Source organism: Myiozetetes cayanensis, unplaced genomic scaffold, assembly GCF_022539395.1.
Source record: "Myiozetetes cayanensis isolate MyiCay16 unplaced genomic scaffold, myiCay2020 scf2-11, whole genome shotgun sequence".
NCBI classification, from domain to species: domain Eukaryota; kingdom Metazoa; phylum Chordata; class Aves; order Passeriformes; family Tyrannidae; genus Myiozetetes; species Myiozetetes cayanensis.
This window is the reverse complement of record NW_026087411.1, coordinates 6,305,366-6,449,544: the sequence shown is the minus strand read 5'-3', so window position 1 is coordinate 6,449,544 and position 144,179 is coordinate 6,305,366.

Here is a 144,179-nt window from a genome sequence, read left to right as displayed (position 1 = left end):
AAATAGTCTTTTTCCTCTTGTTGGGAAGACAGCAGAGGAAAACAGGGAGCATTACACTGACATATAGAAGGAGATGGTTAAGGAGTGGAGGGAAATATCAGCTCCTTGCTCCATCATCTGAGTATTTACCTTTCTGATCAAACTACTGAGACACTGGTAATTGCATCTTTATGACAAGGATGGGTTTCTGCTGTAGCATTTGTATATCAGTGAGGAGTGATTATCTTGTGACACACTTTCTTGGTGTAACTGAAGCCCTTCAATTGTTTTTCTTTCTCATGCCTCAGTACAGCAGAATGACTGTGGGAATAACTTGAGAATGAAGAGTCCTATCTATCTAAATGAGTTCTCCCGTGCCTTCTTGCACCTAGGCTGTGTTTTTTAATTTAGCTTGATTGATAAATATACAAACAAGTGAGAATTTTTTTCATTTGCCAACAATTAAAGGAGTTGGTTACAAATAGAACATGTCTTCATTTGACACCCATTCATGCATAAACTCCTTAGAAGTGAATGTATTTGCAGAACTGAAGGGCAAATTCCTTTCCACTGAGGAGTCTCCCCAAACCTTGGCAATCACAGCTGAAATAAGGCACAGACATAGGTGAAGATCTTGCTTTACCTGAGGGTAAATCCCAAACCACTCTCACTGCAAAGCTGAAGGAAAAACTTGGCAGTTCTTTCCTGGAATATGAGACCTCTCCCACAGAAATGATGGCACAATCCCTGTCTGCTACAGTGAGCAGCTCAGCATCAAGCCCTTGGTGATGTTTATCACACAAGAAGCAAGTTATATTCACTGTCAGCTTCAATGGCCAGGCTGACTGAAATCTGATATTGCCATCACCCAATTTGAGGTGTCAGAGACAGGAATGACAAGAGCAAGTCCAAAACAAATGCTTCCAGAAGGTCAGCTGGTCAGAAACCAGGAAAAAAGCCAACTGGAATGACAATGGCTTGGTGCTCAGCTGGGGACCCATCAACCCAAAGAGCAGGGTCCCTCTCCACAGTAAAGCAGACCACCACACTCCTTGTCATGGCCACAATCCTGAGCACATCCGAGGGCTCTTCTGACAAGGATATTTAAGTCACTGAGCACCAGCAGGTGTGGAGCCCTCAGTGCTGGAGAAGTGATGAAATTCAGCAGCTCACAGAGGAATGCTGGGATGCTGAAGTGCACACTGAGCAGCATCACTCTGCTCCTGCCTTAGGTCTCCTCCAGCACACCAAAGGCACTGCCTGACTTCCAACCGGGACTTCACTTTTGGATCAGAGAGAAAACCACAAAACAAGATGGTGGCAATAATGGCTCACACAGTCACAGACACGTGCAGGACAATCCTCTAGCCAGGTTTCAAAAACAGATGTCCTTCCTCTAGTTCATTCACGGGAAGGTGCTTTGTTCATCAGTGACACCGACGGTCGTTAAGAGCATTAGAGACTTTTGCCAGCTGTCACCACCACTGTTCGAGTGTTAAGTGTAGGTAGAGGCTCTAGTTCTGGAATTAAATGCAGCTGCTCGGTGCTCTTCAGATCACCAGTATGGGTGTCAGGTCCTTCTCATCCTAACACTGCTCTCCTCCCAGCCCTTGCAGGCTTTAACCTCCATGAACGTCTTGGGGCAAAGTTGGCAGCTCTGAAATTGCTAATACATTCCCAGAAAAAACAGGAGAGCCCCAAATTCCTTTCCCAGCATAATCCCAATCATTTCACAAGCCAAAGAAAAACAAAAAACAAATCCATTAAAAAAAAACAAAAACACACACACAAAAAGAAACACCCACAGGAAAACTTTCTCCAAATCTGAAACCTGCTCATCAGTGTGAGCCTACACCTACACGAATAGTTTATCCATCCATCCAGCTTGCCAGATAGAACATGAAACAACAACAGGGCATCTGAATGTGGGAAAAACCATCTGAAAATAGAAAAGGCTAACAGAGGAATCCGTGACTCCATGGAGCTGACACAGGCACAGCCTGCCACCACCCCCTGAATGTGTCAGAGTGCCTACGGTTATTCTGCCCTCAACAATGTTCATTTACCCAGGACTAAATATGAGATTTCTAAGCTGGATTTGTGAATTCCTGCAGAGGCTTTGATTTAGCTCCTGACATGCTGCAGGGGAGGCATAACAGGAGTCAAGAGTTACATGCCATGCTCGCTTAATCTCCTCTGTAAAATGCTACAAAAAGGAGATCCCCTGAAAAAAAAAAACAAAAACAAACAAACAAAAAAAACCCACCAAACCATGTGCAAAAAAGAAAGAGCAACAGCAAAAGCACCTTCTCATGTTTGTGGGAGACCTGCCTGTGTAAGAGGTGGGGTTGGTGGAAGACACTGTTTTTGCCACACAGTTAATTACCTCGGGTCCTCTTATCAAACAAATGGACTGGGATGATACGCCAATAACAGGAGGAAGGATCCAATTGAAGGATACCAGGGGGTAACACAGATCATCTTGTTAAGCTAAATTTGTTAATCTAGTGTATATGAGAAAAGGGCAAATGGGAGGGAGAATTCGTCCTTGTTAAACATTTACCAAATGTTGGGTTATTTGAGCCCTGGGGAGAAGAAAATGTATTCACTACTTAAAGGCTGGAGCATTTGGTCTTCTCAGTTGGAATTTATCCCTGATTTGAAAGGAACATTTTTTCCCACTTGGAAAGGTTAGCAGCCTTTGTCTGTGCGAGTGATTTAATATAATGGACCATGATTATTGTTGGATTATTATAATGGCACATTGGCACAGTTATAGTTAAAGTTTTGGCAGAATTTGTCCCATAAACTGCTATTTTACAACTCGGCTGTAAAAGTTTACTTCGGTCTGAAACCTGAGATACAAGATCTCAGTCCAGGAGGAGTATTTTTTTACTTTTTTTAAGCCAAATTAAAGGAAAAAAAATGCTTAAAAATTCTCTTGGTTAATGTTTAAGTTATGCAAGTATTAAATAGAAATTGAAATCTACTGGCTGAAGACATTTGACAGCATTTGCTTGCTCCTGAATGCCTTTGAGTTAAATCAAAAATAGTTTCAACCCCTTTTATGTAGAAACATTGTTTTCTCACTTTCAGTATCTTGAAGAAAAATGTGGACCAGTAAAACAGCTGGGGTATTAAACAGAAAAATGAAGAGAAAGTGTGCCATAAGCACTTCCTTCAACAGAACTACTGGTATATATTTGTTCTTAAGAATGCAATTCATTTTTTTATTATTATTTTGCATACGCAAATACACAATCACTTATTTTGAAACCAATGTTTGCAAAGGTTTTTTTAATGTACTGGTATACTGAGGAAAAATCCATCTTGTTTTAAGAGCCCCTGTGGCCTTTGTAGAGTAAGACTACAAGACAAAAAAAGAAATAAAAAAAAAAGTTCAACACTTTATCATCTGCACAAAGCCTCCAAATTTCTCAATTCTTAAAGGCACGGTAGCCAAGTGACCACATCAGTTCTCATTTCTGCTTCCCCAAAGAACTCTAAAGGAAACCAAATACCAGACTATGAAAACACCACTTACTGGTACTATAACTCTACCATTTATATCCACCTGGTGCCAGAGACACTGCAGTTGGCAAATGTACCATCAATTCCAGAAAAAAAAAGAAATTTGCAGGAAATATAGAGAAGTAAGGAATTTCTGGAAGAGCAGAATTATTCAAGATAAGGTTAAACATGCCAAGCTGCAGAAGAACCAACATAACCTGTTCTAGGGGAGTGTCGCACCTTGGATTTAGGGATGCAAAGAAGGACCAAAGACACCTCCAACACAAAACCCTGGTTGGTTCCAGGTGCCTTCAGCCTGCAGACTTATGGTCTCAAGCAGTACCACCAAAAAACATTACTGTTTTGGCGTGAGTGCAAGTTTCCAAACTCGTAACATGTAAGCTGTTTCTGCCCAATATTTTGAGGTTGATAGAGCTTCCCTGAAGCCTCTCTTTCACTGTTGAGACATTTATATGCAGAGGGTTGATGTAAACAGCCAGAGTCATGAATCTTTGGGCACCTTTGAGGAGAGGTAGGGTTGCTTCCCTTCCTGCTATATGGTAGGTCTTGCAAAAAGGTGGCCACCTCCCAGTGAAGACTTATCCATCCAAACGAAAACCATTTTCCAAAAAAAACTTCATTCCAGAGAAGTTTTAGCACCTGATCACTGTGTTTTGTGCTCTTGCTGCACTGAGCACAAACAGATAACTCGAAGTTGTCTTCCCCTGTTTGAGCACGGCCCATCAACACACACAATTCCAAGAGAACTGAGGGTCAAAACCTCAAAATTAAAGCTAACCTGCTATCTGCTTGATGACACTTAACATGTTTCACAGAGCAAAAAGCATTAAAGGCAGCCTACAGCTTCCACTATTGAGTCAAATAATTTTTTTACTTCTAATTCCCACTTGTAACACAGTTTGCAACATTCCAAGTCATATTTATCTTTTGCATATTAAAATATGATGCCATTCTATAAATAGCTACAGGTTTCTTGGCAGCGTTGGTGTGACAGAGGATTAATTAAACTGGAAAGCAGGGAGTGTGGGGACTAGATTTATATAATGAAAACAATATATCTGCTAACACCAGAGAAATGCTGACACTGTAATAATGCTGATATTAATATTTGGTACAGAACATTGTAGAGCACATTAGTAAGGTGGTTAAATCTTGTGGGATGAGAAATGATAGAAGAAAATAAAGCTGTTACTTTAGTACTAGTACTGTGAGTCTCACTCCCATTCAGAAAGATTCACTGATATCTTATATTTTAATACCCAATGCCTACCTATGTGAGTTCCATAGTAGTTGTGAGAATATTTGGAAATTTGATGGATTTTATCCCTGGACAACATCATACCAATCTGGAGTCAAATGTGGACTACAGAAATCAATAATGAAAAAGAATTAAAATCTATCCTCTCTCTCAGTCTACCAGCTAGCTAATGCAGCCAATTTGTTATGTGGTTTTATGTTAACATAGCCTTACTTACTTCAAAAACAATGGGAGAATGAACATCCAAACACCACATCAAACCAGCTCATTTGACCTTATGGACATTTTCCAGGATTTCATAGAAAGTCACAAGCAAAAAAATTACCTTTGAAGTTTATACAAAACAGGGAAAAAACCCCAGAAAATACACAAAGAAACCAATAAAAAAAATTTCCTCCTAAATACAAGATGCCCCAGGGCATTTAAATATTCAAGAATATTAAAACACATTCAAACTTTACTTCACTGTACTTGGAAAATAAAAGGCACCTACTAATTTCTGCTTGATTCCTTCTGCATTCCAGCTTCCACCTCATTCCAGGACATTGTACAAGATGGAAACAAGTACTAAAACTAAGTTATTTATTAAAATTACAGAATAAAAAGTCAGAGTAAAGATATATACTCATGTCAGTGGTTCAAATAAATTAGGGTCATTTTCATCAGTAGATTATGACAATTTTTACATTTATTATAATATTTTCCACATAACTATTCTGTCTGGTGACATTTTTGCACATACATTAAATATATGTGGCAGTATATAATGTATAGCTAGATATTTGACCACTGCTAAATGCTGCAGTAGTTTGAATACATTTACAGACTGTCAAATATTTTAGACTTTCAAGTGATGCATTTTAAAACACAGTAAAATGGAGATAATTTACAGAGGAAGAGACAAATTCTGCTCTTGGCTACTAATAAGTAACCTCAGACTCCCAGCAGGTCTGAGAGTACCAGACCACATCTTTATTACCTTTAAATGCGTGAGCCATGTTAGGAAATAACAGAGGTGGGGAGATGCTCATAGGGCCAGGCTATCTATATAAATCACTATGGAGCTATTGATAAAGTTATACTGGGTCTCACCTGCTGAGAACCCGGCCAAATAACTTACATCCCCATTCCTGAAGACTGTGTGCTGACACAGGAAAGGGAACATGACCCTGGCACTTGTTATTTTTACTTAACACATTTACCCTGGAATGAGCACAGATTAATTTTTACAGTGAGAGAATAACAGAAGCCTCACCTACTTCAGCCCAGCTCTTACCTCTGTTCACCTCCACAGCTCGCTCTCACCCCCTCAAACCAGTGTCCCTTAATTCACAGTCCTGCCTCTCCATGCTCCAGCCTCATCTCCTGACCTCATTCCCTATCCTTCTGGCCAGAGTCCAATGCCTTGGCCCTTTATCAAGTCCTCACCAGGGCTCATTGTCTCTCCACTCCTCCTCTCCCACCTTCCCAGTCCTTCACCTTTCCAACCAAACGCCAGGCTTCTGCTCTCAGGTTGCCTTCCCTGCCACTCCCCTCAGCTACGGTCAAATCAGAGAGCCCTCAAGACTGCTTTGGTGAAAATAAACTATCACAGAGGTGTAGGCTTCCCAGCACAAGGGTTTGCCATCCTCCAAAAGCCCTGAGGAAACGGGTAGCATGTGGAATGTGTCTCTCCACCTTCCACCCTGCAGTGCTTCCCCATCCTGGGCACGGGGCAGGCTCTCTTTTGGGCAGAGACTGTTATGCACCGCTGAAATCCAACTCCTTGCTGATGAATATACATGAACCGAGTTCGTTAAAAGCCTGACAGCCTTGCCAATTTTGTGTGGATTTTGACAAAAACTGGAAAAGGCATATTCTTGAAACAAAAGCCGGTTGGTTGCCAGCTTTCATGCCTCTGCTCCAAAGCATGGGTGTGCCATGCAGTTTTAAAGAACAGATCACCAGAATTAGGGGATTGCCTTTTTTTTTTTTTTCCCATCTACTATTGTAATATACTGTTGTTCCAGCCTCCTCCCTGCACTGCTCCACCCTACCAACCCTATTTTTTGGGATTGCTTCAGCTGAAATTTTGCAGTCTAAAGTCGATAGTTGGAGTGAAAAGCCCGTTACCCAAATGATTAAACTTGGCAAAGATGCAAAAACCCAGGATCTCCTAAAGGTCCCTTGGTTGTGAAATGCTCTTCTAGCCCTACTTTCTCAAAGCTTAGATCACCCACAGTGTACTTCATCTTTTCCTACAGTTAGATCCACAGACCACTGCAAGGTAACTTCCAGCAACCTTGGGACGGAACACTTTCAGGGAGCTGCAGGTTTCTGCTGATGTGCCAAGGTGTTTGACTTTTTGCAGGAAAAAGACTTTTAATTGAAAACCAGTTCCAGGAAAAACAGATGAACCAAAATACAAAAGAAGTGCATACAGTATTTGTTAATAGCTTGTTTCAAAAATTTGTGAGGCACTTAAAAAATTCAGGATAGGTTCCAGACACACTGAATAAAGAACTGCAGTATTTCCCCTCTGCCATGACTGGGATATAAGCAACAACTGACAAGCCTAAGGAAGGAAACAGATGTAGAAACTTTTATAGGTAGTTCCTCAGATTCACTAGGAACTCTGCTTAAGCACTAAAAAAAAAAAAAAAAAAAAACAACCAAAAGAGTCAAACATGAAGAGTCATTTACATGTCTAACACTGTTTTGAGCCAAAAGCCAAGGCAGCCTCCAAGCTATTGGAGATACCATCCTGGTCTTCAGTTTCTCCAGGGGAACAGTAGCCAGGCAGCACCTGTCAAAGGGCTGTGCTGAGTCCCAAAAGGCAGCACAGCAGTCTGTGCTTCTCATCTATTTATTATAAGTGTTGGAAGCTCCAGCTTCTGTCAGTTGTAGCCACCGGTGGATTTGACAAAACTTTATTCTTCTGCTTCTTGCAGCTGACAGGGAATCCAGGAGCTGATGAGCTGATGCCACCCTTTCCTTTCCCCTTCCTCCATGCAGTACAAGATGCATTATTGTGGCAGACAATCATTAAAATCCAACTGGCTCTCAGTTGCACTGATAAATTTACCCAGAGGAGACCTAAAAAAAGCCCCCAGTTTGGCTTCCTACTTTTGAACTGAGACTTCAAACTATTCCAGGTAAAGTTTCCTCAGCCAAAACCATGATGTGTTGCATGGTTCAGGAGGAGGGAAACGTGGCATTACCAAGTAGTTCAAATGATGGAACATTACTTTAAAAGTAGTGTACATGTAAAGGAACACTGCTGTTCCTTTTACAGTATATTGCAGAAAACTCTGCATGCTGGTATTGTATTTGGCCAGGATTATGTCCATTAAAAACAACACATAAGAGATGTGGAATCCACTGAAACACTTAGCTCCAATTTTGGAGGTTCTGGGCAATATCCCACATTCTCCAGTAAGTGCCTGTCCCCATAAGTCTGAAAAAACCCACTCATGTTCCTGTAAAGCTGGAAGATTTGTTCCAGTCCCAAACCTCTGTATAGAGACGGGCTGGTTTAGATGAGACTCAGGCAGGGATGGGATGCACATCTATTCCAGTATCCCACCAAAATCCTTCACCTGAAGGGTCAATGTAGCATCAGGCCAGGCAGGCAGTTACTCTGCCAGAACTTTCCTACCCCTTATTTTCCTCTGCCAAAGCCCCTGCAAGGTACACACATTAATTAAATCCCTTCTCTTGAGAAATGGTTTAGTTTAGGACACCCAAAATCAAGGTGTTTACTATAGGCTCAGCCCTGATAGGTGCTAAACACCTCTTCCTTTCTCGATGACCACCAGCCAATAGCCATGAAAGCCAAAATCCCATCATTACCTTGTGGCAAGAGGAAAACAAACAGGAAGCCCAGATTCACCAACACTCTTGCGTTGACAAACCCTTACAGGTCAGTCTAGTTTTACTTGTAGGAAAACTGTATCAAAAGCAGAACTTCCCATCAATAGGGCACCACCCTGTTAGTCAAGAATCAATAGATCAGCATCTCCTCCTTGTTAGGATACTGACTGGGTGTTACTGAACAAAAGACTTCCGTTAAACTCATCAATTTGAATTCCTCTGCTGACAAACATAAGCGTGCACACACACACCACCAGTAAGAGGAATACTAATTATTTCCTAGAGAACAATAATTTTGCTATAAATTTCAGAGGCAGCTAATTTAACAAATTAAGCTGAAAGCCAAGGACACTAAATGGAGTTAACCTCTTTGAAGCTATTGGTATCAAAAATTATTTCCCATATGCCTTTAAATGCTTTCACTTCTGAAGGGATGAACACAAGGTTCTTGACAAAACTCCTGGTTTGTGTTTTTAAAGGAGTAGGAATCTAAAACTGACTCCAGAGAAACATATTTCCAACTAATAAGCCACAGGTGCATTTCTCTTCCTGGCACTTTTCAGAACTTCCTCCATGAATTAATTAATAGAACTAGAATAGCAAATATCAATAGAAGAATCCCATTCAAAGCATTAGCATTTTACTTTTATTATTCAAACTTGGGGGAGCTCTACATATTGAATTACTTTTCTCACTTCTTCCTATTATTAGGATTGGTATTTTATCATTACTTTATGAAAGACAGCAAACTGCTGAAAAAGTGCTAATAGTATTGCTTTCCTTAAGAAAAATAGCAGCAGTGCCCTGCTGTCATACAGCCTGGACATTACAACTGTTAAAGGACTTTTGTGTAGCTGGGGGTTTCTGCTCAGATGCCTTTTTTTTTTTTCCAATGACATAGGGAAGAACATAAAGATCCTTCCCTCTGTAAATTGTTCCTTCTCCCTTTGCTATGATAAATGCCATCTCAGAGATGGTGACACACATAAACTTTGAGGATTTATAGCACATTTCCAACACCAATATTAAACACATCCTTTAAACTTCTTTTTGGAAAGCTTTCGATTCCCCCCCCTCCCTTCAGTATCATTTAATGGCTGTTAAGTCACCTTCAAAGAACTTGCAAATCCTTTGAAGTACAACACCAAAAAAATAGACTTCAACATCTTCCCAACAGTCATAGGTAATGGGTAATAATTTTTTAAGGCACACAGAGATAGAGCTGTCTAATGCCAAGATACCACCTCCTACCCTGCAAACCTCCTCCTGCCAAAGTCAATTTTACAAACATGCTTTTGTTAAGCTCCCTTATGCTACAGTGGTTTGGGGGATGAAAGACACAGATTTTTTTTTTCCCCGTTTGGATAACTTACATATATTTCATTTTTAGAGGGAAGATTCTTCTACAACTCCTTTGCAACAGAGCTTGGGTTTGCAGCATCTTGCTTTCCCTTCATGGGGACAAGGGATAACTTTGCTGCCTAATTTCTTACTTAGAGATCTGATTCGGTAAGTAAGAGGGAGGCTTACTGCCTACCTGTCATAGATTTTTCCATTTTGTGACAATATAGTCATGGATTGTCAATAACAAGCCTTTAGGAAAGGCTTAGGAAACTTTTAGGAGTAAATATTTTCAATTTTAACTTACTCTAAACTCCATTAACATGCACGTGACCAAGTGATGCTATTGCCCAACCACATGAAAACAGATTTCTAGCATACTAAAAAATAATTCTACCCTTTAAAAGTTCAGAGTGCAGAAGTTTTGCACAATTAAAACATTTTCTGAACCTTGCTAGTGGTCCAAAGGTTAAATACTTTTCTTTGCTAGCACAGACCACATAATTGAGAGGAAGCAAGTGAATTTGTTCTTTGAAAGGCCATGAAAAAAAAACAAAACAAAAAACCACCAGAAGTTTATTTGTGCTTGCAAATCCTTTCAGGTCTAAAGAAACAGCGAGATAATAAATTGGTTTTGCTGAAAACAGGAAGTTTGGCAGAGATGCAAAAGGACAGCTAAACTTTGGCTAGACAACCCAAAACTCCGCGTTCCACTTTGAGAGTATTTCCAACAACAAAACAAAACCAAGAAAAAAAAAAAAAAAAGAAAACCAAAGTGCCTCAAATCCATAGAAAGCTAAAGGAACAGCAAAGGCATCTGGCAGCAGTAATTTGTTGCCAAACTTGGGGTTGTGTTGTGCTGGCTTCCAGGCTGGTGCACCAGTTTGCAGTGACTTCCATCAAGCGCAGCTGAAGCCCACATTTATAAAGCCTCAAATGCTCTCAAAGCTAGGAAATTCTCAAGAACTCCTTTTTTTGTTTTTCCTCTTTTCAGCTTGACCAAGACCAAAGGAATAAATAAATAAGCACTGTTCATAACATTCTGGTGTATAAAGAGAGACAACAGAATTTTGAGTTTCAGGACTAAGTCCCTACCAGGTTTGTCCACATAGCACCCAACAGGGCAATGCAACACCCCTGGCTCATGCCACCTCCTTGCCACTGCTACCCCATCATCAGGCCACCAGTGGGACCTTCTGGCAGGAAAAGACATCCTTCAGCACACAATGCAACTTGAATGAAAAAGTTCATAAGACATCTGTGTGAAATGATTAATCTTTAAAAAGAATGTATGCTCACAATCCATCCATCCTGGACACAACTAGAAACTAGGACAGAGTCCAGCCTTTCAGAGGGATTTCAGATAGGTTATAGGACATGACCACCAGCTACAGTCTGTGAGTGAAGCCAGTGGTTAGGTTTATGGTAGGCTCCAGCACTGCCCTTTTTTTGTTGGCATTGTGGTACTTTCTGGCACAGTTCTAGCTTGGGTGGATTGGCTCCCTCCTTGCCAAGGGCCAGGTGGGGTTCTGGGGTGCCAGAGGCCAGGGTTTTCTCCTAGGAAGACACTCGAACATTGCTGACTTCTTTTGAGAAAGAAAGATTTCAAAACGCACGGGTACCAGCTGTATCATGATATTTGCCCAAAGAAACAGAGAACAAATCCCCAACACAAATCTAGCAAATTATGCAAAAGGTGCCTCCTAGGACTGTACTCATATGAATGCATTCTTTAAAGTAAGGCAATATTAAATACTTAACTTTGTTTTTTCGTGATTGAACTCATCATGATTAATCTGAGACCTTTGCCTTCCATAATGTTGTCTGGGGTTTTTTCCCCACTCTCTTTTTTTCCTTCTTTATCCCCTCCCTCCCCACTCCTATTTATTATAAAAATTCAGATCCTCACAACATTTAATCACAAAGAACCACTGGACCCTTTGGGCCAATCAAAATATAAATATTATCAACAGCATAAATATTACCTTTTGAAACACACAACTCTAAAATGCACTGATCACAGACTGACCTCTTTTCATAAGATCCATTACTATTGTTATGCAGTCTTAACACCCAATTTACCAACAGAGATTATCTCCCCTATATCTGGTTTTTTTTAATCCTAAATCATGACCTCATAAAAAAAGTCCTAAAGTAGACAGTGAGTTCCAATCTTCAAATCTGTTTCCTCAGTACAATTACTTGCTGAATTTAATTGCAGGACCCCTTATTAACACCTACAGGAGCACAGGCAAGAGAAAAGCAACACATTGGTATACTATAAAGATGGAATATGCAGAAAGCTGGAATGTAAAGGTCCTGAGAAGTTTTAATTATTATCAAGCAGAAAAAAACCCAAACCAAAACAAAAAAAACCACTTTACTTTTGTTTTGGTGTTCATCCTGGGACACTTAAAAATCAAGCTTTTAGAGAGACTTCAGCTCCTCTGAAAACCTAAACCAAGTTTTTCATATTGAGCACCCTCAGCATCTGCTCTTTAATTGTTGCAGTGATGATGATAACAACAACACCCACACTTTATAACATAGCACTTTTCATCTGCTGGAAACAAAACATTTCCCAAAGGAGGCAAAACATTACCATTCCATTCTGTTTGGAAACAGAGACATTCAAGTACAGAGAAATGAATTCACTTACCCAAGACCATTCAGCTGGAGCAGTAGCAGAGCCAGGAGAAGAAGCCAGAGTCCCTGTCCAGATCTCCAATGTGAGTCTTTAACACTCAGCACCACACCTTCAACTTCAGCAGAGCAGGTAATAATATGCTCTCCTCTCTCACAGATCCAGGCTGAGTTTCAGTTATAATCTGGAAGCACTTCAAAAGCTGTGGATTAAAAAGCACTATATAAATGCAAAGCATGATTATAATTCAACAGATATTGGAAAAATTACTGCAGTTTGTATTTGTTTTTCTGTATTTGTGGAATTTATGTTGTTTCAACACTTGAACAGCTTTTGATAATGACACCATCTGTTAATTCTCACCCCTCACTAAATTAGAACAAGTGGTGGAATTGTTAGACTGCAGTTTTACAGATCCCAGCTTAGCAAACAAATCTGAACCCAGGGTCAGCAAGAGGCATTGCCAGCAACAGGAGGCAGCAACCAGTCAGGCACAAATTTCCAGCCCAAGCAGAAGAAAAAGAGTAGGACAATCAGGAACAACACACCTCTCAGCAAGTCCTCTGGAACAATTCTTTGTTGTGCTCCCTCTCCCAGCCCTACCAGGTGAACAGCATTAACTCTGAGGCTGCTCAGATTGGTGGGGCACCAGTGGGTGGGGTATTTCTGTTCTCATCTGAGAGCCCTGCCAGGTGGAATGGTCACCTGGGCACAAGTTAAACACTCTACAGTTGCAACAAGCTTCAGGTGGGCAGAGCTCTTGAATGGCTCTGTTAAATTAACGTTGCTAGGTTAGAGTCCAAGCTGGTGTAAATTACTATAATTTCGCATGTAGAACACGTGCGTTACCTGTAAAAATACCAGCTGGGGAGCAGGACCACAGACATATTGGTAATACATTTGAAAGTAAAATTAAAGTTTATAATCAACCTTTTGGTTTCACACACACACCATTTTCCTTAAATAATGATATCCTTCTCTCTGCTCTAAGAAACGCTCTTCCTCTGTTATCAGTTTCTATGAGAGTTTCTTTAATACATTTGTACCAGGGTCAGATTATGCTACATGCAGATTAAACGGTGAACATACACACCTCCTGGTCTCTAGACTACTTTTTGCATATGCTGTTAAACACCCCTTAGCTCTTCTACAAACCTTTTAACTCTCTCTCTTTCTGAATTTGTCTCAATAATTTCAGTGTTTTCTCAGGCAGTGAACTAAATCCCAAACAGCTGTAATTTTCTGTTTCACAAAGAGTTTTTAGTAAAAGAACTGACTTTTACTACAGACACAAGCCATGATACATCCCTGCACAAGGCAACAGGGAGTTTGCTCATTTTATTTATGAGTGTTCAGGACATATCTACGGAAACCTCAGCCCTTTATGTTCCTGATTATGCAGGGGTCAGGAACAATACTGCAGTTACACTTGTCTAGCAACAGCCTTGGTGGAGTTCTTCAAATTAAGCTCATTTGGTATTCGGCATCACTGCAATGCCTAATTACCTCACATGCCCTGGAGTGAAATGGGTTTCTCACCTGCCATTAACACAAGTCCCCATTGCCTTTGGTGGGCTTCTAAGAAAGTTTCCCAGGGAAGTTGTGGATGCCCCATTCCTGAAAGTGTTCAAGGCCAGGTTGGATGGAGCTCTGAGAACCCTGGTGTAGGAAAAGATGTCCCTGCTCATAGCAGTTGGGTTGGAACTAGATGTTCTTTAAGGTCCCTTCCAGCTCAGGCCATTCTGTGATTCCATGAAAGCAAGGAATTAGGTTCTTCTTCCCTTTATAGACAGGGACCTGAAGATATGCTCACGGAACAGCAGCATGACATAATGCTATGAAAACCCTACATGTGGTAATAGAAAGATCACGGTCATCTTAGCACAGTGCTTTGCCTGATCTAACACAGAGTAAGCACTTCAGGTTACATTTACATCACGTATATCACATACTGAGGCACAGAGTGAATGTGCCTGTCCTAAAATTGCACAGAGCATCAGCAGCAAGTTTAGGCAGAAGTCAAGATTCTCCAAGCCCTACTTCTGTGTCCGAACCAAAAGGCAACACAGCATGAGGTCTCCTCTCCAACCTCCCAGCTGGGCTAATATTGCAAGAATGAGCTTCACAAACAAAATCTACTCTCTCAACTGGTTGTACTGGGTGTCACCATGGTGAGCCATGGCCTTTTTCCACGAACCCATGTTTGAGAGGAGACACAGAACTGGCAGATTCTAGAGAACAGGCTGTTGCATACGGCATCTGGAGTTACCTAGAAAGAATCAGTTGTGATCTAAGAACAAGGGAGCCACTTGTCCTGCTGCCAAAATGCTATGACCTCATTAACCAGCAATATATGAGAACACGTTGGAAAACAAACCTTCTGGTAGCCCCAGGAAAGGCAGATGTAGGACTTCAACCAAAAAGGTGCACGTGCTGCTATGATGGGGTAAGGAAGGTGTCCAAGGTGCAAAATCTACCTGACAAAAACGCTTTGCTCCTCAGTTCTGTTTGTTGTCACTACACATAATAGCTCACAGCACACCCCAAGCGACCTAAATTCACTTGTTGCTGCTATTAAGAGGTAATTATTCCTAAAAGGGAAGAAGAATGAGACACTGACTGGGCATTCTAGGCACATGGTTGACATCACTAGGAGCCAATCCAGACCCCTCAGTTCGGGCCAGCTTTCTAAAGCCCTTTATGTCACTGTTTTACAAAAGGTATTTGATACTATTGCTGCCTTCTCAGATGTGATCTCATCCTTGACCCTGAGTGACACTTTTAGGAATAGCTCCCTCAGGTTTACTTTTATCAGATCATAAAGTACATCATACTCCCTTCCTATGAGATGTGTTAAGACTTGTATCGTTTGTAACTGGAAATCCTATAAAGCTGCCTGACATTTTTTTCCATGAAAAATTGAAGTCAAAGTTGGAAAGGATGAGAAAGAAGCTTTCAAGATTAAAAGAGTATGTGTTTGGTGGAGGAAACTGTAATCTGGTAAACTTTTCTCTGAATATAGTAAGACCTAAATTTTTTTGGTAATAACAGCAGGGCTGTATCCCTTTTTGAAGGGATAAACACATGGTCCCTGACTGACTTGTCTCACTAGCATTACAAATATGTTATATGCTGTATTAAATACATTCAGCTCTTCTACAGAGAGAGTGGAGTGGTGCACAAACATTCCAGCATCACTCCTGGCAGGACTGTTGGAGTCATCCTTTTACTTTGCAGATCTGCAAACCAAGGATGAGGAATGAAATGACTTGCCCAAGGTCTGCGAGCAAGCCTGCTGCCCAGTCAAATTTTCAAGGCAGAAGGAAGACAAGTCCCACATTATCAAACAGTGTGAATCTAAACAAACAGACAGGTTGGAAGATGTCAGCAAGAGGGGCCAGGAAGACTTGAGTCACAGCTGGCACGGGTCAGCATGTAAGTTGAGGGGGGCAGAGAATAAGCTGAAGCTAAATATACTCCAACTCCTTGTAGACTCCGTGCTGGCAGTAGGCCAGGCTGCAGCAGTAATGGCTGGGGTAGGTTTAAAGTGCTCTCCCCTGCCAGCTAGTCAGCCCTGTCTTAAATTAACCCAGCTGACTTTAGGCTGAAACAGATGATGGTTCCTCATAAACTCAATTACACCAGTTCAGCCATGAGTGGGGAAGGCTCCAGATGAAGTGTGGAGCTTTACCAATATCTCGAATTTCCACTGTCTTCCCTGCAGTGACTGTTGACAGTGACCTAAATTTTTAAATCCATCTGAAAGACAAAACTTCAGGCTAACCTAAGCAACATCACTTTCAGGGGCCTCCGGCTAAGATTGCTGTATAGACGATGAAAGGAGGCTTTTCTGAGACCATTTCTCCACTGGATGTCAACATGTAGCAATGAATTCACTCAAGATGTTCCTGTGGATCTTTTTCCTGGTAGGGTCATCCATTTCTCTGGACTCTTTTTATTACACTCTCTGAGGTTTCCAACTGCAAGAAACCACAGTGCTGCTTTACTGGAGACTGGTGTAAGTCCTGATGTAAAATGATGATATACACCGTTAACAATTCCACTACAATACAATCGTTTACTATGATAACAGTTTAAATAAAATAAAAACTCTGGGTCTGTAAAAACATGTATATGTGCACAGATATAAATATAGTTTGACTGCTAAATTTACATGCTGAGCCTACATTTTCTGTAATAAAATATTTAAGTAGTTCCAACTCCACAGTGAGACTTTTAAAAAAAATCTAGGATAGAAAAAGAGATCAGCACAGAACAGTATCCAGTGGACACAATCAATCACTGGGATGAGTAATAAGATGCATATCTTCATTGTGGACTGACAAGGGCCAATACAGATTTTTCCAGAGAGAAATAACCTCAATACTGCCATCTCATGCAACCATAAACTAAGCCCAAGCTTTTATTTTCATTTTAAGCTGCATTTCTAATGCCTAGCACTTAAACATCAAAAAAATCTGATAAAGAATTGTCCAAGGCTGAGACAAAGCAGAGTAAATGGCAAGGCTGCAGTCTGCCACACAGCTGAAACTTGTGGAGGCTTTGGAGAGCAGATAGTCACTTCCACAAAATCTAGTAAGAGCTAAATTTTTGTTATTTCCACCTCATTTTTTTCCCTGTGCTTCTTCAGAAATTAGGCTTTCCTGGAAAGTCACCTTTGAGGCTGGTCTGTCATAGCTGGGGCTGGATTGGTGGCAGGACTTGCTTGAGCTCAGTCCTGGTAGTTCAAGTAGAAGCTCTCCCACTTGTCATCACAGAATATATGACCTTATTACTCCTCCCTCGGTTCTGGCACTGACTGCTAATGCTGTTTGCAGCCAGTGAAGTTTCCTCAGTGCTCTCTGCTGCTGTGTCTCCCAGCCCCTTCTGCTTTTGTTTTCCAATTGCAGCAAAATATATGTGAATCCAATTTTCTGCCAACACCTAGATGAACAAACTGCAGAAAATAACGTGAAAGATAGCAAAGCAGGAAGATTTGTGTTAGGGTTATACTTCTTGCTAAGAACATATTGAAAATTGCAGGAATTTGTCTGTGTATCAATGAGATGATGCCGCTTGCTACTGTAGGACCTGAACAAATTAGCTACCGAACTCTGGCCCTCAACAGCTCAGATTTATCTCAGATTTTACTGGCAGGGAAAATGGAGAGTCAGAGAAGTGACAGGATGAGCCCACGACTGTGAAGAAGGCCAGCAGTAGACCTAGATCTGCTGGCACACTGCCCTCAGCGTTTGGCTTTCCACAAGCTTCCTGTTCGCCAGCAGTGTCGTGGCGAGCCGGAGAACCCTCTTGTCTTTTCGGCAGAGTTTTTTCACTGGCAGTGAGGAGGTCACCAGGCAGGACTGGAAAGATGTCAGGGCTGCAGCAGGCTCCTCTCTGCCTGGGAGCAGTCCCTCTGTCAGAGTGTGAGCTCCCCTTGCTCTCTCACAGCCCTATCCAAAAGGCATTGTCTGGAAGCAATTAGAGATTTTTTTTTTTTTAATTTCTTTTTTTTCTTTTTTTTTCCATCGTTGCCTGACAACTTCAGCAGACGCACATGTAGCGGTCCCCCTACGCTTCTAAAGGACTTTGCTTACTGTTAACTATTTAAATGTAGAAAGTATTAAAGCTAGTTGAACTCACTGCTGAGAGAACTGAGATCAACTGTCATGTACGGTAACACTATTTGGGTAAAAAAAGAATTTGGGGTAGCTTAAAAATCTTTAGAAAAGTGCTCATGCCTGTCCACATACTTGTCAGTCCTATTTGTCATTACTGATGGGGGTGGGGGAATTTTAGATTGGACAAATAGATAGAGCTGTTTGGAGGAGCTCCTGAAGGAACAACTGGAGTTAGTGCTGAAAGGGGTGACATGAGATGCTACTCAGCTGGCCAAATTTTAAGCACCTTGCTTCAGGTGCTTAACCTGGCACAGTCCTTACGGTCCAGGGAGGCATAAGGGGGGAAAGAGATGGTGGTGGAGTGGGAGAATAAAAGATAGCCTCTTCCACTGAACACTACAGATTCGTATTTGAATGTTATAATTGTCTTCCAGAGCAACTGACTGTCTCCTTGTCAACTTTATTGGAAACTTTAAGAAATTCCCCAGTAAATGTAGATATTGTGAAAATCTTCTCCGTATCACACTGAAAAATTCTCAAATGGAAAATGAGAAAAGTTGTCTTGACTTCAAAGGTGTTATTGTTTACTTATATCCTGCTGAGGACTCAGCCCAGTATTTTTAAAATACTAATGCTCCTTGGCCCATGCGAGAATAAATGCATTCTGATTGACATATTCTTTTTTTTTTTCTTTGAGAAAAAAGGAAAGGAAGAAGTAGTTGATGGCTAATAATGGTGCAGTAGCAGCAGAGCACTTGTCCCTAATGTGTGATCCTTTCCTGCTGTAAATCCAAGGCAAGTGACGGGATCAGACCAGTAAAGCAAAGATGTTCACAATGCTGTGAGGATATCTTCTCCATGCACAAATAGACTGTCTTCTATAACAACAAACTGATGACTTTGAGGGTGCAACCTGCTGGAAATAAACAGCATGTACTGCTGATTTTATAGAAGGGTGAATTGTCTTTAAGGAGTGCTGAGGAACATGAGCATCCCACACATCCTGACACTCTTTGTAGTCAAAGACTGAAAAGAAGGAAAAAAAGAGAGGTCCAGTTCTTTCTCATCTGCCAGGCCTAAGGCCAGTAGATAGGTATTTCAATTTTGTAGGAGAAAAGGAAGTCTGCTGGAAGCATGATTTGGAAGGCTATAAGGAGACACGCCGCTGTCAGAGAGGTTATCATGGGACCAGTGTCAGCCAAGCTCTAAAGCACAACTGCAGTTATGATTTGTCCACATTGTCTTGTCATTAATCCTCTAGCCAGTCTTTTGGGGGATAACAGTAAATCTCCAGATGGCAAAATTGATGCCCTAGACACATTCATATCCTTTGACATCTGTGACTATGGCCTTGTGCAGGCTTTGCAAAGAACAACATTTGAGATTCTACCACACTTTGAACTCCGGGCAAGAGGCTTAGATCCCCAGCAGCACAGGGAACAGTCATGAATGACTCGGTCTTACTTACTGGGTCATCAGTCAAACTCTGTAATCTGTACAAAACAATGAATTACTATCAAAAGAATATGAACAACCTTAAGCAGCTGCAGGGCTCTTCTGGGGGAAAGCAAGGGTCTCCCACTTATATCAGAATGGGAACAACTTGGTGACCTAAGAAGTGGAGTCATTTTTAATACCTGCTCTTTTCTCCCAGTACCTGGAGGGGTAGAGTCCTGCATGCCTCATCTCACTGGTTATCATTATTATGTCATCCAGATCAATCATTTCAAGCTCATTGGGTTGTAAATGCAGCTTTGATCATTCGTTACACTTTGTTAGTATTTATCAGAGCCAGGGCTCTGTTAATCCAAAACAGCAGCACTGAAAGAGCAAGGGAACCTGGGCTCCAAGAGCACTTACTGCAAGTTGGAGGGGCGGTGTTTGGTTTTGTTTGTTTTCTGAATTATTCACCTCTACAGATTTCCCAACTGCTGCAGCGAACAGCTCCGAAGGGCAAGAGGAAACCCTCCCTCTCTCAAGACGGGTACAGCAAGAGTGAAACACAGAGCACTTGCCAGTTTGCTCTAAGCCCAGTGGATCGGAAACAGGCACAGGAGAGGGAGGGAGTCCTCTGAGGGCAAAGCCTCTTTGATGTCAAAGTACGGGTGAGGCTCCTGGGGCTGACCCACAGCGCACTGAAGCCATCGAAACCAACAGGCCTAACTCACAAAGTGCTCCTGAGCAGGTCTTTCCCTGGTTTTGACTCCTTGCATGCACCAGCAGCAGCTTACACTGCATTTAGGACAAAACAAAAGCGCTGCTTTGTGATTCCGAGCCCAGGAGCCGAAAGGAGGATTGCACTCCAAATGGTCTCCTCAGCGATGACAAGCAAAAATTCTTTAGCACCATCTAGCTAACAGCGAAGGTAACCCACACCGACACTCCTGCCTACAGATCTGCTCGTCCACCGAGGCTCCCGGCTGGAGTGCACAGACTTCCAAAGCCGGAGAGACGGGCGCTGAATGCTGATGAGAAGAAGGCGAGGACGGATTTAGCAAAGCACCAAAGAGCGGAGCGAGCGTTTCACGTGGAGCCGGATGGAGCGCGGAACGATTTCTTTCTGATAAAAAGAAAAATTATGTAAATGGCCATGGGAAGAACAAGTGCAAGTTTTATTAAACAGTTGACATAGTGCCTTGTTCAACAATCTGAGAAAACACAGGAGCAGGACATGGGAAGGGATGAGAATACCTTTATTTTGCTGAAATGTCAGAAGGAAAACAGAGATCAAAATGCTGTAGAAGCAAAACTGAATGCAGAGAGCTGAATAAAGGGCTCAGAAATAATGGGAGGTGCCTAGAAAACTTTGAGAGAATAGTCAGAAACAGTCAATCAAAATCCTTTTCAAGTACATGCAATATTTGCTGGAATGTTTCTGTAGAAACAAAAAGAGAAATACAGTAGGATGAACAGTTCAAAACACTACAGTATTTTGAAGTGAATGATTTGGAATTTTCCTTTTTGAAAGTAATTTCTTTCTTAAGATTTTATGATGTTGTATTATTATATTATATAAAATGTGAAACAAATCCCAAAACCTGAGTTAGTGATCTATATTGAAATTTTTCTGAAAGGAACATTTCAGAGTCCCCTTTAAAAACCCAATTGCTGGAAAAATTTGAAATTGATAGACAAAGCATTTCAGAATGAAGTCAGTGTTACAAACCTTGAAAAAAAGGACTTTTCTCCCTAGAAGTTTCATTAAAAATTATAAATCCTTTTTTCTCCCTTACAGTTCTGATGAGAAACCAGTTATGCTGATATTGGAACTCCCTGCAGGATGAGGCACAACCTTAAAAGAACTATTTGACTTGGGGACTTCCCTTTTCTAAAGAATTACTAGTTAAGTATGAATTTAACTGAATTATTGTTCCATGTTGGACTGAATAATTTTCAAAAAAAGAGTACATCTTCACCTTACATGGATTTGTCAAGGAAAACTAATCAAAATACGCAAGAATAGGAAGCATTTTGATTTAGCAATGGCCCAATTATCTATTTACATTTAGGCCTTCAGAAAAATCCAACTGATTTTTATTTTCACAACCAACTAAACCAATGTTTTAATTTTTGATCTTTATCTTTTGACCCAAGTTATTTAACAACACTTACTAGACCTTCTTAAGCTTCCTCCCACCAAGTGTTTGTCTTCTTTTGATGGGTTGTTATCTTTCTTTTAAGAAATGACCCAAAACACTCACACACCACGTTTCCACAAGGAAAGACCATGGGCAAATTGATGCCTTTTTATTTAAGCACTTGTATCATAATTTATAGACTAGAAAGACCCAAATTGAAGCCTAGGCTAACCTGTGAGCTGGACAGACCATGCTCTGCAGCAAGGAGAGGCTCAAAGAAGGTCCAAGTTTTGAGAATGGAGCTTGGGTGGGGACAGGAGGAGACAACAACAGCAGTGGAGCACAACCTCTTCCATAGCAATAGAGCAAACTTCTGCCAAGCCATGTTACACTCAGAAACTCACCATGTAATGTGGTCAAATACTACAGGAAAAGAAAACTACTACAAGTCTGACAAGATCAATACCTACATTGCTGAGTGGTGGAGATGCTGGTGCCAATGAGATGGGAGCCAACATTCCCATGGGTCTTTCTGGCCACCCAGCACGGGGCCACTTCTATCTAGTGTGACAATACTCTCATGGCTTTGGAAACAGCCCGTGCTTGGATCTGCTTACCTAAAGAGAGAACGGAGAGATGAGCTTTTGTTTGCTTTCCTTTTTTCATTTACCTGTTTGAGGTGGTCCTCTTATAATTGGGCTTGTGCAAAAAATACTCTGTCAAAATGCACGTAATAGTGTTGCCTCTGAGACTCTGAGCATAGCCTGGTCCCACGCCCTCTCACACCCTATAATAAGCTTTTTATTCTACTATAATTAAGAGCCAGTCCCTCTTTCCTTAAAATCACAAACAGCCCCACACTGAGTATTTTGTGCTGCTTTTGCTTTACCAACTAATAACCCTTTCCCCTCCCTGGATTGCTTTCATATCTCACTGTCTGCCCAGCCACCACATGATGAATTTGAATTCCCTGATTGCTTAATTAAGTTATTTTTACCTAAATATATTTTATACCTATTTATACATATTACCTAAATACTGTACATTTCACACCAGAATGAAATCAAGGCATACTTTCTGCAAACCAGACATACATCTTTTGGGGAGAGGGACCGCTGGGGTAAACTTTAATTCATGTCCATGGGATATTTACTGAATGTATTACAGGTCCTCTTATTAAATATTTCCAAATTTCAGAGTAATGCTTTGACATGCAATGCCAGCATATACAGCTTTATTCCTGCAGACAGGTGATTTACAATGGCCCTAAATAAGCAAGGGCACTTATATCTCCCCTTAGAGAACTCCTATAGGCAATCAGGAGTCTCAGCCTCATTGAAAAACTAAACAAGCCAAAATTAGGAATTTTCACTTAAGTAATGTAGATCATTTACAATATTTTATGGGGTTTATCTTCAAATATAGGTTACACATAGGACACCTCTGCTTGAATTTTTATCAACTTAAATTCCCCCCACCAAAAAAAAAAAAGTGTTGAGCAGCAGTGGTTCAGTTTACTGATCACTACTGGTAATTTTAAAGAGTAAAAAAATGTAGCATTCACAGAGGAATAGGATCCAAATCCCCCCACAGTCAGTGGGCTTCCCATTTAATGACAGGCATTAGATCAGGCTGATTATATCGACTGACAGGGGCACAGAAACTGACTCTTTTGGCTTCATAAAAGCAAATGCCTTTTTATCTGAATAATTATTATTATCGCTAAAACAAAATGTATATTTTCTCAGCTTTTTATTTACAATGTAAAGTGCTTTCCACAGTAAATCAACAAATATGAGTATTCATGTCACCAAAAGCTGATGATTAAAAATAATTACTTTAATGGTAGCTGGCCTGATGCCAAACATGATTAGCTTTCGCATTTCAAGCATGATAGTAGATAATTTACATCTCCTTTCACACCAATACCAAACTACTCCTAATGGATTCTATTTTAGTTTTTATGAATTAATAGAAATTTAGTGTCCAATTCACGATATTATAGCCCCCATTTGCTTTCAAAACCAAAGAATTGTTTCAAAAAGGGGCAGAAAGTATCCAAATCACAGGATCTGAAGCCAATAAACTCAGCTTCTCTGCTAACAGTGTCCTTGCCTGTGCCCTTAGAGCTGTTAGAGGCAGAATAAGAAGAAAACTTTCTCCAACAGGCCAGAAAATCCTGCCAAGGGGGAAAAACCTGTGGAAGTACCCAGAGTGTCTCTACCAGAACACATGCAGGTTGAAGTCCCTCTCTCCTAAAGTCCAAGGAAAATTTCCCATATGCTCCAGTGGACAGGATTTCATTCTGGGGACAGTGAAGGAAATAAGACATTTGCCTTTTAAAAACATCACAAACTTTTCAAGGACCTAGTGGGTGAAAACAGAAAACATATTTACATTCTTTTAAAGGAGTTTTAAAACCAGTTGCCTTTTACCTACCCATTAGATCTGAGAACAGAGCATATCCTGTGGGGATAAACACTGATGTGCACACACGGGATTGCCCTCACCCACCTCAGTTCAGTCTCAGGGTGTCAAAAGCACCCAAAAGCTCTTTGTGGGAGGAAAAGGAAGAGCAAAGAAATTCTCCTACATCTGTTTTGGAAGGTTGTGCCCATAGAGAGTGTGGAAGTTCTAAAGACAGCGAGAAAACACAGATAGTGGACTTATGGCCAAGTGGGAAAGTCAGAAGGACAGCCTTAGCTTTTAAACATGGAATTATTCCTTCTCGGCTGGAAGGGAGCATACAGGACCACTGAGGCAAAAAACACCAGGGATGTTACCGTGGTGAAGGACTCACTAGGTATGTGAAGCAAAAATTAAAGGTAAGACAACACCTTCCCTATAGAAGATAATACCCTTTCATGAAAATAATAACCTTCAGCAGGCTGGAAGAAGAAAAGAGGAGTTTAAGCTCCCACAAGAGCAAACTTTGGTTTCCCTTCATCCCCAGATCTCCATCTCCAACAGGCCCAGCAAAGCTCCAAGCGTTGTTTGACTTGCACCAGGACCAGGGCATGGGTCTGGAAAGTTCAGCTACTTTTGGTGGCTACAGGAATTTGGAACCTGTGCTTTCAAAGAACAAATTCGAGAAGAGTATCCAAAAAAAGCATAACTAAAGAGAAGCAAAAAGAAGCACTCTCCCTCACTAGCCTACCTGACATTCCTTAGTGCTACAGGAGACAATTTCTGACACCCATGATTCCCTAAAGACTTTGAGACTTGCTTTAGGACCGCAATAATGTACCCAGCCCAAGCTAATGGGTTTCACAGAACCTGTAAACACGTATTTTCTTTTGCTGATCACTGATTAAAAGAAAATATATTTGTCAAGTTTAAGCCTTCACCTTTCAGCCTACTGCTGATACAACATATAAACGCTTCTTGTGAAACCCTTCCAATTTACATTTCAATGCCCCACAACCCTCATCTACACTGACATTAAAACTTCCAGCACTGGCTGCCTCAGGAGTACAGAGTGGATGTGGTGGCAGCATCCCCATGCTTCTCCCAGGTTTTATTCCTGACCTTCCCTAGGCTCCTATAGGGGCTGACAGGAAACCAGACCTTCACATCATGTCAGTGCTTGGCTTGAGTGGAGAGTCTCAACCCCAGCAGCAATTAATGCTGGTGGTGATGCTGGTTTTTGCTGGGTGGACAGCCAGTGCAGTTTTCCTACAAAGGTCTCTCACATCAGTTCCCAGGGGCTGTAGAGCAAGTATTTGGATGGGGGAAGGTGCAGGGAAGACCACACAAAACTGGTGGGCTCTACCAGTTGGAGCAAGTTTGGAATTGCTTACTTAGAGAGAAAATCTAGTATCACAACAGGAAATCCCGAGGCCTGTTCCTGTCCCTTGTAATTGCTGTTGGTCTGGCAGTACACCCCTGTTGCTGAGCCATCCCTTCTCACTGGAAAGAGCTCCCAATACCTCCCCCCTCATTTCACTTTGGCAGAAATCCGAGCGTATCCTCCGCGCTCCGATCTAAAGTAAACCGCCATGTCATCACCCGAGCACAAAAACACACAAATACCTTCCCACCTTCAGAAAGCAGCAAAGCATCAAGCTTTATGGGTACAACAACTAATATTAAAAAAAAAAAAAAAAAGAAAAAAAAAAAAGCCTGACTATTTAATGCAATGTTGTGGCTGAGAATTTAACCACACCAAAGGCAGAAAATTCAAATGTACAATTCCCACAGAAACCATAACTTGGCCACGTTTCATATACACACGTCAAGGCTGAGACTTTAACAGCGCGCTCCCCCATCTGAATTATTGCATTTGCAGGAGAGGTACAGCTCTCCTCCTCCTCCCTTTGCTTTTTTCACCTCATTTTTTTCCTCATATACGAATCACCAGTGGCAACATTTATGAAAAGTTAGGGAGGGGATGCCAGGGGACAGGGGAGGATGACTTTGGGTAAACACACATGCACTGGAGAGGCTTCAAAAGCACAGCTTCACCTCCAAACTGCTTCCAACTATGGCTGACTTGTGTTCCAGCCCCCAGGTTTAAGTCCTTCTCTGGGGCAATCCCTGAAGTCTGCACCATAACTTAGCCTGATCACTCAGCACCCAACCCTAGACACACCCCTACCAAGACTTAACCCTGCAGGGTACTGCCCAACAGACAACCTGCCAAGTCTCAGCTCCTTTACTAGTTCTTCAGCACAAATTTCGATTTTGCCAAAGATCCACCCAAATCTACTTTGGCCAACACATTCCTGTTTTGTGGATCAATGCTACACAAGGAAATGAGGTGTTCTGCATCCTGCTGAACTCACCCCTTAGTGGGAACAAGCCATTACCCTATTTACAGAGCAGGCTGAGAGTGCCTTTGTACCAGCCTGGAGTGAGGACACATGTCATGGCTCTGGACCTACAGTAGGTTACCTTCACCCCTGCACCACTACAGGTGAAACAATGCAGAAAATAAAAATTTCCAAGCTTCTCTGCTCAGCTTTTAGAGCAGTAACTGCTGGTGTTGTATATGCAGGCAGCTAAACCCTCCTCCACCTGCCAGCCCTGCTGCTTAATCCTTTTTCACGTGTTCCAGAGAAGGAGGTACAGCAAGCAACAAGCTTTTATCTTCCTCAACTTCCAACCCCAAGGTTGGAGTCAACTTTGCTTGAGTACCTTTACTCATATAAGCAAATAGGCCTTTGTACCCAGAGGGAAGATGTGGTTCCAGCCATTGATCTGGGCTGCAAGCTTACTTGGCCCCAGGCAGTCACAGGGACCAGTATGGAATATGTTATACTTAATGTGCTGAGCTGTGTCTGCTCTGGCTCTGAGGAGCCTGTCCTGAGTGGCCTGAGCAGTTGGAAATCTGAATTTCTTGGCACTAGTGAATTTCAGCTTGTAGAGGGGAGAAAAACGAGGTAGCTTCTCCATTCATTTTACAGCAATTAAGAACGTAAAAATAGATGAGCCATTCTGAGTCACTGATGGCCCATCCAACCCAGTATCTCATCTCCCTCAGCGGTGAGCGCTGGGTGCTTCAGAAGCAAATATAAGCAGCGTGGCAATTACAGTGATCCCTCCTCTGGTATAACCTCTCAGATTCCAGCAATCAGCAGTCTAGGGACTTCCTGAGCCAGAGGTTGCATCTGGCCCATCGTGTTTAATAGCTCCCAGTAGAATTCTCCTCCATGAATCTGTCTAATCCCTTCTTGAACCCATTTATACTGCTGGCTTCTACAACATCCTGTGACAAGGAGTTTCACACTACAGTCATGCACTATGGGTGTTGGGGAAGCTGGGGGCAGGGAGGAAAACTTCCTTTTTGCTGATTTAAACTTGCTGCCTAATTATTTCAGGGAGTGCCCTCCAGTTCCAGTAGTACCAACAGCAGGAAAAAGTCTTTGCTTGGGAACTTGCTCCCCACCATTCAGACCATTATCAGGTTCATCCAAGCTTCAGTTTTACGGGCTAATCAGTATCTCATACAGTCTGTTTACTGTTTCTCAACAATACATTTCCATATATTCACCACCTTTCTTAGTGCTTTTCTGTTTTCACTGTAACCCTTCCAGTACAAGCAGTTTTTCTTTGGTAGTGGCCGGTCCTGATAACTAACCTGAGTGTATTTACCAGAAAAGTTTTGAAACCAAATTATTTACCCTGAAAATCCAGGCATAGTTATAGGACAAAAAAAAGAAAAAAGAAAAAAAAAGTTTGTTTTGCTCTTTGGTGGCTTCATTGACTTAAAGTGAGCAACTAAGCTTTAATTAGATTTATGTCCCATCTTCTCTCAGCCATCCAAGATGTCCTGAGTTCCTACATATCCCTATATATAATAAAACATTCATGTTATAGCACAATGATATATTACTTTTCAATAATTATTACAATTGAGTTATGTAAGAATTCATAATTACATGGTAAAATGCTGTGGTGATATAAGCATAACACACACACACATATATATAACCTTTTTATACATATACATGCATGCATGTTATAAAAACACAGAAACAATACATGTTATAACTACACATAACTTCTTTTGACTACTTAAATTAATTAATTACCTAATTTAAGGGAATATGTCCCAGTTAGGTCATAGCTCCATCTTTTGCATGGCTTCTGTGACCACAAGCAAAACAAAGAGTAAGACACAACATCTTAAATTATCCAGCAGGGCTGAGTTTGTCTGGTCTCAGGGCAGCTGATAGGAGTGTAGCAGTCAGCAAGTGAAAGAAAACAGCTTCTGTCTCTGGTGCTGACTATTCCCTCATCTTTTCTTTCCCCCTTCACGTGCTTTTGCTTTGTAAGGAAAGAAGCAGGCTTGAATTTCAGCTGCAAGAACAGACATACAACTCCAACCTATCTCAACTAACTCTTTTTGGTCTCCCCCAAAGAACATTCATCCTATTTATTTGAAGTCATTTTAAGAGACTTGAAAGCTAAAAGGGAGTTTATAAAAATTTCCTGCAGTGAAAAAGAAAGAAAATTGAAAGCAGTACTTTATATATTTCCCACATCTAATGCTTTAACTAATTTCCCTCCCTTCCTCTACCCATATATTTAAAAAATCAGATACCTCTTCTTTTGGTAAAAAGACAAGGAGTAATATTTCAATCTTGGCCAACAGAAGTTTTGAGAACCAGTTACTACCTGCCAGCAATTAAAGATACACTTAACCAAATCCGACATCAAATGACAACAACATACACCCATGTTACCATGGAGGTACCTACATTCAAGTGTGGAAAATAAACATTTAAGAGTAATTAAATCTTAGTCAGATGCCTAGAAATGAAGAAATGTGATTTGCTTTGTTGGTCTTATGGACAACATCTGAGCAAAAGTTATAGAGCCTGACGCCAACCTTTGGAGCTTCACTTCAACCTTTCATTGCCTTGATTTGTTCCCTCTTTCTTTGGGACAGATACATACACATAGACATCTCTAAATATATTGATGTGTGCGTGTTAAATACAAACATCCATTCTCCTTGTAAGGATTTTATGAGGGCTAGTTAATGTCTGCATGTCATAAAGAAGACTGAAAGGCACTCTGCACATGCACTTAATCACCCTTATTGCACCTAAGAGTCACTCACACAACATCAAGCAAGGGAGACGTGAAAATGGGAAGACTCCCCACCTGGTGAAAGACAAAGAACAGAGAAACAACCTGGGCCAGGTAGCAAAGGACCTCTTTGCTGGCACCTGGCCCCTCATAGGTGAAGCAAAGCAGTGCTAAGTACATTATTAATGTGTGTCAAACGCAAAATCAACTTGTGCTCCTGCATGGGGCTGTAGGATCTGGTGGTCCATGGGCAGAAATTACACCCACTTTTCCAGCTAGACCAGGAACACCTGCATGTTTTAGAATCATAGAATCATTAAGTTTGGAAAAGACCTTTAAGATCATCAAGTCCAACCATCAGCCTAGCACCACTACCATGTTCACCACTGAGCCATGTCTTCAAGTGCCATATCCACGCATTTTTGAACACTTCCAAGGATGGTAACTCCACCAGTTCCCTGAGCAGTCTGTTCCAATGTTTTACAACCCTTTCCACGCTTTAAATATTTGGCTTATGGGCATTTTGACTTGCAGGAAAGCATCCAACTGAAAGACCATAGAAGACAGCCACTATATCCTGTGCCTGGGAGGGACTTCCAATAACCACCCCACACATCCTGGTCCTTTGAGGCAGGACTAGCCACACTTAGGTCCTCCCTGACACAGGTTTGTCTATCTTGTTCTTAAGGATGTCCAGTCACAGGCACTTACTGGACTCATCAGGCAATCTAGTCCACGGTTTCACCAAACTGCATCATTAAGGAGTGTCTAACACCATCTTTTTTCTCAGGGCTGGGGGATGGGGAAGAAAAATGAAGAGCAAACAGTCTATCAGGCCTTCATTAGCAGATATGTTCTTTGGTGTCTTCGTGGTTGACCTTGTCTACTAAGGCATACTGAGAGATAATAATAATAATAATAATTAGCACTTACATAGCACTTAATCCTCAAAGCACTTTACAAACATTAGCTAATTAACTAAAAGGCAGATTATATATGTGTCTGTGCATATAAATAAATAAATAAATATAAAGGATCTGGGAAGCCTGCCACATTCATTCTTGCAGAAGTGAGGTCTTGCAAACTGCCTGCACTACACAAATCTTACTGCTTTCAGTAACATGTCATGCCAGCTTGGTGCAAAGCCCACAGTTTAGCTTATGAGGGTGTACTCTGCCATCCATGTAGACCTGCAGAGTAGGGAAATTTCTTTAGGACAGCCCTGAGATGGTATTAATTAAGCAGTCTGACTAATTTAGTACTCAATAGGCTTATTTTCCAACATGAGGAGTTGCTAATTACTGTAAATACTTGGCTTTTATGGTTGCTAGCCACTTTAAATAATTGCCAGATACCAATTAAACTCACAGAAAAAGAAACAAGGTCAGAGAAATGGCAGCATTTTTAATCTCCCACCATCTTTAAAAAAAACCCATATATTTCATTTTCTTTTCTTTCAACTCAAATTCCACACAATCTTATGGACTAGCTCATTTTAGGAAAGGTTTTTCCCTAAAATGAGTTGCTTCATGTGACAAGCCAGGGGCTAGTTTTGTCACATCCTTGAAAACTGTGGTGATGGTCCCAGAGGTTGTGTCAGAGGGGAGGTCAAGCCTGCACCCCGTGGGCTGATGTGGCGACAGGGAGGCTGGAATCAGCCCTGAAGGGCATATTGTATGAAACACCACATTCAGCTTCTCCTCATGTTATGACCTACTTATCCTTGTCTCTACACTTTGACAGCTGTGGGCTGTCCCAGAGACTTGAAGCCCAGCAGCAGTGGGCAATGCTCTCCTTGCTGGCAGCTCTGGCTGCTCTCATCCACCTCATGGAGCTGGCAATGGCCTTTCGTACTTTCCTCCACCTCTCCCTTCACCTCCCCCTCTTTTGCATAGCCTAACATTTTGACTGAGCTTGAGATTCAGATCCATTCCAGAGTAGTAACCTATGGCAGGTGATGAAACTCCAGCAAGACAAACAAAAAATTCAGCAAATTAAAGAATGAAACTGAATGCAATGTAAATGGAAGGTCACCTTGCTGACTTTTGGGCAAGGTGGTTGTGATGCAGTGAGACCAAATTCCTGCTTCACGTGCTTCCCTCAGAGAAAAAAAAAAAAAAATCAAATTTAAAATGCTGTTCTCCCTTGCACTTTGAAATTTGACTTGGCTGCAAATGTTGGCTGTGAAATCCCTCCTTTTCAGCTTCTCCTTTCCCCTGGCACATGTACACGTGTGTACGTGCAGCGGACACAAGGTGCCACACATAGCAACACCCATGTCAATCCAAGAAGATTTAAACCTCTGTGAGAGGAAAAAAGCACAGACATCCACCTCCATAATCCTCTTGGGCAGTGTCAAGGGCCGGGTCCAGTTTTCCTACAGAGTCAGTGCAACATTTATTTCAACACTCTGGATCCCTTCCTCAGACAAGATCTCTGCCTTACAAACCAGTTCTTATTCTGCATTTTCCAAAAAGGTGTAAAAAAAAAAAAAAAAAAAGGCATGTAAAAGAAGTGACAGACAAAAGCTGAACATGTACCTATTTTCAAGCTCCTTCTGCAACAGGGCAAGTATAAAACAAGGTTACAACCGCTGCAAATTCATACTGTCACCCCCAGATTCATATCATGACACCTGACAGCAGTAATAGGACTTGTTAAATTGAAAGGGGGAACAGGAACCTGCTTCCAATTGCACAGGTCCACAGAAGGCAATGGGAATCATACCAGGCAGCTGAGAAGAGAACTTAAAGCTTTATATTGTAATTTATTCTCTTTCAAGAAAGGAATCAGACTTGAAAATGAGCCTGAGATGTGCTTGCTGAACACCTTTAATATTCCCACCACCAAAACAAAAGCAGCACTTGTGCCATTTTTTATTCTATTGTATTTATTTTTCCTAGCTGCGGTGGAATCCCTTCCTCTCTGGATACAGCTGGACCATCTCTGCCAGAGGACACCCCTGGGGCTCAGGAAACCACTTCTAAAGAGCTTTCTTTTTTTTTTCTTTCTTTCTTTTTTTTTTTTTTTTTACATTTGGAATACAGTAGATTATATCAAGTGTCAGATATTTTCAAAACATTTCCCAAGGGACAGTACTCCTATAAATTCTTCACACATACACTGCTTCACTTTCCCACTCCAAGTGTTGTGTTGTCCACTGGCTGCAAATTGGACCTGTGGTTCCCAGTGCCTTTCAAGACTATGCACAAGAGAAAGTAAGCTGTATTTAAATACACAAATCCACAGGATAGCAACTTTTTAATTTCTATGAATGCGTAAGTTAAAGGAATTTTATAGTTGTTGAAATTACTAATTTAGAGGCTGACAGATCTTTCCAAAAAAAAACCCAAGAAAAACTATTACTTTCCTTCTGGCTTGGTGATCACATAATATAATTTTGATATCTGCACATTTTCTCAGAATTAACACACTCAACAGATGTCCAGACAGAAAAGAAATAATTTTGTTCACAAAGAAGCACACTGTACAAATGGTGAACCAACATTAGAAAACTAAATCCACCTACATGTACTCAAACTTATTATGGTCTATGCTCATATTTGAAAACATCTGTGTAAAAGTTTAAGTGTATTACAGAAAACCCAGCAGAAGTTGTCTGGTACATCCCTAAGGTCTTCAGATGCGTTTTTTTGCCATTCAGAGAGCCCATGAAATGAAACTTGCAGATCCACTGGCCTCGCTAAGCAGCATTTCCAACCTCTGAAGTGCCTCCATGAAGCTAAAGCAAACATGGGACTTTAGCAGGCTGAGCAGAGCTGGAAATGGAAGTGCTTGGAACACACTTGCTTTATCTTGTTTGGGGTTTTTTTCAATTCAATAAGAGAACACGTTTTCATTTTTTGGGGTGCTCAGAGTCACCACAGCCTCCATTTACCTGGAACTGAGGTGGAGAGATAGTTGATAAGAAAAGGAGAAGCCAAAATATTTGAAGACCCTGCACTGATATGCCAACATCATATCCCTTACTTGTTTCATGGCTTGTTGGAGGAAGGGCTCAGCCATCGAAGGGAGCCGGGAGGAGCCCTCCCTCACTCTGGGCCAGCGAAGGAACAGGAATGGATGCGGACACGGTCCCCTCCCCGTGTGCCTTCAAACCCGGGGGAGGGAGGGCACACAATAGAGGGAGTTGCTTCTGCAGCCAGGGGCAGGAAGGAGAGCTGAGGAGGACTCAGCATCACCTCAAACTCCTGCTCTGCATGTTCCCACAAGCCACAGAAACACCCCACCTGCCCCTGGCAGGGAGATGATGTGTTCGGAGATAAGTACTCACCCTGCCCACAGGCCTTCCAACACCCACGGGCTCCTGGGCTCTGCCCACACCTAATCCTCCCTTTCTGTAATTCCCTTGAAATCAGGCATTAGCTAACTTTCTTTCCACCTGTCACAATCCACAGGGAAATCCCAGTCTGGATTCACCCCACCCAGCCAGCCATGGCATGAAAAGGTTGCAAGTACACGGCAGCCTCATCAGAGCCAAGCTTCATAGAACACTTGAAAACAGAATACACAGAAGAGCTTCTCCCAAAAGATGCAAGTCCTCCCTTTACTATGTGAACTACTCCATGAAACCAATGTGCTATTTATGTCTGAAAATGAAAGGCAATAAAAAAAAAAAAAAAAGGACTGTTTTATGTTGCTCAGCAAGCATCAGCACTGCTACATAACCCAACTCTTTAGAGTAAGGGTCTTTGCACACCAGTCTAACATTCCTTTGACTCCGACAAAGTGGAATAAAATCTATTTCAAATATATTATTTGATGAAAGCAGATGTCAGCAGATACTGCCTATGTAATTGATATTTGATTTATTCAAGATTTATGCATGCTGTGCCTTAGATTTATTAATGATAATCCCCTGCTCTTGTGTTTAATATAGTGGAACCAAAACATAATTTGCTGGGATCAGTCAGAAATGCATCAAAGTGATTAACTCTACATGCAAACCATTATCCAGTGACATCCCTACTGTGCATAGTGCAAAAGGAGGCAATAATACAGTAATTGGCTTCACTTAAGCAAGTCAGATATTTGCTGTGATTGCTGGTAAAATTTGGTCCCTTTAATCTCAATGGTGCCACTTCTTCACAACCTTCATCTTCCCTTGATGCATTTCTGTTCACAAGAGAGTCAGAAATGTAAAATAATAATAATAATACCAAAAAAAAAAATTTAAAAGCAACACAACTAAAATCCCTCCAACAACCTGGCAATTTAACATGAGGAAATCATCAGAATCACAGTCAGCACAGCAATGAAACACAGATCTGCTCCTGAAAGCAACTAAGAGGGCTTCTCCCACCTCCAGGAACATGGTATTTGCAGGTTGTTCATGGCATCCCTGTCATTGCAGGGGTGGGATGAGGCAGAGGGACTCTATAACCAGCAGAACACTTTGTGTGCTCAAGGAGCGAGGAGGAGATTTAAACCTGACACAGGCCCCAGTGCCCTGTATCAAGAGGGGAAGCACACCCTGAGGAAAGGCTGGTGGGGAGCTTTGTGGAGAGCAGCACAGCAAGAATAGTTTCAAAAGAGCTCAAAGGAGGGATTAAGTTCAATGGGGAAGAGAGACTGTGACTCTACAAGTATTGGTTGGAAAGGTATCTCTTCTTTGCCTTCTCCTCACTGCTGCATGCTAAGTCCTTTATCCAGGGAAGGAGCAGGAGTCCCTTAGCTCTGGGGCTGGGCACAGAGGCTCAAATGAAGAGGCAGAGAGCAAAAAAAAACACAGAAAGACATAGTACACATGGGCAGGAGGAGGGAAGCTGTTAGAAAAAGGCAGCCCGTCTCCTGTGAATTTTCTCACCGGAGTCATGACAGCCAAAGACTCCATTTAGTCTAATTAATTTGTTCCACTCCTGAACAATACAATTTTGGTTACATGTCTTACGAGTTGTTACATTTCCAGGCAGATTCATTGCCACTGCAAGAGCAACCATGTGTTTCTATGTTGTGGAACTAAATTTTTATCTCCTGGACCAGCACAGTTATTCTGCTCCTGATTACTGACCTACAGGACTGGTTAGATTCCTCTTTGGAAAACCCAGAAACCACCTTTCCCCTGAGTCCCTTAGCTAATGCAGCAACAAACACTACCTGAGAACAGCTTATAGAGCTCTGTCTTATTATTTAAAGTGCTAATCCTGGGAGCAAGTCAAATAAAGAGATACTGAGTGAAGTTCAATGTTTTATGCACAAAGCAACTCCACGAAGAGTCAAATCAGTTTCCAGTTTGTGGATTCTCCTCATCCATGCTCGGATCCGCAATGACTGCAGCATTCTTGAGAAGCTGCACCCAAATTAAAACTTGGACTGATCAGGATGGCCAGGTCTTCTAGATTCATAGTGATCCAGATTTTGAAAAAGACCTCTGACATGATAAAAGTCAAACAAACAAAACCCCATTCTGATCCAGAATCTGATTCTAACCACCAGTCCTGAAGCTGTCCCGGGGGCAGTGCTGCCCTAACAAACAGTAAATGGGGTGTTCTGATATTCGGTCTAATTAGAAAGTAGGTGTCTTGAGAGAGAAGTTTTTAAATGGGGTGTTTAAATCTGCAAATATTATCACTTACAGAAGAAACACATGCTTAGCGTGATTTTCTCTTTCTTTCCACCTGGAATGACAAAATGTAACAAAAAAAAAAAAGTCTCCACTCGTTTCTCCTACAAGGGTGATGTGCTATGATACAGACTTTCCTCACTAAAATAAGTTCATCCTGCATTGAGGGTGTTGGCTGGAGAATGTGGTGTGTGCAAGCCACAACAAATTCAATAGAAAATAGAGTTGCAGCAGTGAGAACTGGACACTGGATCTGCCTTGCCTCAAAGAAGCTTTATGACCTGCAAGATAGAAAAGAAGCCTCCCCTTTTCTTATTCTCTCACTTTTTTTGTCTTCCAGGAAGAACACAGAGCCAGGAGGCACCAAGTCAAGCATGTCCCAGGACAAGGAAAATAAAAAAAAAAAAAAAGAGAAGAGGAGAAGGAAGAGATGGTCTACTTTATTCACACAGGAAAGAAATTCTAGATTTAAAATAATTATTTTTGTTCTTTTTTCCTCTCCTCCAACTAAAACAAGCCATTCTCCCTCCTGTAGCTTCCTTTCCATTGATACCAGGTTAGAGGAGACTCTCTCCTTATCCAGCTTATGCCTCAATGTATTCATTGTTTGCACTTTCCTGCAACCAATTCTATACAGTACAAAAGAGTCCTCTTCTCATGGGCTGTGTAATTCTCCCAGTATAGGGTTTATGATCTAACCAAGTTCAGCAAGTCTTTCTCTTTTCTACCTGGTTATTTAAAGAAATAAAGTTGTCCTGCACTTCAAAAGATGTAGCTGACAAGGTGAGAAGATGACATCGATCCTCCCTGGTAGGAAGGGTCTACAATTCCCTGCTGAATTTATCTTTGAACGAAATGAAGAAAAATTTATAGCTTCAATTACAGAGAGAATTCATATCACATGCAATTTAAAAACCCCAAATCTTCATTAATATACTTTTTCCAGATTGAGAATGATCACAGCCATCTGGAGATGAGAATTATGCAATAAGAAGGAACCTTGTCACTCAAACTTTGTACAATTTCATCCTTTAAAAAAATTGCTATCACTGATTTTGTAATGCTCTGCTTCATCCTTCTTCTGGGCTGCTTTATCCTTAAAGTTCCAGAACACACCTGGTACGCCCACGGAACAACCAGGACACTAGTAGCTCCTGATCATGTCATTTCAGCCCTGGGATACAGTGCCAGGATACTAATGGAAGAAAGGGAGAGAATTACCAGAAGCAGCATAGATATGATATAGGAAATGTGCTTTAGGAGGAAAGGAAATATTGAGACCCAGACAAGCCATTGGCCTGATCTTCCCCATGGATTCAGAAAAGTGACAGAGACAGGCAGCTGTAGGCACTGCCAAGAGAGAGGTTTCTGGACACACAGAAACATCCTCCAAATGTTCCTTTCCTTCTCCAAAGCTGCTCAACCTATCTTTACCTGCAGCCTATTTTTACCTCCACTTTATGCCTTCCTCTCTTCTGCCCTCTTCTCTATTTCTTTTTCTCTTTTAGGAAAACTGATCTCTTTTTCACAAAATCTAGCTCATGCCACCACACTGAAGAATTAGGAGAGCCTCACACTGTTCCACAAAGGCATCTTCTACCCACCCAGACTCTACCCCCTTTCCCATTTCCAGTGGAATATCTCTGAGACAAGAGACACCTACAGCTCCATGTTCGTGCAGCAACAGAGGTTCGTGTTGACCTCAAATGCCCTACAGTAATAAACGCAATCCACGACAACTCCCACTTCCAAAGCTCGGTGAAGCAATCCTTTGCATTTTAATGACACTGATTAAGCTTCCTTAGAACACAAACCCAGAAAATTTCAAACCACTTTGTGCTTGAACCCATTCAAGATGATCAGTGCTGTAACTTCACTGTCCATTGCCCTGCGCACACACACACACACAAGAAACCAAACTTGGAGTCTCTTGCATCTCAGAATCATAGGACAGCCACACAGAAATCATAAGAGAAGCTGAAAATGAGGGATATTTCCATATAAAACTCATTTTATATGCCTTCATGGATGTGATACTCTCTAACAGCCACATCTTCACACTGTTTTCCATAAACCAAGAGGACTACCTCTTTAAGGGAAAACTGAGGATTTTCTTTGAATGCATGCCTTCAGGAATTGTGAGATCAAGGAAAATATGAAAGCAAATGCAGAACATCAAGTATCAGAAGAGTCATGGTTAAAAAAGGATGAGCTGACAATGAAGACAGAATTCTGATTCATTAGAAAAATTCTGATATAAAACATAGGAAATTTTCCTCAAGAAAATCAGGAAAATAACAGCTTGAATTAATGTATGTATTATTTTGGAGTTTGAAAAGAGATGCCCTTATTTATGAAGGACTTAAGTACATAATGGTTAATCACACAAGCAGCATTATTCCCCACCACCACTTCTGCTCCATGACTAATATTGTTATTGGGGCAAATATCACCCTAGTAAAAACCCTTTCCATCACTACATACCACAAGAGTACAGAAGTACTTTTCAACTCTTCAGGACACAGACCTTTTGAAAAACTCAGTATAGACCCAAGGCAAATGAGCTAGCAGTGAGCCAGCTTTGAATTCATCAGCCAAAATTTCTGTGTCCTTCAAGGCATTTAGATGAGCTGATGCAGGACACTCGGCCAGTGGGAAGGAATGACAAGTCGATAAGTACTAACCTGTTTAAATTTACTGCTGAGCTATACTTATAGTGCCTGGAAAGTTGTCCCACATTCAAAACACAGCAGCAGAAAATACGAAATATCATTTTCAGCACTGAACTAGTCCAGTTTTGACAATCCTCTCCATAGGGTTTCCCTGAGAAAACCATCCCTCTGGTTCCTTTCACTCTTGAGCCGTGTCTCTGTTGATGTCATGAAGGAAAATGGTGCTAATGAGCAGGACTAGTCCCTGCAGAAAAACCATATCTAAAGACTGCATCTCTGAAAAAAGGACATTTTCGGGATATGAGGATGTTAAGAGGATGTGATGTTGATGATTTAATGCAGTGAGTGTCTCCTTTGAGCTAAGTGTCCCTGCCTCGGCCGAGAGACGATGGTGTGCTAGAAATATTAAACTAGCAGCCTCCATGGAGATACATAGCTACGAGTAAGAACAGAATTTGAAACCCTGTCTTCAGGATAAGTCATCAAACAGATCCTCCTAAACAGCAGCCAAATATATACATGCATCTACTGCTGTAGGTGTTAATGGAACAGCTCCCAAATATGAATGCTGAAATAACATCCTGATCTCCTGTAACCAGAGCTAAGAGGATTTGCCATTGATATACCAGCTCTGAGCTGGATTTACTTCAAAATTGTCAAAAGCCCCTGCACTGGCATAAAGCACGTTTTTGTGTCTAAGGAATCCAGATGAGTGCTTCACATGGGGCACTGGGCAACACGTAATGAATTCCACATTCTGATTTTGTCCCCAGAGAAGGCTTCCACGGATTCCACAATGGAACAAGAGGTTTATTGAACAGGACAATGAGAGAGGAAATCTATTTTACAACTTGAAGCAAGCTTCTGTCCACAGAGGATGAGCATAATTTGTTGCTGAAAAGGAAACTAATATCAAGAAAAACAGCCTAAACAGAAAAAGAACAAAACTTCCCCTCCTGTAGTTCTTCACCCCCATGTTTTTTGTATGTATGCACTCAGCCCCACACACGTGTAGCATGTGCACACAGATACTATGTAGAAGCACTTTCCAAACACAAAGGAGATAAAAACGACATAATCCTGTCTTCTGGAAGTTCTCGGTATGGAAACAGTAATTAGATAATTCTACATTTGAATGTAGTACAGTTAATCAGAGCTTTCCCAGGGGCATTTTAGAATTAGGAGGAATGCTATTAAGGAATACAAATCTTTTATTTCCTAAACCGCCAATAAACGGAGACGATCAGCTTAAAAAAAAAAAAAAAAAGGCAATGGAAATAGGTTGCTCCTAAAAAAAAAAAAATAGATAAATTCAGACCAATTCACTCCAATGTCACAAACCTAAATAGGATGTCTTGCCAGGGAATTAATTGGATTGTAAATAAAAGTGAAACCGATCAGTAACTTTTTATTGCTTGTGATGAGTGAGATGCAAAGAGTGTACAGAAATCATAAATGATGAAAGTTGAATTTGTTCTGAAAAAACTCTTTCAGTTTGAATAATCTGCAGGGTATTAACGGCACTGGTAAGAATTTTTATTATAAACATATGAGGACAGTGTGAATCAGGAATAATTCTGTTTAAACCAATGGGATTGTACTGAGGGAACATTTTTGAGGGCTGCAGAATGGAAACTAACTGAGTTCTGCATACTCTTTTGATGAGAGCAGAATCGGGACCGCGGTCCTCTTTTTGCTTTTCCTCCTGGCTCCATAGTCGCTTCTGTACTCTTATAGAAAACTCTCTTTTCTCAAGCAGAGCAGCAGGTCCTCCAGACGAGTACCTCATCTGGGTGCTCCTGACCAACTGTGGTGACAACATCCCTTCCAACTAAAAAAAAGACAGCTCCCAGGGAAGCCAGCCAGCTGGAAAGCAGGACCTGCTGTACTGAAGTATGTCAAAGAAATGCAAAATAAATCAAGCCCAAACTTTTCAAAGAGGTGACCTGAGCAAAACAGAGGCATTATGAGATGGCGAGGAACTGAGGGCAATGCCTCCAAGAGCAAGCCACCTGAAGTCAAGGATCACAAAACAGAAGAATCAGAGTGACAAGATATATCCTCATTCTGTATTTTGATCAGGATCTTGTGTCTCCTTTTTCAAGGAGCAGAAAAGAGCAGGCACCCAGTAATTTTGTTTGAATGGCCAGCATGTTGGAGATCATACCTGATGAATGGGGTTGAAGGCCAAGGACTCACACTTTTCCTTAGCAGTCCACACTAACCATGAGAAGGAGAAAGTCCTGTCAGCTTTAGATGCTAAAGAACACAGGGAGAAGCCTTTGGGGAGGAGTGTCCTATCTCAGCCACACTAGTTATAAGATATAAATACACATTCTTCTTTCATCTTGCATCTCCCCATTATCTAGAGATTTAAAAGGATCCATGCAATCTGCATGCAGTGTTATGAGTACCCCAAGGCAGACCAATTTCACTTGAGCAGAGCTACATAACAACATCACAACAACAAAAGTGTGGTTGCTATCTGAAACATGCTGGGGTGAAAACCCAAGGAAAGAGAGCACCTTCTTATGTTAATGGATAACAATGTTAACAAAGCTATGATTTTATTTAGGCCTGGAACAAGCACCAAACCTGAAACTGGCAGAGCACTTATATTTTGGGATGATCCTCTAAGAGGAGCCACAGAAGTGCCTTACTGCCCAGGTCTCCTGAGGACTTCCTTGATGGAAAACAGCATTACTTGACTCTCTTGCTGCAGACCAGGGTTTCTACATACCATGAAACAGTTGCACATGGTAGCTTATAAGGCCTTCCTATGCAGACAAAAAGGGTTTAAAGAGATCTGTAATGAGTGTTTCAGTAACCAAACCTCAAGTTGTTTATCCTACCTCTTAGAGAGTGAAATAGCTCAAGGAAAAGCAAAACAGGGACAGAGAAAGAGCGCATGAGCAAAAGAGATGGACTCTCACAGAACAACATAGCATACTAATTCATTCTGATCTTACTATTTAGTACCTGCAAAGTCTACCATTATGCATTATTAAATTCATGTATTATTGAATCACAATCCTTGTTGCCTGGTAAGAAATGTGGATGATTTCTTAGCTTAAATTAAAGCACTGCTTCCCTTATTTGAATAAAACTGCATTACTGGCTGCCTCTCATGGTAATCAGAAAACTGCATTAGGCAGGTAGTACTGTATGAATTAAAAAATAATGAAACAAGACTTTTCAGTCAGACATTGTTCCCTCGCCTGCTTTTCATGACAGCAGATTCCCTACTCTGAGTTGATAAGACAACAGCAAATGAAGATAACAACATGAGAGCAAAATCATTCACTCTAATAGGCTCCACCTGTGCAGGCTCCAGCTCATTTACATGACTGCAGAAAAATTAGAAATCATGCAGCAATTAGTCTCTTCTAGATTATGCACTGTGTCAACTGATACCACTCTAGAGAGCACTAGTGCTAAAATGGTTTCAAAAGATAAATCTACTAGCCTGTGCAAACATTTTTAATTACCTGGAAAACTGGATTGCCTGTTTAGAAAACTCTGCTGTAAATGAGGCTGCCCACACAGCCCTGGAATCAAATGTCACCAGCTTCAAATGTTTGTATAACTGACTTTTATAGTGTTTGATGGCTTGCTGGAACAGAACCACGTATCTGCTTTTGCTGCTGTGCAGCTGAAGGAACATCTCTTTAGAGGGAGGTAATGGAATTGAGGTAAAAGGAATTTTTCTTTCTGCTTTTTGTGTTAGCAGGTATTGATTCCTTTAGTCTCAGATCTCATCATCCACTCTGGTCATCCATTGCAAAACGATGATCATTCACAGCACTGAGCAAACCCAGCAGCTATTTACAGGATAAAAATTAAGGGCTGCATTGCGAACCCTGTACTCTCCCCAGCAAGGAGCTCTTCACCTAAGAGGCCCAGTGAAGTCAATTTAACTGCTTAAGAGTAGCTGTTCATCCTTGTGAGGAAGCAGTTCACAATCTGGGCTCCAGTTCTCTGCCAGGGCAAGCATATGTGCTGGTGGAAAGGCAAGTCTGCACTCCCAGCTGGTGCAAATCTGCAGTGCTCCCAAACCCACAGAAGCTCTGCAGATTTGCACTGAGCGGAGATCTGGGCCCCTTGCACAAAGCATGTGCTCTCCACACCTTGGCTGTTGTTAAAGAGGCTTTAAAATCATCTCTTGGAATTTGAAAATTATGCTTCTTTGGTATATTTAAATCTTTCTCAAAGAAAGGGAAAAAAAAATAAATAAAAACCACCAAAACCCAAAGCCTTAGGATAACTGGAAAGGAAGAGAGTAATTAAAGCACCGTAAAGACTTGGAGAGCTACAGAGTGTAATTCAGAGCCAGGTCCTTTCTGTTTATCTGACTCATTCTCTAAAGAACTCCAGAGCAAGGAAATACCTAACTGTGAAGCTTGCAACCTCGAGGACTGCTCTTGGGTTCCTATTCTGTATAGAATATTTCCACAGAGTGTAATAACGTAGCTTTATAATTTGAACTGGATGAACTCATGAAGGGCCACTTTAACACCACAGTCATAGCTTTGGTTACTTAAACTGTTCCTGCAGGCTGAGTTTAGATTTAGCACCCAACCCTTGAAGTTTTTCTCTTTCCCTGCTCAAAATACTGTCCATGTCTTTTCATGTCACACAGAATCCATTCTATGGTTCATAGAAGTGGATTCAGTGAGGGTCACCCCCATCTCCACAAGGTATTTACATGGCTCAGCTCTGATGAGGCACCAGGCTTGCATCAGTCTTAATTCAGGACCCCTGAATTATCCCTCTTTAATTATCAAGACTTCTTGTTAAGCTTTTTAGTTTTGAAACCCTTCTCTGAACATCTTCAGCATTTCCAGTTACAACTCAAAGAGCTTAACTTGGTTCTCAGAGCTAGGTCCTCATGAGTTGGACTATGTCCCTCGGTCACACCTGGGCAGTGTGGGTGCCACGGAGTCACAGTCCTCCCAAAACCCCAGAGATCCTTCAGAGCTATCGAGTGCATCTGGGAGCTGCAGCACTGTGATGAGGCTTAGCTGGACTGTGGAACATCTTGCCAGAAGATGACTTGAATATTAAAAAAGTTAGTGTGGAACCAAAAAAACCAGACTGGAAAGGATGAGGTGCCCAAGGGCATCTATTCTGATATATATCTCAAAAGATACCCCATTCTTCCCCTAAGCAGCCCACCAGCTCAGTGAGCTGATACCTGTAAGGGGGACACCACTCCCCTACCCTTATATTTCTGTTTCCTTCTTGCTCCACATTATAAACTTTGTTTCTGTGCAACTCATGAGCAATTGAGAGGGGAAAGGCAGGTTGGTTGGTTGGCCTTGTACCCAACACACAGCTCATACAGAGAAGGACCCACTGTCCAGGTAAATGTCCCGCAGGCACAGGGCAGTTCTGCTCCATTCATCCCTTATGCAGGATTACGTGTACTCTTCCCTACACAGGTCTGTGATTACAACCTTCACAGAGGAAATAGCCCGGGAAACTCCGGCACAAACCACACGGACAGCGCTTTCATCACTGCAGCCTTTACCCTGGGCTCTGCACTGGCCACTCTTACGTTCTAGTTTTAGGTGGCTACTGGGGCCACAACGTTGCTCATCTGCAAAAAGTCATCATGCACAGCTTTGTTGCAGCTTTTTTAAATTTCAACTCAAATCTAGTACAATTTAACCAGTTTTGGGCTAATGTATGTATGCTTTGGATTGCAGTATAATCAGCCACACAGTAGCACTGCACGGGAAAGTGATGGGAGGATAGGGCCCTTTGGATGTGTGGGGAAAGCTGGACTGACAGGATGCAACAGCCCTCCTTGAAATGTGGCCAGAATGCAAAAGAGCAACTCTGGAGATGCTGCATGGAGACGTGCATACAGGCACCTACCCTACTGCAAGCCAGTTCATTTGAGCTTTAATAGGAAGGACTGGCAAGGAGAGCCTCCTAACAGCCTTAATTTATTCCTTGATGATGCCACAGTTGGTGGTACTGCCTAGGATTCAAATATAAAATGGAATTTATGGAGAAATTTATGAGTTTAATGGAGAAATCTGTTAAGAGCCTTGAAAGCCCTTATATAGCTAACGAGGTGTTTTAAGTCCCCTAGCAAATTCTGTGCTTGCCTGATGAGGTTCAAATTTCATAGTTTAACCAGACAGCAAGGGGAAAGAATGACAGTATATGTGGCAGAGCTGTAACACTGACTATGGGCTGCTCATTTGGAGGCATCTTGGAAGATGAGGCATGAGGTTATGAGGCATGTTCGTCTGTCATTATTAATGACTGAAGTCAAAGAATTAACTGGGTAAGCCTGATCTGAGGCTTGTAGTGCCTGATCTAAGACTTACGGACTCGATAACGTGCACAGAAACTGCAAAATAGTGCATTGGATTTGGAACTATAAGTACCTTAAAACCATGAAGGACAAACAGTGAGGGAGAGGGGGGTTCATGCCTGCCTCACTTACTGGGATTGCCTTAAGGATACATGGGCACACTGAACACTGTAGAATGCAGGAGTTGCCACAAGATGGGACATTCAGCTCACAAATATGAAAGTTGCTGGCAGAATGCTGAACTTTACATCTAATGAGTAAAGGTGGCTTGATAAATGGTCACTTGAAGGAGATAATCCTTTGCTCCCTTTGTGAAACACCTGCCAACAGGCTCCTGATAAAAACCTTCTCATTCAAGCCAGGGGGAATTTTGACAGTGGTGGCAGACTTTCTGTTCAATTCTGGCTTTTTTGTAACCAACTGGTGAAAACTGAGAATCAGAAACATCATCTTCCAGAAGGTGTCCAAAATGTCTGTTGTTTGTTTTCCTTCAATGACATTAATGGAGACACATCTCTGGCTGTAAAGTCAACTGGCCAAGTGATGCCTCCAGAGGGGAAACCTCTGCAGCTTCCTCCTTCAGAGGAATCCTCTCTTCTTCTCCAAATTAACATGTATTTTCAAATGCTGCTGTGGCCAAGCTTCCAGAACTATGACTCAGGCCACACAGTGAGCAAACAAGCAAGCAAGCAGGCTGAACAAAATAACTCCCTGCTGCAGACAGCACACATGTAGACACAGTGGCAGCAGGACAGCAAAAGTGAGTAATTCCCTGAGTAAGGAAAGTAAACTTGGTTTCTGAAGTCAACATAATAACATTCAAAGAAGTGTTTTCCTCTCTGCTCTTTGGCCAGGTTTGGTTTGGTTTTGGTTTTATTTTTTAGTGGTAGTTGGAATTCAAGTCCTAAAGGGCGTGAAAACTTCTGGATAAAAGGTGATGCAAGGAAACGTAGCTCCTGTGATGTATGTCACAATGAAGGGAAGGAAATTAGTTCAATAACTTGCCTAATGCACCATATGGAGATAGAAGCGAGGAAAGCGCGGCTGAAAGAAGTTAATGTAAAAAACACTAACCACAAATCCAGCGCAGGGCCAGGCTCCAAAACGTAAGTGGAAGTGGCCTAGAAAACCCACACAAAGCCAGTAATTTACAAGCAAAGGTTCTGTGCTTCTGGAAAATAAGGGCAAGAATAAAAACTGCCTGTGTTAGTAATCTAGGATCTGGAGCAGAGTAGCTAAATCTATTGGGCTTAGACTGCCTGAAGGCATAACATTAAACTGGGGAGAGACATTCAGTTTAATCTCCAGCATGACAGATGTCCTTAAGGGGATTCTATGTAAATATGCAGTGTATTGTTTTTGCCTTCTTAAAAAAAGCTGGAGGAGTTGAACCACCACTCTCCTATCAGATGGTATGGATATTTTGCTCTGCCTTGAAGGAGATGTGGTTAAGTTTAAGAGCCTCCTCATGATTCCAGTTCACCCCCTCCCCTGGGCCAATGTAAATCAGCTGCATTACAGAGATGTTGTAAGTAACCCTCATCATGATGTGCTGACTAGATTCTGTCTATAGATATGCCTGCACCCCAGGAACACATGATGCGGTCTTAACAGCAGCATCTCTGCCTTCACAGCTGCATGCAGGAAAAAAAAATAGTGGGGTATGAAAGGCAAAGAGAGAGCAGAGAGAGGAGAAAATATTACTTTAAAATCACAGAATACAGGAGCCCATATTACATTCCCAGTACCAGATAATAAATCAATTTTTGGGAAGCTAATCTGGGGAAGAAATATTACCTTTTGGCAGAATTTAAGCTGCACCTTAATCAGCATCACCATCCGAGGTCTCACAATATTCATATTCCTGCTTGATATCACAGGATGGGACTGAATGAGTTAAACGCGAGGACAGGGTATGGGGCCAAATGGGTCTGCTAAGAATTCATTTTAAAACCTGCTTTCAAAATAAATAATGCAGAAAAACACTTAGGGAGAAGTCTGAGAATATTCCAAAACAACCTCTGAAACAGATGATCATACAAATTCACCTGAAAGATGGGAAAGAAGTTTGTGTGTGCCAGCCTGCAACTGCAAAAACATGTGGTGCATGCAACCTCCAGAGTGACTGAAATGCTGAAAGCTTCCCTAATCCAAAACTAAGCTGATTTTACACTACAACCACAATTATTTTCTTTTTAAAATCGAGCATGCCACTGCCAGCTCCGTAGCAGGTGCAAATCAGCACAGGCTTCAAGGGAGTAGTCTGATCTACAGCAGCTGAGGATCTTGTGTAAAATGAGATCATCTGCTGAAAAATTAAGAGAAAGGCATTTCTATTTGTCATCTGCCACCTCTTATAATTGCTTAGCAATTTCTATCTTGCCCCTCTAGAAATCCAAGTGATTGACTTGCTTAGTGCTCTGGCTGTTCCCCACTCTCAGCAAGCTCCGAGGACTAATGCCTCCTGGCCAGGGGTACTCACTTATTCCCAAAGGATTTTGGCTGGTTTTTCTTCCAGATAGAAGCCAAAAGGCCATATCCCAGTCTTACTTATGCTCAAAAAACCAATGCATAGCCTGGACATATCCCAGACTAAACCATCTAAGAAAGATAGACTTCATTTCCCTAGCAAGGATTACATCCTAAAAAAAACAGCCAGAGCGGCGGATCTGAGAGAAGCCCTTCCACCACAACGGGATGTTTCCCACAGCAAAAACTGCATTTCCAACCTAAAACTGCCACAGCAATCTCTGCTACGCTGATCACCATCTACCCGTGTTCCAATAAAGCCTTGGAGTTAGCACAGGGAGGAAATGGAGCACCAAGGCAACAACATCAACAGCAGCATTTAAGACACCATGGAGGTTTAAACCACTCTAACTGGGTGGATGCCCAGCATGAGGGAGCTTTATGGATTAGTTAATGCTGGCATCTTTCTCCTGCAGAAAAAAAGACTGGCAGGAACCATCTGTGTCACGGTGTATGGCCGACTGCCATGTGACACAGGGCCCAGAGGGTTTACAGAGAATCTATTCTGAGCAACTCTGTAAACCCAAACCAAGACGATCCCAAGAGCACAGAACAAACTAAATAGCATTAGTTTTCTCTGCATCTAATGCATCCAAGTGTGCCAAAGGAAGAAAGCAAAAAAAAAAAAACAAAAAAGAACAAGGGAATCACCAAGCTAAGGGAAAACATCTAGATGGACCTTGACAGTCCCCACTGCAAAGCACAAGAGGATACAGAGAGCATAAGAACACAGTTGCCGCTTTTCTTAACGCCTTAATTTTGAGCTCATAAATAAGACATCTCAACCACCATTCTCAGCTCAGTATCTGCATCAGAACTACTTGTTTCGACCTTTGGTAAATCTCAGCTCTTTTAGAGGAGAAGAAATCCCTCCCAGAGGTCAAATTATAATTACAGGAGAGACAAAAGAAAGCATTTCCTAGTCAGTTCATTGCACGCAGTGCAAAATCCCAACCCCAGCAGCAGTGATTACCCCTTTTAATCTCCATTCATCAAAATTGCCTTTCACAACCTGTCAGTTGTAACTCCTACCTTGCTTACAAAAAATATATGACAGTCAGAAGATCATCAGTTTCTACCACCAGTAGAAAAATCCTTCCCAAACCATCTAAACCCCCCCACAGTCCCACATCTCCAGGACTCACCAGGGCTGCATTTGACCTACAATTTTGCAACTGGACTTTATTCACAGTTGCAAATGGCAGCTCATGGCACATTTAAAATCTGGTTTTATGACCAACTTGTTAAATACCATGCAACTACTCCAGATTCTTAAAAGTGAATGCAATATTTGGGAAACAAGTCCAGTTGGCAAAGATGCTGCCTCTTCATTTGCATAATTATAGGCTGTGCTTTAATATTACTTATGGTTAAGGGTGCCTGACACTTTCCATTAAGAAATTCGGCTTCCATTTACTAAGGACATTGCCAAACTCTCTATGCTTGGTATTATATTTTCCTAGCCAATTTCTGTCTGACTTGGGCTGAATTATTTGGGAAAGTTTCAGTTAAAACAGTTCAGCTGTCTCCCAGAATGAAGTGAAAGAGAAAAAACAATTTGTCTGCAAAGAAAAAAAAAACCAATAACCATTTAATGGAGAGGTTCTCACAACCACATACTCTGGAGCAGGAACTTATAGCATTGGGGAAGGATTGCCTGTATCAAACCTGTTGCTGCCTCACCCCGCCCTTTTGGCCCGTTTCTCCTTTTGGCAAACTTCTAACCCTGTAGGGGACCCTCACCTCAGGCATGTTCTCTGGGCACTTATTCCAGCTAAGTTCTCTCAAGATAAGTTTGCTCTGAATATGCTCCAAATTCACAGAGCTGTAACAGGCAGGTAACTTTTCAGGAGCATCCCTGACAGGCCCATCGCAGGCATAAGAATCATTTTCCAGAGGTCCAGTTTATTTCCTTTCTTCATCTCCCCAAACTGTGCTAAAACCAAGGAGATCAGAAGAGAGGTAAAGACATGAGGAGTCCTTCCCTTTTCTTCCAGCTAGTTCTTCCCATCTGTTCCTTGCCACTTCAGAGAGAGAGAAGGCCCAGTAATATGAGTGTTCTGTTTTGGGGTGGCAAGGTTCTAAACCTCCCATGGAGGGTAAAAACTCCTCTGCTCTTCTGCACAAGGAGGCCCTAACCCAGGCTGGGCAGTTACACTCTCCAGTTCAGAAAGCTCAATGTCATCCATTAACTCAGTGAAAGGAGCCACACTAGGGAGTTCTTTTCCAAAGGGCATTAACCAAGAAAGGGATGAACTGAGAAAATAAAACACTCCTTCAACAGCCAACAAAAAAACCCACCCCAATGCAAGAAACCCAAAGACCACATATTCTGATTCACCACTAAAAATCCCTCTGTAAGCATCATGTTTGTTCTGAATAAGCACGGGATACAGTGTACTGAGAGGAAGAAATGCTGCCTAGGAGTTAAACCACAAAGTCAAGAGATTCCAATTCTATTCCTGGCAAATACCCAACACCAGCATTTGCAAACCCAACTGCCTGAAGCAAGGCACCAACATCCATATTCAGGCACTTAAACACGGACTCTTGTATCCAACAGCCTTGCAAGGCCAGTATCAGTTACCCAGTGCTTCAAAAATCTCTGCCTTAACTGTTCGGTGTCTTGGTGTCTTCAAGTCACCAAACCTCAAGTTAATAGCGTTCAACCTGTGGAAATACTTGGGGTGGAAAAAAATTGGATAAAATCCCAATGAATAAAATCCTTGCCACAGGTTTCCCCTGCCTCTGTTAACACTTGGCAGTGGAAGAAGCCAATTCCCTATTTAGCATCTCTGGTGGGGCAGAAACCTGCCAGTGTGCAGCACATACCTGGGTTCTGAGTTCTATAACACCTATCCCCACCTTCATGGCATAGCCAGTGATTGCTGGAGGAGGATACAGATATTTCAGGTGTTGCAATACTCAGGTAGCAGTAGCTCCACACAGGTGGAAAAGTGCCTCACACTGTGGGAATCCCACAATCACAGTGGAATTTCAAGCAAGAGAAATTGCTGTCTGTTCATGAGCTGGGAATCACTGGCTGGTCTCTCCCACTAAATCATCAGAACAAAACATCTTGTAGTTTTAGGTTCCCAAATGAAAGATTTTGTTAAAACAATCTGCAATTAAACTCCTGTCCTAAATATTCAGAACAACTTCTGTCTTTTCAAGGATCACAGAATCATTAAGGTTGGAAAAGACCACCAAGATCATCGAGTCCAACCTTTGATCATCTCATCAACTAGTCTGTAGCACTAGGAGCCACGCCCAGTCTTTTCTTGAACACTTCCAGTGATGGTGACTCCACCACCTCTCTGGGCAGCCCATTCCAATGCTTGACAACCCTTTTCAGTGGAGAAATTCTTCCTGATGCCCAAGCTGAAGCTTTCCTGTCACAGCCTGAGGCTGTGTTCTCTTGTCCTGCCTCTATCTGCTTGATGTGCTATCACCCCAGTCACAACAGGAACCCAGCCCAGCCAACAGCACCACACTCACACTCGTACAGCAGGTAATGACGACTGAAGGAGTTCAACCACCGTATCCAGGGTCACTTTTTTAGGGGAGCTTGAAGGCAGATGGCAAAAGAAAAGCCCTGCTCCTCATGAGTTATGCCTGCATGTCAGTACAGCTTTAAATTTTGACTTCTTTCACAAATGCTTGATCATATTTGCTAACCGGTCATTAGATGCGGCTACATTCCTTCGCATCTTATTAGAAAGCATTCCTTTTTTCCCGAAGAAATAAATAAAGTGAATGCATAGTAAATGCCTAACAGATGAAGCCATAACAAGCTGTTGCAAAGCACATAACTTGGAGATATTGTTAAAACAATGTGTGTGCCTGTTAAATGCAGAAACATTTAATGTTATTATTAGGTATGTTATAAAATCCACCATAATTTATTAAATAATATTAAAGTATTTATAGATGGACCCTTCTATACTACGTAACTGGTTACTACTGCAGCAAACACGCAATGCCAAATCTATCATTTAGGTTTTTTAACTTTCCTGAAGCGTATTTTTTCCCCTCCTATGAAAAAGCAGATGTTCTAAAGCAACAGGAACCGTAAACTCCCAGTATGTGCTCAAAGGCTGAAATCTAATATTTAAAACGAGCTGTTCTAGTACAAAATGTCTCCATGGTGACCCCTGGTAGCTGAGTGGGAACTAGATTTGGCAGCAAGTCCAAGCGGATGCAGCTCCTGTTGGTGGCATGCACTGACCAAGGATTCATCGCAATCTGGGCTCCAAACCAGGCCAAGGTGTCAAGTATTGCTCCACGCACTCACCAAAAGAAACCAAAGAGGTTTTCCAGCAAACTGTTTCCCCTGAGCAAATAGATAAGATGCCCAGTTTGTTGTGAATTAGTAATTTATGTAATGAGGTCAGGCTTTATAACGGGGTTTAACCCTAACAGTAAATCTTATTGCGACCTGCAACCAGTAATTAACAAAGGCCGTTTTTCCTAGTGAAATGCCCACAGAGTTAAGGATATGAAATTCCACCTTCTTTAGTAGCTCAAATATCCATATGCCCGTAAAATAAAATTAAGGGTTTGCTTTGATTTTTAAGTTAGGGAGTTCAGATAACTCAAGCCACAAAAAAAAGTGTGTGACAGCTCAACAACTAAACACGGTGCCAATAATTTTAACAAAACGTTTAATCGTCAGAGACTATGTTAGAATTGGAAGAAAATAATTTCTCTACTTCATACACAAAAATCAAACCCTGGAGTTCTTCCAAGTTGTCCTGTTTTTTAGTTTTAACTGTAGAGGAACAAAAGCACCAGGAGAGAAATTCAGTTCTCCTTCTCAATCCAGAATTCCCCTTCTGATGAAAGCTGGACTGATGCCAGCGGAGCTGACAGCGGTCCTTGCTCTGATGGAGAACGCCAGAAAATTATTGTTACTGAAAATTCAAACCGCTACATAATCCGGTTAGGATTTAAGAATAAGTAATGTTTTCTCTAATAACAGTTTTCATAATGGAGAGCCTTTCTCACATGCTGTATTTTTCATGCAAGCCGGATGACATTAGCCAGGGACTGGGGATGGTTGCCAGTCAACCTGAAGTGCTCAACACCTTCCAGGAGACGGTGCAGCGCACATGGCTGGTCCCTGTATTGTGTATAAGCCAGAGAGAAACCTGGAGCTGAAATGAAATTCAGCTGAGAGGCTGGTCTCTAAAGCTGTAGGAGCTTATTAAAGCCCACCCGGGAGGGGAAGCAGGTTTTATAAAACACATTCTCAACCTTCTGAAGGTCCATAAGCCCAGGCAGTTTGAAGGAAGTCAACACATTTTTAAAAGTAAGTATTTTCTTCTGCTTCCTTTATAGACCCTAGCAAACCTCCCCAGGGTGAGAAGGCCTAGAGAATACTGTATTTGGCCAAATGGGACAGGGATAACCTTTCCTGGGACTGTCTGCAACAGTATTTTGATTTCAGATAGAAGGCAATGATCTCCACTAAGCCTGTTGATTTCAGATGCAGGGTGTGACAGATTTACCCCTAAGGATCAGACCCATCAATGAGAAATTGCTGAAGTTTTATTTCCCCCCAGTACTTTCTGTCTTATTCCCTTGAAGCACAAACATGCACTGATTAAAAAAAAAATTGTTTCAAGCAAGACACACCATAGTGACCTCATCATGAGGTTTCATTTCAGCAGAAATGTTTGATTTCATACTTTTGAGTAAAGCTGAGCACCTCTTTGTGAGGTAGCCAGGGAACTCGACACCGTTGCTGGTCAAGATGTGCACATCTCACACTGCAGTTTGGATAGCAATGAACTTGGCTTGAGCAGACAAGCAGGCAGGTCCAAGAAAACAATCTGCCAACCAAAACAGATATCCTAGGTTCAAATTCCCATCCCTTCCATGCACAAGTTTCTCTGTCCTAGCTCCCATCCCTATCATCACCTTGAAAAAAGATGGCTCAGATCCACAAACTATTTCAGGACCAAGGAGCAAGTTGCAGCTGGAGCTGAAACTCTTGCTTGGAAAGTCCCAAAGGACAAATGAGGCAGCATCTTTCAAAGCAAGAGGCAAACCCTGTTCCATTTATGGCTAAGATTACGACTGAGAGAGAAAACAAAATAATTAAAACAAAAAAAAAATAAAAAATAAACTCTGTCCTGAAGCCAGAGATCAGCCAGCACAGGAGCTTTGGCTGCAAGCACTCGAGGAAGAGACCATGTCTAATAACAAGCAAGCTGCCACATTCTGGACCAGACCCAGTTCCCAAATGGATTTTAAGACATAGCCCTATATTTATTTTTGCAAAGATCAAGTGTATGCTTATTTATATTGACTGGATAAAGAAGGTTGACCAGAAATAAGCAAGCAAAAACTGCCTTCCTGTTCCCTGCCTCTGGCTGAAGTGGTCCCATTCACAACACGATCTCTTACCTGAAACTGCGCATAGAGGGTGCCAGGAGTTTGTCTGATCCCATAAAGGAAGTTGCTCAGTCTTGCCTGGGAAAAGCCTTAGTTATCCCAGAGCAGAGCTAACTAATTGATCTCAGCCTATTCTTGCCTCTTTTTGCTATAGAACAGTAACTATGAAACATGTACAGTGAAGGAATACCACGCAGGACAGGCACAAGCTCAGCACTACAGTCTGCACAGGCCTCCTGAGGTGGGCTTTCTCCAGGCAACCCAAAATGCCTGCCTGCATTCTCAGTCCATATCAGGAAACACAGAGCCATATGCAGAGATGGCCAGCATGATGCCTCCTGGTAAAGTCGTGACACACAGAGAAGAGTGAGCTGCAAAAACAAAGTTCTGGGACAAAACCAATCTGTTTTAGTAGACCAATAAGTACATTTGGGCAAGTACTCTGTCAGGTACACACACGTTTCTGTAGGTTACAGAAAACACCTCTGGGTGGTGGTGGCTTAGGGGTAAGTCTGTGCACCTGAATGCTGAGAAGCTGATAAAAACATTATTGCTACCTACAAACTTCTGTTATGGATGCAACATTTCCACTTCACTGGACATTTCCACTTCACTGTACAGAAGAGGGCTCTGGGCAGCATTTCAGTATAAAGCTGAAGAGCTGCTTGAATTTGCTCTTCCACTCCAGCTAACTCTTGGTTGACTTTATTCCTTGGCTCTGCCCTTCCACCCTCTCAGTGTGGAAGTTATCCTGCCTTGCTGCTCCATAACTTATCCCAGCGCATGTCACCTCTCAGCCTAGCCAGTTCAGCTTGCTGCATCTTAGATTTCAAACTTTCCATGATTTGAGACTTCAAAAGGTCCCCAGGTTGCCAGAGAGGCAAGTCAGGACACAGTACTTTTAGTGTAAAAGAAGACACAGATCTATATTTTTACTTTTCATAAAAAAATTTCCAAGAATAGATTCAATTTCAAGAATTAATTCAATGCCAGAACACACTCACCTCCCTGGGTCATTCCTTTCTTCCTTTAAGCACTGTTGGTTAATTGCTATCATATTTGGATATGTTAAACCAGACCCTTGGTAATGAGCATGAAAAAGAAATGGCTTCATCCAATTCAGAAAGGGCACAAAGCAGGTAGATGGTGAGGGTCAGACACAGTTCTGTTAGAGCAGCTTAAAAACTTAGCCAATCTCCTTCACGCACACGCACAACTGGGATGTTTTACTCCAAGCTCTCGCGAAAAATGAGGCTTCACTACCAAAATCTGCAGCAGGCAATCCAGCAGAGAAAAGTGCCCAGTCACACCCAAGTGACGGAGCTTGGGCTGCTCAGTTGCATGGCCTTGGAAATGAGGCAAGGACAGAAAGAGCAATTAGTGCAGGTTAAGGCAGGACAGGTCCCTTGCCAAAGCAACTGCACATCTGGGCACACTGACTCCCTCAAGGACCTCGACTCCTAAGTGCCTGTCACCTCTGAAGAGGAGATGTGGACTCCCAAATTACTAGAGGCTTTCGGAAATGTTACCCTACCACATCCCACCCCTTCCATCACCCACAGAGCAGCCGAGCTAGGAATTGTGCCAGAAAAGGCTTGAAGAGCAAGAGTGCCATTCTCAAGTAGTAGATTCAAATTTGCAGACCCCAGGTCTTCCTTCTAAGGGAAGTCTGTGAAGGCAAATAAATGAAAGCTGTAGGAGCAAAGGCAGCTGCCCTGGAACTGCTGATGTGGCTGCAAGTGCACCAGCCCTGCAAGGAATGAATAGGCCTTCCAAAAATGCTAAAAATTAGAAATTATTGCCTCTCTTCAGTCACTTCCCCCCCCCCCTTTTTTTTTTTTAAGGCTAAAAAATACAAGTAGAGGAAAAAACAAGTGTTTAGTAGTTAAGGTTAGAGTAGTTCAGGGTAGGTCACAAAACATTTGGTGTATACAGGAAAGTGATTAGAGTACAATAGAGTACATTCTTCACTTCTGAATAACAATATCTGGAAAAAGCTACAAAGATGTGCTACACATTAACTTTTAGGGTGGTTTGGGGTTTTGCCCCTGGTATACATATTCAAATTAGAGAGGACAAAAAAAGAGAAAAGACAATACTGACATGTAATTTAAGATAAAAGCTACAGTACAAAATTTAGTTTACGAGAAAGTAGTGAGTATCTGAGATACAAAAGAAAGTGGCATTTCAGAAGAAAATTTAACTTGCTATTCCTAATTATAACTTCACTAATACAATATTAAGGACTAAAAATAAAGCTTGGCTTATAACAGATAGGAATCATAATTGCCAAATGCAGTAATTTTGACAAAATAACTTCATTCGAAATGTATTTGTTAGCTCACACAGAAAGTCTGAAGTGTGGCAGTAATAAAATCACCTTATATAGTATTCTAAATTTTTTTTACTGGCCCCAAAGAACAAAAACAGTTCATGTAAAAGTTTTCCTTCCATATTTTTTCCATTTCTTTTCTTTTTTATTTATTTTTGTTTTAAAATTTTAGGCTTCAGGAGAAAAAACAGTACTATAAAGTTAAAAGAAAAGAAGTCACTGTTTTTGTGTTTCCCCACAAACTGCGTTTGACTCATTGTTGCCCAATGCAATATCAGACTCAGAGCAACTTCTTGTGAGTATGGAGTCATCCAGACAACCAAGGGCTCGATTTTTGGAGCTGCTATTCTGCTTCAGTTGAAGTTACTGAAGCTAAATGAAAGGGCATGATTGGGAGGCATGAAAGGAGTCAATTTTGCTGCCTTATTCACATTTAAGGAACTGCTGAGACTTTCATGTTAAACTGGATCCTCATAAGGGCAGGCTTTGGCCTAAAAATGCATTTCAAAACAATCCAAACAGATGGTAGCACTTAATATATCCACGAGAAGTGTTTCTCACTCCCTTGCAAGCTTTCTGAGCTCTCAGCTGGGCAGGATAGGGAAAGCTCTCTTTCAAGTCATGTTTGTTTTCTATATGAGCATATAGAGTTCTATAATGGGGGGGAAATTGGTGAAAACTATCCAATATCAGTCTGCAACAGGTCAAACTGAAGAGAGAAAAGGAGTCCTTGAAGACTCTGAGTGCATGTCCATGCCAAGGACTTAAAGACAATCTTAACTGTGCAGTTCCCATTAAGTTAAATCCCATATTTTGCAGCAGCTATTTATTACACCGTGAAACAAATGTGCTTTGCTCAGGAAATCTAATTCCTAATGATGAATATGAAATAGTTTTGTCAAGTGACTCTTTTCTCAAATAACAGTTTGTTACTGAATGTTAAAATTCCAGCCTTGGCCTTATTCTCACACAGGCTACACGTGTGATGAACTTCAAAGAGAGCATTCCTTTAATCAACAATTCTGCAGGAGGATTTTCAAAGGGGGGTTGTTTGTTTGAGGCCTCAAGTGAGCTGCTATCCTTTTTAAGGCACAAAATCCTGGATTCGTGCAGATTATGAGATTAACAGCAGTTATTATTTAATCTGCAAGCCACTTTTTAGCTCAAATGGTCATGAAGAAAAATTAGGAAAATAGGATTTGAAGGTAGCGTGCACAACAAGAACTGAAACAATCCCTCCTCTTCTGATGCTCACTAGTAGCATGATTTCTAGGGCCTGTCTCTAAAGTCATAGCTATTTGGAATTTTACCTATAAACTATACAAATAAACCAATTTCTAGTACTTAGAAAAGTACCGAAGTTTTTCTTTTTTGTGTGTGTAAAACACACTCTCAGCCTAAAACTTCTTTCCCTAGTAAAAATTTTCCACTGAAGCAAGACACAGATAACAGACCCTTTAAAGCTTTAAGGAGATCCTTGCCATTAAAAGACAACCAAAATGAAGTTCAAAGCAAAGAACAAGTTAACTCTTTCTTAAACAGTGCAAAGATTTCATGTGTGTGGAATCTGAAGAGGAAAGTGCATTGATATCCTTCATAGTTATTATATTTATGGGTGCTCTGCCTTCCTTTATAGCATGAAAATATCACAAGATACTGTGCCTGATTTCAGAAGATAGGGGGTTCATCATTTTTATTTCAGATCAGTCATCAGATTATTTTATCTGAATAAATAAGAGAAAGGTCACCTCCTGCTCTGACACATTTCTAACTTCCTGATTCTCCCCTTTTTCACTTCCAAAGTTATTTTAAAGCTTCCAGAGTTATTTTAACCACTATAATTTTTTTAACCAAAACATTGCTTCCCAGGCTGAAATCTCAGTTCCCTGAAGTTTTACCCTAAACTTAATAGTGGCAAGGTTTTACCAACTGCCACTCTTTTCCAGACTTTATACAAACTGAGAAATGGTTAGAACCTCCAATCTAATTTCGACATCAGTAGCAGAAAATAGAATTGTTAAAATTAATACAAAGCTACCTGAATTTCTGTATTTATAACATTTACCAATTATATATAATCTTGACTTTGTATATACCCCTTTCCACTTTCTGCTCAACAAGATCTTCCTTTAAGTCACAGGGTTGAAAGGTACCTTTCTCTGAACCAAGATTATGAGTCTTTACTGTAAGAACAGAAAGAAAAAGAAAGAAAGAAAAAAAAAAACTTAAGAAGCCTCATCTGAAGTTAATCTCTTGTCCTTGAGACAGCTCCTATCCAGCTTTTTTAAAAGCAAGAGTGAACCCGCAGTCCCTCAAGGGTATAAGGATCACACACCATGTTCTCACTGCCCGATGGGTTTGGGTCGGCTATTTTAATGTTTCCAGTCCTTCATCTGCATATGCCACTAGACATCATGCCCCGAGCAGCCTGGGAACATGGCCATTTGTTAAATCTTGCTGGCGTCAGCTCCAAATTGTGCCAGCTCGAGCCTTAATTTTTATTCGAGTGTAACTATCAGCTCTACTGCTAATAAAAAGTCTTTGAAGAACCTCATCCTTTATTTGTATTCTCCGCTAAATTGAACGCCAACAGCAACGTGCACCCAACCTCACACCTGGTGGAGGCAGTCAACAAACCTGACTGTTGTGACACTTCTATTTAAGAGTTTGAACCATTTTTCCTGAATTTTACCGTTGTAGAGACAACTAAGTATTAAAAAAACAAACAAACAAAATAAGCAGCTAAAATCACCTGACTGGATTATACGAAGTTCATTAACTTTCTTGTTGTCTAAATCAGATTTCGTACTGGATTACAAACCAATCTGAAAAGAGTGCTTTGATCCAAGTTTAATCAGTTACTTTGTGTCATTCATTTACACATTCTATGTAGGAGGAAATGTCCTTCCAACTAGTTGCAGTCCCGAGAAAAAATAAACTGCTATTTTCACCTGTCCCCCTAGCACCTCCTTTTGGTTATTTTGAGGCTTTGGATCTGCTTCAGTGTTCAGAGAGCTGCAATTGTAAGATTATTTGGCTGATGGTGAGAGGCTGGCTCGTTCTCCCCAGTAAGATCAGAGCACTGTGCCCAGGGCTCCAGGCGCAGACCTGCACACAGACAGATTTTCTAAACACAGAGTTAATGTAACCATGTCATCTCATAACCACTCAAGTGGTTATTTACCCCTTCAAGTGTTTCTCGCTCAGCTGCTAAGAATGAGCTCAAAAGGGAGGAAAAGTCCAAACTGAATATGAAAATTTTACCTACCTATTTTTGGGGCATAGTCTAAACCACATTGGTTTAATGGAAAGGCTCCAGCTGGCTGTGAATCAAATCTAGTATGGAGGTCTTTAAGTGTTACTGAGTTCTTGTACCATTCACTGTGTAACAATTATTATAATTTTCACATCAGTCCCTCAAAATATGAGAGGGCCTTTTGTGCTATTTATGTCTCGTGCTAGGAGTTGATAAAGTTTATTGTGGCAAGGATATTAGTCAGTGATTGTAATCTTTGCCAGTTGTGACAGTGCTTAGGGTTTCTTTGTGTGTGTTGAAAGAACAATATGGTGAATAAATAAAAACACAGAAGTGAAGGGAGAAACAACAGAGTTCCCCTCCTTGCCCAGACATATAGGAGGCCAAATGAGCCCTCTACCCTGCCAAAACATGCATGGGAATAAAAGCAAAATGTGTATGTTCGGGGTAGTTATCATCCGTGTATTTTGGACAAGCTGCATTTGTTTCTTGAGTGCTCCATCAGACAAGAGAGGAAACCAATGCCAACATTGCAAAGACACACACAAAAGCCTGGGGTAAGCCAACTCCACTGTGCACTTTTGGTGCTAAATTAGGGATAAAATGTTGGAAACCAGCCCTAACTTAGCAAAAAATAAACAAACTATCCAGTGATGGAGGAACTGCAAACAGCTTAGTTCAGAGACAGGGTCTCAACTTCTTCCCTGTTCAGACCCCATAAGTTCCTCTCAATAAATAATTCTGGAAATTCTGAAAACAGAATAAGGAGAGTAAGGGTGCAAAAAGAGATTAATTTCCCTTTTCTAACAGAGAAATGCCTCTTCAACAATTCAGTAAAAATATAAATACCTTCTCTAATGATGTGCTTATCAGCACTAAACATTGTTTTTCTAAACAAGGAATTAATTAGCTGATAGGAAGTACTACTAATAAATAAATAGAGATGAAGCCAGTGAGCATGAATATTTTACTATGGAATAATGACAAACATACCAAGACATGGAGAGAGAAACATGCTGCAATGCACAAGGTCTTTTTCTTGCCAGCTGACACCTTTCTAAAATAGGAGGGGAAAACAATGAAAAGAGAAAGCATCAAGTATCATTGATTTGTAAGGGGAAAAAAACCCCAAAGTTTTATGTTTAGAAATCCTATGTAAACAGAGACATAGTGGTATGCAAATGCAGAAGAAACTCATTCTAAAGAAAATGCTTGGAAAAAAAACAACCTGACATGCCTATATCTTTTCAATACCATGTAGTTAATAGAGAAGAACATGAGGATCAATCTGCCCTTGGCAAGTGGTACATGGGAAGTGTCATTGCAGAATCCTCTAAGTTTGGGAATAAAACAAATTCAGTGGAATACCTATCAGCTGGAGAAAGCAATGTGAAGGCCTGAAGGGCAGCAGTAACGCTCTTAGTTATAACACTGTTCTGAAAACTATTTCACTGCTCAACACCAAAATATTTCACACCATTTTTTTCTTCTTCCTCCCAGATGTACCCCTCTACTGTGCTGTTGTTGAAGGTCATCACAGTGTTCTAGACTGTTAATTTCTTTATCCAGACCCTCAAAGCCTTTTTTTAGAGGGACAAGTTAAGAGTGACCTACTACCATTCTCCAGGTAGTGGATTATTCCCTTCCCTAGATTTAGCCATCAGGCTTCCTCATTACACTTATTCAACTAAATTCAACCTCCACTGCATAGATCAGTACGTGTTCTCAGGACCAAAGTGTGTTTTGATTTGGAAAATGGGCTTGGATGCATTTTAGAATATCCCATATGTTAATTTTGTAATTCTACCCAAAATACTACAGCTAAATAGATGGGGAATAGATGGGAGCAGCAGAGTAATTGCATCAAAAGCCATGAGGAAAGAAGGAACTATATGTTTTCAACTGACATTTCTACTGGGAAAGGACATAAAGGACAGAGACTGAGACATGAAAACTGTTTCAGATGGCAGAATAATAGAGAAAAGTGCTTCTGTGTCAAGACAATAATTGGTGTGAGAAGATAGAGTTTAGGCCAATATTGAAAATAAGGAAGAATCTTATATCTGTTGTTTGGATATAAATTTACATTAAATTATTCAGTCTTACTTCAAATTTAAATCTATAAGCTAAGATCAGAACATAGCCCAGTATGTTTAAGACTGTAAGCAAATTTTTCCATACAGGAAATTTTCAGCCACAATAGGACATTACTGGCTAGAACTTGGTGTCCCAATTGAAAATATTCATATCTACATATAAGTAGCCAAGTAGGACAAATACATTACACTCTCTGTAACTTGCATCTGATACAGAGCAGAAATACTGAAAATAAGAACTGCACAGAGACAAAAATTGCAGGGATGTAAATCCCACCTCTTCAAAACAAAACTGCTCTTGGTTTTTCTATCAGGAAAACTAAGATCCAAACACCTTGGTCCTTGTAGATGCAGGTGAGTAAAAAAAAGGATTGCTTGAAACAGCTGGTTTTGAGTGAGGAAATTAGGAATTACCTACAGCCCGAGCCAGAGGAATGTTATCTGACATACAGACAGACAGCTCCGCTTGGAGTTCAGATGCTCACACTCTCACTTCCTCTTTTCCACCCTTCTCAGACTGTCACTGAGTAAATATTACATGGCATGTTAACCTCAACAGTCCTGCCATGCAAAAAAGTGAAATATTATGCCTTTGCTATAAAATATGTTCCTGGGATAGAAAGGACTTACAGGTAAAAGACTAAAGGAGGGGAGGACAGACAGGTAAAGGTGTGGCCCCAACTGGCTAGAAAGATCTGATGAGCCAATAGCTGGAGGAGGATGGGAGGGAAGTCTGTTGTCCTAAAATAGAAATCTTCACTATTACTATATAATCAGACTGAATCTGCCTATTTCAAACTTTACTAAGACTTGGCATACAAACTGTTTCATTTATTTTGATCATATCAAAACTCTCTGTTCATTGTAAATCCTGGTTTAATTCCAGCACTAGATCCCACAGCTTTTTTCTCACATTAAATTTCAACTTAGGTTGACTGACTCTTTAATGCAAATAATTTCCAAAACTACTTCTATCAGCTCTGAGAAGAAATACCTTCACCTATCCCTTCACACAAAGCAGGACAGGTGATAAATGGAGACACGGACCCATCCATCTATGGCAGGAGGATGTGCTAAGTAGCTGCAGACATGTTGTTTTACACATTTGGTAAGTCTTATGAATTCTTGGATCTCTTCCAAGGTCCAGACCCTAACTACCACTTCATCTATCCCTAAAAGGCAGAGAACCACAAACCCATATGACGTCACCAGGTACAAATCAACTGACTTCAGCTATTCTCTGTGCTCAGTTCTGGTGAAATGTTCTGGACTTCCACCTGAACTCCAAATAGGTACTGAAGATTTCATTAAAACAGAGTGAATTCGAGAATTTTGTTTGCTGCCCATTGCGGAGCAGAGGAAATTGATTGTTTTTTATACCTTTAATAATCTCCCAGGTTTCTATGATTCGTTATTCTTTCTCCTTAAATAACTTGTTTAAAACAGCTATCTTATTTTATCAAAGTTTTGAATGAACATCTGTATGAAATGGATTGATCCCTACTAAATTCTCTGGTGTTTTTGATGAAGGGACAGGAAACAATTCATGCCACTTCTAGTTTGTTATCCCCTCACTCCATTTTGAACTAGAGTCGATGCCTTCCTGCTGTCTACATAACCCTGGCAATATCTTCTAAATCTGTTGTCCAGCTTCAGCCAGATCTGCTAGAAGGCTACAAACTTCAAGGATTAGGGAGTTCCTACAGATTTCAGGAAAATCAGTTGGATTTATGAGAAAGGTCTGGACTAGCCTCCTGACAGAAGAGCAGGCTCAGCTGTTACAAACGCTGCTTGGGAGCAGTCACCCAACCAGCAGCACCACCTCCCCTGCCAGTTTGCATGCACAGAGCTCCAGATAGACCACACACCCAACAGCAACCAGAGGTGAAGCCACAGAGGCTGGTGTCATTGCACAGTAACAGCATGGGAGGCGTGGGTAACAAGAAAATCCAGTTTTGTTAGTTCTGCCACTCACAGCACAAAGCATCCCCTCCTGAAGGCCAAGCCCAAGCTGAGCAGGTAATCCAAACTAAGAACATCAGACCAAACTTCGTGTTTGCTTTAGCAGAATTTACTAATGAGTAGATGGGAACAGAGATACAAATTCTTTTTGGAAAACAGCGACTGGACATCTCCTTTAGCAAACAAGAACCATGAGCTTCTCATGCACTGAAGATGAAAACCTTTGCTTCATTTAAGCCAGGCACTCCACTCCCACTGATTTCAAACAGACCAGGAATTCACTCCAAACCTTTAGAGTTTTTCAATTTGTGCTGACAGTTCAGGAGAATTACAGCTCCACAATTCAGAATAAAGGGACATTTGAAATGCCTTACCCTTCACTAAGAAATAACCAAGATCAGGTGGCCATGTGATTCCATTATTTATGTAATGCCTCAGAACGTCATTTGTCTTTTAATACGGGATGACAGTTTTCACATGTACATGTTTTCTATCAGAGTAACGGGCTTGTCTTGATCCACTCAATACACACATTGCTAATTTCAGATAAAAGATTTATCACACAGATCCTGTAGTTAATTGTCTGCACTTGCCCCTTTTTTCTCTTCACTATGTAGATTTATTTGGAATTTCTTTATAGATGTGCCAGTTTTCAAAAATGATATATATTCAGGCCACGGGTTTCTTTTGGGAAAGATTTTATTTTCACTTTCTATCTCCTGGTACTTCACAGTATGTATTCCTAATGCCTACTTGAGGCTTCTATGTGTTCCTGCATGCTCACACAAGCAGAATAAAAGAGCTTTTAATACTAACTTCATTGCTCTCTTTAAGCATCAATAAGAAAATTATTCTTTTTAGTTATCAAATCTCACATAACATACGCAAAACTGTGTTTGTGACTTCAGTGAATTACACTCTTATACTGAAACTAAGATTTAACTGATTTTGAAATTAACAAAACACGAGTCTTTCCCCTCAGTGATGCCTTTCTTCTACCAACTCAAGGAAGCAGCATCCATCATTATTTGCCCTTAGTGTTCCAAGTGTTTGACAGCAATTCACCTGCTCAAAGAAAGGGCAGCTACAGCAGATTATCCAAGATTCTGTCCAGCTGCATTTTGAAAATCTCCAAGGACAGAGGCTTCACAACCTCTCCATGCAACTTGTTCCAGTGTTCAAACATCCCCACAGTCATTTATAAGAATATGGAGAATATTTCATTATTCTGCAAGACAAACTGATCAGCTTGGTCCAACAACCTACGCTCACAGCCTGGCAGGAGTCCCTCATGGTTACATTCTGGGAATGGGGAAGACACACTGGCTCTAGAGAATGTGAAGTACTATGAGATAAAGGCAACTAGTGTAGTCTGGTTTGGTTAAACTGGTATTAAAATCATAGTTGAAACACAAAGTAGCTGTAAAAACTGCAAGCTCCATTCCCCCATTCCTGCCACCTCTTCTCCTGAGAGAAAAGTCCATGTTGAGCTTCACAGGATGTTCATTTTTCCACTCTGCAGAATACATGTGTGTTTGGAAGTACTCTCCCTTTACAAGTTTAGGAAGCAGTGTTTTTTGTTATGGTGGATTCCTCTTCTGTCCATGATTTATAGAAGACCTGATTTCTGTCCCTCCTCAGACATCAAAACCTGTCCTGTCTGCAAAGGTGTTGGATAGAAGGTCAAGGATATCACCTGAATGAAGTTTGTAAAAAGAGAAAGAGAAAATACAAGTGCAACTCATGAAGTGTAAGACACATGGTCCAATTAAGCTGACCATTTTAATTCCTTCACCTCAGAAGTAAAAGAAATCAGGCACAGAGACACCACATAATTACGGTGCTGAACTGTTAGAACTGTGTAGAAAGAAATGTTGTTTAGGCACAACTACAGAAATTCCAAAAACAACAACCATATTTTTGCTTAACTAAAATAAACAGTTGTATGAGAGGACATGAAGCAGCGTTGCCCTGCATTTGCCCTCTCTCTCACAAATATGAAGCAAAGCCATATCATCATTTCAGGCGGGGAGTCCCATCCCCCTCCCCCAGACTGAGGCTCAAGGGGGGTGGCCGACACTTCATCCATTGGACTCCTTTGATCACCTGTGTTGTTTTTGAGGAAACTCTATTTGGGTTGAACAAGAACCTCTCCTTTAAGGTTTAGAGAGCTCGATTTGGGCTACTTTTGCTGAAGGTATTCCGGCACAGGCTATGCTTAATGGGACAATATTCCAATCTCTGTTGCAGAATGGGTAAATCTGTACAGAAGAGAAGGAAAACTCAATGCTGGCATGAACAGAACCTCAGTAGTGATCCTATACAGGATCACTTTTCTAAGACCTGACACAAGTTTTCAAAATTTGGCAACTAGAGAGAAGTGAATATGACCTTTCCCCAGAGGGGCAGAGACAAGAAAGAAAATTGAGTCTTGGAAAAGACACAGTCTCTTTTAACATTATGATAAAAAGATGCCACCCTTCCTGGAAAAGAAACACTAAGGGGCCTGAAGCCAGCATTTGATCTGTACTAAGAAACATTTGGATATTTTTATGAGCAGCAAGTTCATCATGAACCTTGCTTGAGGTTAAACCTCACAGAAAAGACAAAATAAGGTTAGTAAGGACTCTCCATGTGAGCAAAGATGTGTAGGAAGAGGCCAATGTGTTGATCTTGCATTATGGAAATCAATTAAGCATTAATTATAAATGTTCCTGAAGGTTAAGTGAAGTGTGCCTTGCTACAGAGCCAGCAGCCTGACGGACCCACAGGGCTTCCTGACACACACAGCTATGGGTTCCTTGGGCAGAGGGGAATGCTGAGCCCCACTGCCTCTCTGCAGCAGGGCACCCCACCCTGCAGGAGTTCATCATGTGCAACAGAGGGGTCTCTGAGACCTGCACCAAGCATTAGACATCCTTGGGAGACCAAGAGCGATCAACAGTCCTCCTGTTTCCTAAATAGCCTCACTCCTAGTCTTACTAGACTAAAACAGCAAACCCCTCCGAGTTACTCCCATTGGTGAAAGTTTTGCCTCAGCAAAAGCAGAGTGGAGAGATCAAGCTTTGAAACATTCCCTCCCTTGGCACCATTCCCAGGAGGCAGGTTGCAAGAAAAGGCCCCAGTGGAGCTTCTGTTTGCTGCGGATGCAATGTTGATCAAGCAGTTTCTGCCTTCTCTCCCATCCCTGTCGTGCAGTTTCTGGAACAGGGCTTCTCCTGCTCTGCTCTATCTGTGGACTGAGGTGGTTTGTCTGCAGTACTCTGATTATGTACAGCTTAATTAGCTACTGACTAATTGCACTTGCCTTCTTGAATGTCTCCAGGTAACAGGAGTACTGCTTTATTTTTGCTCATCGGGCCGTGAAGGCAACCAGTTTGCCTCATCCTTTCTGGTACTTCCAGACAAAGGGCCTTTCAAAACAAAAAAGTCCTGAGCAGATAATCTAAGTAATCCCTCTTTCCCCACCCCAAATAAGACAAATATATGTGTGTGCACAAGTCCATCCTGGAGTCAGCTCTTCAATGCAGTAACTCGACGGTACCACCCTGAGAGATTTACCTGTACCCAAGAGGAGGAGGAGCCTGCCCACATTTACCTTCCAAGTGATTTATTAAAGGGAATTTTCAGGAATGCAGGGTTAATCCTGACAGCCATACCTGCTACCAGGTTGAAGCAGCAGCACAAATAAGGGTGTTGCCACTCACCACGTGGGGGTCAGTGTTACTGTTTTTCACACGGGAATTGCCAGCTCCCACCCGGAGGAAGCGTTTTGCCTATTCCCCATCACAAGCCAAGTACAGCAAAGTGAATTACACTTAAAATACAGACAGAAATTTGTGCTGCAGCAAAACAAGGAGCACACAGCCAGTTTTCTGCATCTCTGAGAAGAAGCAGCAGTGTGGGATAGATCAATAACCAGCTCACTCCCATGCCTGTGTGATCAGCCCTTGCACAAGGGTCAGCACATATCCCTTGGGACATTCTCTTTTCAACACTTATCTAAAATTGGAAACAGTCAAGAAATTGAGCATTTCCCAGCAGGTGTCCTTGAGCCAACAGAAGTGCAGGTGATGCAATGCAGCAGCCTCAGCCCATCTCCATTTGGGAATACTTGGCATGCTGATGCACTTCTAACTGCATCTGTTCTCAGCAAACTCCAATACCTTCATAGATTACTCTTCCTGAGCCAACCACAGATGGGAAGAGCCACTGTATAACAATGGGCAGAAAAATACCTTCTTTGGAGATCCAAATGGATTATGAACACAACAGAAACCCAAATCCTACTGGGAAAATTGTCAGGAAAAACAGGCTCTCTGAGTAAACACTAGTAAGTGAACAAGTAGATTGGTACTCCTGCATGTTTTCCGTCAGCTACTTATCAAAACCTGATGCACAGGCTTTTGCACTGTGTCTGTCCAACAAGCAACACTCACAGGTCAAATCAACAGAAAAAGCTGGAGGCTGTGGCGGAGCATCTTTCCCTTTTTGGAGCAGTAGCAGCAGATAACACACTCACCTGCCATAGGAAACTTGCCTTTCTGAAACTCGAGCTGATCCACAGCTTGAATGGCAGAGCATAGAGGCTGGTCCTGAAAACAAACTTCTGACCAGACAAGCAGGGCATTAAACACTGATGTTTCCACTTTCACAGCTTTGTAGCTAAAGACAGTTTTAAAGCCTGTATTAAAGGCAGTGGCTTGGTTAGTAGGTTGATACATAGATTGATAGTAGATACATAGAGAGTTGATACAAAGATTTTCTTCAACTGAAATGATCTCATAATTGTGTTCCTAAAAAGAGGAAAATCTCCTCCAAATCATGCATATTCCCCAACTTCCCCTGAAGAGGTTCTGCTAAGAATCTCTTTGAAAATTGATTCTGGTATACAAAAATTAGCTTAAATCTATGATAAAAAGTGTCTGAGCATAGTCCAAATCTGGATACCCTGGAATAATGACACGAGAGGTTATTGACTAAAATGTCAACAGGGCTTTCGTTTTATGTCATCTATCAGCCTGTTGCTACCTAAAAATCAATATTTGAAATTTAAATTCTGTATTTTATGGGTTATTGGAGTTTCTCTTCCCTGTTTTTTTGTTGTTGTTTTTGTTGTGAGGGGTTTTTTGTTTGTTTGTTGTTTGTTTTTGGGAGGGTTGTGGGGGTTTTGTTTTGTTTTTGTTGGATTTGTTTGTTTGTTTGGTGTTTTTTTGGGTTTTTTTTGCGGGAATCCCCCCACCCCTTCCAGTCAGCTCTGGTAAGTTAATTCATTTAATGCCCTTAATTTTTCTCTCCTGACATTTTTCACCATCCTCCTTTTGCTACCAGTTAAATTTAACCCATCACTAATAAATTAAAAATATCAAGTCCTCTATCCCCCTGTCATGACTATATTAGCCCAAGAAGTTCATAAAAGCCTTCTTCAAATTTTGTCAATACCTTCACCACTCTTACCTCCTTTTATGAGGTCTTTTCTTGTGTTACTCTGGGCCACGGAACTCAGTCTTGTTCAACACAAGTAAAGTCTCCTGAGCAGGAATTTGAAACGGGGTTTCTCCCTTGCTAAGGGAATGGGTCATTACTGCCTGTCTCTGGCTCTGTTTTAGACCAAAAAGCCCACAACTGAGTTTTGTGAGGGGTCCAAACACAGTCTGGAAAAAGACCCTATAAAAAGCATTAGCGTATTTTTTTTCTGTGTCTCATCGACACTTATGGGGGAAGCAGGGAACAAGCTGCTTGGAGTAGAGCAGCTATGGGCATAGAGAGGAACAGATCTCCAGGTTGCTGAAGAAATCTGAGCCCAAACTGATGAGGGTTGAACACCCCACACTTTAAAACAGCAGCTGAGAACCACCATTCTACTCCAAGAAAAGCTCCTCCGTATGTCATCAGCATCAAATTGGGGCAACAGCCTCTTTCCTGTAGAGTTCATCTACAACAGCAAACTCAGAAGGGGAAGGCTCACGATTAAACCGTATCTGCCAGGTAGTTTACTCCTAGGAGAGATTAAAACTAAGCCATAGCATCCCTCTGAGATTTATACTGCTAAAATAGAAATCATCTAATCGAGAAACAAATGCCTTATTTGCTCTCGTGCCTGAAGTTGACCAGAGCTACTCTCATGAAGAGCTGCTGCTGCAGAAAATAGAAATTACTGGGGAAAGAATTACACTGAACATGGGAAGTCAAAGCCAAGTAACTGAGAGAAATGGGTAAATAAAAGCAGCTATCAAATGCAGCATGAAAAGACAAAAGTTTCCTTTTATACTCTGGTTTTGCACTAGTCTTATCTAGACACATCATATGTTGGCACTAAGTGAAGTTAGACAAGATGCTCAGCTCTTGTCTGCACTTCAGCACTGATATTTATTTCAGAAATAAAAGGGCCTTGTAATTAATTTGTAAGGCTGTACATGGTTAATTTTTGATGCCTTGTAAATGCTAATTATGAAAGCAGATGTTAAAGGGTTCCTCTGGAAATCAATACTTTATTATACAATAATTGCATCTGAAAGTATAATGTTCTTCATAAGACTCTGAAAGAATGGGAGAGGTTGGGAGGTCAGATGATGCAAATGGTGGCTGCATGACCTGGAAAGTTATCAAGAATCTGAGGCCGAGTAAAATGCCCACATGTCACTAAAATATTTTCAAAAATCCAACACTTATTATGGAAAGCAAACTGTGAGTACATCTGTCTAGATGACACTTTGGCCCAGTATAAACCTTGGCACACTTATAATTGAAATGTCTGTTTCGTTATTCATCTAAGAGCTTTGATTATTCCTTTGCCTGAATGATTTGTTTCTCTCAGGAGCAGCATTTCAGCTCTGTCCCCCCTCATCTTCCCCTGGCTCACTCCCCAGTTGTTCCAGCTTTCTACACAGAAATCAGCGAGGAGCTACTGTTGGGGTTATAAGCCCTGGAGACAGGATATAGCTGAAAAATCATTCTTCCAAGAATTTCTGGGTCACTGTCTAATTGATACTAGCATTAGCATGCTTCATATTCATGTTTCAACTCCACAGGCAGTACTTACTTTGTACCCAGCCATGTGGGACCGCTCCAGGCAGTGAGTGGGAACCCAAAACAACACTACTGTATCAGGCTAAGAACGCACCAGCCCCAAGAGTTTTACAACAGCAAAGCAGTGGTCACCAGTGCAGCAGTACATTCCTCTGCTTTTTATTACACACTTTTAAAAAGAAATATTCCATGTTTCTTAGAGCTTATTAATTTGTAAAGAAACCACAAGTTATTTCCTTATATCATTATGGGGTTTTTAAAAAAAATTTTTTGCAATCCTTACAGGCTATGAAAGTCCAGGGACTTCAAAGGAAATGAGTTTAAGGCTCAATATGTTATAAAAGGAGTCCAGACCACGTTCACAAACAAGGTACCTTTTGCTAACAGCAAAGTATTTCACAGGTTGTATTGTAGCTTATACTTCGTTGAGAAAATGAATGAGAAGTGAGTAGTGATTCATAAAACAATCTGTACATTTAACACACGATAAAATAAGATAGTATTGCACGGCTTTCTTGGAGAGGCAAAAGGCAGTGCCTTGTGATCAGCAAACGTGGCAAATAAAAACCCAGCAGGAGAGGGTGTAATGTGGAATTGCTGCAACCACTCCTTAGTGATTCATCTCTTCTCCAGCAACTCACTCAGTCAGCACATCCAAATTGCAATAGGAAAATTTAATGGACACCCCATTCCCTCCTCCCCAGAAAGGGATGAAAAAAGGACAATATGCACATATGTTCACATGTGTGGTGTGCAGAAAACACTTCTCTGTGAAAGGAGGTTCACTTCTGTGCTATTGTGAGAAATTTTGGTTTGGCTGCCTTCAGACAGGTCAGAGGGAACCTGCCTCAACACATCAGCCACGTGCTGACAGAGGTCTTTTCAGGAATTTCATCTTTCAGGAGAAAGCTTGGTCTTTGCTGAACACAGCAAACACCCCAACAAATCTCCAAAAGTACGAATCCTGGCACACTGAAATACCCTCTCTTCCCCTTTTGCCTAATGATGCATTTTTCTGGCACTTGTCCATGATCAGTGAGATGTAATATACGTTCATTTATGAAGGAGTGACACATCACAGCTTGACACCCATAAGCAAAACACACTAAAGAAGTAACTTCATGTATACCAGAGAATAGGCAATGCCAAGAGGGAATTTCTTTTTCCAGCATGTCAAACATTACCTCACTCAAAATCATTAAGGGTGAAGAGCTCTACCTCTATGTTCTGTAAACCCTGCCTGAGCTTTGCTCAGTGCTTTGTAATCTGGAGATGTAGTCCACACAGGGGACAGAAGTGAGTCCATCAACACTATACCCAAACTTTCCTGAAGATATTACCAACACCTGGGAACACTTTTTAAAAACAGATCAGCACCCAGATAGTCACCAAGCTAAGTATCCTGGCTGGCTGAGTCCTGGAGAAAATCCAGCCAGTAGTGCTTTGGAAATCTTGCTTTTGTTGTGAACCCTATTGAAAACCTATCCTGAAAGCAACCTTTACAGGGACAGCTGCTCCAGATTCGAACATGACATAAATGTCCCTTTATGAATCTGGGCAATGAAATCAGATGCATAATTCTAAAAACAAACAGACATACAAACAAAGCACAAAACTGAACCCCAAAAAAATCAACAAACAGGAATAAATAAACGTGCTTACCCCAAAATTTTCCTTTCTTCAAGAACAGCATCCACTGGTGTTACCTAGCATCTTCACAGCTGCCTGGAAGCCTGAGGACCCAATCCAGGCTCATCGACCCCTGCCACAAGCACAACTCGCCTGTGAGCGAGAACGACTCAAAACTTACGATTGAAAATGTCTCCTTCTGACAACAAACACCTGTACTTTGGTCAAACACCAAACACTGCATATACACATCTACTGGAGAGCACAGGAACTCTGCCATTCAGTCAGTTATGGAACAGCAAGAGCTTATCTTTGAGCTGGTCCATAACACGTAACCAGCATCACTGCCTGAAGAAGGGAAACAGCAAGGTAAACACCTGAATGGGCTTTTTATTCTTACACACAATGAAAATCACAAGGGCATCTTATCATCCTCAGAAGGCGTGGAAGGAAATGAGATTAGCTTTATAAATACAGTGTCCACCAGGAATAGCTAATTAGGCACACTACTTCCTGCTGCCAAAACTCTAGGCCTATTTCAGACTGTGGAATAGCTAGAGATATTTCAAGGATGTCATTTCAATCAAAATTGATTTGGCAATTAATTGTTTGATCCCAGTTGCAAGACAGAGGTGAGAAGAGAATGAAGACAGATGTTGTTGCAAGGCCTGCCCAAACCCTACCAAAACCAGCCACATCATCACAAGCTACCTGTTGAATAAACTCAACAGATGTAGCTTAAGAAATGCTGCTCAGTGTGACCATCCTACAGATCAATGCTCAGAGCAGTGTTGCTTCCCAAATGGTCTTATGGGTTTCAGGATGTGGTCTCAGAGATTTCATGTCCAGACACTGAAGAAGCGTCTCCAGTCCCTTCCAGGCTGATGATGAAGCATCACCAGCAATGGGCATAATGTTGAGCATGTTTTGGGCCTGGAAAAGCTGCTGTGAGGACATCTCATTTATCTGCATCTACTGGATGAATCAGTTTGGCAGGCAGGGATGTTACAAGAAACAGGAAAAAGGAATAGAGCTGAAGGGGGACTGCCCCCAAAGTAATTCTTACAGTATGAAGGATTTTATCCTGACGTCCCCAGTCAAGGCACTCCCTGTAATATCATGTCATCTCCCTATAATAAGACAATAAGAACAGCCCTAACAAACAACCATACTGTTCCTTGAGCTTTTGCCCAGAGCATTGTCTGAGAGAGTAAACTCAACAGTGCTGTCTCCAGAGAGGCTGACTATCCACTGCTGGCTAGCCAAGATGTGCTTAAAGAAGTCTAAGGATTTGAAGGAATATTTCAATATGTTTTCTATGGTTTCGCACAGCACCTGATATTGTCCCACTGGGATGATCTTCCACAAACTGACTATGCCACCTCAAGGGCTACTTTGAAGTAGAAAAGGAGCACCAGAGCAGCTCTCACTAGAGCCAGTTGCTAGTCAGTACTCATATGAGTGAGTTATAATTTGCCCAGAAGAAACAGATGCTCATCATGAGATTGAATTGGAATGGAGATTGGAAGAGAGGGCTTGCTAGAGATCTGAGAGAGGCCATTCCTGCTAATGACATGGGGAGATATAAATCTCAGTGACAAAATACATACCCATCTTCCTTAGCAGGGTAGGAGGGCTTTGTCCCAAACACAGAGGAAAGTCAAGAGGGAAGAGACTGAATAATTGCTTTTCAAGGAGATAACACATACACATACACACATTCCCAAACAGACTACCCTGAGTGTTAAAAATAATCTTCTGGATTTCTTAATAGTTCAAAGAGTACCTTACATGTTAACATGTCATTTAAATAAGGAACCAAAGCAATTGTATTTTTCCTACTTTCTTGTGGGGTTTATTGAGGCTTTGAGGTTCATACTTTTAAGTCCTCTCCACAGCCTTGGGACCTCATGATTTAATGAAAGATAAGATTGTCACATAACATCTTGACTTCAGAAGCTTGAATTTTAACAAAACACCACTACTGCCATGCTAATGACAGGATTGTAATAGTTGGCCCCTCTCAAATTTGGTACAAACACCACCTGTTGAGTGATCAACAGATGCTACAGATTGGAATTTGAGCAACATTCCTTTGCTATGAAGTCTCTTCCGTGCCACTCTGGATAAGAAGAGAATATCGACTTCAGCTTATAATTGTCTGGTTTCTGTCATTTTTTTGTTGCAACTTTACCACCAGTGCTGTCATCTCAAATTTGGCTGAAATGATAGATTTTTGTCAAATGAGCTTTCCCAGCATGTTACGAGAAGTAACACATTCCTATGACTTTAAAGCAAAAAATTCCAGAGCAAAGAGTTGTTTTGGAAAAAGTAGAGACTTCTGCAGTGCTGAAGCACTGAAGAACTTGGAGGTTGAACTGATTAAAGACAAAAGCAAAACCCACTTCAAGACCATGTTGAAAAGTAAACACCAGGGGGTGGAGGGGGAAGAAAAAAGGAGGGGGAAAAAAAAAGAGCATTCCAATTTTTCCCTGTTGTCTCAATTTAAAGATTTTTATAAATAACATATTTTTAAAGATTCATTTCTCTCCACAGATTTCTCAGTCTCCAGGAAGTTTTCTTCCATACTAAAGATTTGTTCTTTGTGCTAAAGTAGGAGTTCAACAATATCATGCCCCAATGTAATTTTTTTTGAGTAGACTTAAAAGTATCATTATCCTCACTCTACAGGTGAGGAAATAGCTTTTGTAAATTGCTGAGGGTCACTAACCAGTCAACAGTGCAGGCTCAAGGTTCTCTCTTCCCTCCACCACACTTTACGGGAAATGGAATGAAAGAAAATTTCTAAATGAAAAATATTATTTTTCTTTTTAAGTCCTGTCCTTAATATCTGACCCAGAGACCACCAATTCTATGTTCTGAAACATCTGAGAAAGGGGAAAGATATCTAAATTGAATTAACTAGCAGGAGCTCGTATCGGTTAATGAGGGAAAGAAACCACTAAACCCACACTTTATTTCTAGAAGCATGGGTGCTGAGGCTCTACTTGATTTATTCTGCTTGATGCAGTGGGCATGTGTCAACCCATAAACATCCAGACAGCTCCTGTGCATCTTTGCTGAACAGAAATTTCCACCTACCAGGGCTGCAAAAAAAACCAGAGGGGAGATGCTCTGCTCTTTGCCTTGACCAGATCTCACACCTAAGGGATTCTTCTGTTCTAACGTGCCCCTTTATCTTCAGGATGAACATTATAGGACACTAAGGTCATGAAGATTTGACATTGCATCTACTTTGCAAACTCTTCATCCTCTACTCTGAGCAGCTTTCCAGCTCAAACAGTGAAAGACCAGAGTAAGGAGGTAAAAAGTTTGCTGTTGCCAATGATGCTACCAGCCCATACATGAATACTGTGCTCTCCCAACCACTTGGGCTTCCCTGCCCATTAGCTATCCTCCACTCTTCAAAATAATTAGTTGTTTGCTCTTATCTTTGTAGACTTTTGAACGAGAATGTTCCCCCTTCCTTTCTAATGGTATTTGGAGGAACTCACGGTATTTACACAGCAGAACTCACTGACATGAAGAGGCCACACTGGCTTATATACCTGCCTAGCATATCACCTTCTCCATGCAAAGCAAGTTATTGAAGTCAAACAGTTGCAACTGGTCCTTAAAGGCAAGTAATTTCCAGAAAAAAAAGCCTCCTTTTCCCCTAAAGGTCAAACATTTTAACCTGCCAACCAGGTCTCATGCAGAACCTCTGCAAATACAGATTTGTGTGCCATTAGGTGTTGATTGCTAATTGGAATAATAATAATAATAATTAAAGAAAAAAAATCACAGCTAGCAAGAGTCAGCGTAGCAATTACAGAACACCACTGCTGGTGGTTTTACCATTGCAGAAACCTTACACATTTAAGATATCCCAAAGCAGAATGCTGGAAACTCTGAGAGAGTGTCTTTCACTGAGGTGAGACTGACAAAACTGACAAAACAGCTTCTTCTAGGCAAAAACCTATAGGTTTCAGCAGTGTATAGGGATGCTCATAATATAAAATGACTCTAAGATTTCATGCCTTTTAACTCAAGTGGATGCTGCCAAAATTTTCTGGTCTTACTCTCTATGTAGAACAGGTCAGTGCTTCCTGCATTAACCTCTATCCGTGCTTCAACATGGCAGGTTTTACATTAGCAATCTTCCTCAACTTTCACTGCACTCTGCCTGGGGTTTTTATGTCTTACACGCTAAGGTTACACTCAGAAAGGTAAAAAACTGAGGTGGGTTGGGTTGGGCAGCCTGGAGAAGATTCAGGGGATGTTATACCTGTACATAAATATCTGATGGGGATTGTGGTGGGCAGTAAAGAAGATGGAGGTAGGCTCTTCTCAGAGGTGCCCAACGACAAAGCCTCTTCCCAGAGGTGCCCAAGAGACAACTGGCACAATCTGAAATACAGAAAACTTCATTTAAACGTAGTAGAAACACTATTACTGTGGGAGTGGTTAAACAGTGCAACAAGTTGCCCAGAAATTTGTGCCATCTCCATCTTTGGAGATATTTAAAAATCCCACTATGGTACTGACTATGGTCCTGACTATTCTGCTCTTGAGGACCTTGCTTTGAGTAGGGTTAGTTGGACTAAACAGTTTTCAGAGACCAGTTCCTATCTCAACCACTCTGCAACTCTGATTTTTGAACGTTTTAAATTTGAAATAAGTAATTATTTTTTAGAAGTAGTGACTGATAATACCCACAAAGTATAAATCTTTGTTTATTTAGATTGAGAAAACTTTTTCAGCCACTTGGATAAAATCTCTCAGCTGACCTACAAAGATCTACCCCTCATCAGCAACTAGGGATGGAGATACACCTTAGCCTCTCCTGCTCTACATGCCTTGCCTATGATCAAAGCAAGCTGTATCATTCCATAGGAAAGGTGGGAACTGTGACAGGGCAGGGCAGACAAAGGGGACAGGGACCTCAGAAGTTTAGTAACAGGAAGGTCAGGAAGCAGTGACCTGAAATTCAGTGACACCCTGTGCGATGTAGCCCACCATGAGGTCTGGAATACACACATCTCCAACGCCTTAACACCACAGCAGCTAAACTAAACACAGCTCAAAAAAAGTATTTTATTGTAATAGCATGGAAACATATTCAAATAAAATTCCTTCTGTGAGGGTTGTTTTTTAGGATTCCCCCCAGCAAAACTGTCCTGTTTTCATTATTTCCCCCCCTCTACCACATCCAAACACAGCTGTATTTGAAGTTCTGGCAAAACCAGGTTAGAGTATGAACTAACAAAGCAAGTAGGAATTTAAGGTGCACAAGCCTTGCCCTGATGAAGGTAATTATTAGGTCAGCTCAAGAAAAATTGATGAACCTAACATAACACTCCCAAACAGATCACCAGGCTTCATATAAATTTTGGTCCTGGCTCCTATAAAACCATTAGCATTCCCTAGCATTGTAATTTACAGCCTGATGATGCACTGAATCATATTTTAATTTATCCGGAAGATATAAACAAACATTCTTGGGTGGAAATTACTACCTGATCTTTGGCTACCTCTTGTGGTATAAAAATCCAGAGAGGAATTACATTGAAAAAAAAAAAAAAAAGAGAGAGAGAAAAGAACATTAAAGAAAATCATTGCCCAGCTGATGAGCTTGTCAAATAATTCTAAGGAGAAAATTAGTTCTTAGAGGTTTTGTGTGTTGGAAGCTTAGAAGATTTTGCTGTGAAAATGCATTCTAGAGTATAACCAGGGTGAATATTTCTGTAAGTATATGCCACAGATGGCATCTGTTTTCATACACAAGTAGAGGGCAGATAAAGAATCAAAGCAAAGCCTAGCCTCTTCCACTTTCCTCTTGTCCACACTGTTCTGCAAAACATTTCATGCTGTTGTAGGAATTTTGTGTTTAGAGAGAAATCTGCGAAGCATTGCTAACCTACGGAGAAAAACCCAGGGAGCTGATGTGAACCTCTGCTGCACAACCAGAGCTCTCCCACATAAAACCAGGCTCAGCAGCTACAAGTAATCCCAAGCATAGTAAAGGTGCGAGACATGCAGTTATGGAGAGGAGAATCGTAAGTGCAGGCTGGCATGCTGGGAGAACATCTGCACCCTTACTGTACCACAGTTCATCAGCTGTTCATTTCAACCAAGTACCAGGCGCAAAGAAGAAAGGGGGGAGAGCACGAACACAAAACAGAATTTGCTCAGATATAGAGAATCAGGTGGTAGATCCACGGTCTGAGTTAAACAAGGAAAGCAAAGAGATTCTCAGAATGAGACAGTAGTTTTTATCTGGCCTCCAACTGAAGCAAATCAGCGTAGCCCCAACAAAGCTCATGGTTCTTATTAGTTCTGGTCTACTTTTATGTAAACCCAAAACTTTCTTCTGTGGTTACAACAGTAATTCAAAAAGTAGCTGTACTCCCTAGGGTAGAAACAGAGACTTGTCCAAAGAGAAAATTTGTGCAACTTCAGTGTCTTTATGTGTTTTTAAGAAGGACTGACAATATGGGGTTTAGAGTAGAAATACAGGTCTTGTTGAAATAATCTCCCACCACCACCCAATAAACTGAAGAACTAGCAAGATCACTGGATCACATTAACCAGGGTCAAGAAAACACACTCGGTTTCTCTTCTGCACAACCAAATTAATATTGGGAAGGGTTTTCATTTTTCAGAGAATTTAGCATTCCCTACCAGTCAAGAACCCATTTTGCCAAAGGCATGGCTTGTGGGAACACCATCCAATCAAAACAAGAGTTTTGCCTTTAAGACTGCACCTATATTAGATGGCCTGTAAGTCCAAAATCTTCTCTTGCTCTAACCCCGAGTGTCACAGACCTTTGCACAGTGGACTTCAGCCCGCAGTAAATATGTGGTTGGAGAAAGAGCTGTGCCACGTAAATATCTATTGATATATAAAAGGAATTAAGACAGAACACACAAAACAAGTGATAAGAAGAAACAGTTCAGATGAAAACACAAGAGAGAAAACAGAGCAACATATAGTCACTCTCAAACTGGGGGCATTATAAAAGGTGATATTACATACAAGTTGATTTTGTGGCAGGTATCAGTGTTTTCTGTAACCAAGGTCACAAGAGAATTATTTTTACCGTGTCCTGCACGTTGTGCTGTGGAAGTCAATCCAAGTAAGTTAAGTGTTTCTATTGCACTTCTCATCATGCTGGAGGTGGTAGGAAACGAACTCTTCTGAAAAGACTGGAAAGTATCCATTTGTATATGAGCAGAAAAGAGTGACAGCATTAACTGCACCACTCCAGAGCCCCCTGAGCAGCTGAGAAAGTCACAGGCAGGACTACTGTGAAAGGAGATAGGCAACACAAACACTGCAGCAAAGGAAATGGAATACTCTGATGGGTGATGAGGAACCAGAGAGAGATGACTCCTGGAAAACCAAGAGCAGACAGCAAAGGAGATCTCTGCATGGGGTTTTGCAAGAAATTGAAGTGGAAAAGAGAGGGTTCTCCTGAGGAGGAGTAGACCAGAGGAGTGCAAACACATAGCTCTGTCCGAAGCTGTCCTTTGTACACCAGCATCCTGCAGCAAAAGGCACACTCTCTCCTTACGTGCTGATCTCTCGATGGCCAGCACTCACATTCAGATAGTTACAGACAGAGAAATAAGATTTCATCACCAATTCAAAAAGCCATTATAAAATTTGCTGAGGAAATTGCAAACCCAAAATGGAAGCCAGTTGAGACCACAGCCTGCAGGGTCATGTATCATTAGCGCCAAGTGAACCAAGTCCAAATGTCCAGCTTACTGTTCAGGAGGAAACAAAAGCACTACTATATATGTGAGCAAAGCATCATCTTTTTCTAATCAAACCTCTCTTAGGTCTGGGTTCAGGAAAGCACTCAAGCATGTGCTTAAAGGTCTTTTTTTTTTTCAGAAAACAGCTCAAAACACACATTTACCTGTAAGCACTTGCTAACAGCTGTGAATAACAGTGAAAATCATAACTAAAATCTTCAGAGAAAAAGGTGTTAAAAAAAAAAAAGGGCAAAATGTGATAAGATGTGATCGTCCATTGCCTTATCTCTCAGCTAGGAATACTGTGGGCTAAACAATGAATAACACAAGACTGTTCCCAGACTATGATGGATACAGATACTAGACACACTATTCTGGTCACAAAAAATACATAATCTGCACACCAGCATATTCTTGGGTTTATTTATAGCATTGTTACAGGGCCAGTAAAAAAGAAATTAGAACAGCTCCAAGTTTTAGCCCACTCTCAGCCGTACAAGTTCCAAAAGGGATGTTTTGAAGGAGTCTGAAGTGAAAGTTATGACCCCATTTAGTGCCACTCACTAATGGCAGTAAACATGACACAGTTTTCACACCCTGGCTCAGCCCTGATGCCTGCTTGCAGTACATTAATAATCCTGTCAGAGCTGTCAAGGGGACGCAACACTTGCTGTTCTGGTGACGTTCTGTCCCTGTCTCCATGCAAATAATTTGTCTTTCATCACCATCAGAACTGTTTTCCAGCATTTCTGTTTGACCCGACGACTTTTGATCCCTGGCCTAATGTTCCATTCAACCTTATAAAAAAAACCTCAAAACACAAACAAACAAAAAAAACAGAACCACAAATCTGAATAATTAGCTAGAAAGTTGCTGGCTAACAAATCTAAAAGGTTGCAAAGGTAAACTGTCACTAATCTTATCGTGTGATTAATACAAGTTGACTTACATCCACGTTACCTCCCTGGGAAATACCCTTCTGCACCAGTTATTCTTAGGTGTTATTTCTGATTAATTATGCTCTCGCTCCATTAGAAAACTGATGGCCAACTTTGCATCTGTCTCTTTGCTTTGTATCTTACAAAGACAGTGGTTATAAAAAATTCATAGGAATGAATGAATGAATAAGTGGTCAGTGTGTCCGAGGAGGTGTGGCAGCTCAGGTTTGCTGTCCTGGGAGTAGACAAGTGAAGGTCACAGAAGCATCAGTTGATACAGAACCTAATCATGCCAGGTAGAGATGCGGTTTTTCACCCACCACGCAGTTTAACACAGTAGAATTATTAACAATTCGATGAAAAAATACCAGATAAATCCTCAGTTTTATGAATGCAAATAGCCCTATTGGAGCCAAGGGGAATACTCACATGTGTTTAAGTTAGACACATGCATAAGCAAAGGCAGGATCAGAGCCCCAGCTATAAATATTTATGTCTGCAGTACAACACAGCCTCAAAAATGCATTCACAAAACAGACTATAATGCAAGATCCTGACAATACAGGTTACTCCATAGAATTTCAATGGGAGGCTCTCCTCTTTTGGGTCCCTTTGAAAACCCCAGACTCTATTATTTTAATAAAGCTTCCAGTGTCATTTCAGCAATCTTGACCAATAGCACCCAAAAAAAATCAAAAGATAGAAAGTGTAGTAAAAAATAATAAAAATAATTTGTTACTGCCAATGTAAAAATATTTTCACATTATGTTTTGGCTTTTTTATTGATTATCGAGTACTAAAAGGATCTGACTTTTAAGCACTAACATATATCTTCAACTAAGATTAGCACAAATCAGGCAAACTCCCACCTCTCTCTTCCTTAGATTTAAAATTAGATTTGGGTGACTAATGCAGATAAAAATAATCATTTGCTTCAGCCATACAATCTGGTTTCCTGGCACAAATGTTTGCAGAAAACAAATGTCATAGCAAATGTCATTATTTACTTTGGAAGAATATTTCTAGACATCCAATCATAGAATAGAAACACCAGCAGGTGACTTATGCAGCCAGTCAGAAATAATATCCCTCATATTTGAAACAGTCAATTCACAGAGGAAGAACATTTGGGAAAAATTTTATCAGATCCACTTGAACTCAGAATACATAAAATAGAAACCAGAGAAGTACTGAAGGAGAAGAAAAGATGGACTTAGTCAAAACAAATCCCTCACTCTGAGCCCAAGATGATAAAAGCTTTTTCCCTTCAGTTCAAAGGATTTTGGATCAGGCCCCTACAGTTCAGTTTTAAAGGCTTACAGAAACCTGTGCAGATTCCCCTACAAGCAAATTTCAGGCACTTGGACTGTTAGAGCATTGCAGGACCAAGTCTTGTAGTGTATCAAACACAAGTTGTAATTAAAATAATTTACATGCTGCTAGCAAGTCAGCTAAAGCAAGCACATCAGGTTCCCAGCATGGATTTCAATTTGCTTCAGAATTACTCAAGGATAGGAGCTCATATTTTTCAGGATCATCCTAGTTAGCCTAGAAAATAATGTAAGACCCAAGTGACAGCTATTTGATTGGAGGAAGGTGGGGGTGGCTATTACTTGGTAGGTGTTTATCTTCACTCACTGCCTGGATTCATCATAAAGCAAACAACCATGCTGTGCATACACTACCAGCAAACACATCACTGGTTGAAAAAGAAACAGGCTGGGCTTTTTCGCCCTCATGGACATAACGTGTGATGCTCCACAAGCAGAGCAGGTTGGTAATTCCTAGTGGGAGTCAATCCCAACACATGGATACTGTCTTCACCCTCCCTTACACTCCTCAAGCAACCCAGTCCTTGATGGAGTTTGCTCTGACGGATTCTTTCTTCACCCTGGTGTGGTTTCTTCACAAGCTGCGATTGCTTAGCCAGCCTTAAAACCCAGTCAGTTGTTCTCTCCAGAATGAGTCACCTTTTGCCTATTGAAATGCTGAGACTAACTCCAGTGAGTCCTGGAGCAAGCACCTATTCCTCTACAAGATCACCTTTATCTCCACAAATGACAGTGGAGATGGAGGGAGTTGTGTGAAAATGAACCAGCATGTGAGAAATCCCATTTCTCCCTCTGTGGGTAAAGCACCTCAGAGAAAATCAGCAGCTGATGAAAAACACTCCACAGAACAACACGGTAGCATTTTCTAATAGCTGTGCATATTACCTACAAAAATTCAAATATATTTCCTGTTAGTCTGTTTGGTTCAAGCATTCATAAACTCTCCCTCTCAAATGAAGCATTGAGTCTTGTTTTAAGGATGGAGACAATCTGGTATTCTTTTTTTTTTTTTTTACTTAGGAGCAGTGCAGTTGCTGAAATCTGTGAATTCTGGGGGGCTGGGTTCTTTTTGATTTGCTTGTTTTTTCCACTGTAGAAATTAATATTTTAAGGTCATAAACAATCCCACTTATCCTTGTTAATGTTACAGTGCAGGTGGGTGGATGTTCAAGGTGACTCCTACCCACACAAGCCAGCTACCTTGTCTCTGATAGACAAACTGGGGCATGTTTAACTGCAAACATTTAAGGAGTTACCATACCCAGGAGCCCAACTGCTGAGGTAACCATGCCTATGGCAGAGTCAGCAGGTTGGAGCATCTCTGCTGGTGTTCCTGAGGCTCCAGCACAAAGCTTAGAGTCTCCTCTTACAGGGACAGTTGTATCTTAAAACTGAAACCCAATGCTGACTGGCAGAGAGACCAAATTTCAAGCTTCCTAGATCCTTCCTAGATCTGGAGCCTCAGCTCTTGAATATTTCTCTACAGGCCATTCTTGATGAATCTCACAGCTCATATGCTGTGACAATTCCTTTGCTTCTCACATCAGTAACATAAAAGTTTATATTTAAGGAGCAGAGTCTCATTTATGCTCTATTACTTACTGAGTTGGCAAGTCCTTTAATTATTGCATTTCTGAGGAAGCAAAAGTTAACATGTTGTCCCAAACTTACTAAGACTAATGTTTAAAAAAACCTGGCTCATAGGATGGCACCTGAAACGAGCAGATCAGGAGTGGAAGTTATTAGCCCATATTCAAGGCATTAGCTGGAATAACGTGTGCTCTCGATCTCCACAGATTGTGTGGTCGGAAGGGAGATATCTGGCTAGATGGGATTTTGCACATCTGTCAGCTACATCAGAGATCCAAATGCAAAAGCCAGCATGCAAGAACATTATGTGGATTTGTGACATTCTCCTGAGGATTTGGGGTCCATAAACCAATGAATGGATTACAAAGAAACATAGTTATAGTATTTTCATCTGTGACAGATACTGCTGCACCTCCGGAGTGGCTCACAATATTTAAAGGAAAACCATGCCCATTCTGCACACACAGGCCTTGTGAAAATGCAAAAGGAAAGCACTGCTCAGCATGAAGAAACTGGAAAATGTATGTTAAAATTGTTTTGCATCTGACTTTAAAACTCCAGATTTTTATGGTCAGAACAGTGTGGGAGTTTTTTCCCCCTTCATATTTGTTCTGTGTATGAATCCATGTAGAAGAGTCACTGGGTGAATACCCTGAACTATTTTATACACACATGCAAAGCAGCTCACCAAAGGGGTTGGAGTTCCTATTAATCCAGAATCAGATGACATTTATTAAGCAAACTACATGATCCTGTTCGTGGACATTTCCTATCAATCCATTCCATACCTCTCAAATATCTCGGCTTCAAATATCTTAGCATGAGAACTACTGTCTTCAGATCTATTTGGATGCTTTCAGGGAAACCAAGGAAATACCAAATGTAGATGAAAGTGAACCACTAGATGTGTTACAGATTAGTATTTCAAAATTCCCACCTCCAAACTCAGTAAATTTGCCAGGGGAAATTTAACTAGGGAAAAGCTGTGAAACTAAAATTCTAAGGGAATTTAAAATATGAAACACCACTCAAACCACAAGGGAACACATATGAAATAGTCAATTTCTGGTCAAAAAGAGACAACTAAATCTGGTACAAAGAGGTGAGCGAGACAGCGGCATTCCCCATTTCATGCAAAACTGTTCATGTTCATCCAGGCATGTGCATTAGTGACCACATTTCCTCACAAAGCTGAGCCCAAAATCTCTCCAGATTCTTTGCACCCCAGGTCTAGGTTTCAGAACTCTGCACTTCAGAGAGCGAAGTGCTGAGCAGCACGTCTTCTCTTGATTTCTCCAAGCATGGTAACCACTACTTCAGCTACTCCATAAACCCACTGAGAAAAAAAACCCACATTCTCCCCACCGATCACCTTTCTCTTCTTTGCAAAGACTATGCTTCTTACAGTCACAAAGATCATATTCTGATCAAGTTGCAAACTTTTGAGTGCTTTCACATCAGTTTTCCCTTTCAAGCCCAAAGGTACACACAGGCTCCTAACAAAGTGCAAGGCATAGCAGCCAAACTGTTGTTTGCTGGAGATCTCCCAGGGTTCTACTCACCAGAGTGATGGAGCACTTTACTGTTCAGATACTTTACACTTGAAAAGCCAGGAAAGCAACACGTGAACTTATTTTTTTTAAGTCACACAATGTAAAATTGTTTACTCAACCCACTGGACTACTCTGTGTACATCCTCAGTCAGAGAGTTCCCTGTTTCTGTGTTCTCAGGGGGTGGCACCACCAGAAGGAGTCCTATTTGTTCTCCTTCAGATCTTGCTGAAAAGGCAGTCATTCTAATTTGAAGCCAGGACTGACACTTTGCACCATGACAAGACATTATCTACTGGTTTTTTTCCTGAGTTCACCTGTTTATGTTTAATAAAAATGCTCTTTTGTGACTCATGATGGGCTAGAGAATTCCCAAATCGTTCAAAATACTTTAAAGTTCTTTTGGGACATAGCCAGATACTTAATATTGTATTACATTTTATAGTTGTCACTTAATCAAGCTATTTAATATTATAGTACATTTTAAAACTGTCACTTAATCACATTTTCTTGACCCTTTTATGTGAATTAAAGATCACTGTAGATAAAAAATGGCATGCTTTAGTTTAAATAGATTCAGTATGTCCAGTTTGACAGTTACTTCTGAGACATTAAAAGAATTTTCTGTGATTAATGTGACCCCCACACGTTAGGTAGTATAATGTTCCATTTCTTCAACCATTAGAGGAAACAGCATTAGACAGAAGGAGCCAAAACTTATCTGACTGTATGTAAAGCTGAGAAAGTCTACAGGTAATGAACAGCTCTGTGTGGTGTCCTGTGAGAACGACTTAAACCAAGTAAGTATTTTTCTCTTTCCTTACAACTCAAAACAAACATAATAATAATAAAAATAAAGTATTAACCCAGTAAGCCTACATTCTACAACTAAAGAAAGCATCTTACTGCAGCTTGCTCAGAAAAGGAGTAAATGCACTTTATGCCATGACAGGGGAGCAGGACTGTCTGTGCTTAGTATAAATGATTGATAGCCATGCATTCTAATCTTGGAAGAAATCTTACATACACATTTACTCACAAGAGCAAAAAGAAGTACATAAGACATGACCATCTTCAGAACCATTTATAATGGCAATCATCATCATCATTTTATGTGGTTGATCCAGAACTGCGTCATTGAAAGATTTTATGCTTTTAAGTCATACATAGCAAATTACCTTCTCTTATAGGCATGTTCAAAACTATTGTCTTTTACTGTAACCTTGGTCCTCAGATCCCATTTAATTCGTCAAATTCTAATCACTCATCCTTTGTATCTTAATCTCAAATCAGACGTACCACATTTGTTAACAGCTATGACTGTAAGTGCTGCCCATTCTTTGAACATTCTGTGTGCTTTTCTTGATAGTTGAATTAGAATAAATACCCTTTTTAATCCATGAAGTGGGACATAGTACAATAACATTGATTTTTCATTTGACAGCAAATTTGTTTGATAACAGAACAGGGTTTAGTGTAACCAAATCAGCAACAGTAATTCATTTTGGATAGTCAATTAAAAATAGTGTGTATACAGTACCTCTGCAAACAATGAACAGTGGGCTAAAATAATCAAGACATGAGAAGAGCCTGCACAGAAATCATGATGTTGATGGAGAAGAATAGTTCAAAACTATTTACAAGAGCTGGCAATGAGATGCATGTGGGTATTAAAGTGTCTCTCTCCAAAAATGTGTGCACACTGGGAAAAGAAGTCAATTAACAGGGTCTATTCAACAGAACTGCTGCCTCCCGCTCATTTACTCCAAAAGGATATTTTGTTAATCTAAATTTTGCACACAGGACAGCCTTTGCCTTCTCCTGGGGGATGTGAACCAGCTTTTGCATTGGACTATGAGCAGCTTGGAAAAAAAAACCTCCCCCTTCAATCCAAGAGCAGACATCACCTCAAGTAGTCTCAACTGCTCTTTCTGACAAAAAGTTACCATCATGAAGAGAAGTTTCATACACTAGAGACAAACTTTTCCCTCCATCCAGAAGAAATTATATCCACCTAGACTAACTGAAGAGCTCAGTCAACCCAAGTTGCAGAACCTCCAAATTAATCTTTTTGCTGTAGTATGGATGTCATAGGCATCCATATGTTTGAATGTAAGCACAGCAGTAAAGGTGACAGGTATTGTTGCTACCACTAGGTAAATGGATATTCTCCTTTTCCCTTCATCCATTTTTTCCCTTGCTGTTTGTCACCAGCGTTCTTAGATCTTCAATTAGATTGCAAGCTCCCTGGGACATAAACCAGGTCATTATTGTGTCTTCAAAAAGGGATCATCACAAGGGGCCAAAATTGTGTCAATGCTGCTTGGAGCCTTTGGGCAAAATATTACTAAATTGCCCTTCAACTCCAACCCAAAATTATAGGCATGCTGCGTGCAGTATTTTGTAAGCCATTGTTTTGCAACGTGGAAATATGCAAGTGAACATGATACTTGAACAACATAATTCATTTTCCATTCATGAGTCACAATGGGTATCTCATGGCACTGTTTTCTCTTCAGTTTCAAATGTGAACTTGCATACAAAGTCAAGCAAATGAGCTTTCCTTCACGTTGTTTTATTAAGCTCTTGGACTACACTCTAAACCCTAGAAGAAGAAATTACAGTTGCTGTTGTCTCACAAAAGCAATGAAATTCCCAAAGAAATTAAGAACTCGGCCCTAGGTTGTGTATGAAAGCAGCTCTGAGCTCCCTGCACGACCTCGTGCTGTGTCCTCTACTGCTTTTCTTGTCATTCCTTGTGCCAGCACTGCGTTTGTGTTCAAAAGTGAAAATTAAGTTTTACAGCTATATCCCATAAAAACCCACATCTTAACTTTTGGAGAATATCCTCAATGACATTATTGGCCTGAAAAGTTTGAAGATAGCTTTGTTTTAATTTCTCTTTAGCTTTTCACTCAAATATCCCATGTATGACATTATTTCAATTCTTCTACTGGCTTTATACTTGCCAACTCCTCTCCTATTCTTTTGTTCTTGGGCTAATCTTTCCTTTTATATTAATGAAGCCCTTTGAAGTATCTCTTCAAATCTTCAACTAGATTCCTTTGTGACTCTTTTCCTCCCCCTAAACCTGATAGGGTCTTTTTACCATGAAAATTATTAATACTTCCCCCACTTCTGGCATTGTACTGTCAGCTTTAAAATGTTCTATTATTATTTCTGATCTTAAGCCGCTTTCTCCTGACCCGGGAATATTGGCAAATTACCGACCTATAGCCAGGCTTTTATAGGGAAGGTCTTGCATCAAGTGGTAGCCTTTCAAGTGCTTAACCACCTAGTAATAATCTTTATGACAAATGGCCTCCTGGTTTGCAGTTATGCCGAGAGTGCTAAGAGTGTCCCTTAAAGTGGTCAATGACTTTTTATAAAACCATACCTTGAGTATCATGTCAGCTCTTACCCACCTTGCTATTAGCACACCTCTGGACACCGCAGATCACAGTAACCCTTTCTGAGCATAGGCAAAGTTATAAAACACAGGGCGCTTTGTTCAGCCTGAGGATATCAACTTGCCACTCTGGAACATCATTCATCCACATCGAGCAACATGCATCTTTTTCTTGTGATCAGTGCAGAGTCCACTGCTCCTGAATGTTACTGCAGCTAATCATTAAGACAAATTTAATTATTAAGAGTATGGACACTCCTTTTCAGCTGCTTTAGGCAAAGAATTGATTCCTACGCCTATCATTTGGCATTTTGCTGCGAATCAGTCTTTTTTGATACATTTTTCTCTTTCTGCTCCTTTATCACATTGCCCTAAGGCCAATGCAGTGGTTTAATATTAGGTTTTCAACAACAGGAAGTGGTTTTGAGTAGCAATTTTCCAGATATTTTTTTTTTTCAGGTCACTTCCGTCAGTCAAGAGCATGCCTAAAATTACTGCAAGCTAGAAACCAAGACTATTAGCCATGAAACAACATGAAACAAAATGTTTCTTAACAGGTTCTTCCTGGTCACCCAGCTGAGTAAAAATTCTGCAGGCAAATAACTTTCCACCTCCCAACCACAATTCATTGTTTTTTAAAATTGCCTCATCATAATCAGAGGTTTTGTCATGGCTTTCATCACAAAAACAAACCCAGAAACAAACACAGATGACAAGGACTCTGACAGATGCCTTTGTTTGATGCAATGATCCTCCCTATGTGGATAAAGAACCACAGTCAAGAGTGGTGAGTATTTTTTGACAAATCTCATTTTGCTGAAATGGGAATTTTGAGGGAGGAGGTGGCTGATAAAACTTGTTCTCTTAATTAGAAAATCTTCAGCTGGTCCACAGACAACGATATCCTTCTGATTTTCACTAACCTGGCCTCCAATTAACAATAAAAATTTTTTACCAAAAATATAGGACAATCAAGCTTATAAAATGACTTTTTAATGTTCAGCTATATTTATCTCCACTGAGTCTATTTGCATTACTTGCTGTGCTTAATCCAAAAGATGAGGCAAACATCACACATGAATGAAAAACATTTGGCAAATGCCCTGTTCAAATAATCCTGTTCTCTCACATGCCCATAAGCACAAGACCTTTTGCATATCCTCAGCATTCCCTAATACAACTTAATTCAAGTCTTTCTGCTCTCAAATTAACTCCTACCCTCATCTCACAAAAGAATTAATTTAAAGGCAGACTTCTTGAGGCTTTCGTAAAGAGACTCAGGCAGAACTGAGTGGAACTCAGAAATCTGCTGGCCCCAGCAAAATCAATCTGAGTCAGCTGAAAGCTCCTGAGGGATAATCAAACTTCTAGGTCAGGTTGCTGGTCACTCCATTGCTTCAGTCCTTGGTCACTGTTAAACATTGCAGGTGACTGTTCCATTTGCACACTCAACACTATTCTGCAAGTGCTCTCTCGAAGCTGGGGGGGGGGCTTCACAACCAAAATACATTTGAAAACACCCACAATTTTGATGCTCCAAAGCTGAAGTTGGAGCATTAAGTGTACATGCCAAAGGACTCCAACCAAAACCAACGACTGCTCCTGGCAAAAAGCTGTTCACTGCTGAACTGGGGATTTGCCTCTAACCTTGTACACAGTCAATGTTGATGAGGGAGGGGAGCAAGCTGAATATTAAAAACTGCTGCCTCAAGAATAATATCATGTACAGATTTAATCATAATAAAAAATGATCTGCAAGTAATTGTAGTCATTACTACATCTGCTAGAGCTGTGGGTAATCATTATGTATGAGTGAATTAAATCAACTTCCATATCATGGGCCTGATCCTAGCATTTCTTGAGTAAACTCACCTCGTATTAATAATCTCCCTGAGTGTAGTGAGCCTATTTGCTTCTATGGATATGTTTCTTACATGATGAATCTTTCAACCCTTCTGCACTTTAAATGTAATTAAAACTTAATCCAAAAAACTTAAGAAGGTAGACTGAAAGACAGATTTCAAAAGGTGGGAAATGAATTAATTCAGGCTGCTCTTCTCTCTGTAAAGGCATTGAAGGAGGGAGAGAGCCTGAGTAAAGGAAAAGACAAAGCCTCCCAAGATAAAAAGTTGAGCTCAAATTCCTTCCTTCTGTCACTAAATCCCAGGCATTAGCATGGTACTGGAGACACAGGTGTAATTTATAGCACAGAGTGGGAATGTCAAACCCTGACTCATGAAGATAAGAAAAACCTGTTTACAGAAAAGCTGCTGAAGGGCAGAGCTGGAGCCAAACTCAAACTAGATCAATAGCCAGATGAATTATTAGTAAAAGAAATAAATTATTAGTGTAATTTCTTCTCTGTCATCTACGCCAAATGTTAGAGACTTCATTTTAGTATATCATCATGAAAATCTATCCAAACCAGAAAGTTTTTGCTCCAACAGTCTTGTGCTGACTTCTGTGTATGTTTGAAATGAGGAGTAAGAACTGAGGTCCTGCACGTAGCCTCTGTGCAGAAGGCAAGTTTTAACCTTCTTACAGATAAAGGTCCAAGGCAGGTGTCATGTTCTTTCAAGGATGCAGGAGAGAAATGGAACTAGGTCTGAATTTTTCCTAACATGTTCTTGATGAGGTCACAAGAAAATACATTATAACCCAAGTTTAGGAGACCCTTTCAATGTCTTTTTCATGGTGGATATTCTACCAAAAATAGTCTTGAGAGCAGCTAGTGCAAGGAGAAACTACAGTAGTTTGCCTTTGTACATGTCCCCATCACCCACAGCTACACACATACACTCTCACTACTAACGTAGGTAATTGAGTGCAGCAACACAAATGATCATTTTTTTTTCTCCTGCAACAGAAATGAGCTGGCAAGCATAATCAAACAATGAGAATCATTTTTCCAAAGAAGAGTAAGAGTAACAACAACAACAAAAAAAAATCCGGTGAGAATTATGACAACAACGTAAGAATGCAATCAGGAGAGAAATCCTGATAAATGAGGACCTTACATTTTTAAATGCCTTAAAACCAGTACAAATAAATATAAATTTGAACAGAATTCAATGCACAATTGAATTAGAAGGGAAAAAAATCAACCAAACTGCTAAACTTCCACTATAGAATTGCAAGTAGTTTATCTAGATAAAGCTATAAAATGAATAAAACAGCAGCAAAAAGGATTGAACTTTTGCTGTCAGTAAGAGATCCAAATCATGGATAAGAGTATTATGAATGCTGCCTAAAGAGCTCTGCAAAATATCCTCCAGTGAACAGGAACTAATGATAGATGAATGTGCACATGTAATTGAACATGCAGAAAAGAAAACCAACATTCCAAGAAGGAAAACAGAAAAGCTATCAGGAGTACTGGCTCATGTGAACATCCACGAGAATGAGATGCACACACGGAGAAAAGGCAAATTACCGAAAATGCAGCCTGCTCTGTAAAATAAAATACATGTTTGAGTGTACACATATTGTTCATTAGATTATCAAGGGAGCATGTGTCACACTCACAGTCCCAAGGAATGCTGGCAGGAACATTCAACCACATAAAGCTCGCCTGGTTTTGGGTTTCATTACCAACGTCAGGCCTCATGTTGTTCCCGTCTTAATGGTAAACTTCCCTTTGGCTTCATGGAGAACAGGATCAGGCCCTCACCACTTAGCTTGCTCAGCAAAGGGTTAAAGAACAAAGTGTGTTAAAGCCCTTGAAATGTACCTCAGCCCAGAAGCAAGCCACTCCAAAGAACTGATCCCTTTTGCATTCCGCACCATAGGAAATAGGATTTTCCTACCTGTGTTTTGTGTTAAGTTGTTGGGCTCAGCTAAATCAAAACTCAAGCACAGTAAACCCACTAGAACTTAAAATCAAATGAAATTTCACACTCCCCCTGCACACTGAAGCAGCCCTACACAAAGGTACTTCCAGCAGAAGAAGCCAGTGCACCTTTTAAGAGTAAGCAGAAATAAAACATATTTTTAACAGACAAATTAGAAACGCATCAAGGTACTGGATGAAAACATGTTTTGAACATAAGCCAAGTACACAGTAGGAATAGGTTAGAAGGCTAAATCGTTCCTAACCACAACTTAAAGAAGACTTCATAGTAAAAATAATATCCTTTTTTAACTCTTGTCTTCCAAGCACACATCACAACTTCTGTTTCCATTGGTTTTAGTCCCTATTTCAAAAGCAGCATTTGCTGTAACAGCTCATTTTTTTCATGCAAAATACTGAATCTAATTGCGGAAATATGTCATTCCCTCCTCTCCGCCACATGGCATGAGTTAATGATGATGAATGAAAGTAATAAAACCCAAATCTTTTTCAAACTAAAGCTCCTGTTAAATTACTGGAAATTATATGCATGCGCCTACAATGAGGACACTGCAGAAGGTCAAAGATCTTGCTTCCTGCATTTGGCCAAACTATTCAACAGGCAGCTTAACTGAACCTGCACAGACACGTTTTTTGCTGAGGTCTGGGGGAGCCACCTAAGAAAAGCAGCTTAGTTCAAGGCTGGTGATTTCATTAGAGCATTTCTCCCTTTCCCCAGTGAACACTAAATATTGTTCACCAGAGTCTGCGACCTGCCCCACATGTCCATGGCAAGCTATTTTTGGATGTTCAAGGCCGGGGTTTGGAAGAGTAATATATCATCTGATGTGATATACGTTTTTAATGAAGGTCCCAATTTCCCTAATACAAAACTTTATTCTGTGGCATTGATATGAAGCAGAAGGAATACAGAAGGAATACTTGCCAGTTTAGAGCCAGATGCTGCCTCCCTCAGTCACTCTGAATCACACCCAATTTCTCCGGTTGGGCCACTAAGAAGACAGGTAAGCCATTCAAAGGTTAAGGTCTGTCGTGGTTTAACCCCAGCCAGCAAATAAGTCCCAAAGCAGCCGCTCCTTCACTCCCACCCCCACCAGTGGGAAGGAGAGGAGAATAAGGAAAAGGGGGAGGGACGGGGAGAAAAATTGGCCCATCGAAATAAGAATAGTTTAATAATCAAAACAAAGATTTTAAACTCCCCCAACATTATTATTATTAAAAATGATAATTGTAATAAAAAAGAAGAGAAAGAGAAAAAACAAAAATAAAACCAAAATCAAAAACGAGATGGACAAGCAATACACAAAACAACTGCTGACCACACACTAACCAAAGCCCAACCAGTCCCCAGGCAGGGGTGAGCCCCTCCCACCCAACTCTCCCCAGTTTATATACTGGGCATGATGTTCTGTGGTATGGAATATCCCTTTGGACAGTTCCAGTCAGCTGTCCTGGCCAGGTTCCCTCACAGCTTCTTGTGCAGCTCCTCTCTGGCAGAGCATGGGACACTGAGAAGCCCTTGACTCAGGGTAAGCAGTGCTCAGCAACAACCAAAACATCACAGTGTTATTAACATTATTCTCATCCTAAATCCAAAAGACAGCACTGTACCAGCTACTAAGAGGAAAATGAACTGTATCCCAGGCAAAAGAAGGACAAGGTCCCATCCTACTCAGTAAAAATACAACTGGCAAAATGTATCCCGTTCCTGTCTGCAAACTCTGTTTCCAATTCTGTATGCTGCAAATTGAACCAGCTTATTGCTGTTCTCCCCATTCATTCGTTTCCTCATTTTGCTTAACTGGACGACAGTTCTGTGGTCCCTTCTTTTCCTCTGGGTGTTCGGACATTATGTTCTCCCTTCTTTTCCTCTGGCTCACTTTGGAGTCTTTTTGTCTCCCTTCCTTTCATCATCAATTCATTGAGGTTTCATTGTTTTTGTCTTCCCACTATGCTGATCTCCCACTCCCTATGCTTCCCTCTTATGGTCCATTTCACAGATGGGCCACAGAAGACATGGAAAAACATGAGGAGTGGAATTCCTAATAACCTCCCTTAATGTATTTCCTCTCCACAGATGAGTTTGAAGGCTTTGAATCTTGGACTGGTGTAAATCAAGGTGTTACTTTGCACAAGTCAGCAGATTTTGTTTGGGGAAAAAAAAAAAGTATTTGTAGCATCAGGTTTAACTTACCATCCTTCCAAGTTTAGTTTTTCTGTCCATGAAAAAGAGTTTGAAGAATTAAAGTGCATAGAATTAGAAACATCAGTTTTCAGAAACAAAAGACCTAAATTCTACCATTGATGTCCACACAGAGGGACAACTTACTCTGTAAGCAGTGCTCATTTCAGATCACTAGAGCCATCAAGAAATCATGTGGAATTCTAGTCTCCAGTCCACCCACTGCTCATTTTTTATCTCTCATTGTAGACAGAAACAGACAGAGATGTTATTGGCAGGTAAATAACATAAGGGTACAAGTTTCATATTTTCCATGGGACTCGTGCAAATATGTGAGCAAGAAGCTGAAAACCTTCAATTTGTTTCAGACCTTGCTGGCTTTCAGAAACTGGCTTTGGGATGATTCTCCAGAGCTCCCACATCACCACTGCACTGAGGAAGCCACTTAATTTTGATCCTGGTCATGCACAAGAGGAGGAGAAGACCTCACAGAGCCACTTGGAATGATATTTTGCCAACTATTTTCTGAATGCAATGGACACACGGAAGTCTCAACAATCCCCATCATCTTTGAAAAAGAAAATCCCTGAGTGATGAAAGCAAACTAACTATGTAACATCTCTGCAAGCGTAATCCTGATCTTAATTGTTTAAGACTAGGTTTTTTGGTTCAGCAGTTTTGCATGGAGCTTATAAATATCATACAGAATGTATTGTTGTTTTCTGGCATCCTTTGTCCACAAACAGGGTCATGTGTTGGAGCAGGATTAAATCCATTTGCAAAGCTGCATGTCCAGTTTAAAAGAAGCATATTCTAAGCTTTACCTCTTTGTAGATTGAGAGAAATAACCTTATCCTACAACTAAGGGCATCTCTTCAGAACACAGGCCTTCCAGGGGCAAAATGACACCAACACAAATAAGTAGGTTTCATAACCAAAGCTGGCCATGTGAGCTTTTACATACTAGATGAATATTTATAAGGACATGTCCTCATTTACTAAGCTTCTGGGAACATTTGCACAATTAAAAACCAAAACAAAACAAATTGAAAATAATTGTCAACATACTGACAACAATTGGCAGCTTTCAAAACAACTCACAATGCCATCTCCAGGCCTTCAAAATCTCTCCCACAGTGAAACCCCATTACCATCCTATCCAGATGCTTACGTTAATCTTTGGAGGTTCCCTCCATTCCCATGTCCCCACCTACCTAAATGAAACCCTCAGTAAGATTTGAATCACGAACCCTGTGCCACATTTCAGAGTCACACTGAGGCAGTCAAAGGAGGGTATTTCAGTTTGTTACTAAATAACTTCCTTCAGCCACATGGAATGGGTTATAAGCATTGTCATAGCCTGAGCAGATGCAACAATTCCCACTAAGGTAAAACAGATTTATGGAGACATCGTATTTGTGGCCACTGCTGTCAAAAGGAACTGCAGTGAAGTTATACCATAAACATTCCTCATGAAATTGTTACTTACCATCAAAAAACTCACAGGACCAACTCAGGACAAGTGCAGCATGCAACCCCAGAACGTTTTACAGTTTTATCCAATGCATACAGACAGTGGAGATGGCTGCTGAGAATGAGGAACCTCAAATCCTGAGATCATCTCCTCCAGAATATTTGAAAAACGAAGACAAGAAGCTGCTGCACAACCATGATTCAGCCTTGGAAAGTTCTACAGGAGCACTAGGACTAAGAACACCAGCACAGGGAAGCTTAGATTTAATATGAGATGACGGGGAAGCTCAGATCTCATTTGAGGTGATAAAGGAGGCAAGCCTGACCAACCTACTTTGCATTCCCTAAAGATAAGCACAGTCCAGAAAACACTGCAGCTCTCTCATAGCAAAGGCTGCTCAGTAGAAGAACAGTAAAACCAGAACATCTGGAATAGTGCCCTGCACAGACAGAAAAAGGCCATTTTCAAAACCGCAAGCAGACAAATTTCACCTGGTTGCACAACGTTCACACTTTGTGCAAAAGTTTTGCACAGCTGCCATTTCATGCCATCCAGTGCATTTCAGGAAAGGAGGAGGGAGAAAGGGAGGCAAAGAAAGTTTTCCTCTGGATTCTGCATGGCCAGCATCACAGAACTCTTGAGGCATGAATCACCAGTCAGCTCCAGGAGTGCTGAGCTGTGGAGTCTCTGTGACCGGCACCCACAGAGACACAATTTGAGATGAATAGATGCCTCCGAGTAGGACTGTGGTGAGTGATGTAACACTTTTACAGATGGCACAGTCATAGCCATTAAACAGTTATGACCAGCTTGAGTGAGAGAGTGAAGAATGTGTGCACAGGGTGATAAAATAAGCCCACAAAGTTGAGAAAAACACACATATTCTGGTTTTAGACGCATGGGTTATGAAAGATGAGTCCTCCCTACAGTATGATCTGTTATCAGAAACCTAAGGGTGCTGGTTGGGTTCTGAACTTTGACTCATAGATCCACATTTGGTCACAGCTTTTTGGAGAGCAGAGAGAAAAAAAAAAGCCAAGAGCTCTTTTAGCATAGGGAGTCTAATCCAGTCAAATGATTTCTTCTTCTCTCCATCTCTTACCCCATTTAAGTGTTATCTTAAATATTCCTAGGGACCCACTGGTCCATAAAGAAAAAACTCTAAAGAAAATATAATCTTTCAAGGGCTGACATTACCTAGTTCCCAGCGCAGCTACAGACTAGTTTCCATGAAATGCAACAACCTGGTGGGAATTAGAAAGCTGTCTTTTAACTGCCATTATTATCTCTAAAGCTTCTCTAATAGCAATCCCAGAATATAGGTTTAAAGAAAAATCATTTTAATGGAGGTCCCAGTACTACGTTTTTATATTGCACCAAGTCAAGCTATTGATTAGCTTTACATTAATTTTAAAAGCACAAAGAATTTGTCATGATTTTTCTCCCTTTGATATCAGCATCTGTCAGCGATTGCATCAGTTTTCTGCTGAGCTGCCAAGCAAAGTTAAATGATGATGCGCTTCCTCTCCCTGACTCCTTATTCCGGCTTTGTTCAGCAATCTCCACCAGCCACTTCCTGTCTCCCCTATTGCACCGTCTGGCACTTAGTTCAGACAAGTCAATATATTTGAATTATACCTGTACCAGGCGTAATTAATCATAAAGCTTTCTGGTTTGTAATGTTATTTGAACTTCTGCTTGGTGTTCATAATAAAAAGCAAAACAAAAGAAGTTCAGTGGTGAAAACCACACCGCTCCCCCCCACCTTGTCACTGAGTTGGAGTTCCTTGGATTTCAGAGCAAGACACAATTTCTCAGGAAGCTGCTGCTCACCAAAGGTTCAGATCTACACTGTTGAATTTCAGAAAGGCTAACAATGGGGCAGGGAGAAAACTCCAAGGAAAGTATTCAGCTTTATAATCAGAGATATTTTGTATGGGATCAGCTTGGAACCACAGAGGTAGTTTTTCTTATGTCAGAGCTTGGTGCTCCGTGTGTAAGAGACCATGGGACCCACCTCTGAGTCACAGCTCTACCTTTATAACTGCTATTCTCCAGGGCATGTAGTAATTTATAGCCATTAGAGGCCAGCAGTAAATTACTCCCCCAGCCTGGCTCCAAATCAAACTCTCCAACCAGCCACTGGAGACTCGGTGGGAGGGAAATGCAGAGAGCGAGAAATGGTTGGCATCCACCTCTTGTCCATTCCCACCTTGTCTACTTCCAGAAAAGAAACAGACAACTTTTAAGATTCAGCTGGACAGAGAGCTGGGCCACCTTGTCTAGACTGTGCTTTTGCCAAGAAAGTTTGGACCAGATGATCCTCAAGGTGCCCTTCCAACCTGGTATTCTACAATCCTATGATAAGTAATGTTTTCTTCTTCCCAGGCACTCAGTTCAGAGGTCTGGACTACCCTCCCATGGAAGGGTAACAGGAGCTCTGTCCAAAACCAATCACTTTTCCTATGGAGAACAGTCCTAAGCAAGAGCTTAGCCAGCTGCTGAGGTGTTTCTTTTAGGTGTTTTAGGAACAAAGAGGTGTTTTTCAGCAGCAATGAATATTTCATATAATCCACTGCACAGGCGCCTTTAAAACACTTCAAACAAAAAATAAAAGCAACAACAAAACCCTCTTTTCTTACAGCATCCCAAGCAATTTTACAGAGATTAATTATCCTTATTCATTTTTGCCTTTCCATATATTTCAGCTCTCCCACAGAAAACTAATCCACTGGATTTCAAATTATGGCACAATTAGCACGAAATTAATTAGCATCTGACCTATCCCCTCGTTTTCCTCCAGCTGAGACTGCCAACTTTTAATATAGGCCTAAAGCAAAAGCTGTAAGACTAATACAGCAAATGGGACAAAGGATTTTTAAATTAAAAAGAGGTGGTTTTTTTTTTAAAAAAGGCAGTTTACAGCCATAAACATTTCCCTCACAACAACCCCAAAACTCCAGCCCTCAAACAAAGTGTAGGGAAATATTTCATGTCCCCCCAAAACACACAGAGTTCATTTGCAAAGTCTGCAATCATCCCTCCCACCTTTGAAAACTCTCATGGCTCTTCAATAGCAGAGCCTATAGTTATCAATTAGCAATGCCTTTTAGTCCCATCATGCAAAGTTTCTTTTTCACATAACCTCTCCAGACACCTCCAAGGATTTTTAAGTCCGTCACATACATATAATCAGTCCCCCAACTGTACCTTAGCCTTCATAATTTCCTGCATCATTTATAGACCTCTGCAGTGTCTCTCTCTGCCACTGTACATGTTTTCCACATTCCTTCAGGCTCCTTTTCACTATCCAGTACTTACATTTCTTGCTTTCCTTCCTCTTCAGAAGATTTCAGCCATCATTACCCAAATGCTCCTTTTTCATAGTTACTTCAATCACGGCCATCCCTGTCTTCCCCATGAAGCCTGTTATTCTCTGATACCCAATAATATTTAACTCCTTTGCTTTGCCTGGCTGGACTGGCACACAGCAGCCTGGCAGAATCATCACCTCCTGTGGTGTGCAACACAAGCTTTAAAACAGAAAACAAGACCTGTGCTCGAAGAATTGGTCAAAAGGAACTTTCCCTCATGGCCTGCGATGTTCATGAGTTGTTACAACCTCTGTAAAATTTAGTAACAGACTCTCCCCTGCCTTGGAAGGACAAGAATTCCAGGTGCAAACTCCACTACCTGTGCACTAGAAAGCAATACAATAGACACAGCTTCATCAGGAGGATTTTATGGCCCTGGAAGTGAGACATCCAGATGATACCCACATCACAGCAGAAAAACAAACAGCTTCAATAAAGCTTGCAGTAGAAATGGGACTAAAGAAAAAAAAGGACATATTCAGGCACTGCAGGGAAAACAGTGTTTAAAAAATGGAAGATGCATGCAGCATATGGAAGGGCTCTATGCATTCCCATTTGGGTTCCATGTGTACAGCACAGAGTACACTTCATTCTCTCTTCAGTGGAGACTGCATTCAACATCTAGATCTTGGGACAACAGAGCTGCAAAACTGTCGGCCTCTGAGAACACTACAACTCACTCAGAAACCACGGAGAACAACAAACAAAATGAGAGGAAAGAGAAAAACATCCTGTACAAACACTAATATAGCCTTATATTTTCAATATTAGATTTTCATTTCACAAGTCTTTGGTTCACCTGGGCATTTACTAATGTTGTGGTCTGAAAACTCTGGTTTTATAGACTGCATTGACTGTTCTTTCATTCTGTGGTTGTCAGCGTTGGTTTTTTGTGTTTTAAGGGAGCGCTCTACTTTTTTATATGAGGTGGCAGCAGCCAGTGCTCCAATCCACAACACTCCAAACCATCCTGCACTTCAGTTAAACAGCCCAAAACCCTCTGCTGCTGCTATTTTTCTTCCTTTTGGCAAGATTGAATCAAAATAATTTGTTTGTCCCCTTCTAAAGTCAGACAGATGAGGGATTCAGGGAAAATCAGAGAAGGAAACGGCATCAATAGTCACAGCCTAATCCAACAGCAGCAGGAACCTGCCTCATGCCCAGGTGTATTTTGGTCAGAGGAGATAGGAGTGGAACACAGTCCAGCAGCTGGGCTCTGCACCTGCTCAGGTTGCCTCTTATGCATACAGATGTCATCTGCTGTTCTGGACCAGGTACAAAAAGAGGGCAAACAGAAGTTCCTGCCCCAAACAGGTATTGCAATCCCACATGTTGGCACACGTGTCATGTGGAAATGCATTTCCACATTTTTGCCCAGTTCCCAGCAAAAGCAGGCAATTTCAAAGACTTCTTTTAGCGGGATGTCCAACTGATGAACCAAAATGAGATGCCCTTTAGCTTAATTTCTCTTCTCCTACCTCTAAATGCTTTTTTCAGAATGGAACAGTTTATGATAACCTGTCTCACACTAACCCTTCACCCCCCAAGAATTCACACTATTAATTCTCATAATAAAGCCTATTTTAAATATATTTTTAATCCTCTGAGAAAACCAATTTCATCCTTGAATGTTCCATTGATCTACAGTAAATAAATAGGCATTAGGGAGAAACATTGTTTATTTATTTGCTTGCCACTTAGAATTTAATCCTGAGATTCTAAAGGGATGATTATAAATTTCTCTAACAGTCCCTAGGGTATGTTTTGAATGTAGTCATCTAAGATAGGACTCTTGCACTCCAGGATGCCAGTGCATTACAGCTTAGAAAGATTATAGCCAAACAGCGCTCATTTATTATAAAGAGGGATGAGTAGTAATTCCAGGACACACACCAGATGAGATTTCAGCACTATCTAGTTTGTGTACAGTGTGGAATGTATCTGGGAGCTCTCCAAAGTCTGCTTACACACAGCACAGTCTCACCAAGAGAGACTGGCAAAATCTTGTTGGTAAAGCAAGGAGTTTAGAGCTTCTTCAGTGGAAGAGAGTTTCTACCACTTAAAGAGCAGAGTTTGTAGAGTAGCAGATTTATTCTAATGCAGAAGGACTGTGGACATCTGACCTCTTACACTGGAAAATCTAAGGTCAGTGGTTGCTTCATTCAAACTTTCATTCTTCTTGAAAATGAAAGGATGGGCTTTTTTGGAAGACACAGGCTTAGGAACGCTGTGCTGGAAGGGACCAGGAGGGTCACTGCAGCCAATCATATACAACTGGAAAAGTCGGGTCTGCTTGAACATCATCTGCTACAACCACAGGCCATAAAACCTTCTCCTGACTCCAGAAATAAAAAGCTTAAGAAGCTTAAATCTAAAAGATTGGAAGTTAAGAAGACCTCATCACATATCCAGGAGAACAATGGTTAATCACTCTTACAGTTAAAAAAAAAACAAAAAACAAACAAAACAAAAAAAAACCAACAAATAACACCAAAACAAAAATGTCCAAACAATAAATTCATTTCTTATTTTGTCCAGCCTTTTCTGGGAGAGGAAAATGCCATCCACTAATCAAAAAGCTCTTTATCCAAAGTACATCTAGGATACCATTAGGTCATGGTGTTGGATAAACTAACTAGACTGAGCCTCTGTGTGTAGGTTTTCCAAACCTCTGATCATTCTCCTAATGTCCTTTTCTAAGCCCTTCCTGATCTGTCAGCACAACTTCAGCAAAACTAGGCAGCAAAGAACTGTAAGAAAATGAGCAAACTCTTCAACATATTTCCAGCAACATATTTCTACCGTATTTCCAAGGAGCAGGAAGATGTAATTCAGTGGGGAGAAGTGAAAGAAATGGCTGCACCACAATACAATCTTGCTTAAACGCCTTGGAGACTCCAGATCCCCAGTGCATGTCAACACGCAGCCTGGAAGGGTAGCTGGGCCAGAGCCCTAGGTTGCACACAGCCGAGCTCAATGCTCAACACAGCGAGGGCGAAGTCTGCTTTGTGTCACTGCAGAAAATTAGGCTGATATCTAACAGATGACATTTGCCAGTAAAAAAAAAATGATTGTTCTCATTGTGTTTGTCTTCTGGGAGACATTCCACATCTGACATGCATCCGCAATCCAAGCAGGTACTGAGTGTAACCTTGCTGTAGATGGCTTCCAACCTGCTACGCAGGTCCTTCCAGGATACACAGTCTCAGGATAGTCTTTTTCATTTAATTTATCAATCTCCTTCATGCTTCATGCTTTAATTAATATTAATTAAAGACTAATCACATTCATTGCAGCCAGGTGCTGAATAAATTTCTCATTTGTCTTTGCAATGCAGAGCACCATGGGCCCTGGCCATGTGGAGAGAAAGGCAGGAATGGAGACCACCTCTCCTCCCGCCTCATGCTATCTCTAGGCTCCTATTGCTCACTTTGAAGCACACCTTTGGTGCTCAGAGTTGCAGGCTACACCTCATTGCATAAGGAATTCTGTGAACACAGGACACTAAGGTCGTCCCTGTCTCAAAAACACCTATTCTATCCAGCCATGAAGACAAAATGCAGACACCTTGTCTGCAACACCACTGTTGTTTCCCCTCTTTGTTATGGAAACTCTGCACTGCAAATGCTGATGCAGCAACACAATGCTTGCCATGTAAACCAGCTGGTGTTACTACTTTTGGCTAAGTCTTGGGGAAGTGAAGAGCAGAAAGGTCAATGACTTGCCCCAAATCACAGTGAAAAGTAGTAATATATCCAGAAATAGAGTCCTCCTCTGCAGAGACCTGTGTGGTATCATCACTACATGGTCAAAATTGGTCAAACTGAGGATTTCATCACTGACAACTGATTGCACACAGGAATAGTGGGAAATAAGGGCTCAGTTTCATTTAGTTAATTTGCAAAACAGAATTTGGAGAGTAAATTCCAGTTCCTACGTTAACAGGGACGTGATTAACACTACTGATCACATGGTATAAAGTGGGAAACTCCTGTCTCTTCTAGATCCTATTTAAGTCAGACACAAAGAGTTTAGCCAGGCAGATCATGCACACAACAATTACTTGAAGCCTATGAGAAAACCTTCCAAAGGCTCGCCTTGCTTCTTGAAGAGCCAACACACAGAGGAGTTCCCCGCGATGCCTTTCATGATCTCCATTGTTCACAGGGTACTAAAGTAATGAATAGCCTTCATTTTTTCCAAGTTTCAGTCACAGAATGCGCATGCTAGCATTAAAAGGAAAACAAAAGTGCAGAAATGCCAAGATACTATGTAACACACAGCCCTTCATCACTTGCATTGATGCACAGTGTTACAAATTTTATCTAATCAACTGACATTTTAAGTAGTGGAGAATTTAACAAGAATAACAATGTGGTGACAATTTAGTCTTTCTTCCCCCTCCATAAAAACACTGTCTTCTGTTTGGTCTAGATTTAGGTCAAGACATTTCACTAATTTGCTAGTCATTAAAAAGATATTTTTATACCCAGCCTGTAATATTATACTCTTCAGTGATTATGATAGTTCCCAACAGAATTCCAGACTTCAAAATGAAGGCTGGGAAGCTGAGCTGCAATTATGATACTTTAAATAATTCCACAAAAGTAGAACCACTGTTAAATAATTTATAGTCTTTGATCTTGTCACAGATCTACTGAAATCTTCACATCACTCAAGCTAAATATTTTCAAACAGAAATGGAATAGGTTACTTCCCTCCACCCCCTTCTGTCACTGCAGGAGCCGAGGAAAATAACGGTGCCAGGGGCCAAATTCTTCATTGCTTTGGTATAAGCTCCTTCTTGCGTGAAAATTTTTCCTCTGGGGTTTAAATACATTCAGAGATAAGTCTTTCATCACAGCACCTTGAAAGGTTAAGAAAGTAGTGGGTATTTTTGAATCACAGAATCATTAAGGTTGGAAAAGACCTTTAAGATCCTCAAGTCCAACCATCAACCTACCACCATTTTTACCCTCAAACCATATCCTCAAAGTAGATTTCCCTCTAAAGTACCATTATCCCCAATATTTTACAAAACAGAAAATGTTATCTTTTGAATCTGCATCTTGCACAGCTACAGAATCATAGAATATCCCAAGTTGGAAGGGACCAACAAGGATCATCAAAGTCCCACTCCTGGCCCCGCACTGGACAGCCCTAAGAATCACACCATTTGCCTGAAAAGTGTTGTCCAAATGCTTCTTCAACTCAGTCTCGGTGTTGTGACCACTTCCCTGGGAAGCCTGTTCCAGTGCACAACCACCCTCTGGGTAAAGAACCTATTTCCAATACACAACCTAAACCTCCCCTGTGACTCAGCCAGGCCATTCCATTGAGTCCTGTCACTGGTCAACAGATAGAGGAGATCAAGTACCTGCCCCTCCACTTCCCCTCATGAAGAAGATGTAACTGCAGTGAGGTCTCCCCTCAGTCTCCTCTTCTCCAGGCTGAACAAGCCAAGTGATCTCAGTTGCTCCTCACATGGCATCTCCTCACCGCACAGGCAAGCAGAAACAAGAGAAGCTCCACACAGGACACCAGTGCTCACAAGACTGTGGGTCTGTGCCAGAAAGGCAAAGGAGCCTTGCACAAGAGTTTCAGCCACACTGCCAAACCTCAGCAGATACCATCAGGCCTAGAGAGGCACTGAACATGGCCAGTTTCCTCAAGTGTCAGGTCCTAAAGGCTGGTAACCAGGGAAATGCATGAAAATTAAGACTGTGCTAAACTGCCTGGTTAAAAACAAAACAGAAACAACCCTCTGTAATCTGTGGTCTAATCAGTCATAACCCACCTTAATGTGGTCCTTAATGGGGTCTTCAGCAGAAGAAAGATGTGGAGCTGCTGGATCAAGTCAAAAGAAGACCATGAAGGTGATCAGAGGATCGCCTTTGGAGACAGGCTGAGAGAGTTGGGGTTGTTCAGCCTGGAGAAAAGAAGGCTCCAGGGAGACCTCACTGAGGCCTGCCAGTACCTTAAGGGTGTCTTAAGGGAGAGAGACCTTTTATACAGCAGATAGTGACAGGACAAGGGGTAGTGATTCTAAACTGAAAGAGGGCAGGTTTAGATTATATTTTAGGAAGAAATTCTTTACTCAGAGGGTGGTGAAGCAGTGGAACAGGTTGCCCAGAGAGGTTGTGGATGCTCCATCCCTGAAAGTGTTCGAGGTCAGGTTGGATGGGACTTTGAGCAACGTGATCTAGTGGGTGGCATCCTTGTCCATAGCAGGGGGATTGGAACTAGATGATCTCTAAGGTCCCTTCCAACCCAAACCATTCTATGACTCTTACGTCCTGCTAGTCAGGGATATGGAGTATTCACAGCTGCTATCAAGAGCACCAGCCAAATAACCTCCTCACTAGTGAAAACTGGACTTCTCAGTTAAAAACATCTTAAAAAGTCAAATTCGGAAGCACTGGTGTAAATTAAAGGCACAGGATCAAGCCATGCTGTTGGAAAAAAAAAGTTGCCTCTAATTAGCTGAGCCCAGGAGCTAAGGAAAGACAAGATAACATATCTTAAATGCCTTTTGCTGGAGGCAAAACCCGGGCTGCATCACGTTACAGCCCAGGATGCCTACGTGCATGTGTACATACAATTACAGCAGCTCCGCTGACTGATAACTTGTTAAATTGACATAACTTGACTGTCAGGGTCCTAAGACTAATGAAACATGTAAAGTATGGTAGAAGTAAACAGCAGCTTTCCAGGAAACACTTAATTTGCATTCTAATTAATGCGATGTGGGGCAGAAGTCATAAATAAAGGATTCAATCACAGCCCACTGTATAATAGGCAGACTGGTTTTACACACCTGATATGACAGGCAAGTACTAATGTGGGGTTATGGAAGATGCCAGACCTAAACAAGCTCCTCACATCTGCAACAGACAAAGAGGTGCAGCATAAAAAAAAAAAAAAAAAGGCATTTCATACTGCAATTTGTCTTTTTTTTAAAAGTTTCCATCCCTAGGAAAAAATCACTTTTTTTTTTTTTTTTTTGAAGGTGACAAGTGTAAAGAAAATTTCATCTGGAGGAGACCTTGCAGGTGTGACAAACGGGATTTGGACACCACGCCTTCAGGATTGTTGCCGCTGCTGCTGAGTACTGCTCGTACCCTGAATGCCCTGGTAAAGGTTGGAGTCTCACTTTTCAAACACCTTGTAAAAGTCTGATCAGAACAGCTGCCACCACCAAGGAGCTCTGTGCACGCCCCCTGAAATGGGTGAGCACAGGGTCTGAATCTTGCTGTTATATTTGTCAGTCCTGTCACACAAAGCATATTGCCTGCAACAGGTTTTTTTTTTTCCCTTTAACTATTTTTGATTAAGCAGAATTTGGGGATGGAATGGTGCTTTGCTTTCACCTACAGCCTTACTCTATCACCACTATGGTGTTCCAGCCATTCCCTCCAAGGGACCATATTACACAGTTAATGCTGGCTGGGGAACTCTGAACACAATGGGCCAGCAGAAAAGGAGGCTGGCTGCATTCAGCCACAATAAATAAATCTACATAAAACCATTCAGAAATTCAATTCTGACGTCCTTTATGTGTGGGATAGTACATGTGGCTTACGTTAGCTTTGAGAACACTTTGGTAAGTGCTCTGTGGTATTTACTAAATACAACGAAGTCAATAAAAGAACAAGAAATTAAGTTATTTCTTTTCTAATTACAAATCAACAAAATTATTTTAAATATCCCACTTTTCTTCCCTGGTGAAACTACAGTAGAAAAAGTAGCCTATGTAAATGACAGAAGGTTATTGCAAACCAAGCTGATGAAATGAAAGGGGACAGTAAATATCAGCACCATAATAAAAGTAGAGTCCCTTATTGCTTTTAAACTATTTCTCCTCACTTGCTTCATGTTTCCCCGCCACTCTGCCACAAGTAGCAAGTCTTTCCATGGAACCCTCTGAGCTCATTCATTTTGGTGAAAAATACTTCCTTAGTGGCTATTTGGTTTTTTGCAACCATAGTGATAAACTATATTACTGGTAGAAGTCTCAGGGTTATAAATAGGTATCGGCCTTTGTTTAATTTCAGTAAACCAGGACAAAATCACTGGGGTTTCCATACACATGACTTTCATTAGGAGCAATGTACAACTGAAAACGCATCAGGCTCTTGCCTTTTATTTGTCCTTACTTTTATTTGTTTATGCCTTCGTGTAATTAGAAGGCTGGAAGTTTTGGGGGTATACAGCAAAGGTCCCAGGGAAAAAACCACCAATGACTGGGAAAGGAGCAAAATCACTCACACCAGGACAGTAACTACCAATCTGTCAGGAAAGTATTTTGTTTTGAGGCTTTTTGCTTGTTTCCATTTTTGCTAAATTGTTTAAGATGTGCTGCTTTGGTAAATACCCATCTAACTCCAAGTGCTAATCAACACTCTGCTTGAAGAAAGCGTAGTCTGAAAATTTAATACATTATTCTAGAAAGCTGTAACCTAACAGACAGTAACTTGCTGCCTAAGTGCCACGGGTCCCTAACTGAAGCCATGAGAGACCAGAGCTGACATTTCTTACACACACACACAGACTGTTCCGAGTTGGAAGGGACCCACACAGATCATCGTGTCCAACTCTAAGTGAAGGGCCCATACAGGGATCAAGCCCACAACCTTGGTCTTAATAGCACCATATTCTAACCAACTGAGCTAACATTTAAAGTACTTCAAAGTCAGACAAGCAGTGCCAAAAATAACCATAAAAAACAAGTGCAAGCTCTTTTTTGGGTCAAATCTTCCAAGGATTTTTGTAAAATTCGAATGAATTACGTAGGACTTGAAATTTTTTGGAGTGTTTTTCAGGGCTTGCAAGCTCTTTGTAGTAAGAGCAAAGACTTAATAAAAGTAACACAGAATTTATAGGACAAATAGAGAAAGTCCCAAACACATTACTTTCTGGATTTAAGGATATAATGACACCCTAAAGCAAACAGGTAGATGTAACATTTTAGTCCAGGTGCCGAGTTTAAATCAGGCTGTGACTTCCCCCCTGTGAGCAATGCTGCACCCTGTCTTCGAGGAAGGGCAGGTAGAGGACAACCCACTCCTCCTCCACACAAGGACACAGGAGCTGATTCCTCTCCAGAAGAGCAGTCTGGGACTTCATCCAGATTACTTTTAAGTAACGCCCTCCTGGGGTTTGCCTGAGAGGACATGGACAATGTGAAGACATGATCAGCACTGGCTCTGGCAGCTGCAGCTGGCAGATACATCCAGCCGTGGTAATGCTTTGTAGCAGAGTCCAGGCCCACAAATGCTGGTACTGAACCCTGCAGCAATCCCCATCTTTCCACGATGGCCACAGACAGAGGACCCATCTCCAGGATTAGCAGATCTCAAAGGCCACAGCCAGTTCAGAAGGTGAGTGGGGATCATATTCCAGATTAGCAATGAAGCACACAGTATTCACGAGAGGGGAGCCAAAAGGATTTGTTGTTTGGGAGTCACTTTATGCCACCCTCAGACAAGTCTCTTGTAGAAGTCAGCAGGACGCTCCTCTGGTTTTGGACTGTAGCAGAATTTGGCTTTGGCTCTGAAGAAAAGGGATTCATAGGGGAAGCTTCTGGTAGCAGCATGTACACAAGGGAAGTTGGGCACAACAGCATTTTCTTTCAAAATCTCCCTGCTCCTGAAAGGCCACCCATGGGACACAGCCATCTCTCATGTAGCTATTGTTTTCTGTGGACGTGTGCCATGTATTAACAGCCGGAGCAGAGCGCAGGGAGCTCCCAGGCCTTGCACAGAGAAGACAAAGGCTGCCCTCTGCCTTTCTGCCTTCAGAGGCCACTCATAGCACAAACAAGGCAAGGCACCAGAATACAACTACAGTACTACCCTCCAAAAATAGGCCCCAACAGCACCTGAGATAATTCCTACAGCCAGCATGGCAACAACGGAAGGAGTCTTCCTGGAAGAGTTGGAGAGCAGCTGGAGCAGGTCACCCTAGATCACTGATTTAGTAATATACTCCAATCTAAGAGCCAGAGGCTATACAGTAGTGAATCAGGAGAAAAAAGGGACAGTCCCATGGTGCATTAAGTTCATCTCTGCCAGGTTGAGCTTCAGAGAAAATGCAAAGGGTGGGAGCTGAAATGAGAAGGTGTCTGCAGCAGCTGGAGAGAGCCACTCACTGAGGATGCTTTTTCTTACCATAAAAGCCCACAGAAGCTACAGGAAGACTAACTCCAGCTCTCCCTCCTTTGAAAGGGCAGAGATCTTTTTGAGTCATGAATGCTCCAGAGCCTTTTCTCTAAGCAGTGTTTTAAGAAGCACAGTTTGATTTCTTTGCAATCTTCCTCTCCATTCTCACCTTGGCTTTCTTTCTGGGGGCAGGGTAAGCATTCCCAGCAGAAGCAGGATGAAATTTAACAACAGCACAGTTATCAGAAGCCTCACGTGTCAAATAAACACTACATTTCTTACAAATAGAAAACATACAAGTCATAAATCCAGGGTCCAGGTCCAAGAGGCTCGTTGCTGGAAAGGTGTCAGTGCACATGGATTTGGATGGCTGCTGCCCTCAGGCTGCCTGAAGGAAGTTTTGACCCAGGATATTAATACAGCTTATTTGATACAGAGTGAACCAGGCTGGGGCTCCAAGGTCTGTTTACATTACAAGACCACGGGCCTTTGGGAGATTAACACCTAGAGAAAAAGCATCTGTGTTTGCTCTGGGTGAGGCTACAATTTAAATTCTTAAGTTATCACACAAGCTAGACATGATAGATAATCAATGCCCTGTGATAGTTAGTACTGAGGAACTGAGCTAGTTTTGTTTGGCAGGGTCATTATTCAGCATATCATTCTTTTCATGTTCATTTATATTTAAAGTCAAATCAGGCATTTATTTTCCTGAGACTTTTATGAATTTATATCTATGTTTTCATTTCTCATCTTAAAGCAAAACTGCCTGGGTTATGTCAGTCCTGTGCTTTTTTTTTTTTTTGCAAGAACATAAAATATATTATATTGTTTCAAAACAATATCCTATCCAGACATTTTTTTTTTTTTTTAAACAACGAAAAGCCTTGTTTTGCTACTGACAAGGCCAATCTCTGAATTTATTTTCACATCTTTAATCTACACCTTAGGTAACTCCTCCCCTTTGGAAACACTGACAGATGAACATCAGGATATGGATGCACAGTACCTATAGGTATGAAATTAAATACAGAGACACAATGGCAATCTGGGGAGAGAGAGCAACAAGCACAGATCCGGGTCAGTAGCACTGTTGAGAGGTAAAAGTGTGTGATACACTTTCCACACGCCTGAGCAAGTAAAGAACTGATCTCCTAAATCTGACTTCAGTTTGGTTTTTTCAGAGAGCCTTCTATTAAACATGTGTGAAAATGCAGTACTTCTGATCATACACTCCACAGCCACAGTGACTGATAGATCTGCATCCTCTTTCTAAAAACAGTTGCCTAGAAGACTTATACCCTTCCTCAGACATACCTTTCCTAGACAAACACACACAAATCTTTCAGTCTTTCAGCACAGATTATATTTGCTAAGTCTCAAGCCATCTGGGTCATTTTTCTAGATAACATCCCACTTGTCTGTGTCACTTTCAAAAGGAGTAAAAAACACAGCTGCTGACTTCTCAGCACTAAACAGAGGTGTCTTGCACATCGCAGCTTTGCTCACACGCTGCACACCAGGAGTTGCTCTTTTAATATAATTATCACATCTTTTATTCCTGTTCCACTTGCCAGGCACTAAAATTCCACCTCGTCTTATGCTGCCAAGTCCCCGTGTGGTTACAGATTCTCTGACACGTCCTACTTTGCAGTTTTATAATCTGAATGCCATCATACTGATAAATTTTTCCCAGTGTATCATGGTCATTTGTTCTTCTAATCCAGCGTTCTAAAGCACTTCTGTATCCTCTCAGCCTAAATTTTATATGTTCGCTTTCTATTCCATCTTTCAAGCCACTAATGAAAATATTGATGAGAACCAGGCCCATAATTAAGCCTCTTTGAGAGCAAAAGTTAATTCTCCTTTTAGCAGGGCACCGCTAATAACTGCTTTCTCAGGGTGGGTTTCCAAAGAATCAGGCTCTCCCCTGTTATTCAGGCCAAATTTGTCCAATTGTACATGAGAATGTATAATGTTCCATAGTGTCAAAAAGCCTGGCTTAAGCCAAGATGTAACGCATTTACCACTATCACCTTATCCACTAAGCCAGTTTCCCTGGGAAGGAAGGAAATTAGATTGGTTTAACATGATTTGCTCTTGACAAATATGTGTTGACTCTCTTTTTATCACCTTTTTATCTGGATGGTGCTTACACATGGACTGCTTAATAATTTGTTCTAATATCTTTTGAGATATCAAGGTTAGACTGACCAGTGCGTAATTCCCAAGACCCTCCCCTTCTCCCTTTTTTAGAGATAGATACAACAACAGTCTGTTAAGAAATCAGTGCAGAAAAACATGTATGACTCCAAGAGAAGCAAGACTTTGTATGCATTGTGATAGTCCCATGCACATTAAGACAAGAAACATTTAACTATTTTCTAGAAAGCTTGGGCAAAAACAGCAAGTTGAGTTATATTCTTATCATCTTGGGATGAGACAAGAATAAGCAAAGTCTAGGGTACATGACCAGAAATGAATATTATATAAACAGAATCATTAATTGTCACAGAAACACGATCCCTATTATGTAACCTCTTCCAGCCTCCTGCCAGTGGGTGATTATTTCCTACAAAGTATTTTCCACTGCTTTGTTCAACAGAGGTTTAAGCAAATCAGTAAATAGCTTCCCCACACTTCCCCTGGGAAATTGTTGCACCGCTATATAACAGTCAGTTTGGTCCCACTGAAAACAATAATGTGACACTGAAACACATGTAATAGCAGCTAATTGCAACAATAAATATGTAGTAGTAACACTACCTCTCCTTGGCTTGCCCTGTAGATACAACTATTTCCATCCACAGATATTACACCTACTTATTCTTCTACTGTTTCCCCCTCTGATTTCCAAATACTTATACTTCTCTGTGTTTTCCATTGTACACAATCACAAAGCATGCTGGTGTCTGCAGAGGCACCTGCAGCATCCAGGAATGCCTGACCTTCTATTTTTTGGATGCAGTTAAACCAAGTGCCTCTCATACTCTTGTTGATCTCTACTATAGTTCTTGGTGGAGAGACAAACTTTCATCAAGGAGATGATCTTACAAACAAGAAGAACAAGACAGAGCACTACATCAGCCTCCATTAGAATGCCATATATAATGGATCCCATATAATGCCTCATCACAACCACTGCTGAGACTTATTTCTTTACACTTGCAGCACTTGCATCTATTGAAATAAATAGCTCTGATGCTGATTTGAGACACCCAGTATCCTGCTCTCGCTTTCAGATGGTGGCTGGGAGTGAAGTATAGCTGCAGTATCCCATGATAAACCCACCGCATGAATAAACGCTGTTTCCCATTCTCCATGCGTTTAAATCAGAGGCAGTTGACCTGTTTAGGATATGATCTATTCAGATAATAAAACCCACATGGCACGTAGTAAAACGTTTTAATCCATGATCCATGCATATACTTCTCTAGAAACAAAGATGGTTACAGACTGCAGCGTGTAAAATTTGCCCTGAGCTGGGGAGCCAAAGCCCTTTAGCACAGAGACATTTTTGAACTGTGAAGTTTGTAAAACCCAACCCATAAGTTCTGCAGATGTAGCTTATTGCTGAGAAAAATCTAAGATGTTAACTGCCAGTGTTAGCTCATATAAGCTGGTATTTGTAAGTGTGTTGTATAACTTGTATTGTTTTCCTCACCTTTCCTGTATAGTAAAACCAAGCTATTCTAAATTAAGGTTGGGTTTTTTTGGTTTTTTTTTTTTTGTTTTTTTTTTTGGAGGGTGGGGAGGGAAGGGGGAGTTCAGGAGTTTAGGGGGGTTAAGGAGTTAAGGATGTGGTTTTGTCCTCTGCCATTTCTAAAATCTCTACAAATAGAAGCATATTTTTAAAAGGGATTTTACTACCTGTTTAATAACTTTTTAAAACGTTCTAGTATTGCATCATGGGACTATGGATATGGTAGGTCTTTTCCTTCAAAAATTAACAAAGAACACATCCAAGCAATGCTTAGCAACATTAATGGCAGTTGCCATCCAAAAATCCCTTCTGCACTTCAAGTAAAGGGATTCAGAAAAGCCAGTCCGCTTGAAATGTTATTTAAAGACATGGGGTTTGGACACAGACCCACACAAGCTGTTTAGCAGCAGATTATCCAGACTGTATCAGTTTTCCTCAACATTACGTCTGCCTAAAACTATAATTCTAAATTGCTTTTATTCAAAAGCAGAAATGCATAGAAAGCAAACCAAGATCCTGCACAGAGGGATGCCTTAGACTGACCACTGTTGGCTCTTCCCTTCACCTGGCTGCAGACAGACATTACACAATTCCAAGCATCCATGGTAGGACTTAGCCAGAGGCTTTTCCTTTTGGCATTTCATGCTTTGGAGAAGCTACTTTACATGGCTAATAAAGATGCCAGGAAGACCAGCTGCTCTTAAGCAGTTTGCAGGGAGGCAGATATAATTAATTCACAAGCTGGAAGCCCATTTGACAGAAAGAATTGTTTTGTTACCCCCAAACAATCAAAAAGCTCATATGTGAAATGTATGTGCAAGTACATCTGCTCTCACTTAAATCCCATACTTTTACACTACCCCAACTGGAGACACTGGAGTCATCTCTCATAGCCAGCCATGAAGATGATTTGCAGAATAATCTAAATACTGCTGTGCAAGGAAAAGCTTGATCAATAGGCCCCATAACTTAGAAGGTATGAATTTATGTTACTTTAACGGTATGTCCAAGAACATTAAGACCAATCAAAGTCTATCCAGCTGGCCATAATTACCAGGGACTTGGCTTTCTTTGGGTCATCACAATCATGACTTTTTTACCAAACTCAGTGTCCAAGTCTCACAGCAACAAGAACAGGATTATTTAGGCATTTTTTTCCCTTGCTTCTTCTTTTTTTTCCAACAATGTTCACATAAACTTCTCACCCATTTGCATACATTTGAGCAGTCTGTCTGACTATGAGGCATCTGCGCTTTTATGTTCATTTCTTTGACATCTGGAGTACTATAAATTCAATGTTTGCCTTATTTTTTTCCTTTTCTCTCTCCCTCTATCCCCTAAAAAAGTACTGGAAGTAGCACAGATCAATCCAGCCACATTCAGATCCAAGCTTACCAGAGATTTCCAAGTTTAAATGACTCAAACTGGACCAAAAAGTTAAGAGTGGTGGGGAAAAAACCCCAACATCAGTGGTGTCTCTGTGAGGAAAAAGCAGCATTAGTATTCCACTACAATAGGATTCAAAGGAAAATACCAACAATGAACAACTGAAATGGCTAAAGTTTGCTGAGGGCACTTCAGAAGAGAACACTGGGTCAGGTGTGACCAGCTCTCACCCCCTTCTGTTACATCCCTGCTGGGCAAGGGAAAGTTGCTGCCAGCATCCCAGGGAAAAACACACCTCAGGGCAGCTCTGGGCTGACCAACAGAGACATTCAGGCTCCCTCTGTGTTTCCCTTGGGACTGGGACAGTTAAGGGACTACCATGTCAGTGAGTGTGGGGACACTGGACACTGTCCCATGACCATGGAAGCTGTACACGTGTTTAATGGGAACGTCTGGAGTAGCCGAGCACCCAAAAGGGATACACGAGAACCACTTTGCAAATTCCCGAGGTATTGCAACACACAGTGCAAAAGTACAATTAAGTGTTGTCAATCTGGCCAGACACCAAAAGCTTTGGAAGCTGGCTGAACACAAAGTTCCCTGATTCTTCCTCTGACTCTCAGCTTTCCCTGTAGACTGAATCGAAAAGTACAGATAATACCAGGCTGCTCATTCTTCTGCTGCCCATACAGTGATATATTTTTCTTACTCCACTGGGACAGATGAAATAAGAGAAAGGAAAACAGGGTGAGCCTGATGTCTGTTGAGGGATCATCTCTTACTAACCAAGAAATGGCAAAATCCTCCTAAAGGTTCTTTGGGGAATATTTATTTTGTCCCGCGCTTTTACTGTAATTGTGTTAATCCGATAGATTTGCTAAGCAGTAAAGCGTTCACTGGCATGTCTGAGGAATGCCTGATGGGGAATGTGTCTGCATGGGAAGAGGACTGAAAATGCAGTTTACGTAAGGGTGTGGACTGTATGTGACAAAGAATACATTATAGTATATGTTTCCTTCATGGTAAAATATGATGAGGTAATGGGGAGCAGGGTTAAAAGCTGAAGTGACTATATTTATGTGTCAAGTTCAAGGGGTTGTTTTAATTTCTAGGCACAATCAATTATGACAAACTTCAGCTCTGCTTCTGTACACGCTTCAATAGCCCATGAGGGGTGGCTACTGTGTGGCCAGCTAGCACACATTTCTGTGCTACTTTTATCCTCTTAATCTGGCATTTTGAGTGGAAAGTGTGGTTGCCAAGCATGACAGAAAAGGCAAGTGGAGAAGGGAAAGAGTAAAGTTAAATTATGTGTAGTTGACCATACGAAAAATCTGGGTGCTAAATCAAACCTGCAGCTATTTTGCCTACACATCTTCCCTCCACCTAAGAAATCAGCCATTTGGACAGATGATTGTCTTTGCAAGCTGCAAGGGTGCATCAGGAGAACACTTTAACAGTTGCATTTTTTCTCCTACCGAGTTACGCTGCCCACAGCCTCTGGGATCACACAGGATCCGAGAGCCTACAGCTTTTTTTTTTGCTGTTGTTGGCTGCTCTGACTGCTAGAGCTCAAGTCCTGTCAGCAGAAGCTTTGCAGCGGATGCACAGGGAACCTGCCTAACATGTTACAAACTGACACAATTCCAGCAGTAGCCAGTGGACTCACATAATGCAGTTATTTTTTCCAGGCCTGTTTTCTTCTTCCAGCTGAGTTCCCAAAAGGCAGCAATGCTTTAATGGACCCACACAGCGAAAAAATGAGCAACAGCAGCATCCAAAAGGCTTTTGTTCGTTATTGCATCCAGCCTTACTGGAATTCTCAGATGAACTGGAGGGTGAGCTTCACTAATATTTTCTGACTGAAGTACAGAGAATGACTGGCTCAAAGGTTTCACGTGTCAGAGCTACTCCATTTTTCGCTATGCTACTTAACTAATGAGAAATGAGCCTATTAAAATACGTGAGGCCTCTCAGATACCTGCCCCCTTTCTCTCCCTGCAATTGTCTGGGAACACCTGGTCACTTCCAAAGATGAGAGGATGTATCTGTAGACTGTCACACATGCAAGGGCTTTTGTAAAGAATGAGGAAAATTTGGGCCAGTAGTATAACACGATGCAGCTTTGCCACTCTTAACAGAGGAGATAATCTGGGGCTCAGGACTGATTGTTCAGTGGTCTGGGGTTTTTTAAGTGACATAGAAGGATCATTTTCAGTAGGATCTAAGCTGCTGAAAGTCCCCGCTGACCCTGGAAGTCTTTGCCAAGGGGTTTTCAAATTCACGTTGACCAGTGTTACAATAAGCCATTTCCACCACCTACAGAGCTCTGGCTCAAAGCAGAGCCAGCAGCTCAGGACAAAGCCTTGTCCGTGCTAAATGCAAGGGATGACCTGGCACCAGGTTGACAACTCTCACCAGGACAAGGTGAGAGTTTGCTTGATTCACGCTAAGGCCTGTCAAATGCAAAGCCAGTAACAGGGGTGCCAAAGTTCACACTGGTAGAGATGTGCTGAAAAAGCTGCCCATTCCATGCCTCTTTCCTTCTCACCATAAGAACCATGAAAAATACCCCTTAATTCCTCTGAGGCTCCCTACATGCACTTACCTACAGGCCATGCACACAGTCGCTCTCCCGCATCGTCCCTTCTGCCTCCCCCTACTTTGGCACGGAGCTCCAGATGAGCAGTTTCAATTACTTGAACAATGATCTTGGAAGTAAAGTATTTCCCTCCTTGCCACAAATCTTTATAAGTAGTGAAATAAACACCAGAATGTGCCTTCTTCCAACAGCTGGAAAATTATGGTCTGACTGAAATGACATCATTGTGTTTTCCTATGGAATTTCTGTGCTGTGAGATTTCAGGGAGAAACTGTGTGGTGGCTTGAGGTGGGGCGAGAGACAGCCCTGTGGTGAAGTGGACAAACAAAAAAAGGTGAAACTGCCCTAAATAGGCTCTACTGTGTAATAAATGTTTACACAAAAACTGGAAAGCTTCCTTAAAAACAGATCAGACAGGCTGTTCTTTGGCTCACAGTCATTCCTTGGTTCCAGCCTTCAACAGCCCTGTCCTAGCTCTAGTGTACAATATTAAGTTTCTCAACATCTTATGTTGTTCTTCCCCTTTGTCTAATTACATCAGTGAAAAAAAAAAAAAGATACAGAAGATATATCCCAGTAAGGAAATACCTCTGTGAAAGTGATGTTGCAATTCTAGCAGCTTTTCAAATGAGACAGCACTAAATCTACACCCTTAATTACACACTTGTTTGTGGATGTCAACAGAAGGCGTGTGACCACACTGGGAATACTGCAACTCCCTTTATTGCACAGAGGTCATGTGGAAAAGAAAGATTAGTTCCTAAGAAGTTAGAATGAAGTCCCAAAATGTGAGTCTGCACCAGAAGAGACAGAGTGAAAAACGTTTGGTGGCAAAAGAGTTTAAAACTGAATTTGACCAGCTGGTGACAAGAGAAACAACTGCCAGCTCCTACCAAGAAATGGCAAGTTCAGTTTTTCGCTATCATGGCATTTTGAACTGTAAGTTTTGGATAATTTCTACACTCAGCTTTGGTCAACACTGTGCAAAGAAAATAACATTACACTTTTTTTCCCCCTAAATTTCTTTTCAATTCCTTACCATGCCAGGGCCTTGTAAGATAGCCAGAGCTACCTAGTTTGCACTCCTTGGTCCAGCAGGGTCTAGTATCATTAAAGGTTTGGTCATCTTCACTGAGAGTTCCTTGAGCACAAGTCTCAGTAGCACTCAGTGCAGCTCAGTAGTGCAATCTGGCACTTCGTAGATGGACTTAAAAAAAAAAAAAATCACTGAAAGCAAAGAGAAATTCTGATTTGTCCTTGGTGATCACTGTTTCACTGTAAAATACCTACTTACACCAAATCATAGCTGTGGGAAATCAGCAGCAGCAATGGGGCTGACTACAGGTAGTAATCAGGCTGAGCACAAAAATCAGAAATGAAACAGAGCATGCAAGTAAGAGGAAGACAAAAGATATCTTTGCTGATATCTATTTTAACTTATATAGAAAGCCATGAAAAACCCTCTCACTGCTCTGAAAAAAACCCCAAACTTCTTCAGTAGCTCTGGTTTCTATGCACTTTCTCTTACTTCTTCATGCTGCCCCTCCTCAACCATTACACAAACCCAGGATGACATAGCTAAAAAAATCAAGGTGTGTGTTAAAATTTCCCCAAAGCAGGGATAAAACTCAATCACCTTGCAATGTTTTTCTACATTCCTTTTTGTTATGCAAATGAGTGAGCATCATATATTCACACCCGAAATGCCATACTTCATTTGTTAAATTTTCTTGCCATGGCTACAGTGATAAGCAATTCCCTCAAAATATTAACTTTCAATCACTGTATTTAGTGGGGTCAAGAATAAAGAGCAACAAAGGCCCATCTTCAATACTTTGACAAAGAAGAATGAAGTAGATGCATAACTGTGCATATGAGTTTAATGTATCCAGCCCTATATATAAGCATAATTTTTTGTGATTTATATCCTTAATTAGATTCCCATGGCAACATTCTTCAGCTAACAATGTGTATCATAATCACCTTTTCTTCATACAAATGATTTCCTTAACTTTGCATGCATATCTTAGCAGGTTTTATTTTTAAAACTCATGTTAACAGTTTCTCTCTTGTTACCAGTAGGGGTGCTACAATAAGAAACTAATTTGCTGTAAAAATTACTCATTTGTCAAATAAGCATTAAAATAATTGTTCCCCTTTTGACTGTTACCCTGCTGTTTCGAGTCATTTTCAAAAACTAAATTATTTACTCATTGGAAAGTTCAGCTGTGCATATTTTAATTGATATTCCCTCATAGGACTCATATTGTTAATGACAATAATTAACCCAAAATGGCTGCTAAATAATTATGCTGAAAAGATACAAAGTATTTGTGCAGAAAGTAAAATCAGCATTTGAGAAACCATCAAAACGTACAACTTTCTTATTTTATGGCAAAGCATGGTAATAGTTCATAATCAAATTAAGGATGAAAAGAAAAGATGTAGATTACATGCTTTGATGCAGAATACTTTATGTTTCCAATATAGCATGGTCTTCTAGCTAACAATGAGTACTCAGTCATTCTAATAAATCCCTAGTATTGCTATTCCAGATAGTAATATAATGTATTCTCATGAAGTCAGTGCAGTTAGGAACGTAGCAAACTATCCATTAATAATATTTCCCTGCCATCTATCTATTGCGTTTCATTCCAAGGAATCAGAGCCCTGTAATAATTTATAGCTCATGGAATTAATGCTGAAGGCTTTCTTCTGGCAAGCATTGTTGATTTCAGTGATGAGAGCTAAAAGCTATTCGGGCCCAGCTTCTTTCCCTGGACACGTCACGGGCCAGATGCATTACCGACCTGTTGTTTGCAGAACCATTTATACCACTGCAAAAATCACTTTTGATTTAGCTCCTCTGCCCGTCAATAGTGCAAGTTACGGATGAAGCGAGCTCTGTACGCCCTGCTAAATAGAGGCAGGATGGGTTTGTCTACACGGGAAACAATCTGAGTTAACTAAGGATGTGATTTTAATGTGGGTTTCTATATACAACTATATTAAGCCCATGTGGACTCACTCATTCAGAATTAAAATAGTTCTAATTCACTTTAATCTAATTCACTTCCAAAGACCACAGAGGGGTTTAAAGTTGTTTAATCTATTTGAACAGCTCATTTGAATCCACATGCCCAAGTGTCCCCACAGACACTCACACAGGCAAACAAAAACCCAGAAAAGCAGGAGAGAGGTTAAGAGTAGGTCGGCAGAAAGTTTTACTTCATGGTTTTTCAGTGGAAAATCTGGTTTTCAACTGCATAACCTCTTTGAAGAAAGTGTTGACATTGAGTGCTCCTAAATTTCAGCTGGAAACTGAATACCCTTTCTTTTAGAATTCAGAACTCCTGCTGCAGTGCTATTTGGTTGACCATCACATATTCTCATAGCCTGGAGTCCCTGTAGTTGGCCCAGTACACTGTGGTCAGGGACAACCAGCATGACAGATAAAAACAGGTTCCTCAGATAAGTGCATCTGGAACCAGAATGCAAATTTACTATCTTAGACCAAACCACTTTTGGCCTTTGATTTGTTATTGGAATCCTAGATTTTTATTGTGGAAATAACTCTCTCCCCTTAACCCCTACACCTCCGATCAGTCCTACCTGAAAAGGCTTTTCCAGCAGCCCATGCCCACCGAGCATCACCAAATTGAAAAGTTAGGTGGTACTTACAATAAAAACACTTGTCATCTATTTGGAGACCATCCCCTGTATTGTCTGTGTGCAAAGCTCTTAAAGGAACACGGGTGCAGCTGAAGTCACAGTTTAAGAGCCACCAAATCCTGACATTTTGCTCTTGTCAGAGCAAAGGAGAGGCTTGAATGGGGGTCTCTGCTCACAGGTCTAGGTGAGGGTTGGCAATAAGCAGAGCTCTGTAGCTGATACACAGGAATGAAGGTTCATCATATTCTTGCTTCTGGAGTAGTTCTGGGATTTTCAAAAGGAATTGATTTTCTATAGGTGTTAGTTTTTTAAGACTTGAGAAGCAAGAAGACAGCCCACCTCGTGGGAACGTCATGGATTAAGTATAGATGTGTTGCCAACCCTCACAATTTTGAGCGTGTTCACTGTAAAGCTCCCCCTCTTAGAATCAAAGGAATAAGTGAGACTTTTAAAGCAAGTGAATTTCCATTCTTTGCTCTAAAGAAAAGCAGGAAATTCTCAACTGAATGAACTTCAAAGGTTTAAAAACAAAGAAGCATATTTTAAAAAAATAATTTTGGTACGTTTGAAGAAGTAATTCCTAAGTTTGAAATGCTTTCATTTAGTAAAATGCTTCCTTACAGCAATTTAAATACTCCTGGTTGCAGAATGTTAATATGAACACATCTGTCTTATTCACTTGAATTGCCTCTGCAATTCTTGTACATTTTCACATGCAGCTCTGGGGGTTTGCAGCAGCACTCACAACTCAAGTATGCCTCCATGAAAGTTTGGCTCATTCAAAGCTACCTTCCACATCCTCTAAGTTATATTTTGATATTTGAGACAAATAGCCAACAGACAAAGAGCATATTTATGAAAAAAAAAAATTCTTTTAATTGCACAACCTATTCCTGTCTGAAAAATAAGTGCAGGCTATTACTGGCACCAGACAACTCCCGGTTTTCACTGGCCAGCAAAGCTGCATCTGCAAGTTCAATGAGATCAGTAAACAGTGTAGGTTAAGTAATTGGTTACTAATATTTTCCTTGAGCTACAAAACTTTTAAACAAACAACAACAACAACTGTGATCACAGTAACCTTCCAGAGGTTAACAGCCTGCAGGTGGTCAATTGGAATTAAACACAAACCAGACGGTTGCGGCATTATAAACTGAACATCTCGGCTCAGTTTGCTTCAGAAATTGGGTCTTCTTTCTCAAAAGCCTCAGTGATACAACGCATAAATGTCAAAACGACAAAAATAAGGAAGTATGTCATAGACTAAGCATTTTAATGCCTTTTCTGGCTCACTTTTGCAGGCTGAACTGTCTGTGTTGACTACACTTGATGGCATCAGTACTTAGAGCGCCTGTGTGCACGAGTTTAACAGCTGACATAAACAGAGATGGCCCATCAACTAACTGAACTGTGCTGTGGACTTGTTTCAAACCACTGGTATGATACATTTTATACTTCATTTAGGATGCCACTTTGCTGACCTTGTGAGGTAGCTCTAAGTATTGGTAATCAGATACTGAACTGGAGGCAGGTTCAAATACAGCCAGTGATGGTATAAGCAGTGATCAGGACAGATTATTTGTATCATTCTATACACCTCTTTTTAAAGTAGGTCTCTTAGTCTATTCCTAAGCAGAGAGGAATGGCTAATACAATTATTGATCACCAAGAAACTTATTTGGAAGGTCCCCCTAAGCAAGCACAGATTACAGAGTTCCAGGAGCTGATAACTGTCTTGTCCTAGATAAATGCTTTCTCCAAGGAGATCAAGAGGGCCTGTGAAGGGAATCAGGGTACATTAGCACTAATAAGGACTCTTCTTAGGGGACTGAACAAAAGTTACCTGTGTGGTTCCTAAACACACTTAAACTGAGCACCTGTGAAATGCCCCATAAGTTTGGCTCACAGTGGACATAGCCTGGCAGAAAAGTTCCTGCTGGAATGGAAAGCAAAAACCGAGGAGAAACACTGAAAAGTCCATCCCACATCAAGCTTTGTGTAAGTTCCGTGCATCAAGCATTTGCTTTAACAGGTTTTAGCAAGATATTTTTCAAAGCCGGAATCTCCTGTTCATTCACCAGCCCATCCAAGCAACACAGTTGAGAGTAACCTATTTCCCTTAGCCCACAGGCACACAGCAACCTCTGCAAAGAGTCAGGGACAGAAGGACCATGACCATGTCAACATACACAAGCCAGCACTTGGATTCCATGGAAAAGCACCAGAACTTCTCTGAAACTTGACACTGCTCATAGATACGCATTCAAGTTGAGTGGCTGCCAGTAAATAAATACAAATCCGTTGTCATGGTGTTTCATAATGACTAGCTCCTTAAAGCTACTAACACTCATCTCCTAATGAAGCAACATGCCTCCAGGTATAATTGTTTGTCAGGCTGCAGTATCACCTCCAAATCTGCTGTCCTGTATCCTAACCCAGAACGTGAGTCACAGGTGACTCCACCGTGCTTGTGTACAGCAGCAAGCTGCCTGTGAGCTCAGGGTACATGCCCCTTGTCATCTTCCAGAGGCTGCTTTAGACCAGCCCGTGGAAACAGCGAGGTTAGAGACACCTCTAAAGTGTATCATCATATTGTCATTTGTGTAAGATTCACGTAGAATCACAGAATTGCTAAGGTTGGAAAAGACCTTTGAGATCATCGAGTGCAACCATCAACCCAGTACCATCACCATTAAAGCATGTCCTCAGCTGCCATATCCACACATTCCTTGAACACTTCCAGTGATGGTGACTCCAACACTGCCCTGGACAGCCTGTTCCAGTGGGCTTTTTTTCCTAATATCTAACCTAAACCTCCCCTGGCACAACTTGAGGTCATTTCCTCTCGTTCTGTCACTTGTTACCTTGGAGAAGAGACTGGCCCCCACCCAGCTACATCCTCCTTTCAGGTAGGGAGCAATAAGGTCTCCCCTGAGCCTCCTTTTCTCCAGGCTAAACACTCCCAGCTCCCTCAGCTGCTCCTCATCAGATTTGTGCTCCAGACCCTTCACAAGCTTTGTTGCCCTTCTCTGGACTGGCTCCAGCACCTTTGTTCCTTAGTTGTGCTGCTTATAAACACACATTTCCTCCGCATATTCGTGCTCACAGCTGATCCCTCCCCCAAGCCCCTGCACAGGCAGGTATGTGCTGGCCCTGGATCAGAGCTCCACACGAGCACATCACCTCGATGTTTTTCCCAGCAAGCCAAGCTGGGTGGCCAAACCTAAGCAGGGAACAGGCTGAGCTCCAGCTGTAGCCTTTCTTTTACTGGTAGCACCGGTCGTTCTCTCTCCTTTTCATTCAGCCAAAATTTTTCAGAAAATTTATAGGAATTTCATTACCTCCGTAAAAATCTGGTTTAGTTTGGCCAGTTCAGAAGTTATTAGGAAAAAATAAACATTCTGGCAAGATTTTAACACACTAACAAGGTCTTTGACCCAGGCAAACACTTAGACAATTGAGTGAACAATTAAACACTGAATATTTTGAACCTCTTAAAATGCATATTAACCTGGGCTGCAATGGATGCCCAACCTTATCCCATGCTAAAAGCAACTCTGCTCTCCTTGCCATTCATTTGCTCTGTGTACATCTATTTCAGCCAGGGAAAAAAACAAAAAACAAACAAAAAAACCCAAACAAACAAAAAAACACCAAAACCACAAACAAACAAAAACAAACAAACAAAAACCAAAAAGAAACAAAAAAAACCCCAAAAAAACCCAACAACACAAAAACCACAGAAACGAGATGCTCCCCCAAAAAATCAGCAGCACTTTTATCACCAAGAAACTCAAGAAATAAGGTTTTGTATCTCACCTGAAGCAATGGAGCCTCAAATCTTTAACGATACGATGATTCTCTTATAAACAGCAACTTTGGCGTCAGCTCTGAGGCAAGAACTACAATGTAGCAATGGACTACATGATGGAGCATTTTTCAGCCTCTACAGCCTCACTCTGCATTACCTGTGAGTGATACATTACAGAATTGAATGCCAGAAAAGTGCATTTTATAATAAAAAGTATAGTGTTTCATAATTTGATTTAAATCAATTATTCCATCTCTCACTGGAACACTCATGAGCTTCAGAAATAAAACATATAAATGAAACCAGCTGCTCTGGATACCCTTTCCTTGGGATAGATTTCACTTGAACTCTACAAGCTTTCTTCTGCAGCACATTACTGTAATGCAACATCAGAGTGGAGAGCACACAGTGCTGTACAAGTTGCTGCAAGGTAAACAGTTACAGTTAAAAAAATGCAGAAGATTAAAATTCTTTCCTGCAATGGCTGCCTAAAATCCTAGGAATTAAAAATTCCTCTGGGGCTGACAGGGAAACTGAGGTAGTTACTGGCACCTCAGCAAAATCCATTAATTTATAGCTATTTACTACATTGCATAATCTTTCTGATTTGTCTCAGTCTGGAGCCCCTCTGTGCCCAACAGCTCGGAGGTCTGCAGTGTTCAGGATGAAGAACAATTACAACTGGAGAAGCACATGCAACCAAAACTCCATCGTTCTTTAATCTCCAAGTCTAATGCATGTGTAGATTTTGGCATAACTCTTAAAATGATTGTTTGTAACTAAATACCATATCTCAGACCCTTAGATAGCACGATGACTGAGCTTTTCATAAATCAGAGTAAATATATAAGGCAAAATCCTGGCTGTACTGAGCTCAACGGGAGCACTGCCAGCCACTTTAAGGGAGCCAGAGTTTCACACAAAAAGGTTTTCAGCAGCCCAAACTGCCCAGTGCTTTGGTTGCAGTATTTTCAATTCCATTTCTCATCAAGGCCCCTTTTCCCATCCAGCATCTGCAGTAGCCTTGCACTGAGACACAACTGAGCACTGAACTCAGAGCCAAGGTAATAGGAAAATATCCTCTGTTAAAATAAGGGGCAATTCAAGCTTCAGTTGACAAAAGCAACATACAAACATCCTCTGAATTTGTGCATGTAGATTCCCCTGGGCTTTTTCTGTGCCTTGTGGCAGGAGACAGACTCCTGGTCAGAGTGGGTAGGGAGCATCCTTCCTGGGTTTCTGCTCTGAAGCATTCCAGGAGGAGTCCCCCAACACTGTTCTGACAAAGGTAAATGGTCCATTAACTTAAGCAAGGAGTATTGCCAAGAAGCAGACAGAGAAGGAAGAGGATGTTAAGTACCAGCACCACAACCTCTTATATGGTTTTTACAGTTCATATTATTTTAGGGTTCATTTTGAAAACTCCACCTCTTCCCCTTTTTTGATCTTTTCTTAAAGAAACAATAATTTTCTGACACATCTACTCAAGTATCCTCTCTTATTGTATTATCCAAATGTCTTACAGTCTTCTGTAGTCTTACAGCTAGACTACTCAAAGAGAGGCAAAGAACCTGCCTTCTTAAAGATATAATGGCACCTGCAGCTGAAAACAAGATAATTTTCATAGCTACTCTGTGCTTAAATTTCCCCAACTCAAATAATTTAGAACACAAAAGCAGGTGTCATATGGAATAAGTGGTGACTAAGGAGAGCCAAGTGAAATAATGACTTATGCACTACACTAAGAGGTTAACAAACTCTGTTTACATTTATATACTTAAAATACTTGCATTCCTGAGAAGTCAGTAGCAAAAATGTGTTTGTATAGAATTAACAGTGTCAAACTAATATGCACAACAAAACAGCAGCTTCTATAATTGACAATAAAAACTAAAACCATTTTAAAAGTATTTACGCCTACAAATCCAAATATTCTTGTGAATGAAGAGAGAAAAGGAGGAGGACAAGGGGGGAAAAAAAACCAGAATGAAACACTAGGAAATGGAACCAGTGGGCTTTTGTTTACCATTAGAAAAAACAAGCTAAAAATGTGATTCTCTTCTTTTTCCTAAAAGATTGAAAATGTAGATCCTATTGCTAGAATGACTCAAAGTAATAACTAATAAAGAAAAATTATTTTGGACAAGAACAGGTTATTACTATGAGTCCCAACTGAAGCATGAGAATTTTTTTTAAAGACATAAAAAATGTTTGAGGAATTGGACGATAACTGTAAATAGGTGAAATCTTACCACCAAGAAACTACTCACTTGAGAGCAGACTCATGTTCACGTTCCTTGGCACATTTAGTTGATGTCCCATGTGGCACAGTGACCTCAGGATCCCTCGTTTCTCTACCACTATGAAAAAAAAGAAAAAAAGTGTTATGAAAGAGTGGGTCAAGGAAGCAAGAATTGTGGTATATTTGAGGTAACATTTTCTTCAATGAAAAATGGAAGCATGAGGTTTGGTCCCTAACAACAACATCACAGAGAGGGGATGGGAAGTTTGAAGGGTGACTCCCCCGAAATGCGCATCTGACCTGGTAACCCCTGTAAGACAAGGCAGAGCTGAGTTAAAGAGGAAGGAGAGCTTCAAGAAACAAGCTTCGTTTTTTCAGAAACAAAGAGACTAGTCAAATGTGTCTTGGAAACCACCTTAAATGTAACTGCAGGGATCTAAAGACTCTCTGTTGTTAAAATAACACTTTCAACAGCTGGAAGCACTACTCCATCTAAAGTATAATAAAAGTGTGTGTATATATATATATATATATATGTGCATAGACAGGGATCTCTCCCTCCAAAATCTCATCTTATTCCAAATTTGAGGACTGGACACTTTGCCTTTCGTAGTATCTAAGTGAAGTACCCTTCTGGTTTGACTGAGCTCTGAGCTGTCTTTTAGAAGACATCCTTACTCACAGTGGTCGAGATGGTATTCAAGGACCACATGGCAATAGATGATGACCATCGAAAATACTGTATTATTTCCTTAAAAAACAGCAACACAAGACTGGGGAATATGGTCAAAAACCAACCTGAGGAATAACCACTTCTAAAACCACCACATAGATTTTATATCCCATCAGTTTCCTTAAGTGTAATATGAGATACTGAACTTCTCTTTCTTCTGGTCTGAGGAATAATAGGAATTAAGCTTTCAGCCATTTTGCCAGAAGACATGCAAGGCTGTTTACCAGACTGTAAAAGCAAACCCCCTCTCTGTCAGAAGACAGAACAGTGCAGAAATTAAGTAAGATCAATAAAGCACTCAACATGCCTCGTGGAAACATACTGTAGATGTAACAGGTGAATATCAGATAGATTAAGCACAAATGAAGTTATGTTGATGAGACTACTCTTTTGTTTTACCAAAGAAATGACTAAAGCTGATGATTAAATTGACCTGGGACCTATTGGAAAGGCCATGAAAAAAATTAACACAGATTTAAGAATCTTACATTCCTCCCTGCCTTTTTTTTTATTATTATTATTTTTTAAAATTTTTTTACTCTTTCTCAGCCTTCAAGTTAGAGAGAAGCAGATGGACTCCTCTGAACCCCACACTTCATTATTCACCAACCATCATGGAGAGCTGTGCAAAACATTTCTTGTGCCCTCAGGAAGCTGCTGAAATTTAAAAAGAGAAAAAGCACACAACTTTATTGAGGTCGGCACAAGCCCAGAGATTTGCGAGTTGCATGTCTCTGTTAATCAAAGTGACTGCGCCAACATGATTAGGATACCCACAAAGCCAAGCCAATCAAGCAGCTAACTGAGGGAGACCACAGAGCAGATAGCAAATACCACTGGAGTTGTACATTGTCTCAAAAGATTATCACTGCAGTTGTTCAAACTCTTGTGACCAACAAGGGATTTCAGTGACTCATTGCTATTGTGTTTCTGCAGCTCAGCATTATGTCCCATGCATATTCTGGAGCTCCATAGCACCACATGTGTATAACAATGTGCCACACTTAATAAAATATCTTTGCGGTAAAAGAAGTACCAAAAATATTTGCACAACAGCAGAATGCCAACCAAGCACTGAACTACATTAGAACAACTCATTGGGTGCCATTCCAAAACAGCATCTGCCATTGCCCCAGGAAGTAGCTTTAAAAAAAAAAAAAAAAAAAATTAAAATAAAATAAGAGATTTTTCTGAAAGATCACAGCTTTTAACATACCAAGGAAATGTCAAGAACAAATTAACATATGACTCACCTCCCTGAGGTCTATCCCATGGTTTTATTATCAGTCAAGCAGAATCCATTGTTGCAAAAGCAGTTCAAAGCAGCCACTCCATCCATGTGCCACACTGAATACGCAGCAAGTCTTCATGCGTATACAGCTTCGCTAAGAAGGGCGGATGGCAGGGTAACATTTAAAAAGAAAACAAACAACCCCTCCCACAGTGGAGCTGGAAAGGCCAGAAAAGCCTACACTCGTCAGTAAGGGCTAGGAAAGAAGATGGTCATTTTTTCAGACGCTCTTAGAACTTTCCCAAGAAAATGACGGCCTGCAGCTGGGGCACCCTAATCAGCTGCTCTGGCAAAGGTCACAGAAGGAAAGATCCCCTGCTAGTTCAACAGTGGTGGTTTCTTAAATAGTCTTGAAGCAGCGAATAGCACGTGAACGTGAATGCTTCTTCCTCCACAGGACTCGGACAGGAAAGTAGGGCCCACCTATCTGCTGCTGTCCTCCTGAAAGTGTTGCTTCTGAGCAGAGCAGAGTGTCCCCTTTGGATCACAGCAACCAGGCACGCTGAAATGAAAACAACGGGCTTGACTGACAAGCTGGAAAGGAATCATGGAGGAGTCCCATCCAAGAGACACGTTTTGGGCTCCTGCCACAACTAAAGAGGTGGATGTAACTTCTGACACTGACAAGCTCTGAGTGCCATATCAGATGAAGGCAGGAGGTAACAGGGAAACCCTCGATACATCAATCATGTCACAGAGAGAAGGTGCCATGCGCAACAAGAACCTGGGCAGAGTTGAAAGGAAAAAAAAAAAAAGGAATCATGACATTGGGCTTTTCCTTGGATAACCGGGGGAGGAAGGAGGAATGTATTTTCTAATTAAACAAAGTCCTGATAAAAAAGTGAATGTGCAGAAAGTGCTCCAATGTCAGATTTGATCTTCTGGAAGGTGGATGAACAGCAGGTGGGAGGCCTGCAGGAGAACTCCAAGTTTCTAGGCATACTGGTCCTTCCTCTTTCTCCCAGCTGATGACATGACACATGAGCCTCAGGTAGGGACCGCACTGAAAATATTTATGTTCTTCTCTTGTGTTTTCTTCTTCCTCTTCAGAGTCCTACACTGGGGTAGCATCAAAATATGAGGAGTGTCATGGACAAGATGCACAGCCCACACCAGCACCACACCATGGCTTGAGTGACATCATACACAAATAGTCCTTTCTCTGCTGGCATTCCAAGCACCAGTGGAAGACCCAGTGGTTTGGGATTTCCAGTCTGTTGCGGCCCCGCATCCCCGGTGTGGTAACTACTTGCCATCACTGCGTTATAAAAAACCCAAAATTTAGAATATATCTTATGGTGAGATTCCCGTTCTCCATGGTAGGCCTTGAAAAAAATTATGTAGCTAAAAGGATGGATATAAAACATTGGAACTTCACAGCCTCTTTGTGGTCCCCCACGACCACAGAGACAGGGCCTCCAGCTCACAATGCTCCACAAAAACATCCAAAATATAAAAAGCTTAAAAGTGAAAAGAAACTTTAAAGCATCACTGGAGTTTTACCATGAAAGGTGCACTGTGCATACGTATAGAGCAGGAACTCTGCAATACACAAAGCTTTCTACAGATATTCAAGACACCCTTTCAACTTTGATTCACTTAAGCAAAACATCACTGAAGCAATGTTAATCCTCTTGTTTACAGTTACACCCACGGAAAGAATAGGAATTCACAGCTCAAGATCAAACAGATACACTAAAGGGAGCTATTTAACATCACTAAGGATAGCACCCTATAATTACTGTATTGGAGAGGTTGGATCTTTCAACACAGGTTTTGCTTTAAATAAAAAAGAAGTAGGGAACTTTATTCAGCTCTGATTTTGCTCCAGCCTCTTATCTATTTCAAGGTAAAACTAAACAATTACCAATTTATCAACCATTGTTTCAGTAGCCCAGATCGTCAGAAAACTGTATGAAATAGACAACACTGCTAAGGCAACATCAAAAAATATAAAGCAACCAAATGCAGCTGCGTACCCACATATGAATATTTTTCCCTTTACACCTGCAAAGAACAACTCTTACCAAGGACAGCTTGAAAACTGGAGGAGAATTCTTCAGGATCTCAGTGCAAACATAACCTTTGATGGTTAAGACCCTGAACATCCTATAGTCTATATGTGAGGTCTTATTAACTTCGAGAAAGTATTTTTGGGGCAACATGAGTGCCTGCTTTTCTGATACTGTATTCACAGTACCATCAGGAGGTGGTTTTTCCAAGCAGTCTTAGCCTCAGGAGGTAACATGCCGTAGCTATACAAAGCAGATGTCCAGAATTGCAGACAATTCAAATTTGGGACCTTCTGTCACACTGACAGCATTTGAATAGAGTCTAGGCTTGGTACTTCATTTCTGGTAGCAGTTCTAGGTTCAATGTTAATGCCAGATTTACAGTAAATCCCTTAAACTATTTAAAAATAACTTGGTTAATATTCCCACCAAAATTTGCAGGTAATCAACTATTCACCAGAATTCACCACAAAGTCCACAAGACTTTGTGAACTCCTCCAATAACAACAGCCTAATACAACTGTAGGATTCATGGTAATAGAGAATTTCTTCACATCTTAATATTCTCCATAAGGAACAAGAAAAATAGAAGGAAGCTTGTTCCTATGAAAACAAATGGATTTTGCTAGCAACTTCACTTGAATAATCCCTGTTGCATTAAAATCCCAGTAATGCAACTCCTCTTTGCCCTTGAGAAACCCCATTCACTTTTAGCAGCTGAAGCATTCAAGATCTACAACATAAAGCAATTGGATTTTGAATGCAGGTTGCTTCATTTTAAAACATTACCGCTCTTTGATGTTTATCTGTTTAAGAGAGTTTATTGCAGCTAATTCACAGCAGGAGTGCCCTGTGGCATCCTCAAAAATTATATTAAAAATATAAAAGATAAGAAAGGAAAACATAATAATTATATAATCTAATTTTTTATGGCTACACAACAAAAATTGAATCCTAATTTTGTAATGTATATGCATAGAACTATTTCTGACACATACCAAAACCATGAAGCCATCACATACAGGCCTTTTTATTGGAAAGTCTGACAAACTGAAACAGCAAGAGGCTTAATACCATATTAGTTAAGTTTCAACTTTATTTAGAAAATGAGCTGCAAGGATAAGCCAGAAACATATGGATAAAAGGTTGTTACCCACGAACAGAATTAATGTGCAAATGGTATTTTTTGATGAACCGGTACTACAACAACTGCTGCAGTTGCTCCCCTGTACCACTCATATTAAATTAATTACTGACTGAAAATTGTACATTTTGGTCATTGCACGTTTTTCCACTGCCTTGTGCCATCTGATGGGCATCAGCTGCCACTGCGTGCCTGGGCCAAAAGTACCACCTGAGCTTTTAATGGTTCCACTGAGCCATGCCAGTAAGGAAGGGGAGTATTTGGGAGAACTCCCTTGTGACAACTTGAGATACTCATGGTATGGACCATTTCTGGTGAATGGCCTGATTTGCTCAAGGTGCTACTGGAGGAGCCCACGCCTGCCAACGTATTCAGAGTAAAGCCAGGACCTGAAAACTACATTGTGCCAAGCCCAAGGTAATGTATACTCAATAAAACACAAATATCATTACCATGCTTTTATCTTTAACTATATCTTTTGAAGGCAGAAACTTGAGGGGGTACACCTTGAGTTGCTTCCTGAGTAGCAAGTTTGGTCCAGCTTCAGTATAGACCAATTATCATGGATCAACTGATCTGTAATTTCAATTGCAGGCACTAAAGAAAACGTTGTAATTGGCAAAACTGAACAGAAAGTTGCTGTTAAAATCAAATACTTCTTTGATTAGTGCCTTCCACAGTAGTGGCACATGGAAGAATCAGACAGAGGTATTCTATACTAACTAACACTGCAAGCAGAGGCAACATTTATGGAATCACATTGCAAAGGAGTTTACACAAAGGAAAGCCTCAAGTGACAGATCTTCCACTGAGTCATCCCGCTCAAAACAACCCCTCAAAAGAGTCCTTCTGAGATGCTTTCCAGAAGTCTGTGGATTAGACTGAATTTTCTTAAAGACTTTAAGTTCTTTTGGGGTTAGTGCCTTCACAACACATCCCCAACTCAGCCCACATTTAACTGGAAGATCTGCAGTCATGCTATTCCACAGGACTGGCAAACCTAAAGATAGAGAGTTCTCCCACCAAAAAGCAGAGTTATAGGATTATCTATCTGGGGAAAAAAGGGCAATTCCAAAGGATAAATGAGAACAGATATCCAAGGCCCTGTTTGTGCTCAAATGAATGAGGATGGATTCACCAGACACTCAAAGGTCAGCTCTGAGCTCCTAAGTTTCGCAGTCTGAGACTCACATGTTGGGATCAATACAAACATCTTCCCAGGTCAAGGAGGGTTAACAATAAAGACTAACGATGAGGAAATACAAACAAAGTAAAAAATAATCTTCTACAATGACTGAAATTTCAAATAGCAAGGTAGTTCAACAGAAAAGGGGAATGTGCATCAATGTCCCTGAATGTGCTTGAGTAGATTCACTAGGAATCAAGTTCTTCAAAAGCAGAGACAAAATAACCTTGATTTAAGCAGCTTAGGAATGCAGGAATGCACCTGAGAATCAAATATTTTCTCGTATGATAAACAGCCCAAAAAAAATGAAAACTTTTGAGTACTTGTACATTTGAAAAGAAACTGTGCCATGGACTTCATTACAGTATCAGCACATTCTTTTATTCTGGTGCTGAAGACTGCTGATGCAGTAAATCCATCCTAGAAAACAGAAAAAGCCAAATCAGACAGATACCTTTCCAGAGAGGCATACACAGGAAGAAGACCCTTTGAGGAAAGAATCCTTCTTCTAGCTATTGCAGTCAACCCATCTGCCTCCTTTTGCTATTAATCCATCCAGTCTATCTCCAGACCAAGTAAAACTGAAATATTTCTGAGCTCCCTGGTATAAATCCTCTTCGTTTTCATGGCCATCGACCAAAAAATGAGACGCTCCACATTTCCAGACACACTGAAAACATTACTTTCAGATAAAAATTGTCCCATGAATACCAAATTTTAGGTTCAAGCATTCCCTTCTCCAAAATTATACACACTGGGAAGAAAACACAAAACAGCCTAAATTCTGCCTAAAACTCTTGAGTGGGTAGGCACCTTTGAGTGCTTAGAGCCAGCAAAAGGCAGGTGGAAGAATCTAAGCCAACCCTAAGTGCTCAACATATTGACCCAAACGCATGCTTGCTCTGCAGCTGAGATCTGCAGAGGCAATTCTATTCCATTCCAGCCTCTGCAGCCAAGATACAGAGGCCTTTAATTGTCCTCTGTCACTATTTTACTAACACCACATATATATAACTGGCTTAGTGAGGGCTACTTCTGCACAGAGGTGTCACTGACCAGAAATTCCTGCAGAAAATGAGAATTAGGGACTTTACACAGAAGTCCAGCTTATATGTACATTTTTCCTCTGCTAAAAGCTGTCTCAGACTTGAACAGAGGAACAAGTAAAATCGGAGATCTGCTACCCTTAGCGTGTCTGTAATCAAAGGTGGCAATGAAAGACTTCAAACCTCTATTCACCATTTTTTATGCAGCTTCTATTTCATTACCGTCACCAAGGTACTCCTCACACATTAGAGAGGGGGGGAGAAAGGAAAGAAAAGATTTAATAAATAACAGAGAGGAAAATCCTGATGACGTTAATCTCAACCACAGTGAAACAATAGTTTGAAAGCAAGCCAGGTCTCCCTACAGTCCCAGGCTGAAGCCCAGCATCCAGCTCATTAAAGCAAATGAAATATAACGGTGAATGAAAAAGAAAAATAATAAGAAAGATCACATGAATAATAGAGAGAATCTGAGCACCAGTCCAACCAAATGATGTCAACTATTATTTAATTTTTACTTTGCTCTCTCAGAGAAAACACCGGAGAGAGCAGGGGAAGGGGGGCCTGGGGAAGTAGTGTGTTAAGGAGAGACAAGCAAGGATATCCCAGAGGGCTTTTGATAACATAATCACTAAAATAATTTTTTTTTTTTAAAGTATTTTGACATTATTCCCTTCCAAAGATAATACAATGGAAGGTCTGCTGAAATAAAAAAAGTAATGGTCAGAATTTCAGGAATATTTACACTGAACAGTTCTGGGCTGTTATATCCCAAATGCACCTTCACTAAAGGATGGAATCTGGCCCAGAATGGACAATTGTTTTTATAATTATTATAAGGGTTGGTTGAATCAATTCTTGACAAAAAAAAAAAAAAAAAAAAAAAGGAGATTGACATTAGTAGGTTAAGTCATTCTTATCCAAAATTAATAGTATTCAACCAGGGATTCAATTTTGGATGTAAAAAAGATGCTACACTTTTTCATGAAGTTTAGTAGGAAGCTGATCAGAACCATTGTGAGAATTATTTTTTGCACACATCCACAGAGATCTTTTCCAAGCACCTAAGACAATTTTTAATACGCCTTCTCTTCCCACCAAATCTCACCAAAACATTCTGGCTTCTGATCAACACCACTAAGAACTGAGATTTGGTCTCGAGACATTCAAAGACCCAGAAGATTTGAAAAAGGAAGTTCTTCTCCATAGGCTCCGATTGGCAAAGTTTTGCCAGGTACTGGCATTAGTAGTGTGTTTAAAAATTTGTAGTAATCAGTATTTGAGTAAAACACTCTGGATTCTCAGAATCCAGATTATGCAGGTTACGTAAGTTTAACCATTACACTACCTTAACAATCAGTCTTCATTCTTAAAGCCAAAAATCATGGTAATTACTGTTACCTTCAACAATGCCAGATTTTCATCTCCAGACAGAAAAAAGCTCACCACAAAACCAGTGTGTTACCAAGCATATCTAAAGCTCTAAGCCTGGAGCAAAAGCTCGGTCACCTTTATTATCAACATGTTAATTAATGACAAATACAGACTGTTATGCTGACCTGAGTATGATTCTTGCATAGCTGAATGGACAGTGGCAGGCAGGGGGAACCTGTCCATGACTGTGCATTTCAATGCAGCAAAGCAGATTTGCTAATCTTTTTTTTTTTTTTTGGTTTCCTTTGCTGTCATTTTGGGGTTTGATTTGACTGACCTTTTGTATCATCCTTCCTCAATGTAACATAAACATGGAAATCGAATATATGAATAGGCATTCAAATCCAAACTTTGATCCTTGGACATGAACAGCACAAGCTATCAAATATTGAAAGTACTGTATTTTAAGTAAAAAAACCCAAAACAAACTAATTAAAAAATCATCGTGTCTACTTCCATCTGAATATGGAATTGCAATATTCACAAGTTACACTTATTAGTTAGGAAAGCTGATTGTCCAACCAGGCAGCAGGTTAAAATAGACTTACAATTATAAAATATGAATTGCAAATCACGAGCACGCAAACCCAAGTATTTATGAACAATCTTCAAACAATAAATTATTAATTGAAGAACTTTGTGAGCAACTTCCTACAGCAAATAAATCAGAGAACTCTGCAATCTGCACAAACAATTTATTGAATAAATTATTCATTGTGAATCAACTATTCACTCAGATTTGCATCTTTCTTTTTTGGTTAATCACTATGAAGATTAACCAAAAATCTGCCTAATTCTATTGCCATGGTGTAAATTAAAACGTATCCATTACCTATTAGAAATAGTCAAGTACACAACAGAAAGACATTGAGGTCATTTAAACCATAATCTATTCCAAATTTGTTTTACCATAAAGTGAATTCAGGGTACTTTAGAAGCACAGTGATACATAAGAGTGATTTTGGATACCTGCAATTAATGGAATGCCTCAGAAAATCCAACTATAACTGCATTTATATCACTTACTCAAGAAAATAAATGCAAAACAGATTTGGGAACAAGGTCAGCCTTTTATTCTCTTTAAAAACTGGGATAGGAAAGAGGTGTTTTGTACTGACTTGTTTAGTATGCCCTCCAAGACTTTCTGGGTGAACTTGGCAACTTAGAGGTCGTTTGTTCTCATTTTCCTCAGTTGCCCTGCTCTGTAAGTAGGAAACTTCTCTAGGCTACAGAACAAACACACTGGGCTGATCAGGGCTTCAGATGAAGAGCCAATAGTAAGCTTGAAAGCCAGAGTGTGGGACTTGGACTTCTAGGAATAGGCATCATGTTTATAAAACAAGATTACAAATAGCAGTTTTTAACTTCCCTTCTTGATAAACCTACAACTTCTGCCTTCACAGCTGACATTTACAATTACTGCACTGGTTTAGAATATCACCTCAAGCTACAGTAAACTCTCAGTATGTTGGATAACATAGTAGAATAATCCAGAAAAAGAGCATGATCCGTTATTTAGCATGTACGATGAGCACACAACAGAGAAAGAACATCTTTGATGCTGCTGGGGCACATGGGGATCCCTGAACACACTCCAAAGCCACAGCAGGGAGCACAGCAACCCACAAAACATGTCTCTGCTGCTCCCAGACCACAGCAGGGAAACAATCTATGGCTATGCCCATAACATAGCTAGCATTCCCAATAATCAAGGGTTGACTGTCATTTTAATTTTTTTTTTTTTTTAATGATTATGGTCCTTGAGGTCTCCAAACACTGTGGAGTTTAACAACATAATTCTCCATCAGTAGCACAGACAACCACATCCAAATGGGGATTTGGGAAAACCAGGAAACTAGTCAGGCACAGACAGTGCCGTGGGATTGCTCTTTTTGTTTCATAGGGCAGACAAACCTTTCCTGCATCATCCTCTTGAACATGAAAGGGTTTCTTGAGGTAGAGTTACGAGAAAGGCACATAGTTAATCAAGCAACAAGACATCTCCAGTAAACTATTTCTTAATCTCACTTTATCAGAAAAACTTCTAATAAGCACAAGTGTCTATTTCTAACTAAGGCTTTCTTCACCCCCCTGGAAAAAATTATATTCAAAGCTGAATTTGCCCAAGTTAACTTAAAAACACTGTAGGACAAATGTAAAGCAAATTGTAAACAGTTAAAAATTAAAATCTAGGAAACTGAGGGTAAGGTATATTACTGCTAATTCTGTTGTGCCCTTAGAACACATTACTCAGTAACCCATGGCTTTTAACTAAGGCTTTTAAAACTACTATTTACATGAGATCACACTATGATCTTGTTGCAAGTTTCTCCAAGAATTGCTAATTTTTCTTGGTGGGGGTAACTCTGGATTTGTACTAGTACAATTGTGGTAATAGTCTGTTCACTGGCTCTTAGGGTTTTGGTTTGGTTTAAACAGCAGAGTATTAATATTTTCATTAGTCATCATCAGAGAATGAGCTGACACAGTGTCTTCCAAGAGTAAGTACACATAGGAATAACCGGGTGCCTGTATCAGGAGGAAGCACTTAAAAATCTTGTTGGGGTTTTTTAGTAAAAAACAGAATTGGATGTTTTGTTCACCTCTATTTTACACACCCTATCTAACTAAACTTCATCTCAGAGTCCTGGTATAGAATCCACTTCGTTTATTCTTTCAGTGCCGCTCACCCCTACATCTGTCCTCTGTTTGATCAGAAGGGCTAAGCAGAAAAAAAGGGAAGGACAAGCCATTTAGAGGCACCTTCCTCCAAATTAGAGTTCCCTGTTGAATGTCCTCTTACCTCACATCTCTCTGTTGCAGCTGCAAATGGTTTTCATGCTTATGTTGCTCACAGAACAGCAAGAGGGATACTTGCTACAGTTGCAGTGAATGCATTCCTTTTTTTTTTTCACATCAATAATATTATTTTTAAAAATCTGACTTGCCCTTTCAGTTTTCCACAGGAATTTAAAAACAGTAAAGCCAGGTTTAGAATAAATAGCTTACATTTGCTACCTAGATTTAATTTCTGCTTTTTTCATAGGATTAGTTAATTTGCCATAAAACTTCAACCGCTGCTGATACCAGATTTCAGCATCCATAGTTCCCTACAGAATTTTATTTCCCCTAATATAATAAAATGTAGTTTAACCTTCACTACTAATTTCAGAATTAACTACTACAAACCTGACTAAACGGCCTTTTTTATCCCATACACATAATCTGCTCATTATTCGCCTGAACCTGCCTTCCTTTCACAGCTAAAGTTCAGGAAGGGGTTCAGTAGAAGCTTTAGAGCTACAAAGGGTAACTCAGCACAGAAAAGCTTCAAGTGGAAGGATATCTAAAAGATTCCTGCAGGAGGAATATTGCAAATCCAACACCACTACAGTGCAAAATAATCACAAATTCTTACTAAATAGGAGTAAGGTCAACTGCGTAGACTAAGTGTAATCTTGCTAATAATCAGTTTTCAGTCATAATATTAATCCAATTACAATGCTGTGAGCTAAAGCTTTGGGAGATGTAGAAAATACCTACTTCTGGCACTGATGGCACTTTAGAAAGAGATACCCACTAGTCTACAAATAAGTCTTTTGAAACCCAGGTGAGACACAGCAACAAACCTTTTCATGCCTTCCCACGCATTTCCTTTTGGCAGCACCAAAACCAAAAAAAAAAAAAAATCCATCAGTATTCTCTTTATTTGGATAAACACAAAAAGGAATAGGCTGAAAACGGAATACTGTAATATTACTGTAGGTTTGTTTGCTTGCAAGATTAAAGAAAGAATAATTTAGTTTAAAATAATAGCACATTTTGGTCATTGCCTGCCTCCAAAACCAAACTTGTCTCAGTCAGGTTTAAAAATCCCATTAATTCACACTTTTTACTGCCAGGGCCATGTTGCATGGAATGCCATAGGCATTGTAATAGGCACTCAGAGTGTGGATGCAGTGATGAATAAAACCCATTTTAATCTCTATTTAAATGGATACCTTTAACTCAGGCCAGGTATTAAGCAATGAAAGCTCCTAAAAATTAGCAGATATTGTTAAAGCCCACCAGCATTAATGATCCACCATGCCTAACTTTGCACATTCTGTACTGTAACAAGACCATAAAACAAAGCTGAAGTAGAAGTTATAAACGACACAAATCTTAATGCAACCTTAAACCTCACAACTCTCCTTGCAAGTATCTTAGTTCAGAGAGAGTCACTGAGCCGACGGGAAACGAAGCTGGCCTGGTGGGCAATTCCACCACCACACAGTGTTTTTCATTCAACAGACATGCTAAATAACTCCCTTTGGAGGCCGTGGCTGCGCTGCACCAGGAGTTCTCACTGATGGCTTGAACTGACCCCCACAGGAAGAAGGTTGCTCTGACACTCGACATCTTCTCTGACCTCAGACTGCCTGGGTTTCCCACCATAAAACATTTCAAGCCTGCCTTGACTCCCCCCAAAGCACATCTGTCTCCCACTTCTAATCTGGGTAACACCCTCAAGTTGTCTGAACAACCCTCCACCAACACTCTTTTGTTTTCATCTTCCCTTATTCTGCTCAATAAAGCTGGCTTTTGGCATATTAAAGCTTAATTTGTTTAAGAACAAACAGTTGGGGGCCTGCATCTCACAGATGAGAGTGACAGATCACATGAGGAGACCAAAGACTTCAGGGGCTGAAGATTTGGCAGGTTTGTGTCTCAGCGGAGATACAGAGCTCATTGTCATGTTTCCAAAAGGCATTACACAGGGCTCCAAGGTGGAGCTGTTTACCAATACTGTGATCTCTCCCCAGATGCAGTTGCTACTGCAGCTAATTAAGAGAACAATTAAGACTAAGGCAATCAGTCAAGTACACAGATTCGAGTCATTTTCTCCACTCTCCGATGCTGCGCTGGCTCCCAGAGGGCTAAACCTTATTCACTCATTCAGAAAATGACAGGAAGAAGCTATTAAATATCTGAAAACCATAAAAATGCAATCATACTGTTCCTGAGCTGAGCCGCTCACCAGAGACCAATGCCAGGCAACTTAAGAAACTTGCTGGCCCCCAGAATTCACATACTTACAAATAAGAAAATTAATCAAAAGCAGTTCAGATCAAAATTTAATTAAAAAGAAAAGGATTGCAGAAGACTTCCTGAGATTTCTCTGTTTTATGTTTATGACTGATCAATATTACGTGTTATCAGCTCAGTGTATGACAAATTCCACTGGGCATCTTTAAAGAGGAAGTAACAGATTAAATATTGAGCTAAACAATTTAATCTCTGCTTTAAAAGGTTTTCAGATATTTGTAAAGGTAAATCCTATTAGAGTATAAATGTCTCCATGTGCTAGTGCTGTAGTCTCGTCACAGAGGAATTTGTAAACACCAGGAGACAGGCTCTCATTAAATATAAATTTCCTTCTTTTGTAGAGCTATTGATGAAAAGAGAGAAAGTATTTATGTCTTCAACAGAGGGGGAAATGGTTTTAGGAGTGAGATTTAAATGCATCTATAGGTATAAGTTAATATGTATCACAATTCTAGAACAGTCAATGCCAACTGGCTCCCTAAATCCATTTAAGCACCGATCCTTCACACCTCACAGTGATGGTGGAAAAGACTCATCTACTGAAATAAAAACATAATCAGCTGTGCCAAGAATGTACAAGATCTGAGAGTTACATGTGATAAAGAAACAAATTAAGAGAAAGGCTAAATCCAAAACATACTGTACATCTAGCTATTATATACACACACCCATATATTGCATATACACATGCAGGCATACAATAAATGTGGTTTGTCATGCACACATAGGTCATCCTGCCAGTGCAGATGTTAAAGCCAAGCAACATCAAGGGAGCACAACACGTGCCCTCCCAGCTGCAGTGCGGAGGTGTAGAAGGTGCCCAAGGCCTTCAGAAGCACTGCAGCACCCCATCCCCTCCTCACTGGGGGAACACTTTACCCCACTGACCAACATCTGTTCCTCAGCATCTGCACAGGCCTCATCACTGGGACTTACAGCACACACACAGCCACGGGAAGCGTTGTTTCAACCATTGCTGCAGCTCCTCAGGTAACCTTCAATCTAGAATGCAGTCCAGCACCTGTGTCTACCTATCTGTATTCCCCTGCCTCAAGTATCAAGCCTATCTCCAATAAACAAATGTCAATCAGTGACCAGCACGAACACCACCAGTTCCCCAAAAGCAGTTCCTCAAGTGTTTTACCACCCAGGACCATCCTACCACACCACTGCTGGAGTACCAGGCCAAACCAGCATCCTTCATCAGTTCCCCCAGAGCCCTGCAGGCAGTTTTGCTGTTTCTGAGCCAGTGGCTTTCTTCATTTTGCATTTGGGAATTAGTCTCTTTTTTTTCCCAGTTTTATGTGAAAATGGATTAAAGTAATTAGAGGTTTCACACGGTCCCTTCTCCTATCCCCTCTCTCCCCCGAAACCATTAATCAGCTCTATTCAATTTCTACCCAAGCCACAAAGAGAAGGAGAGGAGTAGAAGAAATATTTTGAACATTTGGAGGAATTTGACATTTGTTATGGAAGGCTGGGTGACTAAAGAAGCAGAAATACAAAACAGATACAAACAAATCTATTGTATATAATATTGCTGTGACAAATAAGAACATTAATAAAATGGGACAATCTTTCTATCAGATGAGGCAAAAACGACAGTAATAAGGATCTTAACAGTTTCTCAGTCAAAACTAGATAAACTCCCAAGGGCTAAATTTCAAAAACAAATGTACCTCAACTTACAGGAATCTTCTTTAGTCCAAAAGTTCAAGTTACTACATAGGTACTACAGTTTTCTATAAATAAAATCGCTAATATTTCCAAATTATGGCTTTGTTTTAGAACAAGCCTGCATACAAATGTAAAAGTGTTAAACTTGGTCCTTCCAATTCCCACTTTTCAGACATTCACATAATTTGGAAAGAGAGATAAAGTTTTGCCATGAAGTCAGTGACCAGAATGGTCAGTCTTTTCCAACCCTGAACTGAGGGATGCCAAATGAACTTCAAAGGCAGTGGTATAAGATGAAAGGGAGATTCTCACCTTGGTGGTCCTGCCCCAGGACACCATCAATGCTAACAGGCAAAGAAGGAATAGAAAAGTTATGGCAGAGGACACAAAGGGACAAAAACTCCCTGCTGTTGAGTTTTAAATAAAGGCTAGCACTTCAGGAAATCCCATTACAACAAACTTGTGTAGGATAGGAGAACCTGTACAGGAAGCATTTGCTCACCCACTGCTCACACTCTGCCCTGCCACACGCTGTCTCCCACTGTCCGAGACGAGCAGCTGCATTAGATGGAATTATGGCCTTCTCTGACTACTATGTTTTAGACAATTGATTTCTGGAAGATTACCATCATTGAGAATTTGCCTTCTTGTTACTGTTTAGCCTTAGTTTCCTGTCTCAACATCAGGGCCCAGATGTTTGGGGGTCTTTTTTATTTATTTGCATGAGTAGTGGAAAAGGGAAAAAAATCCATGGCCCTGTGTGATCGCATTTCAATACCAAATGACCAGTGCAGAGAAAAGCAAGGGTTTTTTTCCCCCCTGTGTTTGATGGAATCACCACTGTGCTTAACTAATTATAGTTCTACTGTCAAGGCCACCACAACAACAATATGTATTTGACACTTGGGATAAGATGCAAGAACACATTTCTGCAGAGACATGCTCTGCCCTCAGCTACATACCTGGTGCTGAACCTGAGCAGCAGCTAAAAGGCAACATTTCACAGGACTCCTTGCAAGCACAGAGATCTGGCTACATACAGCTGGTAAACCCCTGCAGTCAGCTGCTCCATGTTACAGAGATTTGCCTAGGCAGGAGCATGCAAGGGAGCTGACATGAGCAGAAGTGGCCCAAGCATTTCTGTCAGGGTTAAAGTTGGGTCCAAATTAGGATTTTTAGCTTAAAACCCTCTACAAGTACACACGTACTGTCTGTTCTTATGAATCTACCTTCATTAACGCACTAAAGTAAACACTGAACAAATAAGCAGTGGTACAGACACGAAATTGGAGTCACAGAGGACTTTCATGCCACTAGATGCTGTGAAAATGTAGAACTGGAAGAAGCAGGTCCACCTCCTTCTTCAACTTGCTC